The sequence below is a fragment of the Anser anser genome (genome assembly GCF_964211835.1).
Source record: "Anser anser genome assembly, chromosome: 5".
In the NCBI taxonomy this organism is placed as follows: Eukaryota; Metazoa; Chordata; class Aves; order Anseriformes; family Anatidae; genus Anser; species Anser anser.
The window spans coordinates 3,168,922-3,304,240 of record NC_139725.1 but is presented as its reverse complement, the minus strand read 5'-3'; the positions used below and the strand labels follow the sequence as shown (position 1 = coordinate 3,304,240).

At 40.9% G+C, this 135,319-nt stretch overlaps 4 protein-coding genes and 1 long non-coding RNA gene across 17 annotated transcripts in view; 3 read left to right on the top strand and 2 right to left on the bottom strand.

The window, feature by feature from the left end:
- Window positions 1–7,175: 7,175 nt before the first annotated feature.
- WEE1 (WEE1 G2 checkpoint kinase) lies at window positions 7,176–16,831 on the top strand. Of its 2 annotated transcripts, none has more exons than XM_083839989.1 (11): window positions 7,176–7,887; window positions 9,911–10,119; window positions 10,452–10,530; window positions 10,614–10,786; window positions 11,490–11,611; window positions 12,256–12,402; window positions 12,789–12,884; window positions 12,961–13,046; window positions 13,280–13,450; window positions 13,537–13,682; window positions 15,455–16,831. In XM_083839989.1, the coding sequence occupies exons 1-11, from the start codon at window positions 7,327–7,329 to the stop codon at window positions 15,603–15,605; spliced, it is 1,941 nt and encodes a 646-aa protein (XP_083696115.1). In that variant the 5' UTR covers window positions 7,176–7,326; the 3' UTR covers window positions 15,606–16,831. The 2 variants fall into 2 exon arrangements, with proteins under 2 accessions (XP_083696115.1, XP_083696116.1); XM_083839990.1 differs by having other exon boundaries at window positions 7,180–7,887; window positions 10,464–10,530.
- Window positions 16,832–24,800: 7,969 nt separating this feature from the next.
- On the top strand, window positions 24,801–66,427 carry SWAP70 (switching B cell complex subunit SWAP70). 2 transcript variants are annotated; one of them, XM_083840014.1, is made up of 13 exons: window positions 24,801–25,030; window positions 32,851–32,991; window positions 39,216–39,389; window positions 49,233–49,460; window positions 53,455–53,601; window positions 53,872–53,980; window positions 55,240–55,421; window positions 59,064–59,171; window positions 60,690–60,856; window positions 61,610–61,808; window positions 63,410–63,506; window positions 64,574–64,688; window positions 65,304–66,427. In XM_083840014.1, exons 1-12 carry the CDS (start codon window positions 24,932–24,934, stop codon window positions 64,681–64,683), a joined length of 1,761 nt encoding a protein of 586 aa, XP_083696140.1. In that variant the 5' UTR covers window positions 24,801–24,931; the 3' UTR covers window positions 64,684–64,688; window positions 65,304–66,427. The 2 variants fall into 2 exon arrangements, with proteins under 2 accessions (XP_083696140.1, XP_083696139.1); XM_083840013.1 differs by having other exon boundaries at window positions 64,574–66,427.
- On the top strand, window positions 42,824–44,206 carry LOC310901062. The gene is made up of 2 exons (XR_014585562.1): window positions 42,824–43,492; window positions 44,022–44,206. It is a non-coding gene; the product is annotated as an uncharacterized lncRNA (long non-coding RNA).
- On the bottom strand, window positions 60,178–102,881 carry LOC310901059 (uncharacterized protein). Of its 4 annotated transcripts, XR_014585555.1 has the most exons (12): window positions 89,192–98,805; window positions 87,127–87,223; window positions 86,885–87,023; window positions 83,040–83,208; window positions 78,447–78,689; window positions 77,963–78,127; window positions 74,585–74,744; window positions 70,304–70,414; window positions 68,538–68,632; window positions 67,333–67,450; window positions 64,474–64,652; window positions 60,178–60,314 (listed from the first exon to the last, which is right to left on the bottom strand). XR_014585555.1 is itself a non-coding variant. In XM_083840034.1 (8 exons), exons 1-3 carry the CDS (start codon window positions 74,984–74,986, stop codon window positions 71,357–71,359), a joined length of 324 nt encoding a protein of 107 aa, XP_083696160.1. In that variant the 5' UTR covers window positions 74,987–77,951; the 3' UTR covers window positions 60,178–60,314; window positions 64,474–64,652; window positions 67,333–67,450; window positions 68,538–68,632; window positions 70,304–70,414; window positions 71,289–71,356. The 4 variants fall into 4 exon arrangements, 2 of the variants coding, with proteins under 2 accessions (XP_083696160.1, XP_083696161.1); XR_014585554.1 differs by lacking the exons at window positions 87,127–87,223; window positions 89,192–98,805 and adding an exon at window positions 98,832–102,881; XM_083840034.1 differs by lacking the exons at window positions 77,963–78,127; window positions 78,447–78,689; window positions 83,040–83,208; ... (1 more) ...; window positions 87,127–87,223; window positions 89,192–98,805 and adding exons at window positions 71,289–71,510; window positions 74,977–77,951.
- Window positions 102,882–123,856: 20,975 nt separating this feature from the next.
- Window positions 123,857–135,319, bottom strand: part of SBF2 (SET binding factor 2) — a 260,200-nt gene continuing 248,737 nt past the window's right edge. For all 8 annotated transcript variants that reach the window (XM_083839897.1, XM_083839898.1, XM_083839894.1 and 5 more), the window contains 5 exons: window positions 132,029–132,133; window positions 129,570–129,763; window positions 129,139–129,226; window positions 126,681–126,812; window positions 123,857–126,399 (listed from right to left, as the gene is read on the bottom strand). In XM_083839897.1, the coding sequence (XP_083696023.1) occupies window positions 126,301–126,399; window positions 126,681–126,812; window positions 129,139–129,226; window positions 129,570–129,763; window positions 132,029–132,133 (618 nt within the window). In that variant the 3' untranslated portion in view covers window positions 123,857–126,300. The remainder of the gene's footprint in view (window positions 126,400–126,680; window positions 126,813–129,138; window positions 129,227–129,569; window positions 129,764–132,028; window positions 132,134–135,319) is intronic.

The window sequence follows — 135,319 nt, the reverse complement described above, 5'->3', positions numbered from 1 at the left end:
AAATCTTCTATATTTCCCCAAAGATTTTACTCCTCTTTTTGAAAATTATTTCTAAGGGAATGCTTTGGCACATTAGAAGAAGGAAGTCATTTGTAAAAGAGGGATCCTATGAAGTAAAGCATCCTGGTGTATCACTTCCTTTTAGAAATTGGTTCCCACATTTCCAGCATTGCCAGTCACAATTTTTCTTTCAGATTTGGATTCCAGGCCTACATAAACTCCTCCCTTAAAGGAATGAAAGCTAACCATCTCTAGACTTTGCAGTCAACTTTTCTTTTTAAATGTTCCTACAGTTTTTCAGCACTGTGGGCTTTGCTTCACTTTACAGTAGTTTAGTACCTCTAGTGATTGTAAAAAGAGGGAGGCAATCATTAGCGGTGCTTCAGGCTGATGACCTTTTATGCCAGACACACTATGCATAACAATAGGACGGTTTTTACCCTAAAAGAGCTAATGCCAAAGCACACGTGAATAGGCCGAAGTTGGAAGACTGTGTTTTTATAAGAGTAAATCCTGAAGACTGACAACAAAGTTGTAAAAAGCCATAATCCATGATGGAATAAGTAATCTCACCAACCAATCAACTGACTGATACCAGAGAGATTGAGGTACAGTATGGGAGAAAAAAAGACACGTATGTGATGTCTGCTTAGCATACAACAGAAGGAGAAAGCTAATAGTCTTGATAAACAAGAAGGCTGATCTTGGAGGGCAGTTCTTCCTAAACTTCACTCTAGTTCCTAACCTTCATTAAAATGTGGGGAGTAATTTGCTTTACTGGTTGTTCTGGCTTCTGTGACAATCATGCTGCACACCAAAAAATCACTGCATGCTGTGTACTTCTCACCAGGCAGTCAGGGAGCCTCCCCCAGGGACAGGAAGCTATTTCATCAGACTTTAGCCACCAGAAAAATATGGTACAGAGTAAGGATGTGAGGAAGACTGTTTCTGAATCCAGCAATTTAAGCGCTGTAGCTGTTCAGCTCAATCAGATTGCAGACCATAGCTCTTACTTAACCAAAATGCAGATGTGCGCTGTAATGAATCCATTCCAGTCACTCTTAGGTTGTCTTTAAATGGTAATAATGAAATGTTCTATACATTTTTCTGTGCAATTTTCAAATACAACACAGACGAAATTTCACTACAAGCAGGGTGGGCAGGAAGCTGATTTTCTAAAGCAGCAAGTTGTTTAAATTCTAGGGGTTGGAAGTGAAGGTTAACTTGTGTACTGTTCAGCTATTACTTTACAATTGGTTGAAACTTCAGAAATATATTAATTCAGTCTTTATCATTTCTTTTATGAAAAATATAGAAATTAACATGTGCCTTGTCTTTGCTTCAGCTGGTTGTTACTAATAATAATACGGATAATACGGTACTCCTATTTTTTCAAAGCAGTATATATTTGAGCACCAGATCTCCCCAAAATATTTTTTGCTCCATTGATAAAAGCCTTATGAAGTCTGGACCCATATGACAAGAGACCAAAAGCCAATCTTGGTTCTCATGTCATAAATAGTAAATTGTACTGTATATTAGGCGAATAAGCCAGCATTTTTTGCTGTCATGTTATGTGTATTTAAAAATGTAGCTTAGGTGTTTTCAGTAGTTTTGACGTTCCTTTGATGTTATTCTGCTAGCAAAGTTCGCTTGGCCACAGGGAAGTCTGACAATGCAATTAGACTATCACCTTTAATAGTAAATTGCTGACATCTAACCCCGTCAGGAGTGTGATACCAGACTTTTTCAACTGAGGGTTATATTCAAAACAGACTTTAATTATCCCAATAAACATACAAGCTTGTATCAACAAGCGAGCATTTTGTCATACGTAGTCTGACATGTATGTTTTTTCTCAAATGGAAATGTAGCCCCCTTAAATTCCATCCTGCTCAGGTTCTGAACCAGTAAGAGATTCTCTTTGTATTAATTTTGTTCTGTTTAGATTATTTGTAGCATTTTACTAAAAGGAATGATAAAGTATTATACTTTCAGGGCAAAAATTATTGTGTGGAATTTTTTCTACAACAAAATATGTCTTAAGTGTTACTGTCAAAATCCCATCCTTTTACCCATTCCTTTGTTTAAATCTCTTACCAGGCTTTAGGTTGACTGGCTGCTGCATATTAAGTACTTATCTGGGGACTTTCTGATTTACCACTGTGTTACTGTTTAATTCTGTAGCATTTGACTGAGAGGTTTCTGAGCATCTATGTTAGGCAAGACAAGGAAAAGACATTCCTGATGTGGCAGGTCTGCTGACATTAACAGAAACTACCATGGGGCTGTAGAAAGCTACTGGAGAAAAATCAGTGTTCCAAAGCTATGTCTCCAGTGGGGTGCTTGCTTTGGTGTAAAACTCATTCCAATTTGAATATAAGTTATAGTGACTCTGAAAAATCAGCAAATATAGGAATGATTTGTGGGGCAGACAGGGCTAACTTCTTTTTGCTTTGTAAACAGGTATGCTGAAAAAAAAGACAGATTTTTGAATGTTCATAGGTTCATGAGGATAGTTTGAATGCCAAGAAGGTGGCTGAGCTTCTTGAAACTCTGTTACAAAGTTTTTATCTGCTTATCTACATTTCTAAGAAATTCTTGCAAAAGAAATTACATTAAATGATACACATAAGAGATTAATAAAATAAATAAAAGTAGATTTGGGAAAAGGCAGAGTACTTCTTTTATGGTTTTGTATCTTCCCTGAAGGAAGGAATAAAAGAAAAAAGGTTAGCGGTACTGGTAAATTAGTACTGATTCCTTAATTTGCATTAGACATTTTGAGGCTTTTAATTGCAGTTACAAAATCTTGCTTTCTGTTCTATTCTTATCATTTTAAATTCACTTTAGCACAGGAAAGAGGCATTCTGATTGGACCTGTTGTTTTGCAGTCATGGCAATCACTTGCTCTTCAACTTTTAGGATGTTTTGAAGGAAATTTCAGATCTGAATACAACTCTTACGATCATATTCTTTTGCCATTTTCTTTGTAACTGAAGGCAGAAGTGTAGGCAGAAAGGGAGTCATTTAAAAACTGTTAAGAGTGTATGCTTTCATAGTTGCAGAAAAATATTGAAGAATTGTGCCTGACTTGCTTTGTAGAACCTATACTTTTTTAATCTAACTTGTGCATTATAACTTCTTTCTGAGTATCTTCAGATCTTCCCTTGAATTTACATATTTTAGGCCCAGAACTACGGCTTTTATAGGGGGTGTCCTAGCTGCCAAATTCCACTTTCTGTTGTCCACCTCAGTCTCTTGCTCTTGTATTCACCCAGGAAGTGTAAATAATATCCTTGAGAAATGCTCTATCTGCATGCAGACAGACTACATGCTAAAAAGAGTAGAAGGACTGGCGCATCAACTACAATCGGTTGTAGCGTTTCAGATTGTCATAGAAGCAACTTGACCTTCCTCTTCTTTGGCTTTTTCACTTTGTTTACCTTCATATAAGATGAACCAGTTTCAAGACTATGCTGGCTGCTCTACAATGGGTTTCATCCATTTTTTTTGCCAGAACTGTTCCAATTTGATCAAAGTGTTTTTGGTGGACTTCAGGTGAACTTGTAAGTGCAGGAAATACTGACAAGAAGGCATTGTACCCATTTCTGTGGCAGTTTCTTCTGACAGCTAGACAAATTGGCCATTGTTTCACTTCTTTCCCATTCATCGTTATTTGGGTTCTCCTGTTACCCACAAAAGAGAGAACAACTGTTTCCCCTTGAGCTTGAAAACTCCTAGTTAAATGCTGCTGTTTTTCAGTGAGCCTGTGCTGGCCTAGGTAAGAATTTCTGGTAGCACGATCTTGAGTGCACCGGGCCTGGTATACTTATTTTTTAATTTAAAAGCAAGTATAAAAAATAATAATAAAAGCCAATTTTGCAAACTTATTCTGAAAACCTTTAAGCCACTCAAATTCCTAGGAATATCAGTCAGGCACTGTCTGGACAGCAGGGTACATGCTTTTACAGCTGTCCATAGGATCAGGTCTTTATTTAGCAAGATCTACAGAGTCTCAAAAGGTGCAATTTAATTAGCCTCAGAGAATTTGGGCTGAATTTGGCTACAAGAGTATGGCACAGTGGAATTTTGCTCAGCTCTTCTCCCATTCACCTCTCTTCTTCCTGCAACAATCTCCACTGTTAAGGTATTCTCTGGCAAATGAAATTGTAGTGCTTTTTATTTAGGCTTTTTATAGGCCTGCTAATGCTAGTCATAGTTCTTGTCATGTTGGGCAGGATAGCTGAGTTACCACGCTCGTGCTTGGGGAAAATAATCTCTTCCATACAACTGTTTATAATCCCATCAAACTACAGCAAAAGTACAACTGATGCAGATTCAGGATTGCACATATATAGAGCCTACAAATGTGGTCTTTATATAGCAACTACACATTTTGTTATAGTTATTTATTCAATACTTCATTTTCTTATTTGCTCTCAGTTTGGAAATAAACTTTCTTGTAAAACAATTGGGTTTCAGCTGTTTATTTCTTTCACTGTTCCTTTTTTCGTCTTGTCTTTTTCTGTCTTCTCACTCTTCAGAAATAGTTCCTCCTCTGCACAAACTCTAAATTGTTCCACTTGATTTTGTCCTATTTAAACTGTTACAGTGATCAGCAATTCAGTAGTAACTCTGTACTATGGGGCTTCTGAAGTTCCGTTTGCCACTTATCCTCATTAAATAGCTGTGTCTGTAGACTCCAGAAAGCAATGCAGTGACAGTTGTATTTAGGTTGAGTTTGGGAAGGAAACTGTAGCTTTGGCATTTTTTGTGGGGGGGCAGGAGGGCATACTTCCTTATTGTAAGTTAAAATTCTTTAACCTTTTTAAAAGAAAACTTCACATACAAATGAAGCAAACCACAGCTCATGGATGGGATGTTTTGGGTCCTTAATTATGAATTGCTTTGCATTGTCTTCTGTGGGCTACTGATTGATAGAGGTTGCTGAGATAGAGGTTGTATTTTAATGGCCTTCTTGTACGTCATCTGCCCTGAAACTCAGATGTTTCAGTTCGAATTTACTATACAGTGCATTCCCATTTTAAAAAATGAGTATTTTGAATGGGCCGTTACTGTGATTCTAAATTCTTGCAAGGCAAGCATTTGTATAGCACTTGACTTGGTGTAACCATCTCCCTGTAAAAGATGTCCAGTCCCGTTTTCATAGGTAACATTGGCTAACTTCAGTTTTCAGAAATTTCACAAGATTTCCATAATCTCAGAAATTGTGTTCTTGTTGTATGTCACTGCTTGTCTTGAAAACAAAAAGCTTTCTGGTCATCAAAAGCGTAGGAGTATATAGGGATGTGATATTTAGTTGGAAATGTTCCTCTGTATGTCTTACAAGAAGAAAAGTTGATGGCCTATATGCCTTGAGGCAATGGAGCTCTAAGCAAAACCATCTCATTGTGCACAAAGTGGGAGTGTGTGAGGGTACCGAGTTCTTTCGATGGCTGGAAATGTTTAGCCAAATTAATTTAAGACATGTTCATATGGCACTAGTGGCACATGCATACTGGTGAGAGCAATTGTGACAGTTGTGTTGCCCTGCTTAGAGCTGTGCAGCAGCTCTCCACAAAGAAACAGGTATTTTGAGGCATGAGAGGTTAAAAAAGGGGGAACCACTACAAGAAGTGGAGTAACAAACTCTCTTGGCCCTCACCTGGGATACTGTCATCCCTTGTGGTATTTCCTGCATCCCAAAACCATGGGGACTAGGACAGTGGCAGTTGTGTGAACTCGGTGTTAGGAGAAGAAAGTATCCCCGTATTTTTGGTTTAGGTCTCAATAGAAAATCTGTCCAAAAAATAATTACATGAGTGAGAGACAGGTGTCCTGTTTCAGCAGGCTGCAGAGAGGAGCCCTCAAGACCTGCTGTTGTCCGTGCTGTGAAGCATCCAGAATATCCTGTGCTGCTGAGTGGGGGAAGCCCTCAAGGGAGGCAGAACGAGTGCTTCAGGTTTGCCCTGAGGCCTCAGCTCCTGGAGATCAGCCCATTGAAAAGGAAACAGCGAACAACAGAAACATGGTTAAGTACAAACTTTATTCTTTATTGGCTGTGTGTTTTAATGCATTGTCTTATCAGGTTTCAGACTCAGTCTGTGCTCTTTGTAGAAATGTCCCTTTTGTAGCAGATCAGTTTTGGTGGTGAGGCTGGCAGGGGGCACCAGCTAACATCATCAGGGCTGTTCTGTTCTGCAGGGTCAGAGCATCCCACATGGCCTCCTCACCTCTCAGGAAAGTGAACCTGTGGTACCGCCCCCATATTTAGGGGATAAGAGACTGGGGAGGCTGACAGGAACTCAGCAGGGATATGCACCTGACTTTCTGTGGGTTGCTTGGGCTCCTGTGGATGTAAACATCAAGATTTGTCAGGACCTTTGTTACTCGAGCAATTTGTTTTAAGGTGATCTGGTACAGAAGAGAGACTGGCAGTTTTATTGGGTTGCATGTAATCAAGGTAGTACAAGACAAAAGGAAGTGGGGAGATGAAGTTGTGGCATCTGTCAGGGGATTGCTTGTCTGATTAATGGCACCTGCTGCACGTCACATTTGCTGCGCTGGGACTTTTTGGTCCTTTTTAAAAAGGTCTTGTGGAAACTATTAGTGACATCTTGGGCTGCTGTGTTTGAGGCTCCTATTTCTGGGTGTGTTTAAATCAGATGAATCACTTTATCTGAAGTGGATTAGAACGCTGATTGGCTCAAAAAAAAAAGTGTCTTTAACTAGCCTAAAAGGCGTTGTTACCGCTTTAGGGCACACAAAACAGTTTTGGAGTGCAAAAATTTGGCTGCGAAGCGGGGCCTCCCGCAGGGCACAGGCTGGAAGCAGGCGGACCAGGGTCCCTCAGGCCCCCAGCCACGCGCCCGCCGTTGCCGGGCGGAGCCGCCAAGATGGCGGCGGGCCGCGGGTCACGGGCCGCGCGCCGCACAGGGCGGACGTGTCCGTGCGGGCGCCGCAGGGCCGGTGTCGGGTGGCGAGCCCCGCCCCCCTCCAACCGCCCCTGGGCGGCTCGCGCCCGGCCCCGCCCCCTCGGCTCTCCGCGTTCGCGCCAAAGCGCCCCGTGACGCCACCGTGTGTGGCTGCGCCCCCGCCCTCCGTGTTTTCAAACCGAGGGGGCGGGCGTGATTGGCTGGCGTGCGCGCCACGTGACTAACGGTCGCGGGAAAGCCGCGGAGTCCGAACGGCGCGAGGCGAGCCGAGCCGTGCCGAACCGGGGCAGCGCCGCGCCCAGCAGCCGCTACCGCGCCCGGGGCCGTAGCGCGCCGGGGGGCAGCGCAGCGGCGGCGGGGAGCGGGGCTCGCAGCGCAGCGGGCCGCCATGAGCTTCCTCAGCCTGCAGCAGGCGGCGCCGCCGCGGCGGGTGTCGGCCCGGCGGGCGGCCGCCCCGATCCGTCAGAAGCTGCTGTTCCTGAGCGGCCACAGCGACTGCGAGGAGGAGGAGGAGGACGAGGAGGAGGAGGGCGGCAGCAGCGGCAACAGCACCGGCGAGGACTCGGCCTTCCAGGAGGCGGACTCGCCGCTCTCGGTGGCTCGCACCCCGGCGCGGGGCGACCCGCCCCTGCTGGAGGAGGAGGAGGAGGAGGAGGAGATGGAGCCCGCGGCGGCGCCGCTGCCGGACGAGGGGGACTCGTGGGAGGAGGAAGGGTTCGGCTCCTCGCCGGTCAAGTCGCCCGGAGCCTACTTCATGGCCGGCTCGCCCTCGCCGCCGCCTCCCCACAAGGGCCGGCGCTACGGGGGGCGCTCCCCGCCGCACCTGGCGGCGGGCGGCTACCGGCCGCGGAGCGAGGAGCCCGGCTCGCCGCTGCCCGACTACCCCGGCACCCCGCCCCACAAGACCTTCCGCAAGCTGCGCCTCTTCGACACGCCGCACACCCCCAAGGTGAGGCACCCGCGGCCGTTACTTGGGGGGGGTGGTAACGGGGCCTTACTCCCCCCGGGCCGGGCGTTGGGGGGGCCGGGCCGGGAGGTGCCGGCCGGCAGAAGTTGGCGGCGGCCCGGGGAGCCGCGGCGGCGCGGCCGTTGGGTTGCGTGTTGGGTTGCGTGTTGGGTTATGTAAGGCGCGGCCCCGAGGCGGAGGCCGCAGCGGCGCCCCCTCGGCACGGCGGGGTGAGGAGGAGCGCGGTGTCCTGCCGGGAGCCTCTGAGAGGCTGGCGGAGAAATGCCGTGTGTCCGCCGCGTTCCTGGGAAAGGCTGGGTAACGGTGAAAGGAGAACGTCAAACGCCTTAATACCGCTACGTTACGTGAGGGCGTTTGGACCTTTACTACTAAAAAGTCAAACCTTGAACGGGAATGTGCTGCTTCGTGTTTACCAGCAAGTCGTTGCGTCTTGTTTGAGTACTGGAGTAGCACCATGTGCCAGCGCAAGTGCAGCGTCTGCGTTTTTCTGCGTCGAATTTGGGAGACTGAGCAGCCAGAGATGTCGTTAAACTGACGGGTTTGAAAGCTTAAAGGGATAGGTAGCTCTTAAGACTGTCAGCGACAGACGTTTGGAAGGCATTTCAATTTGTGATCTCGATGCTCACCTAAAACACGAAAATATATAAACATAGTGCATTTAAATCCAGTGATAGTAGTCTTGCTTTCTTTGTTACTTTCCACATAATCCTTTGGGAGTAGCCTAACGATAATCCCTGTGGATGACCTCCCAGGGGTCTATAGACTACCCACTGAAAACAAGTAAGCATAAGGAGGGCAACCTTAATTTTTTTTTCCTCTCTGGCTCTGGTGTTTGTTATTCTTCTCAGCTTCTGTCCCAAATGAGGTTTCAAAGGTAGCTTAGTAACCCTGTTTAGAAATAGGAAAATGGGAGATGATCTTAAGTCAGGAGCAAACACTTTAGAGATGCCAGAGTCGTGTGTATTGTGACACTTAAAAGTAACATCTTAACACTGTGTTTCAATGGAATTATTGAGTTAGGTGCCCAGATCAGGAAAAATAGTTGGTTAAGTTACCCAGTGGAAATACTGAAATGTGTTGAGACTCCACTGAGACTTGAAGGTCTTCATCTAGTCTAGGGTTGGAGAGTACAGTTGGATTCCCAAAGTACAAACCTTATTCTCTGTGGTGCTTTAGACTTGAGATATGTCAGTTCTTTATGTGATAAGACGTTGCTAGGATGAGGTGATGCTCATGCTTGTGATCCAAGAGGTCACTGGTTAGCATCCTTACGAGGGTGTGGGAGACTCAGGTGCAAACTTCTCTACGTAACTAGGAGAGATCTGATCACGTGCCCAGAAAATGCCTGATGGATTACTGCCCAAAATATCTACTCTGAATATTGTACTGGAAGTGCAACGGTTTCATGTGTGATATTGTTCCGGCGTTGCTGCTTCAGTCTGTCCTCCTGTGGTGATTCAGTGAGACTGATGTCACTGAATAGTGCTGTCAGTTCTTGAGCAAGTGTTGTAGATCCATTGAGGCTTCTGCAGCAGTATTAAATCTTTGATATAGTGTTCTTTTTAAGCTTGCTATCTTAAGTTTGTGATAACCAAAGGTACTTTCTATATTTAGTCTAACTTTTATATCTTTTATATGAAAATCGTGGCAATACAACACAGCATGGTCCATGAATTTCATCTCTGATTGTTTCATGAACTTAGAACGGTCCATGGGGAAGGCTGGGTGATGACTTGATTAAAGACAGAACATTTCTCTCATCATCATTCCTATCTTTTCAAAATTATTTCAACATTTAATGTTTTCTTTAACTGTTTTTGTGTGAAGTGTAAAGCCTCATAGCGTCTGTGGAATTTTTTGATGGAAATGCAGGCATTGTTTAAACAACTCATGCTTGCTTTGAATAGACAGCATTGCAATAATGACTTTCAAACATGACATGACTATTTGTGTCTAAAGCAACGTTGAGCTCATAAATGTCTCATTATTATTATTTTAAATACAGAGTTTGCTCTCTAAAGCACAAGGACTAGGTTCCAGCTCAGTCAAACTTCGAGGGGGCTCTTTATTTATGAATGTTGGGAAGTCGGAGAAGCGAGATTCTGATATCAGACAAACACCTCATGTGAACATTAATCCCTTCACTCCTGATTCCATGTTCCTGCATAACTCTGAAGGACAGTGTCGGAGGAGAAAGAGAACGCACTGGAATGAGTGAGAAATTTATATCTTTCCTTGTAACACTTACCCTTAAAACTGTTTTAGCTGCAAAAGTTCTGTTAAGAATTGCTTCTGTGAAATTATTTTTCCTTCCAAATCTGTTAGTGATGCAAGATAGAGCTCTTGGAGTATCTGCTTTTTATGAAGGGTTTTGTTAGTATGAGTTTTTTATGGTTTTATGATTATGAGCTTGTGCTTATAAATATCTAGTGTTTAATTAGACTAAACTTGGGTAGTATGGGAGGATTGGATTTAAAAAAAAAAAACAACTGCTAGACTTCAATTTTAAGTTTCTTAAGCTGTATTAATTCTGTAAAAATAACTAGTGTGAATTTCAGCTCTTGCGGAGAAGACATGGAAGCAAGTGATGGAGAGCTTGAGGATGAAACTATCAGACCTGCTAAGGTAATTAACCTTTAGAACTTGGTACAAAGTTTGGCAATTCATGTATTTGCATGTGTAAGTATTTTTCTTTCTGATCTTTACAGAGGATCACAATAACAGAAAGTAATATGAAGTCACGGTATGCAACCGAATTTCATGAGTTGGAGAAGATTGGATCCGGTGAATTTGGTTCTGTGTTTAAATGTGTGAAGAGGCTTGATGGCTGTATTTATGCTATAAAGCGATCTAAGAAACCCTTAGCTGGCTCAGTGGACGAGTGAGTATTTCCTGCTCTTAAAACATGCTTTTTGGTGCTTTTTCCTTCCATGTTGCTTTGTATCAGTATCTAGAGAAGGCATTTATGATAAAATCATAAATATACTTCAATTAAATGTAAAACAGTAGGATACAGTTCTGAAGTCGTTTTACATTTCTTCTTTGAATACTGCTCAAACTTTGGGAGGAAAGTTTACTGAACTCCAACAGAGATTTGTCCCGAAATTTCTGAGTGGAAACAGATTGTCCTCACCTGGAAAGTAAAAGAAATGCTTGCTTGCATTAATGGTAGGAGGTACTATATGAAACTGCAGCAGTGATCCTTTGAGATGTGAAAGGAAAACAATACTCCCACGTTCCTGTCAAGTTTAAGTGACATGCAGATCGAAAGCTTGCTGCGGACAGTGGTTGGAAAGTAAGTAATGCAAGCGGCAGTTGCCTCAAGAATCATCTGCAACAAAGCCTGTGTTTTAATGTTTCACGTTGCTTGGTCTTTTAATGCAATATAAATGGCTTTGGCTGTTTGGATGTAAATACAAATCCAACATAAGGTTCTGCAGAACTGAACGTGAAGATTTTAGTTAGAGACCTGTGCTGGAAGAGTGGCGTGATATTTTAATAAGTGTTTATGTAAAGCTGAAATTGAACTAATTTCACTTCATAATATTCCTGTGCGCTGTTATTTTTTTGTGTGACTGTAACAGGCAAAATGCTTTAAGAGAGGTCTATGCACACGCAGTTCTGGGGCAGCATTCACACGTAGTAAGATACTACTCTGCATGGGCAGAAGATGATCATATGCTCATACAGAATGAATATTGCAATGGTAAGTAAAAATCGATTGTTCTGAACTTGCTTTAAAAATCTGTTTGTTTTTTTGAAGATAGACAGGTATCTCTACACATCCCTAGTGCTAAGTAGGAATTTACATCCTTATGCATAGCTCATATTATTATTGTCTGAAGTGGGTCTATATGTTCCTTTCTATTGCAAAGGGCATACTGGATAAATGAAACAATAATTTACAAAATTGCAAAGTCTTCAGTGTTCAAGAATATTGGAACTGCTGCTCACAAATGCCTCAGTGTAAAGTAGTTAATTCTTCTGTATGATAGCTCAAGCTGGAATACAGAGAAAAAAGTTTCCCTTGAAAAGGGCGCAGTTGCTGTGGCTGATATCCTGCCAGAGATCTGAAAGAGGACTAGAGTCCTTTTCCTTTGTGTTTTGATATCCTGTTAATTTACATGGCAACTGCAGTAGACTTCACAGAAGAAAAATAATTTTAGTATATTACACGGCTATAAAGAGAGGGGATACAGCAATCCCTGTGTATCATCAGCAAATTTTTGGTGATAGGTTCACTGCTGATTTTGGAAGTCAGTTGTATTTACTTTTGGAAGCCAGTTATCATTATTTTCTGAACTGTTTGATTATAAATAAATAAATACTTTTTATTTAATGTTGTTTTAGGTGGCAGTTTAGCAGATGCCATAAGTGAAAATTACAGGAATATGCGTTATTTTACTGAGCCAGAGCTGAAGGACCTACTACTTCAGGTGGCTCGAGGCTTAAAGTACATTCATTCGATGTCGCTGGTACACATGGATATTAAACCTAGTAAGTGTGTAAACTGGTTTACTCTATTGACAGGTTCCTCAGTTAATGTAATCTGTAGAGAAATGAGCAGTTAACCACACCTTATTAACTGTAAATTCTTTACTGAAGTCTTAAGTAGCAGTACAAAGATGTCAGTTATAAAATTGGCTAGCAAACTTGTAACTGTTGATGAATTTATCTTGGGTCTTTTTTGTGTAATTAACTCTTTCTTGCACAACGCTTGGCTTCACTTCCTGCAGAGTGTGTGTGTGTGCACGTTGTAATTTCTTGTTCTACAAGCTGGGTATGCAACTGAAATTTCTGTGTGGCTAAAACAAACCGATAAAAACAGATGAAGTAAAAAATTGGACTCAAATGTGTTTTTTAACAGTTCTGCTCTTTTACAGGTAACATCTTCATATCCAGGACATCAGTCCCAAGTACGACTTCAGAAGAAGGAGATGATGATGAGTGGTCATCTGATAGAGTCATATTTAAAATAGGTACGAAGCAGCACACTTGTGCTTAAGAGTTGCATCATTTTATGTCTTCTGAGAAATAACGCTATGTTTTTTGCAGGTGATCTTGGTCATGTAACTCGAGTATCTAGTCCACAAGTGGAGGAAGGTGACAGCCGTTTTCTTGCAAATGAAGTCCTACAAGAGGTAGCTATCCTACTTGTAGAAAATAGTCATGTTAGGTCTGCATGCTGTTTTCATTAGGGTAATGATTTGTTGTCTGCCACTTCCTTGCTGAAATAAACTTCCTAGATGGTATCTCCCCAAACGCTAGTCGGAATGTAATAGCATGGATGTGTTTGGTGTTGCATAATCTAGCTGAGGTTTGTTTTTATACTGGGTAGTATCTATAGTAAATTTATTTTTCTTTATTTTTAAAGAACTACACTCATTTGCCAAAAGCAGATATTTTTGCTCTTGCTCTGACTGTTGTCTGCGCTGCTGGGGCTGAACCGCTTCCAACTAATGGGGACCAATGGCATGAAATTCGACAAGGAAAACTACCGAGAATACCACAAGTGCTTTCTCAAGAATTGCTAGATCTACTAAAAGTAAGAACTCTTGTTCCAGTGACTCTCTGATTAGTGTAATTTACTGTATTACTGGCCTTAACTAGAATGACTTTATTTTTTCCAAGGTTATGATTAATCCTGATCCAGAGAAAAGACCTTCAGCTGTGGCACTAGTCAAGCATTCAGTGCTGCTCTCTGCTGCAAAAAAGAGTGCAGAGCAGCTGAGGATAGAACTGAATGCTGAAAAATTCAAAAACTCACTCTTGCAGAAGTAAGTAATTCCTTGGGATCCTTAAATGTAACTTAACTTCTAATGGTTCTTTATATGCTTTTACGGTTGACTGTGGAAAGAGTAATATGACGAGTTGTGCAGTTATTTAAGGATGGGTTTCTCAAGGTAACTTGCTTGTATTAAGGGGTGGTGTTTTTTTTTTTTGGGGGGTGGGGGTGGGGTGGGGAGTTGGCTTTTCTAATGCTTTGTGAAGGCAAAACCTGCCTGCAGTTTCATCCTTACAAAAATAACTGTAAAGTAAAGCTAAGAATAATTTGAAAAGAACACTTACCCATAGTAACTTTCAGGCGGGATAGTGTTCCATAAAGTAGTTCAGGTAGGATTACTTTTAGGGAAGAATGGAAGAATATTTTAAAACTGAATTTCCCAGTAATGGTTTGGTGGTTGGTTGTGTGCACGGATGTGCGTGTATGACCGACCTCCAGTCATTAGGGAAGCTGATTTAAAAAAAAAAAAATTCTTTCAGTGGACTGGCATAGTGATAACATGGAGAGGATTAGATGGAGCACTGGTGTAAATGAACAGTACTTGAACAAGAATGGGACTAGCCAACTAAAACTTAAAAACTAAATACAAACTTAAAGCTAAATACATCTATACCAATATATAATGTGCTTGAAAAACTTGCTCTTGCTTCGGAGATGAGGTGTAAAGTGAGATTACAAGTCATAATAGTTAGGATAGAGAAAATTCTCTGAGGGGTAGCTTGGGATAAGATGACGTACGGGGGAATCCTTGCATTTTACTGTATATGAGCACTTAAAGGAGAGAAGGGTTATGGGGGAAATCCTTGATAAGGATAACTTTGCTCTTTAGTCAGACTATTTCATAGTTACGTATCTTGAGTTTTGTTTAACTTAGTCCTCAGACTGAGTATTGGTAATTCTCTGAAACAGAACACTTGGCAGAATGTTATATAGGGACAATGGTCTTTGCCACCTTCAGTGTTACAGCCTTGCAGTAATAGGCTCAAATTTTTGTTAGGCAAACAAGATTTATGTGGTGATAGGTTTTTGATGTGGTATGCAAGAGGAAAAGGATGCTTCCTGAGTTGTCTGTTGCTAGTTATGTTTCATTTAAGAGTGTGTCTGCTTGCCTGAGTCTTCCACGGGAGTTTCAGTTGTGGCTGAACATTTCATTTGAGGGAGCTTCTGTAATTAGCTTTTCACTTGTTGATCATAGGACTTGTACTAGGAAGTAAACAACATCCTATAATCTTGTAATTGATACATAAGATAGAGTGGAATAAATTCTTTTGATACCAGGTCAGTGATCAATACTGTAGGTAACCTTCTTTCAATCATAAAACATAGTAATTTTTTCCACCTCACTTATCATTGTGACAAACTGAATTGCAATGGGAAAAACGTAAGGTTAGAAAGACTAGTGTTCTGTGTTGCAGCCACACTTCCAGTGATAGCAAGTATTTTGCCTGTTGCAAATATAAGCTATAGCAAGCTAAAGATTTTCAGATCAAAGCTGCTGAGCTGCTCATAAAAATCTGGATTTCAAAATTTGACCAAGATATGTGAATTTGTCGTCCTTTCTTTTGAAAGGGGAAAGAGGTATCTAGGCAAGTAAGGAACGTTGGTGTTTTGTCCTGTGGGTTTAAGTATCATTTGCATCTGTTTGTCTTAATGTGGCCTGAATTGATGGCAAGTCTTGTTGTAATTTCTCTGAAAATGTCACTTGCTGTGACATGCCTGTAGTTCCTACTGATTATTGCGTGTGTGACTTCCAATGTCTTGCAGAGAGCTGAAGAAGGCACAGATGGCAAAGGCCGCAGCTGAGGAACGAGCACTGTTCACTGACAGAATGACAACTAGATCTACGACACAAAATAGACCATCTCGACTCATTGGAAAGAAAATGAACCGCTCAGTTAGTCTTACTATATACTGAACTATGAAGCCTGAAAGAACTACTGAGGATGGCTATAGCATCTCTGCTGGACTGAAGCCTTAAGGAGTTGAAGGAAGCATTAAATTCCTGGTTTCTTGTCCTGTCTTAGATCAGTGTCACTAGTTTTACAGGAATTGCTTCTGGGTTTTTAATATCAACAATATGGCTGATTAGCTGTATTAACTGTTGGAGATAATGGACTTGGTCACTATCTGTCCGTAGAGGATCCTGGATGTTAATCCATAAACCTTTCAGTTACACTGTTAGATGTTACATCGTCCCAGGGTTAACCACTATAGTGGTGTGCTGCTTTTTAGTGTTACAGCATTGTAATGAGAAGTACTGTCCCTAATGATCTTTAAGAGGGAGGGAAGGGGCATTGCTGTGTTACTGATTTTGGAGCGGAGGGGAATAAATTTTGAAAGACGGGCTTTAAGGCCACCTACACTCAAAGTACCTGATGTCAGGTAACCTTTTATTGTGAATTTTATTTGTATATTCAACTGGGAGCACTTTGTAGGCATTGCGTAAACCACAGCTTAGAAACCTGTGGAATTAAGTGCCGCGTGGAACTGCTGCTATTTTAGTGTTTTGTCCTTGCTGTAAACTGTAGCATTAAAACAATCATTATTGTGTTAATAGGCTTCTTGTTAAAACAATTACGTGAAACAAATCTAAGCTGCATTTTAGTGAAGGCAGCATTTCTCTCTTGAAGCTAGTGCATTGTGAAATAATGCACCAATTTAATATTTGGACTCTGTATTAGTGTAGTGCAATTGTTTATGTCTTGGCTGTTGATGTTTTGTAATCCTTTCTAATAAGGTTCTCTAAATGTTGGTATTCTCTTCAGTTTTTCATTCTTGAGGCTCTTGTATATTTTTTATGTTGGAGTACTTGTAAATAATTGTTTAGTGTAAGTGTTCAGGTTGTTCTTCATTGTTTATGTACATAAGTTTGATTGTGCTTATATAGTATACTATACTAAAACTGCAGTCTGAGATGCCAACAGACAAAGTTTAACTGTTCAGTTTTAAGTTCCAGTATGAACCAAATGTGTCTGTCAAAACTTACACTGATGCTGGCTGACAGATGTTGCTGAAAATAGAACTGTTCTAATTTCTGGCTTATCTCTTCATTAATTTTAGTTTAAACTGTGTTTCCCATTTGTGCTCTATTTGTTCTTACTAGTGTTGAATTTGAATATTAAAGTTAAAAGTTGTGTTTAATAGTGTCTATTGCTTATTTAAACTTGATATTTGTGGAAATAAAACGTTGACTCAGGAATATACCACAGCAAGTCCCGATTAGATTTGCTTCCTGTTCCTGCCTAGTGCTTGTGGTTCCCTGTCAGGAGAGTGGGACTCACTGATAGTTGTTGGGACAAAAGCACCAGTCTGTGTGCGCTAGTGTATATCGACTGCCGTCTGTCTCTACAACTTCAGGAACGGTACTTAGCCAGTTGGAAAGCTGAAACCTGTGGACGATTTGAACTGAGACGTGACTGTGAAGATGGAATACTAGATGAAACTGCAAAGAAAGACCTACTGGGCCTGAGGTAAGGAGGCATGAATACCCATGCATTGTTGAGAATGGGGAGAGAAGGGTGGTGGAGGGACTGAATAGCTTACGGAGGACAATAATGACAAGTTTTCTGTAGCACGGACATAAAATATTCATGTATATGTATTACTGTATTAAAATCCCATGTAAAGAGAGATGCAGTAAAAGTACTAAAGGCGTAATAGATTAGCCTCTGGGAAGCTTTTATGCTGCTCTATCCAAGAATTTCAGGTGGTTTTGCAGAGATAATGTATATGAATTGAGTGGACGCTAAATTTTAAACTGCAATTTGCTCATTAAAATTATGAAATATTTTTCTTTGTAAGAGGTCTCAGTGCTATGTATATGATAGTGAAATTCAGAGGATTGGTTTAGGTAACGTGCTTCTAGTAGGCAGTTCACATCAGTAAAAACTGATAGACTGTAATTCCTTTAAGATTTGACTTGGTACAATAGTCTTGTCTTATTTGTAAGAGAAGTTAAAAATCTGTTGCATGGTTTTGTTGCAGCAATTCAGGGTTCATCTATGTTGAGCAGTCTTAGAGCATGCTCCTAAGCAGTAATGAAAATCAGTTAGTAGGGGATCAACACACTTAAGCGCCCCCCCCCCCCACCGTAGTGTAAATAAGTTGGATCTACCTATGGTAGTTATCTGCTTTTACTTCACTTGTTTCTGCAGGCTTGTAACATTAGTTGAGGTTTTGCTGTACGAACAAGCTGTACCCAGTAGCTATGTAGGCTGTTGCTGGTTGCTAGTGTTGTAACTGCAGTGTAAGGGATGCCTAGTCTAAAACATGCAACTGAAGTGGTTTTAGATGTTTTAACTTTCTTCTATGTGCCAAGGAGGAAGTTTAAAAAGGAAGCTTCAGGGTTTTTTAGTAGTTTGCAGGAGCAATAAGAATGGTGAAGTTTATCTCATTTTAATAGGAACAACTTTCCTGAGTCAGGCCACTGGGGAGACTGAGAATTGTGGTCCCAAGAGTGGCCTGTGGGAAGAGCTTGAGATTTGTAGTGTGTGTTAATGGTTCCTTTGAATACTCCTAGCATCCAGTCATATGTGGTTCCAATGCGTGCTGAATGAGAAGTGTCTCTATTTTACTGCCCCTGAAAGATTTTTTTTTCTTAAATAAAAATAATCTTAAAGTAATTTTGGTAGCTTATGAATTTACTGCAAAAACGCTTGAGCAAAATTTGTACATAGGTATGCAAGCCATCTTTTCAGGTGGAAGAAGAAACTACTAGCCTCTTGCAAAACGTAAGAAGTTGGATGTCAGTTGGAGAAATTCTAACAAGCATGGTGTAACAAGAGGAGCTTCAGCACTTTAAGAGCTTTATCTCTATTTAAGAAGAAAATATCATCGGTGAGTGATAGAAGTTATTCAAAATAGCTACGTTTAATGTTTCACTGTGTTTCTGGTTCCGTTTTCCAAAACAGATAGCATAGTACCTTGACTACTTTGATTCAGGGTACTTGACTTCTCGAAGAACTACATAGGAAGAACCTAAAAGTAACCGTAAAACAGGTATTTTATATCCCTGCTTTCTCGAGACATCTGTCTGCTTCTTTGTCTTCTGCCTGAATCTGAATTCAGAGCCTGTAATTCATCTTTTAATGATATATTACTGGGTAACGCTACCTGTCTAGTCTTGCTTGGACTTCTCACTTCTCATGGCCAAAGAGTGGGTGGTTTGGGGAACTAAAGCTCTTAGAGAATTAGTTTCCTGTAAAGATGTGATACGTCACACTTAAATACCGCTTTTTCTAAAACATTCTCCTTTGAATCATAGAACAGCTTGGGTTGCAAGGCACCTTAAAGATCATATAGTTCCAACCCCTTGTTGTGCTAGTTGTTAAATATTTGAAGTCAAATGTGGTATTCTGATATTACATAGAGTTCTATTTATGCCATTACCAACCTATCATATTGAAACAAAATTAGATTTACTTAGAGAATATTTTTCCAGGAAACTGTTGTGCTAGTCAGGCATGCTACTAGTCCGTTAATGCCAACATATAGAAGAAGAGTATGTTTTTAAAGAGAAGTTAGCTTCTCCCGCTCCTAGTTGTTCCCTGCACGAACTTTACCTTCTTTCACTGAACTAATGGAAATGTGGAAAACTAATATAACTAGAAATTGTTGATGTAATTTAATGGTTTCAAGATCAAACTGACTTTTTTTTTGTCCTGAATTCACAGTGGGTAAACTGGCTAGAATTACTGTGGGGTCAGCTTAGTCTCTTTTAAGTTATCGATATGTGTAACTTTTCTGCTTTTGTTGTTGTTTTTGCAGTTTCTTGGTTTCCTGTAAACTCACCGATATTTTTCTTTCTTGTATTTTTTTTCCCGCACCTCAGCCCCAAAAGCTCTTGGGTACAAACTGTTGATTACCACAGACCTAATAAGTTTTATTTGGGCTGGATATCAGGAAGATAAAGAACCTAAAAAACTTGATGACTATTTGGTTTTTATATGAAGTCATAAACAAGCTTCACCTTCACTTAGAAATGGAGATGGGCACTACTTGTATATTTGAAAACATGATTCCAGTTCTACAGATTGAATTACTTTAGACCGTAACACCTAAAAATCTTCTGAACGAAAGTGTACTTAGTTACCCTATTTTCCTGTTGAACTGGATATACAAAAAAAACCACATGTACCCTACCAAAAGCGTGACCTTGTCTTTAATAGTCCCAGCAACAACTGCTAGACAAAATAGTCAACTGAATTACATTTTTTTGTCTATCATGTGTGTGTTCGTGTACCAGTATAGCACTTCACTCAGATTTTTAGAAATCATTATCTTGTTCTGCAGTAGAAATTGAGCATTCTTACCAACAGTAGCTTAGGTGAGCTTCCTAAGGTAAGCTTCCTTTTTTCATCTCTGCTCCCAGCAGCTCTGTAGCCTTGGAAAAGGCAATATCATGATTTCGCTGTACAAGTGATTTTTAACAAGTATGCACGCTTAATAATTAATTATTAATAATTAATAATGCTTGGTGTAAGCACTGCTCTGCAACAATTAAAGCATCAGTGTGTTATCAACACTCTTCTCATCCTAATCCAAAACATAGCACCCTACCAGCTACTAGGAGGAAAACACGCTATCCTAGCTGAAACCAGGACACCTGCATGAACCTTACCTTCTCTCAGTGAACTGTGGAAACAATTCGAGAGCTTCTAGCTCCCCCAGTTGGAGGCTGCTGAGCTGGCATAGATTCTCATCTGAAGAAACACTGCAGAGAAAAAGCAGGAAGAAGCGGTGACTGGGCAGGGCAGCACGCAGGAAATTAAGGTCCTGCTTCTGTTTAAACAGTTGGATTTGGATGAAGATCCTATCTTGAGTATAATAGAATTGGGGTGGGGAAAAGGGAGGTGCCTCAAGGAGACAATATTACTGTGCCTAATTAAACAGGAAGCAATTTATTACTGTTTAACATGTTGCTTGGAAACCTAAGTTTGTACAAGTTCAAAAATTATTTAAGATAGTTCTGTTGAAAGATCTGAGGAATCTGTTTCAAGGATCTTCCTTTCCCCAATCACTTGACTCTAATGTGCAGCATCAATATTTAGCATTACTTCTGAGTAATCCTGCTGATCTAAATTGATTTCTGTTTGATACGAGGTAAAGCAGAGTCACTGGCCTAATTCTGATCTTCTGTGTATACCTAAGATTACTGCCAGATAGGTGAGCAAATGGTCATAAATTCTGCAGTTAATGAATTACCGTTTATGCACAGGAGAAGATTCTGCATGTTAAGCCTTATTCTGATGGAGAAAATTTGTTCATTTATTGATTTACAGACAGTAAAATGTGCCACCAATTCAGGTGTTTTAGGGAAGGTGGTGTCCAGGATAGTGATGGAGTGAGACCTATTATGAGCCTTTAGCGGTCTCAATTGGGTGATCTTTCTATCTCTGTAGTTTCTCATTGTCTCTTCACTCTTAGCTACTTAGGTGTTAGGACGTTTAGGGTAGAATCAGCTCGTATATTTGTTCCCTGCCTTAGCAAATGGGATTTTAATCTCCCTTTGGTCTTGTAGACCTTGAGTTAATGTTGATTGACAGGTTTTTACCTGTCAACCTTGCTTACAAGGCTTTTCAGTTGACCACTTCTCTTTCCAGTTCCCCTTCCAAAACATATCAGATGCTTACTTTGGAGTACACACCTGGGATTTAATTTCCTCTTCCTTTCTTCAAGTAAGGTAGCTGTGGTATTCTGTTCCATGGTGTGTTCTATGACTTGGTGAGAAATACTTTATCAACTACAAACGTAGAGTAAGTGTGTTACCAAGGAGGAACTGAAAGGTAACTTAATGCTCCGTTTAACCCCTCTTTGTTTCTTCCATCAATTTTGAATGAAAAAGCATGTTTTGTGTATGTGCATAAATAGCTTATAATAATAGCTTATTAAAGTATGTGTACTTTTCTGGAATCTTAATTGTTCTAGAAATCTTAAAAGTGAATGTCAGATCAACTTTTTTGTTGGAGAGACTGAGTTAGCATTCTAATTCAATTCTAATTCAATATCTAATGCTGCTGCCTAGTTCACCTAAAATAACATTCATGTTTTGTATCTATACGGTTTAAGTTTGAATGTTTGAGGTGTGTGTATAAGGCCAGATATGAAACAGATTTTAAAATAATAGAAGAAACAAATTCATCAAATGACTTGAGAACCAGGTTACAGTATAATGTCAAATAAACTTAATGCTTTTCACCCTGTTCCCCAATGTTTCTGTAATGTTTTAGGGTGGGACTATCTGTTCAGAAACAGTAATATATTGATCATTTAACACTGGAATTCACTTTATTTTCTGTTGAAACATTGCTGAGAAATGACAGGTACTAGAAATGGTTTTCTTCAAAGGTGGCTACAAAGTTGTAGTAATTACCTTCAATTTCTGTTTGCTTCAATTTAGCTGTGCTGAGAATGAAAATGACTCCTAGTCACGGTTCAGGAAGATTTTCTCTGAGCTAATAGTGAGCAAAAACTGTGAGTTGCTTAATGTGTCTGCATTCTTTCCTTGATAGCAATCTAAATGACTCAGTGGCATAACAGAAAATTAGAGACGATTTAAATATGTAATCTTTCTTCTGGTTAGGAGCTCCCTAACAAATACTTGCTACTTAGCTAACAAGGAGTAATTCTGAAGGGAGGAGGAAGAGAGAAGTGACCTACCTCTTAAGGCTGGCCCTTAGCAAGGTCTAACTAAAGCTGCTTCCTGAAAGTATGAGTCACTTTGACACTGTGAGCCAGTTTTCCCTCCCTGGTCTCCCCAACACCCTTCGGTCATGCTTTTAACCATGGTGAGCAATCAAGATTAGAAGCAGCATAGATTTTAAAATAAAGTTGCTGAGATCTCAGACAACTTCCACGAAAAGCAGAAGTGTGTTAAGTTTCAGAACTTACTTTTGTGCCATATGTAAAATTAGAGTTTATGTAGAGCTAGTAAGGACTTCATAATTAAGTGTGATCACTGTTAGTGTTCTACAGATTATATGTCAATCTTATCTTTAAAGGTTTTAAATGCAGAATGTTTTGACATGTGCAGACCCAACTAGTCAGTTTTAATGGGATTGTTGCTTAAAATAGCCTAGGGTTACACTTCGGATGTGGATGCAGCTAGCCCTTGTAATGTGTTTCTTCAGGCTTAAAAAAACAAAGGTTTTGTTCAGCAGGTTTGTTTGCCTATGAACTTCAGTTTAAATGTTTTTGATCAATTGGTTCAATCCTATTTAAAAAAAAAAAAAGCTATATATGTGTCTATATAAAATAAGGTATTAGTTTTACACACAACTTGTATCTTTTTGATTAACCTACCAGAAACTGAAGCAGGTGAGTCTTATGGAAACTACTAATTTTATTAAAATATTTAAGCATGGGCTTACTACTCTATTAATCTGATTGGGACTATTTGTATTTCCAGTGAAAACAAATCCTCTTCTGGCATTGGATTTAATCACGTCACTTAAATTAAGAATAACAGAAGCCAGGAAGAAGACTGGAAGAAAAGCATGTTTTTATTCTTTAAAATTACTTTTTGTAAGGTGTTTTATTTTTTGATCGTTTTATAAAAATAAGGTGCTAAAAAATCACTGAACTTTGTGCAAAAAGTCCCTGCATGAGGAAGTTCATGTGTAACTTGGACTAAAGTCCAAATCTAAAGCATGAGGTCAACACTCAAGCTAATAATTATTAATATGAGGAAAAACAATTAAGATAGTTGTGACATTTCACAGAACCTACCTGTGTTTTAATGCACTTCAATAGGGATGTTCTGTATTTATTGACAACCTTGTGGTTGTTCAGTTATCAAATAAAATAGCTTGACCTGTATATACAAAAGCTGCCTCCTTCTTCCTCAAGTGGGGTTGTGGTCACTTCAACTGGAGAAATGTTCGTGTATTTCAAGATGACAGATGTTTCTGGTAATACTAGCAGCTATAATCCTAGCAAATCAGATTTGCTAAGAAACTTGGTGTAATCAGTCTTTGATATTAATTGTGCAGTTCACGTCATCCATCTCAAGGAAAGAACATAAATAATTGTGGATTTCAAAGTCCTGAATTAACTATGCAGGGGAAAAGTTAAGAAAAATGGGGGGGGGGGGGGAAGGCACTAGGATACTGTGAATAAGGCACACTGGCTTGACTGTTCACTGTGTTACTGAAAGCCTATGTCATCTCTACATTGCTAAAATATTTTTGCTTGCTGTAAGCTAGAGCCTATACTAAAGAATAAAATGTAGCTGAAATCTACTGATGATTCTAGTCTCCAGTGCCCCCCTAAAACAAACAAACAAACCAAAAACCACCCTAGTTCTTATGCATTAACTGTAAGTGAAAATTAAAAGTGCTTCCTCTAGCGAACTTCACTATCTGGTCATCTCTCATGATCCCAACCCAGGGAGCACTGTAAATCACGGATTAGTGATCCGTGTAACTTAGGCCTGTGCCTACCCAGTCTGTGCTGTAACTGCACTCGTGCCTGGCTTCAGGCCCTGGTGGGTCTGTACGTGTCCCTCGAGGTGTCCCTTGAGCTCACCTGGTGGCTTGTAGCAGAGGAGCCTGCAGGCAGCTCCCCTGTGGTGTACCTGTGATATACCACTTGTGTGCCTCACCTTTATCTAGAAGTGCAGCAAGAGGTTCTCATGGGGACATCATTTCTATTTGACTGTAAAAAATGTTTTTTTTCGTGAGAAGATCCTGTAATATCTAAAATCACAAAAATGGGTAACCTTTCCACAGACCGAATCTGAGTGCCGTGCTGCACCTCAACTGGAGAGCTGGTTGGTGCTGCACAGCTCGGCCTTCCCAGCAGCTACAGGAATGTCTGCGATATCCTCTTCATCCCAGAGTTAGCTCCAGTAAATGGCATTTTAAGTGACGCTGTACAGACCGCGTGCCTTTCTCACTGGGGTCGTAACGAGCCAGCACTGCCCGGTGGAAAACAGTCGTCTTGCTGTAGCTCTTGTACACCTTGCTGCCGGCGGCAGCGCGCAGAGCGCGATGCTCCCTGCCCTGCCGGCCCAGCCGCGCTGCACCCCGCAGCGCCGCGCGCCCCTGCGCTCTGTGGCAGCACGCGCCGGGCCCCGCCCCGGCGCCGTCCCATCGCGGCGGCCGCCGCCGTCCGGGCGGGCCGCGCACCGCGCCGGGGAGGTGCCTGCGGCGGCCGGGGCGGGCCCGGCGGCGGCGGCCGAGGCGAAGGCAGAGCGGGAGCGGCGGCGGCAGGAGCGGGGTGGCGGCAGGCGGCGGGCCGGCCATGGTGGGCCTCAAGGAGGAGCTGCTCAAGTCCATCTGGCACGCCTTCACCGCCCTCGACCTCGACCGCAGCGGGAAGGTCTCCAAGTCGCAGCTGAAGGCAAGGCGGGCGGCGCGGGTCGCCGGTGGGGCCGGAGCCCGCTGTGGGGCCGGGGCCCGGGGGCGTGTGGGGCCGCGGCTGGCGGCACGGGCTGGCCGCACGGGGAGGGCTGGGGCCTGTCCGAGGCGGCCGGACAGGGGGACACGACAGCCCGCTTTCGAAGCTCGTTTGGGAGCCGAAAATTGTTTTTATTCTCCCTTGAGGCCGTCGTTGGGCACGTGCCGTCACCGGTCCCGGTGCCTCCTGGGCACCTGCGCGGCCCTTCCTGCCGCCCGGGGAGGCTCCTTGTCATGCCGCCTGGGCAAACGCTTCATCCTCCCCGGGGTGTGAACGCACAAACCCGTGCTGTGCTTCTGGTCCACTTTCAATTGCATGTCCTTGGTACCCTTTCTGGCCAAATTCCTTTGTGGGGTAGCCACAAGGTCCCATCTATAGGGGTTGGCTGCGTCCAAGTGAAATTCATAGCTTGCCAAGGGGAGAGCGAGGTTCGACAGTGCTCTCTTATTTGAGTATAAACAGGAGAATTAGTCAAGAGGCTCCAACTGTGCCATTCTTCCCTAGCTTATACTCTGAAGTAATGTTTGTACTCTTAAAAGAGCTTTCAGGCAGCTTGCTGAACCCGATCCCATCTTGGCCCTGCTTTATGGGACTGCCTTGGACTGGGAATAATAGTAGGAATCCGACTAAATAAATATTTTGAATAAGAATGCAACACCTGTTGACATCTGAGACTGTGGGTCCTTGTTCTGAGTGCTGGGGTTGTCCTGGCTGTGACAGTCGGCTCGAGCCTGAACAGTATGTGGGATTAACGCAGCGAGCAAGAGCGGCCCTGCTACAGGCAGCATCTCTAAGCGCAGCCAGTAGCTCCCGGGCTGTTTTCAGCGTTATGGAGTAAGCACTTGCAGCCCGCAACTCCTTCCTCTTCTCCTTTTCTGTGCTCTGGGTGGAGGGGCTGTGGGACCAGCCTTGCTCGGCCAGGCGTGTCCGTGTGCAGGAGCCGGGCAAGAGGCCAGCCCTCACAGCGAGCATTCACGTTGTGGTGCTGTAGGGCTAGCCGAACGAAGCAGGTTGCAGAGAGGCGGTTTTTTTCTCATCACGTTTTTTAAAGGAATCCTGTTTTCCTGTCACACTACCATGCCCGGTGCACACGGCTGTGATTTGTGTGCTTGGTGCTGTCGCCCAGGAGGTGTGTCTGCAGCACATGTCACGGTGTCAGTCAGTGAACAAGTGGTGTGGCTCTGTAGCCCTAGGTGCTGGGGGGAGTAAATGGCTAAGGCAGAAGCCAGCACGCAGGTGGGCTGGTATGGCTTGCTCCGATGGAGGCATCGTCATTTCTTCTTTAACATTGTTCACTGAGCTGGCTGGGTTTTAAACTACCAGTTGTCTTTCCAAACAAGCATGGTTATCTGTCTTACTAGAGTCCCATGCCTACAAATGCTTGTGTTTTCACAGAATCACAGAATCGTCTAGGTTGGAAGAGACCTCCAAGATCATCTAGTCCAACCTCTGACCTAACACTAACAAGTCCTCCACTAAACCATATCACTAAGGGCTACATCTAAACGTCTTTTAAAGACCTCCAGGCATGGTGACTCAACCACCTCCCTGGGCAGCCCATTCCAATGCCTAACAACCCTTTCGGTAAAGAAGTTCTTCCTAACATCCAACCTAAACCTCCCCTGGTGCAACTTTAGCCCATTCCCCCTCGTCCTGTCACCAGGCATGTGGGAGAATAGACCAACCCCCACCTCTCTACAGCCTCCTTTAAGGTACCTATAGAGAACTTTTGAACTTTTAAAAAGTTCAAAAACAAAAATGAGAGAGGAAATTAAATTTGTCCCCTCATTACCTATCAGACGTCTTCCTAAAGTGTTTTGCAGTTCCACACTATTTGTCTCTGTGAGAGACGAGGCTTGGAAAAAAAGTGTCTTTGTGGATCTGTGCAGTTTATGATATAAAGGCTCCTGATGGAAGTGTCAGCTGGGGAATCTGCAAATGCAGAAGCAGGTCTGAAAAGAGGCTGCTGCCTTCTGCTGCCAAGAAACCTGGGAAGAGGTAGAGAGTATTCTTGTGAAGCCTTTTGTGGCAAATGATGAGTGTGGGTGTTGAACTGACAGTCCCATTGCAGACAAAAAGTATGTGTTACGGCCGCAGCTGTTGGGATAGGCAGGGCAGAAGTTCCTGCATGATTGATTTAGGGCTGTATTGTACTGTAAAGGTATTTCACAGTAACGTATTTCTCATCCACGTTGCAAGGACTAAAAAGTAGCACCCCTATAAACTGGAGAGAAGAGTCTTGAAGGTAAACGGGTTGGCAGAGATCAGCAGCATTAGAAAAAAAAGTTTAATAATTTAGTGAAACTCCTATTATCAAAAAGTTTGGTAAAAAGCAAATTGTTTTCTGAGAACAGCGTGCAGTTTTGTAATTTGCTGAAATTTGCTGAAGTCTTCAACCCTTAGTAAGGAAGCTTGTTGACAGCGGATCTTTGAGTTGTGTAATTCAGTATAAGGAATTGCCATCATCATGCGGAAGGTCCTCAGTATAACACACTGCTTGCTAAAGGCAGCAGCTTCTAGTTTCTCCACCCAAAAGTGATCTTTATACCATCCATAAAACATAAATATTTTTTGTGAAATACAGTTATACAAGCAAATGTGTTATGAAGGTTTGCATCATACATTGGTTTTAATCTGTCTAGAGGAAAAGGATGGAGATGAGTGAATTGGTTCTGTTTTGTAGCCTGGAGGTACAGGAAACACTTGGAGGAAAAACCGGGACTAGCTTGGAATATTAAGGACTTCGAGATGCCTTTTATGCATTTATATCTTTTGTATGTAGTCTGAGCTGCTAAGAAAAGACAGTAAAATCAGCGCTCTGTGTAATTTTGAATTTTGTCTTCTTCCAGAGTGCACTGATTTTTTTTTTAAATTATTTTTTGGTCTGATCAGTAATCTCCAGAGGTTCTATTATTTTGCTGGCTTCAGATCGTACCCTTCTTTTCTGCATAAACATTTATGTATTCTTAAATTTTGTGTTTAAATATGGACACAATTGTTACTTTATCAGCATGTTTCAGTACTTTCAAACACTGATATAGCAAGGTAAAGTATAATTTTTGTGGTTGTAATTATAGCTGCTGTTGTGGTTTGAGCTTGAGCTATGTGGAAATGCTTGCTTTCCTATATTTAAATCCAATTTCACCTTTCTTGCAATCTGCTATTTTAAAATCGACTGATTTTAAAAGTTCCTCCTCTAATGTGTCAACATGCAGTCTGCTTTTCATCTGTATCTTGAAGTGGTATGGGTTTAAATGGGTTTAAACACATAACAACCAATAATACTCCTCCCTCATAGTACGTCTATAAGATTGGAACTGATACGTAGCAGTTTTTTTACATTGCCTTTGGAAGCTCTCCCTGACATTGCTTGGAGAATCGTCTCTGCTTTGACAGTGGGGTTACTTGGCAGTTGTTTTGTTTGGTGTGCTACCATTGGGATAAATTTGCAAAGTCTTGGGTTCCTGGTGTGTTATCCGCAGGATGCGGATGGTGAGCACCTCATACAAATGTGGTCTTGTTCGCGCCCGTAAGATGTGGGTGACCAAAGTTACTAGTCAGGCTTAGAAAACTTAAAGCAGTCTTTAATCGTATCTGAGCTGTGACAGGATTTTCCTACCTCTTATCTTTGCTTTGCCTTTTTACTAAATGGGAAGTCACTGGCTGGTGGGAAGAGGAACAATGGTGCAATCAGTGGCAAGGGGGATGGTCGAAGGGAGAGGAAGACCTTGAACAATGTAGCAAGGCGCTGGAAAGGTTGAGAGGCTGTGACGAGTGGGCAGGACCACAGTCGGACAATTGGCTTTGTCCAGCATTGAGGGACGGTAGGAAATTAGTCACTGTGACTCACCGAAGGTCCTGCCGCTGGGTTATTCAGTGGGTTGCGAAGCGTGTGTGTGAACCTGGCCGTCAGGGTGACGTGGGCAAGTGGCACTGGGCTCAGGGGCCAGGCTTGAGCACGCTCGTCCTGGGTGGGGAAGAGGGAAGAGGACACTGAGCTGACGCAGATGCTGAACAGTGGGAGCCCAAATCAAATGTGTGCTACCTGAGCAGACAAGAAAACCATGCCCTAGAGAAGCTGTGAAGCAAGCATGCTTCGGCACAGCCTGGTTGAAAAGGCCTCGTGCCTGTGATAGGGGGCCTGTCTGATGCTGGTTTCTACAGTGATCAAAAAAGGAAAAGGGAAAGTACTTGTGAGGAGCCGTCTTTTGGCTGGCTGGCTGCTGACATGGATGTCAGGGAGAGATGAGCCAAGAACGCCTTGGAGTGAATTCACACAAAGCCACTGAATGGAGCTGTCAGGATCCGCAGTGCCAAAGTCTTCAAATCCTAAAAAGAGATGGGGGAGGGAGGAGACACCCCCCCCTCCCAAAGATGGAAAAGGAGGGGAAGAAAAAGTACTGAAGAAAGTGATAATAGCCACTGCAGGACTAATCTGTCCTCTTAATGGTCCTACTATGATCTGGGCCAAATTTTTGTCCCTGAGCAAGAAGTAGTTGAGCAGGTCTTCATTTCTTTTAGAAAGACAGATTGCTTTTAGGGATGAGGTTAAATGGGTCTACTCAGATGGTAACAATTCTCCACCTGCTTAATGTTCTGTGAAGATCAATGTTTTGGAAAACCAGGGTCCGGAGGGGAGCAGCTGCGGTGGAGCAGAGCTGGGCTGGAGCTCAGTCCTCCAGGTAAAACAGCACAAGACAGGCAATAAGTGAAGTAAATCCCTGTAAAGCCTGCAGTGGTAGTGCTGTCGAGACTTTTGCTGTTAGCTTGCTTGTTTCATCCAGTTATTTGCATTTATAGCAGAACACCATTATTTCCCGGGTACCACTAGGCACTTCTCTTAGAAAGCTCTTAACTGAAAAAGGAAAAACTGCACCAACAGTGAGTACTCCGTGTTTGGGACCCTTTGCAGACCGCTTGCAGCATCTCGCGGACTGGTTTGGGGACCACCGCCGGATCCATTTGGTGCAGCACAGAGAGAAGTCGCTGGCTCGGGATAGGAGCTGGCTCTGGCACGAGGGTAGGTTGTTGAACGTGGCATCCAGAGCATAATAAGTGCTGAAAGAAAAAGCTGCCTAGCAACCCCGCGGCACTGTGGAACAGCCCTTACTGGGGCAAAACTTCCTCATGGTTGATGGAGCTTCAGCAAGGCAAGGCAATTTTCTGTACCCTAATTAATCTAGTAGTCAACTATTAATGGTGTGGGTTTTTTTTGTTTTGTTTTGTTTAGGCTTTGTTTGTTTAAAACAAGATTAATCATTAGAGTATATGATGGTCCAGATAATGTGATTTGAGAGAACAAAACAAAAGGAGACCTCGGTGGCAGAATTTTTCAGGCTTGCCCTGTGAGTGAAGAATTCATCTGGCACTCAGCCGTGTTGGAGAATGGCAGGCTTTGGCAGGCGCTGAGGAATTTCCTGAACTATGAAAAGAGAGCACTGGGCACAGGAGAGACCGCAGATAAGGCAGGTCTTAGAAAATGACTGAAAGTGGAATTCTTCCCTGGTAATTGGTTGTTTGATGTGGAAACCACCTAACTTTCTGACAGCCCAAGCACAGCAAGAAGGCCAAGAAGGGCAGAAAAGAAATATGTAGAGAGGACACGATGAGAAAGTGTTTTATTGAGAATTTAAGGGATCTTGGTAATGTGCTCAAATCAGTCATGTTTCATGAACGATTGTAGCTCCAGTATTAGCAGCTGCAGCCTCGTTGCAAAAGTGAGATCATGTTTCTCTCAGAAAGTTGGTTATCCCTTGGTCTTCTCTAAATAACAACAGAAGCCTTAAATATAAGGGGAAACACGCATGATAGCATGTTTTTCCCCCAGAAGTAAATCACATGGACTCAACTACTTGGTATAATTTGTTTGTTAAAAATAAGGATAGATTGGAGGGAAATTGAGTGCCTGTGGAAGGTAGTCTGAAATGTGATAACTTATCAATACTATTTTCCTACTTTGGGAAATGCAGCTTTTGTTGTGATACGGCTGATGCTGGTTTCCTGTTCTTTAACTTCTGGTTAGATCTAGTGGCTTAATGTTAGCATGCAAGCATGAAAATATGTGTTTCTTATGGAGCTATGTGCTTTCCTAGTAGAAAGTGTAACTTTGGAAGCGTGTAGACAGGAATTCTCTGAATGAAATTTATGTTTTGGGCTATCTCTGTAGGATTTCATGCTAATTAGTGCTTAGATTCTGCATGTCTCATAAACATATATAAAAGTAAATGTATATGATTTTATTTGGCGAAAAAAACAACAACTGTGTTTTAAACATGTGGCATATGTTTGATTTCCTAGGAAGTCGGAAGACCTCAGTCTTCCACTTCTTACTTTGCAGCTACGCCATCTCTACTGCTGTGTGTCTACTCACCTACACTGATCTGCTTGTAAGTTTTCTGCACGTAGAATCACAGACTGGTTTGGGTTGGAAGGGACCTTAAAGCCCACCCGGTTCCAACCCCCTGCCACGGGCAGGGACACCTCCCACCAGACCAGGTTGCTCAAAGCCCCATCCAGCCTGGCCTTGAACACCTCCAGGGATGGGGCATCCACAGCTTCTCTGGGCAGCCGGTTCTATGGTCTCACCATTCTCTGAGTGAAGAATTTCTTTCTTATATCTAATCTCAATCTCCCTTTTTTTAGTTTAAACCCATTCCCTCTTGTCCTGTCACTGCACTCCCTGACTAAGAGTCCCTCCCTGGCTTTCCTGTAGGTCCCCTTCAGGTACTGGAAGGATGCTGTAAGGTCTCCTTAGAGCCTGCTTTCTTTATTTTACTGCTTTCTCTTTGTGTCATTTGGGTCTGTTCTTTTTGTTTTGCTTTGTTTTGTTTAATCTTACTTTCTTAGGAAAGTGTTCGTGGGAGAGGAGCAGCTGTTACTCTGGTTCTGCCTTCCTGTTGCTACTGAGGTGTTAGTTTGGGCGTGCAAAAGTCGGCCTGCGTTGAAGAAGTTAAGATGTATTGGCTACCAGTTAGTTTTCAATAATTCTGTACTTCCTTAAAACTAACCAAGCGTGTAGCTTCTTCTTGAAGGCAATTTCTGAAGAACAGTCATGAGAGATTGGTGGGTGTTAAGGTCTTGACATAATTCATGCAAATACCCTTTTAAAATAAAACTTGGAGAAGCGCATCTCAGCCCTTCCTCTTTCCATAGCATTACTTTTCCTTTATGGTCTAAAACATGATGAGAATATTGAAAAGTAATCCAAAAGCAAGCAGATGAGAGAGATCCATAGCTAATACTAAAATTTGAATGATCATTTCTTTGTAAACTGAAGGTTACATATTGAGTTGTTTTCCTCACTACTCATTTTCCCTGGATAATAATTATTTATATTTTCCAAGGCTAGATGTTAGCGGTCATTTTTCCTACCTGTCTAATTTCACTGTGTACATATTACTTGGGTGTTTCTCCATGCTTTTCCTGATTATCAAGCATATAAATGTGTGCACACAAAGGGCAGCTTTTGTAGGTGTGTTCGCACTTCTGTGGCAATGGACCTATATGTGATCACATTGCTTTTGTAAAACTGTAACTCTGGGAAGCAGTCACATCCTTGGAGTTGACTTTCTTTATATATATATATGGATAGATGTATTTATAAATCTTTATATATATATATAAATGCATAAAAATTTGACAGAAACCATCAGGGCAGAACTCATGCTGATATGAAGGTGTCGCTTTCTGCTCACAGCTTTGTTCTGGGGGAGACAGCCTGGTAAGGTCGACAGTGGTGTCACTGATTTCTGTTCTGTCCCTAGGTCCTTTCTCACAACTTGTGCACGGTGTTAAACGTTCCCCATGACCCGGTGGCCTTGGAAGAGCACTTTAGGGATGATGATGAAGGACCGGTTTCCAATCAGGGTTACATGCCATATTTAAACAAATTCATCTTGGAAAAGGTAAGTTTGGGGTTCTTATGTTCCGTTTTTCCCTTTACCAGGTTTTGTGTCATGGTGTCTTTACTTAGGGTGTTGTCTTTACAGTTGGCCTTTGCTTGCAGGAAGCCTTCTGCTCTGAAGACCTTTGGTTGTGAGCGTGTCTCTGCTGGGTGGTGGCAGGTCTGGTGATCTGGAGAGTCTGTGCCTTAAAATGCCAGGGCGCACTGTTCTTTGCTTCTTTTCTCTCTCCCTGGTTTCTGTTTCCTGTAACATCTGGTGCTTTTCTAAACTGTGCTCATGCAGAACCGTGTTCATAAAGCACCACACTTTAAAATGATTTGAACGTGTCTTGGAGCTATAGGTTGTCCCACCTTAGACTATGGTTATAACAGAATGTTTCCGTGGGCTCCTTTGCCAACAGGATGGGAAAAATATCTTCAATGTCTGTTCATGAGGGATTTTAATACACAGATCCCCCCAGACATTGACAGTGGGTAACGCCAGTGTTGCTAAGTTTCATCTCGCGAGTTCGTTCTCTTGGTGCCTGAGCACTCCTTAGTCTTCTGTGGTTGCATGTTGTGTGTTGTTTTGGAGGAAGCTCTGGAAGGCCAGCAGGGTTTCCCTCCCACCGCTCTTCATCTTATTCTGAGTAGAGGCAATCACTGGGCCAGAGCTGACCTCTGGGAGCTGCATGTTTGAGATTTAGGTTAAAATTCCTGAAAGTAAAAAACTGTCTTGCTTTCTTTCTGACAAATTCAGCTGGGCAACTGGTCTAGACAATACAAAGCAGCCTGTGTTACAGTATGTACATGCTAGCTTCAATACCACTGATTTCTCTTACACTCGGAGGCTGACCCCAGAAACCCTCAAGCTTTGCTTTTGTGGCTTCAGGGATACACGGATGGTTGCTTTCTTTTATGTTAAGTCCTGCTGCTGAAAAGTCCAATGTGACAACTGAGGATTACGCGAGCTCCATAGCCAAGTTTGCTAGTTTTTGCTCTGCTTTAATCTACGTTTAATACAGGTGAAAAATATGATATATACCTGAGATGCAGCCACCCTGGAAACAGGAAAAGCTTCATATATCTTAAGCTCCTCTACCTCTCTAGTCTGTGCTTCCCTCCAGCCCAGTAGCTGTGCCCTGGTTTGTGTGTGGCCGTTGTTGGCTGTTAATACACTTACAGGGTACCCACTTGCTGCCTTGGCTATTTCCTATTGGAAAATCTTGCTTTGTCCCTCAGAAGTTTATGATCTCATTTCCACTTAGTATGGGTGGTTTGAGCTCCTATAAGGTTTGATAGAGACCAAACAGCTTGTATACATATTCCGGGGGGGAAGCCTTATTCTGTTCTAAGTGAAGGATTCCAGAGGCTGAACCACATTTTTTTTGTTAGTACCATTTGTAGGCAGTAGCGAGCCATTAAGTCAAATTATAAAAAGAGACAGAAGGCTTTTTCAATTATAAGCATGCTTTATTGTTAAAAGGTATTTATAGGAAGAAAGTTATGGAAATGAGGAACAATTGGATTTATTAAGTAATTTAATTTAATTTAAAAATGAAAGACCTGGTTACATAAACCAGTTGGTGTGAACTTACAGCATTTGGCTACTCTGGCCATCTTCCTACCCCATGGTAGAAGCACAGGACAAGCTACCTTGCTTTGTTATGAAAGGAAAGAGTGCGACTGTGTAGTTTTTTGTGTTGTTTTTTTTATTCATGTCCTACTCTGGCTTCTCATGATTGCATGATATACCAATAGCACTGGTTTATCTTAACTGTTAACTGAAAATGGTAGGGAACAGTATTAAATTCCCTGTAACTTCACATTATTTAATCCTGACTAAATGTCTCAAAACAGTTTATATATGTAGTATTAAAAATCAGAGAAATTCTTTACACAGAAGGTTACCTTTGTGGACTAGTTGTGACATCACATCTTTCAGAGATGACTTTATGTCAGGCCAGAAGACAACATGCAGTGGGATGAGTCACTGATTTCATGGCACGTCTCCTTTGTTCAAAACAAACAAACAAAAAAAGCAAACAAGAACCCTCCTCGTTCTTCATTCTTCCAAGGCATAGTCTGTTCTTCTAGATGAGGTGACTGTAGGACAAATGTTATTAATTCATATTGCTAAGTAAAGCTGCTAAAGAAGGACTAGTACTTCATAACCCCAGATACAGAGGAAGTTCTCTCAATTTCCAGTTACGTATTTTCTGGTTTCTTGAGCAACTGGCTTATGAGAGAACTTGATCTCAAGGCATTTTGCCTTAAAACACCAGCAAAATATTTGAAGAATGAATCCTTACATTTCTTTTAAAAGAGATATGTAACTGTGACTCTAAGAATTTTGTTATAATTGTATTGGGTGGACTTTGTAATCTTTTAAAATAACCCCTGTGATACTCTTAAATGCAATTGTCACTTTTTATATTCTTTAGTGCTGGCTTACCTTAATTTACTGTGCAATAGAGCCTCTTTATATAAAACCAAATAATCATCAAGAAAAGCAAAATTGGCAGTCTGATGAGACAAATAGGTTGCAACAAATTTACTTTATCCAAATAGGAAAGTTGAATAAGTAATTTGAATAACTCGTATTGTCTGAATGATGCACTCCAGTACCATGCTTCTTGTGACTTAGCAGACAGATAACGTCTTCACTGTTTGTTTTACTTGGGTTCATAACTGCATTAGATGTGTTCCATTATTTACAATGCATGTCTTTTAATACCAATGGAAAATGTTGTTTCCTTTTCTATAGTGCTGATGGCGGTACTTTACAGTATGCCTTATTTGGCAGGGAAGAGTCATATTGGGGGCAGACAATGAAGGGCATCATTTGAAACCCCTTATATTGTTATCTCATCTTCCAGACAACTTAGCGAATGCTGTTTACATTACCAGTGCTTATAATATTTTGGGGCCTGGTCTCATCGTTTGTACTTAAGCCAAATATATTTTGTATTTCCTCATGTTTTAGAGTTACTTGGTAGGTTACTGATGATGGTCATTTAAACTTTGCATATAGCTATAAATTTAAGATCTAGAAAATTGTATGGCGTTTGCTGCATTTTTCTTTTGATTATTTCGTTGAATTTCTCAGAAAGGGAAAGTAGGTATCTTGCCAGTATATTTTGATCTCTAAGACTGCAAGCAGTTGGCAGCATTGGTTCATGTTGCATGTTCCATCATTCAGACAGACTCATAAATAAAAGCGATAGCTGCTGTGCAGTTGTAGTGTGGAGTACTGTAGAAGTTTCCAAATAACAAGGTGACTTCAAATAGTTTGGACAAACTCTGTAAAGTACAGTTAAAATCAGGTACTGGTGCACAGGAAAAATCTCTTTACAAGCATTCATTAATTCATTAAGCAATGGAATTGTGTGATATTTGTGCAGATTGCAAGCAGGATGAGTATTCTGGCCTAATGGAATAGAAATTCTGGTTTCTCAGTTGAGTTTCGTAAATCTCCCATTTTAGTTTCACATCAAGGTTGCATCAGCATAAGATTCATGGTAGAGTCTCACAATAACTGAAGCCATTTGGGAAATTATTCTTAAATTGAAATTCCAGGGTAGTCTTTGACCCAATCTTTTTTTTAATAAATACGTTTTGTCTGTGTCATTAAAAAGCAACATGTGTATGTGTTTATGACTTGGGTTTTTTTGGTCATCAGTTCCTTCTGTTTGAAAATTTTCTATTTTTACAGTTTCTTAGTTAAGCTAGAGGTACTTTTGCAAATGAGTTGAAGTATAACTTTAGAAACTGTTCAAATATTTTAAATTTTTGAAGCAGTTTAGAAATTACTTCTTATACATCCAGATAGATTGTTCACCAGAGTAATTATTACTTCGGAGTAATTATTATTATAGTCACCTGGAGTGGAGCATTGCCAGCCAAGGAGCCAACGTAGCCCAGCCAATAGTTGTGTAGCATGGACCTAGCTGTAAAGTTGATTTGGTTTTCTTTGTGGACTTTTCTCCTTCCTTCCCCTTCCACCCTACACAAATGTACTTCAAGAATTTATGTACCAGAAATAGATAGCATTGCTACGTGAAATTGTTGAGGGAAAATTTTATCCTTCATTAAAGAGAAGTATTCAGTTCCACCCACAACTCCCAGGAACCCCAGAACAATGATTTGGTAATTATATCCTTTATTTAACAGCCAGCCAGGGATCATTTAGGGAAAAAACAAAAACAAAAACATAACAGAGGTGAGTTGGAGAGTTATTTTGGAGAGCTGGGGTTTGCGTGCTCATCTGATTGTTTTTTCTGAATAATCTCTAAACAGTGTCTGTGCTCTGGATGCCACATGGACACTCTTTATGAAGTCCCTTTCAGAATCAAGTCTGGATTCTGACAAAAAGGCACACATCTGACATGGGACTGTGGCGTGGTGCGACCCAGTCAGAGCTGTCCTGAAACCTCCTGCTCAGCTGCTGCCTAATCCTGGTGGCAGTAAGTGCTGTGGGTGACTTGGGTTTTGATGCCTCTTTCTGGCATGATGAACAGAAACCGCTGGCTTTTACCCCAGCTGGGGCCCATGTATGAGGCATCTCCCTGCCATCTGCCTCCACGTGGTTGCTGATGGCTGTGCGTGCCGAGGTGAGCTGCCTTGTAGAGCCACCCGCCCTGCCTGTGGTGCCTGGAGCACTGGCTGGGTGGTTCCTGGAGGAGGGGAGGTTTCCCACTCCATCAGCATTTTCCTCAGAGCAGTGCAACCACTAGGACATTTCCAAGGTGGAAGTGCTCATCATCCGGGCGAGTAAAGCTGTTTTAGAAAGGAAGTCAGGTCTTGCTGGGCAGGGTTCGGGGGACAGGCAGGAAAAAGCACAGGCAAAAGTAGCCAAGGGATGAGGTGCTGGCAGACAGGAGGAGGAAACCTGGCTTCTAGCTGCTCTTCCAAAGGGCGTTTGTTTGCTTAGCCAATGTTCCATTTAAATACTGTGTTTCTCGTGCAAACAGCCATAGTGCTGAGCTTGTGGCTCCTACAGCTTCTGCCTCCTTCAAAGGACAGTAATAGCGTGCCTCTTCCATTGACACACTGGTGGCATGCTCTGCAAGCATGCAAAGTCTATGGTTTTCTTTCGTAGTCTCACTTTTAGTCCTGGAAACTGTACTGTAAAGTGCTGGTTGGCAAAGGCTTGGTTTCCTGTTTACCTCGGCCTTCTTTTTTTCCTCCACCCACATCAGTTTATCCACTTCTTAGTCTAACTTTGACTTAAGCCACTGTGGCTCACCCTCCATTATATCTGACCAGTTACAAGACTGGATAGGAAGTCATGCAGCTTATTATGGTGTCCTTGCGGCATCCAAGCTTGGCGTATCATAAGAAAATGGCGAAGAGTATGACCAGTGTTGTTCCCAGATGAGGTGCAAGACCCTATTTCTTACACATGCTTTCCAAAATCTCAAGAGACTTCCATTACAGTGCAGAACATGTCTTCATTAGTTTCATGTCGGCAGAGAAATAGCATGGCAAAGCTACAGGGAGATAACTATATTTAATCTCTAACATAAATGAGGGTTTAAAAACAAAATAGAGGAAATGAAAGCTTTCGGATATGTAAATAATTCACAGATGGGTATGTACAGATGCTAGGTATGGTAAAGGATAATACAAATGAGGAACTTTTTTATCAGTAAAGTGAAGATTTGGGAGTCGGAGAAAGAGAAAAAGTTTTAGGTGGATTAGTGTTCAAGAAAAAATGACTACATGGTTATGAATATTTTCCTACAAGAGTTACGTTTGAGTAATATAAAGTAGAAGAACTTTAAAGGTCTTTTCCAATTACTGTTCCCGTATTACTTCTAGCGTGTCCACATGTAGCTTTTGTTATAATGGCTTTACTATATTGTGTCTTAGTGCTCAACAGAAGTGCAACAGAAGGGCAGCTGGAGCTAAAAATGTTCATGAAGGTGGTTTGGGAGCTAAGGCTAATGAGCTAGAGGAAACGCAAAATGCACTGTAGCCTCCTTCACATGAAGTCAGGGTGTTATTAACTCGACCAGAAATTGGAGGTTGGATGCAGATTTTACTGGAAGAAATTCTGTAGTTTACCCGGTGCAGGAAATCAGATCGGGCTGCGGCAGTGCTCTTTTTGGGCCTTGATGTTTCTTGCAAACCAGAATTTCCTTGGTGCTTTTAGTACGACTTAGTCTGTTAAACTTTGTCTGTCTGTTATCCTGTGCCATTCATGCATATTAATTTTTTTTTGGTTCAATTTCTTCATTTTAGGTTCAAGGAAACTTCGACAAGGTTGAATTCAACAGAATGTGCTGGACTCTCTGTGCTAAAAAGAACCTCTCTAAGAGTCCTTTGCAGATCAGTGATGAAGATGCATTTAAAGTGTGGGTTATTTTTAACTTCTTATCAGAGGACAAATATCCATTAATCATTGTACCTGAGGAGGTAAGAAACAAAAACTTGTGCCATTTAACATCACTTTGCTTAGTGCCCCAGCTGGGCTATGTTAATGGTTGTTACTCCCTAGAGATTTCAGATATTTTTTTTTTCTTTTGATGTAAAACTTTAACTCTCCTCCTTTAATAATGTAATGCCTCAGGTGCTTTTCTTTGTCTTCTGGGATGCATATGTGGGGATCCTGCAGGATACTTTAGATACTGATGGTTATTTTTTGTCGTTTAAACAGCCCAGAGCAAGTGGGACGTGCTGGCTGGCCCCCAGTACACAGCTTATTTTGCAGTCTGTGACGACCGTCAGGTGCTACGGTGGCCAGTTCCAGTACAAGCACTTGGAGCTATTCAGGTTCTCATCTCACTCATGAGTAGTACCTGTTGTGATAATTAATCACTGCACTTGCCTATATGTGATTAAAATTTTGCACAGTTAGTACATCAGTGTGATTCTAAAAAAAATTCTCCTCTCTGCTCTGTGTTACCACGACTTGCAAGATGAATCTTTAGTCTCATGGCACCCTCCTGATAAAAAGGAGAAGTACAAAGTTTTCAGATGATGTCTGTTTGTGAACAAAAGCAGCCACCATCTGAATACTCTTGCTTTAAATGGTTGAAGGAATAGACTGTAGTGAGCAAGATGCCAGGGGAGATCTCTCTATGCCTTAAGCGCATGAGCAAGTAGGGGCAATACTCAAATAGGTATTTTAAACCTAAAGCAAGATTTTGGAATCTTCACAATTTAAAGCTTTTCCCCCTGGGGAGGGGCGAGGCAAGAAGGAGAAAGATCAGAATTCCAGGCATAAATAGTCTTCTGCAAAACCATTTGCAGGAATCCCAGGGGTTAGCAGGACAGCACTGGAGTTACCAATTAATACATCTTTAGAAATTTTTGAAAAGTTAGAGTAGGCCAAAATGGCATACCTGAGTGACTCTGAGCTGATGTGCCAAACCATGAAGTAGAGAGAATGCCTTTTGCCTATCGAAATGAACCTCTTGGTTTTGCCATATCACTTACTTTTTCACAGGAGACTTTCACTCTGCATATTTCTGGTTTTGCCAGACTGGTGATGATAGGGTCCTACCAGGCCTTTTTATATTCCCGGGAGAAATAGGACAGTCTTCTCGCTTTCTTGTTGTTGTTGTTCTCAGTTCAAGGAGGTGGAGATCATGTTTATAAAAGCCAACACAGCTCCTTTCTTAATGGTGGCAGATTTGGCCTTGGTAGGAGGTGAGAGTCACTAATGGCTGTTGAACCTGGGACTCAAATCCGCCCATGTCTCTGGTTTGTCATTGTGCTTTCGGTTGGGCTTCCTGGCTTGCCTGAGGGTAGATATTTCACATCTCCTTATTTGTTGGCATGGTTGGAAGCTTCCGAGCTGCCAGCTCTCAGGTGCTCGCTCATGACCCCTCCACCAAGCCAGCCCCCAGGCTGTGCTGCTGTAGCAAGCTGGTGTTGGGTAATGGCAACATGCTGTTTGTTGGCAGTCAGCGCTGAGCCCAAAGGAGGCTCTCCAGATTTTGTAGCTACTGTTGTCTGCTTTTCTTCTCGTCCTTAATGCCCAGGGTTAACCTGTATTGCTCTTTAACTCGGATTATTTTTAAAACTCTAGGGTGGATCTGTGTCTGCATATCCTTGATTACGGCAAGATTTAAATTGTGCAATGCTCTTTAAAGAACACTTAGAGAGCCTGGCAAAGAAAGGCTGCTCTGTTCTTATCATATACAATGCCTGTATTCACTCTTTAACCTTTTGCCTTAGACCACACAGGTAATGTAATCAGCTAGTGGAGGAATGCTGTCTTTTGAATGCACTCCTTTCTGGCTTGTCGGTCCTCCTGGAGCTGTCTGTGCTTCTGGAAAATTCCACATTTACTCACTCTTTTACTCAAAATTCCAAAAGTAAAGATGCAAAGTTTTACTTTATGAGTGTTTATCAATATGGTGATAGGTGCTTTATAAATATAAATAAATACATATATAAATATATATATACTGCTTTCTGAATATATATATATATATATATTGTTTTCTCTGTATGACCTACCATATCTGCCTTTTAAGTTCTTATGTCTTTGGTTTGTTTTTGTTTTGTTTTAAATGTTACATCTAAGCTCCAGATTTCCAAGGCATTTTTTGTGCAGACTTGCAATTGTTGTATTAATACTGAGAATTTTCATCTGAATATATCTTTTTTCAATAGTATTCAGAGTGGTAGTGATACCTAATCAAGGTATTTTTCTTTCCATTTACTTTTTATGCCTCTCAAGTTCAAAATAAAACTTGGTTATATATTTAGTCTTTGCCACTTTATAGCATTGCCTATCATTTAATTTAAAAATGACTTCCACATCATGTATAAATGAGCTATGACGAGGGATTTTTGCAAAGTGTAGATAGAACAGATCGGAGGGTGATGGAACCGTTGCTGTTCTGCAATGTTTGTGTTTGGGTAAGACAAATGTAAACCTCTCATGAATCACTATAACTTCTCAGTCAGGGAGCAAGCCTTCCTCCAGCCCTGTTTGTTTCTCTTATCGTTGGCTGTGAATATTGCAACATGCAGTTTACTGCAGTTTCTAGTCAGAGTCCTTTGTGTGGAATCCAGCTGTTTCACCTCCTCCCTCCCACCTCTTAGGCTTCCCCCCACCCTTTAGGGAAACAGTAATTAGGAAACTTCCATCATACTTTCAGGTTGGAGAGGTGATTGCTTTTTGCATCCCTCTTGTGGATGGCAGGATTATGATAGAGGGAACTTCTTACATCCCCAGTGAAGGTGTTGATACAACTTCATGTGGCTGTAAGGATGCCTTCTCTTCCTCCTCCTCAGAGGACCTGCTCCTTGAGATCTGTCTGCACATCTGATATTTTACTTTTTTATTTTAATGAAATGAACTCTTTCTGCACTTGTCTGAGCAGTCTTATCTGGAAAACTCTCTGCCTTGAGTGCGATCTCACCTTCTTTGCGCTACTTTGACTGAAAGTTGACGCTACTGTCTTTCCTTGTACCAGCGTTTGTGTACATTTGCACTCGTGCTGCTGTGTTAGGCCTTTCATATCAGAAAGCTAACTGTGGAGGGGCTACCCCCACCTGCAAAGCTTTAAGGCTTGATTCCCTGCCCAGGTGTTGATCAGGCAGAAAATTGGAAACTGCTGTAGCAGCTGCTCAAATAGAGAGTGGAACACAGTCTACTTTGGAAAGTTTTCAGAGATGCAAGCTGAGGAGAGCTTTAGAAACCGAGAGCAAGGAAAGCAGTTACAAAGAGGAAATTCAGAAGCAGTAGCAAGGTGGTACAAGGGCCAGAAGCTGCCCCAGCTGCTCGCTTAGCAGAGACTGGACAGAAATCCAGAGGTAGCGCCTGGCCTGGGCTCTTCACCTGCTGTGGAAGGAAGGATGGCAGCCTGCCCTTTGAGGGGAGTAAGGTTAGTGAAATCCAGCATGGAGAAGGGCCTGGGTCAGGGTGTGTAGTTTTTGGATGTGACTTTGTGCTTACGGAGAGATGCCGTGTCACAGGCACAAGAGCTTGTGTGTCTGTGTTGGCTGTGGAAGGCACCAGGCTCAGCTGGTCACAGCCTTGGACTGCACTGTGGCTTCTGCTAGCTGCTGGTTGGCAGCTGGGAGCAGGCAGGAGAGCTGGAAAGAACAGAGGTCCACAAGTGTCTGTTTTGCAAAGGCGTTCCTGTCCCTAGGAAATGCAAAATGGTATCAAAGCTGAAAGCTCCCTCTCCTTTCAAGTGAGAAGCTGGGGTATGCGCGAAGTAAAACATTTCTGTAAACTCAGTGAAGGTGGTATTTCATAGAGGCACAGCTGGACTGGAGAAGATCAATGCTGTATTTTGTTTGCTTGAGTTAAAATTAGTCCTGATGGACAGATTTCAGAATTAATATCATTCTTGGCTAACAACAGAACTGTGTCCTGTTGCAGTGGGCAGCACTTTACCAAGCAGCTGGGTCGCTCGTGTGCCCAGAAGGCAAGAGCCCAGGTGGTAACTGCTCCCCTCCCCACAGCTGGTCTCTTCCACCAGATCGTCTGAAATGCAGGCATCCAAATACATGTTTCCTTCAGCTCTCACAGGGCTTACCTCTTCCACCAGAAGGTAAAAATTAAAAGGAAGAGATGTGGAGAGAACTGCTGGCATAAGAGGAGAAATATTTCTAGTCTGCCATGAGCTTTCCTTATGTCTCCTCTTTTAGTTGTTGCAGTCTTGTTTGTGTGCTTTCGTGTTGTTTAACCAGACGTTTTCTGTTTTATAAAAAGGTTTCCAAACACTTCCCCTTTTTTATTTCTGGACATGTGACTGCAGTCTTGGGAATGCTTTATTGCCTGAAGCTGTGGTATGTTGTTAGCTGTGTTACGGGGCCATCCTTGATGGTGAAACTTGCCCATATGTGTGCTGCAAGCTGTACACCCGCTGTGTTGCAATACAGCATTTGCATAATTTGTTTTAAGTAAGCCTAATATATTTGTTATCTTTGCTTTTTAGGCCTGACTTCTTGAGGAAGCAAGATTTGTACAGTCATTTTCTGTTTATCCTCCAGCCTTCAGCTGTATTAACATGGCATTTCTAATCCTTCCACTTAGTACAAAGAGGATCTGAATCTTGTGTTTTTGTTTTTTTTTCTTAGACTGGGAGGTGGAAGTCTAAAGCTGTCCAGTGGTGATTCCTCTGGAGGAATTTTTTGCAGAAATGTTTTTTGTGGCCACTTTTGCTTTCTTGTTTGCATTCTATCTTCAGAAACTGATACAATGAACAAAATATTGGGAATTGAATCTTAGCCATTCAGAAATAAAAACAAAACTGGTGCAACTAGAATGAAAGTTTTGTGTGTGGTGCTTCTGATTGGTCCTCCCACTGGACCAAGGTTACCCAAAGCCCCATCCAGCCTGGCCTTGAACACCTCCAGGGATGGGGCATCCACAGCTTCTCTGGGCAAAGAGAAACCTTTGACTTGTATCACTTCTACCCATTTTTCCTTGACTGCTGTGAAAGCTGAGAGAATTTTCACCTTACGCAGCAAGTTGTCCTTAGGACTTTCTTGGGCACTGTTTTTTGAGTTGAACTTTGTTAAACTATTTAATATTAATTTCAGTTTAAAAAAAAAAAAAGTTCTACACTGGATGATGAACACAGTTTTCACAAACTGTTGTTCCAGAGTAGTAGTTATCTGTGAGGTCAATGAATTCTATTACGGGGATTTTTTTTTGGTTGTTGGAAAGGCAGAATCAAACATTTGACTTCAGAGTATTAGAGTACGTGATGTTCTGATGGGGTGGGGAAAGGAATCGATGAGGACTCTGAAATGGGATATAATTGTTTTCACATCTCTTGCCCAATAACATGTGCTTCCACATAATTTTGTACAATGTGGATTTTTAATTTTTTAAAAAAATATTTTACATCTGCACTATTAATATCACAAACCCTATTTGAATAGCATGAACCAGAATAGTCTTGTCTGACATGCTCTGTTGGGCATGAAGGCCTCCTTGATACTATTTTTCCTTTTTCATTCTCTAAGAGATCCACTTATATATCAGAAGAATATGTGAAACATCTGTGGAACTTCATTCCCTGTGGCGAATAGTGCCAGGAATATCTGGAAGGGAAAAACAAATAGGTATTGAAACATGGGAAAAGAAAAAATGTCCTCTGAAAGAAGGTACCAAGCAGGTCGTACAGCTTGCTTTAAAGAGCCTCTGTTCTTTCTGTTCTTTTTTGTTTTCTCCTGACAAAGTTCTGTCTGAAAAATGTTGATTTGGGATGGAATCAGTTTTTCGTACTGCAAAGCCAGTTGGTTCATAACAGCGGGTGCAACGTCAGTCCTTCTGAAATAAAACCTCAGCCATGTTATGTCTGTATCAGTGAGTAAGGTCCTGTCAGAATAGCAGCAAACGTTGCTTCACATTTGCTTTTTAACGCTCTGCTTCTTAACCACAAGAGCAGATTATGCGTGAGCCAGTATGCTTAATTTGTCAGTTATTTGCTGAGTGGACGTGTCTCTGTGGAGGAGGGGAAATGTCGCTTGCTCTCTGAGGTTCCTCATTTGAGCATGTAATGAATGGTCTCTTGTTTGCTTCCATATTTGCCAGATACAACTTACTTGCTTATACTTATCTCGCAGTGATCCATAGCCCACCCCAACACTCGTTGCTATTGAGCAGATACATCAGACATAATTTGTATGGAGACTTTGGTTAGCCCTGTGCTTAGCTGAAGAAAAGATAAAGCTCGAGGTGTTTTATTTTAAAAACTAAACTGTAACATGCACGAGTCCCTTTCATATAAGATGAGTTAAGACATCTCATTATTTTAAAATACATACTTTACTGGGATTTTATGATATTTTTGGTGATGTTAGTCACCTGTAGATGGGAGGTTAGCAGACTAAAATGCTAAAATCTGTTCCAATAATTGAAAAAAAATGTACACAAATTACATAAAAGTAAAGAATATTTTTAGTGCATTATATTTAGTGCTTACTTTCAGTGCATTACGTGATATCATGTAATAGCCAACAGTTTTGCACAGTTTTGCATTATTTCTTTTCCAGACCTTTAGTTTGGTATGTGTATTGTTCATATGGTTTGAGCAAAGAATTGAAAAAAAATATCTGTTTAGGTATGACTTTTTTGTTGTTGTTCCGTTCTCTGATAGTGAGTCCTAGTACTTTGAAGTAATTAACCAAAGCAATTTGAGAATCATGTGCCTCAAGGCAGTGTAATAGGTTGTGAAATCAGAACAATAAATTTTACAGTTATTTTTTTAATCACTATCTAGCATTTTTGCAAGTACAACACCTTCTTAATTAAGCCTTAGTTATTTTAGCTTCCCTTTCAACTGAAGTACAGAATTGTAGTTCAGAATTCATGCTGCTCAGAGGGACAGAACATATTTCAAACATGAGAAAAAAGCTATTCCTTTATTGATTATAATTTCAGTTCATCAGTATTTAGGTTTGTTTGGAAACAAGTTTGCAGTGCTACTGTTCTTGCATGCTGTGAAGGTTTTGTTGTTGCTATTTTCTGTTTTTGTAATTTCCCTTTCTATAAAATTTGGAAGTAGAAAGTATGCTGCTTCCTGCCTTTAACTGAATGCTGAGGATTTATGGTAGCTACTGCTCAGAAGCCTTAGATTAATTTTTTAACATAAGGATGTTGGAAAGCGAAAAACAGTAAAGTGTATTTAAAGATATTTAACGGAGTCGAGTACTGAATTTTACAGAGACCTAACAAAGTTTTATGTTGGCCTCTTGGGAGGGCATGCCAAAACATCCTGGTTGCCATCTGGCTGCTCTAATGAGCCCGTGCGTGGAAGCGCCGCGAGGCTGGGCTGGAGGCCGTGCTCTGCGGGCAGCAGGCACCCGCTCTGCCGCGAGCAGCCCCTGCCAGCCCCAGGGCCACTTGCCAGGGCACGGACGTGGCCGTGCAGGGCTGGAAGTCACCGCTGGGGATTCCCACAGACTTTGTGCCCTGCGGGAGTTGCACTTGCCTACAGCTGGAATGCTGCTTTTGTGAAGGCCCCCAATCAAATTGTGTCTTGGCTGGTAAGAATTGCATTGGGAGCTAAAATACTTACCTTCCTTACTTGGTGAAGCTGACGCGGAAAGCTACAACTTCTGCACCCACCCAAAGGGCCTAAGTTGTGCCTGGCTAGTGTCTGCTCTGAAGAGGCTCCTCAGGAGGAGGATGTGAAGGCGTGCCTCCAAGGGAAGGGTGCATCCTGCCAATGGGAACTTTCTCTCTTGGCAGTGCCGTGGCTTTCGGTAGCTCCTCTGTTTTGCTGTGGCAGCGTTAATCCCCATGTGCTGTTAGAATAGGGGCTATAAGACTAAGAATAGTTACTGAGCTGAAATAGTAGTGAAACCTCACCCATCTGTAGAAGGTGAATTTCACGTTTGGTAATTTACTGCTTTGTGAGATGAGTGTGTCCTGGTTACATGTTTCTTGATCACGGATGTGAGGGAAGAGAAGGGATTTGCCTGTACTAGTTGTGAGAGGGAGAAGCAGCAGCCACAAAATCAGCGTGTACACTGCAGCAAAAGCTCAAGGCTTGGCAAGTCCTTGTCGTGAAATGTGTCAGGGGAAAAACATTCGTGTTTCTTTGTACTCCCAAACCTCTTATGTAGAAGAGACTGCTGAGTGCTCAAAAGCCTGCTAGGCCAGCTGAAAGGTGACTCTGAGCTGTAGCTGAAAAGGTCATTTGTTCTGTGGTGAAACATCCCCGGCTCTCCTGGCTGGGGTTTTCCTTAGCCCTAGGAGGAATTACGATCTGTTCCCAAGCAGTGCTGAGGAACAGAGGTGAAGCAACATCAGGGGTGAGAAAAACAAAGTCCTGGAAAGCATTCAGTTTCCACCCTTTTCCAGTGAGGCACATTCACACTGTCCACGTGAGTCATTTTTGATAATGGCTTTCAGACTCCTGAGTCATTTAGTGTTTCCAAAACCATACCTAGCATAGGTAAGCTGAAAGTGGACCGGACCATCCATCAGGGCTAACCTTCAGAAACACAGCACCTAAAGAAATCCACTCCTTCCCATGCGCACAGAGAGCACCTGAAGGGATCGTGCTGCCTTCCCTCCCCACCTCTGCCTTGCAGCGTGTGGTTTCTGTCCGGGAGGGATGCAAGGAGCTGGGATGAAGGCCCGCAGGAGTGCGCTGAGGGACGCAGTTCTGCTCCAGCCCTTTGGGGAGCTGGGCGGGAAGTGGGTCTGCAGCGCGGGGTCACTGAGCGCTCAGCTCAGGCCTCCAAAGGGCACAGAGGCTGCTGGCTGGTTGCAGAGAACTGTCAGGTGGTGGTGTGCGACTGCACTCAGCGTGTTTCCCTGCAAAAGCTGGTGAGGAAACAGTCAGCTGTCACCCAAACCCGCAGAAGGTGACATTAGCTTGGTCTGTCTTCAGCACTGGGTTGAACTCCGCAATTGGTATCATGTGACCTCACTTACAGAAACTCAGAAGTGTGGTTTTTACTTTGATGTATAGAGGTCTTTGTAGAAAGGTTCTCGCTAATTATTTTGTTTAAAGAGTAATTTTCCCCATGCATAAAGCTGCAGATGGACTTAGTTTAAAAATATTGTGGTGCTCAAAAAGCAAAGAGTGATGAGTTTGAAAATGAATTTAAAAAAAAAGAAGAAACCCAACTGTCTTTACATCTTTTACATTCTTGCGTTTGTTTGACTAGTGTTATTAGAAGTATTGCCCTGTGGTAATGTGTACAGAATGATGAAAGACTAAAGGAGGAAAGAGTTCATTTTGAAAACAGTAAAAGCAGAGGTGAAAAATATGTTCTTTTGCTTCTCTTGGTATCTATGTCAACGTTATGTCCAGTGGTGGAGTGGCTGAGAGCTGGAGAAGAGGAGCCAGGTAAAGACTAAGATATGTGGTCATAGACTGGTGGTTTTTCATTTTGCTTCTTGTCCAGACTGCCACCTTACTGTTATTGTTTGTAATTTGTTTGCTTTTTATTTCCCACAAACGCTTCTTGAAACTTCCTGCTTTCTCACACTTTTGTCGTCATGGCTTGGAAGGTGCTGCAGGGAAGGTCCTATGTGTTCTGTAGGAATCTGAACACTGCCAGAGGCTCGCAGGTTCGATTCTTTGTTTGCCATGAAGAGAGTAGCTGCAGATGGGCTTGGCAGTCAAAAGTTCAGCCGAGACAGAAGGCTACAGGAGCCTAAAATCTTTGCTAATTAAGCTGTGCATATTCAAGGGCCTGAATGTGAACACAGGAACCTAGCTGTAAGTGATAGTTTCTACAGGAAGCTTAGTTTATAGCTCTGAAACACTTGATTTTCATGTCTGCTGAAAATGATTAATTTCTGTGTATATTTCTGTACAGATTGAATATTTACTTAAAAAAATCACTGAAGCAATGGGAGCAGGCTGGCAGCAAGGGCAGTTTGACCACTATAAGATTGCTCTCAACACCAGCCGAGAAGGTCTTTCTGCATGGGAGCTGATTGATCTCATTGGAAGCGGGCAGTTCAGCAAAGGGATGGACCGACAGACAGTGTCAATGGCAATTAATGAAGTCTTCAATGAGCTCATATTAGATGTACTCAAACAGGTAAGAACCACTGAGGACTAATGTTTTAAAATAGAACAAGTTACTGCATCATTACAAAATGTTAAACTTGTACTGACATTTCTTTACCTGATGGATAAAGAGCAGGGAGAAATCAGATAAATTATTTTTAAGGATTCTTTAATATGGCTTTACTTCTATTGGAGAAACTGCAGCTTTTCAGGTTGCTGTAATTGTTGCAATATGGTAAATGAGTTGCCCGTTGGGAGAATTTGCTTTTAGAAAAGAGGTGTGCTGTCTTAAAATACAACCTTACACCATAGCATAAATTCCTTGTTAGCTGACAGAACAGCTACCACACACTGTCAATTCTTAATTTTGTGACAACTCTTCAATCTTTGAAATTTTTTATTTTTTTTTTCAGTTGGAGTTAAAATGTAGCAAAGTTGTGCTGATACACCTTGTGTATTCAGCCTGGTCTGTACAAAGAAAGGTACTGCTCCAGCTGAAATGTTTGCTTCTAAGTTGCACCACTTCAGCTGGGCAAAAACTTCCAGAGCTTTCTTCTTCCTTGTTCTGCTTAGCAGGTGACTTGACTAACAACTTGTACTCAAACACAAAAAGTCATGCTGGCCTTCATATTCATAGCAAGCTCCTGTCAGTCTCTGGTTTCTCCAGGTTTCCAGTGGCAAGATTATCAGCTTAGTAATGGCTTTAAAACTGCATTTCTTTCATGGGAAATATAAATATCTCAGGGATCTGTGTGGTCACAGCAGAGCCTACTTAGATAGCTATTTAAAAATTACTTTTACCTGATATGAATTTTTTTTCATCTATGATTTCTTGGCTTCTTGGAGAGGAGAGGAGGAAAAAAAGGCTTTATTGGCAGGCTTCCGAAGAAATCATCAGAAGGTCTTGGAACAGGAAATTCCTTTGGAATATCCACAGAACAATGCAGAGGTCTATTTTTGTTAAGTCCTAGTTGCTTATTGGAGGTGAGGGCTGGGGTGGACTCACACACAGTCAGTTGAGTGCAAAATGAAGTCATCCTGCTGCGCAATACCATGTAAATAAAATAACCTGTGTCATATCAGTCCTTCCACTTGAAAATTGTAAGGAAATTGGATTGCTTTCTGGTTTTAAAAGAGCGTTGTCTCTCCCTCTCCCTATGCCCCTTTTTTTTTTGACTGTCTCCTTACTTTCCTCTTTGGGTGGCTGGGCCTCTTTCTCAAGGATGTCTGAGTGCCTTTGAATAGTTCCTTGACATTTAAAAATAGTCTGTGTCAAGGTTTGGCCCAGCGCCCCTTGGGCAATCACTGGCCCGATGGAGAAAGGAGCTCCGTTCACCCAACTAGTTCAGTCACAGCTTGTTTCCCGGTAGCTTGTTGATTCACAGAATCGTCCTGGTTGTTGCAGTACCCAATGGCTTCAAGGTGTCAATTAATGGCAGACAACATGGTAGCCAAGTTTCACGCTACCCCTTTTGTTGTGTGCTGTTATCCTGGGTCTCTATGACTATGGAGGGTAGTAGTCATAACTAAATTTGTCGTATTTTAGTTTCCTGAAATAAGTGTTCCTCATGATAGCTGGTTTGAAAATACCTCCTGAAACTGTCAGAAATGAAGCTGATGCACAGAAATAATAGATGCAGATTCTGCAGAAATTGTGTAGGGGAAATATCAGTGTGGCTTGGCTTTGAAAGAAGATTGTCTCAGTATATAAGCAAGGGGAAAAAAACTGATTATGACTTTGAGTGTGCAGGGCATGAAAGAGTGAAGCTGTGGGAATCCTTCATGCACCCTTGCGACCACCCAGACCTCGGACCCAAGTACGGAGGAGGCAAAGCAAGCTGTTTTGTGCGTTCCTGTCCTAGAGCAAGGAGGTGGAATAGCAAGGGAATAGGCATGGCCTTGGCTCTGGCCGCATTTAGCAAGCTAGAAGAGCAGAGCACAGCCGAGCCGTGTGTGTTGGGGGAGGGTTTCCATTTTCTGTGTCTCTGGTTTTGTTTTTTAAACACAAACAAGCTCCTCCAACTGTTCTGAATCTTTCCCCCAGGCCTATAAAGAAAGACACCTTTGGTTTTTGTCAGAGCACATTTGTTTGCTTATCTCCAAAATTGCTATAGCTAAGAGACATTAGAGAAAAATGTTTGTGGTCTCCTTTCCAACTTTTCCATCCCCTTAACCTGAAATATTTTGGGTACAGTGCTTTCTGTATAGTTTTTTCATAGTTTTATCAATATAGGTGGTCCAATCCCAGATGAAACTGAAACTTCTTCTGAAGTTAGGAGTCTGACAAAAATACGTAAGCAATTGGGGAATATTGTTCCAGAAGTGTCAGTTATAGCTGAAATACCTGCAAACTTTGAAGCTCTAGAATAAAAACTGCCTAGATCACTGCCTCCTCACCTCGAGTACTGTGTGCAGTTCTGGGCACCACAGTATAAAAAGAACATTAAACTGTAGGAGAGTGTCCAGAGGAGGGCAACAAAGATGGTGAAGGGCCTAGAGGAGAAGACATATGAGGAGCGGCTGAGGGCACTGGGCCTGTTCAGCCTGGAGAAGAGGAGGCTGAGGGGGGACCTCATCGCGGTCTACAACTTCCTCATGAGGGGGAGTGGAGAGGCAGGTGACCTATTCACTGTAAACACCAGTGATAAGACCCACGGGAACAGTGTTAAGCTGACGCGGGGGAAGTTTAGGCTGGACATCAGGAAGAGGTTCTTCACCGAGAGGGTTGTTGCACACTGGAACAGGCTCCCCAGGGACGTAGTCACTGCACCAAGCCTGTTGGAATTTAAGAAGCGTTTGGACTGTGCACTTAGTCACATGGTCTAAAATTTTGGGTAGACCTGTGCGGTGCCAGGAGTTGGACTTGATGATCCTTATGGGTCCCTTCCAACTCAGGATATTCTGTGATTCTAGATCACAGCAGCGCCCCTGCGTAGGACCGCTAACAATCAAGTGCCTGAAAGAGTGACCAACTATTGCATCATTCCCTGTGCACCCTCTTTTCCAGGAGATGGCTTTTGAATTGCCATCACTGTACTGGATAAAGTATAAAAGGGTTACTAGTACACCTGCACTTAGTGCTTATATTTTAGGTAAGTTAATATTCAATAAACGTGGATGATTTGATCATGACACCTGTTATCATTACAGATTATTGCAATTTTTAGTCTTTTTATAAAGCTCAGTGACAAAGTGTGGCCTTCTCTTCCTTCTTTTGAAAAACTCTTTCTAATAGCAAGATTCAGGACTTGCTTACAAGTGTTTCTCTTTTCCTAAAAGATGACTGAGTCAACTTTCTGTACAAGTAAAATACTGTGAGTGAAACCTTGACAACATTTAAATCAAGATACAACTTGGTTCTCTTAAGACACAATCCAAACTTGACCAGTGTTGCTGTCTCCCGTCCAATGAAGTCACCAAGAGAATGGTTCTGTTATCAGTTTCTCTAACGTGCTCATAGAAGCAGCTTATGCAGGGTCACTTCTGTCGCAGGGTAAAGTAAATGAGTGTACCGGCAGGGTGGGGCCACTTCCAGGACAGAGGTACTTTTGCTTTGTACCTGGGAACGTGTCCCAGATGGTGTCGAGGTGGTGATACAGGGTGTCTAGGTCCGTATCTATCACTGGGGTGTGCATCCAAAGAGGGTTGATATGTATGTATCTATTTATAACATCTGTCATTAAAGCAATAGCCATGAATTTCAGTGATGGCAAATGTCTACTTGAATGAAGAAAATTAAATAGTAAAGGTCATCAAGGAGTCATAATAATGACTTAATACTGGCATAATTATTCAGTTAACCCTGTTACTTAAAAACAGGACAGAAGAACAGTAGGTGGTTTCTCATGGGCTAAACAATACCAGTGTGCTGGTATTAGGAATGGAAACATGTAGGGGAAGTCTGTAGGGCCTTGATCTAACTTTTCTGGGTAGTCTGCTGGACCTTTAGGCCACCTAACCAAAAGACCAAGAGATTCAACACAGGCCAAGCATTTCAGCTATCTTTATCTTTTTTTCCTTTCCAGGGTTATATGTTGAAAAAAGGTCACAAAAGGAAAAATTGGACAGAACGGTGGTTTGTACTAAAACCTAATATTATTTCCTACTATGTAAGTGAAGATTTAAAGGACAAGAAGGGAGACATCATACTGGATGGCAACTGTTGCGTAGAGGTAAAAATAAAACAAAAAAACAAGAACCAACCAACCATGACTGTCTCTAAAGATAGGAATTTATTCTTTTTTGTGAGCATGGTGGACCTCCTGAGAGCTTTAATTAACAGAATGTTTTTTACTTTATATGAACCAGTCCATACCCACTCTTTTGATAAACATTATTAATAGTGGAATTTGTAGATATGTAAGAGGGAACTGCAGAAATAGGGCTTGAGAATATAATTTTAAAATAAATGTTTGTGACAATAATCCTGTTATCCATTCCAGGCATTGCCTGACAAAGATGGAAAGAAATGCCTTTTTCTCATAAAGTGTCTTGATAAAAGCTTTGAGATCAGTGCCTCTGATAAAAAGAAGAAGCAGGAGTGGATTCAAGGTAAGGCTCCAAAACTTTTAAAGTCCTGTCAGAGTAAGCTGGAGTCTTACAGAAGTGCTTTACTCAAATCTAAAATTCTCAGTCTTATAATTTTTGGTATTTCCATTTTGTGCACGTGGGAAGTGATCTTCAAGGAACTGGCGATTCAGGAAGGACTAATGATCCATGTAGTGGGAATCAGCTTTCAATCAGGTGCCTCAATTTAAGCAGCCAATAACCAAAATGAAACTGCTGTTATTGTTTGCTTTTTCTGTATGGCTGCGCATGTGGGAAAGGGCAGGGAATACACAGAAAATTGTTAGTTTGGGGAGAAAGGGAAAGCTTGTTCAGTTCAGCATCATAAATTGGCTTTAATTTTATGGTTTTGCTTGAGGTAGTGTGGTTTGATGAACTGAGGATAAGGCTGTAACTGGGGCTTCCTTCTCTGTTACCACGAAGGAGTTACTCCTTCTGTGAGACCTTCCCAGGTAATATGCTGAATGATGGTTACATGCATCTTTTGCAGGGTGAGGTAGAAGCCTTTGCAAAGCCACTGTTGCCAAGACCATTGAAATATGTACAGCATTTTAATATCTGGAGCTGTGTGCTTCCATTCACACTGCCCTTTTTACCTGAAGCACGTATTTAATTGCACCGAAGTCTGATGTATGAAGAATTACTTGATTCCAAAATGCCCAAATGAGATATTTTTTTACAGCAGTGGCAGATAAAGCATCAACTACTCCTCAGTTTTGCTGTGTGTGTATTTCCTTACTTGAATATAAGTAAATGAGAACTTTTTAAACTGGAAGAATGTTCTTCTTGTGAATAACAGTGAGAATAAAAAGGGGTTTAAGATTGGTTATAAGAAAATAGGTGCAACTATATCTTTGATAACATAATCTACTTCTTGATTAGAGTCACCGAATCTCGGGAGTGGGAAATTGTGAAGTTGTTTTTGCGTAGCTAGGCATACAAATGATTTGTATGTCCACTGCATGCTAGAAATCAGTATTGGAATTGGCAGAATGCATTGGAGTTGCCTGACCTTGTGGCACACAGACTATTGAAAACTGTCTTTTACTAGTGGTTTGTGTTGACAGCTAGCCTGATGAGAATTAGGAGAATCAACAAGTTATTTCTGGTTTAAAAATACATTAAAAACAAACCAAAAAGAACAACGCAGGTATTCATTTACCTAGGCTGTCCAGAAAGTTTAGTATTTTTCTTCACTGGGGTTGTACAGTTCCTCTCCCTTTGCCTTGCATGATCCCTTCCAGCCATACAGACCACTGTGAGCCTGCTGAGAGCAGGGAGTCCTCCACCTCACAAAGAAGCACGCCAAAAACGGAAAGAGTTGCGCCAGAAGCTGTTAGCTGAGCAAGAAGAGTTGGAGCGGCAGATGAAAGAACTGCAAACAGCCAACGAGAACAAGCAGAAGGAACTAGAGACTGTGAGAAAGGTGGGAGTACAAGCTGCTGACCTTCACGCTTTAAGCTCGGTCTCTGTGGTTGAGATGGGCTTCTTGAAGTATATTTGGCATCTATTTCCTGTTCAGGTGTTCAGACACATGAAGGGAACTCCTGCAGAGGAGTTGAGCTTATGTCAGCTCAAGCCACTAAGTAAATAGGTCTGCTGGGTCAGCTTGCCATAAAGCCTTAAGCATTGACTGTAGCAGCTTCTAAGGTCTGATCAAGTGGCCTTGGGGTTAACTCACGTGGCCCAGGCCTGTACATAAGAAGGTCTTGTGAAGCTAGTGTGAAGGAGAACTGCGACTGTGGTGTGGATGGGGTTCAGGGACTGGAGAATCTAGTCTTGTCAGTTACTCATTATTGTTTGGTTGATTCTTCTTTTTTTTTTTTTCCTCTTCCTGTTGGGAATGTCTGCCAAAATTGGGGCTTTCCATTAAGATTTCCTTAGGTAGTTTTTCCAGAGTTGTTGTTTGAACTGTGTGGAGGAGTCTCTTCACACAGACGTAGTTTTCACAGATATAAATTGAATTTACAGTGAATCCAAAGATGCACATTGATTTTTGTGAGTATGTATTGGCATAATTTTATTATAGTAGTTTGGGAGAGATTTGTAGAGCTGAGAAACATACCAGCCATTTATAAACCATTTAAATGTATGTTCCTTGTTAACATTGAATTGACTTCTAGAAACTTGAAAACTGCACTAGGAATTTCTGAGTTTTAGCAGAAGTCTCTCTCAATAAATTAATTTCCTCGTAGATAGGTTTTATCCTACATCTAATGACCAAAGGTGAGTTTGCTGCAGCTGCATGCTCTAACAGTAGACTGAACATGCTGATGGATCTTTGTATGTTAGAACAAGCAGTGCCTCTGTAATAGTTCTTCACAGAGACTTTATTACTCAGATATACTTTCTACCTCCTATTGCTGTGATATCTTGTAATGGGGAGTGTGTACTGAAATAGCCTTGAGTGCCATTAAATTCCTCATTGCTGCCTAACATCTTGGCTGCTGAATGGAGGCCCTGCTGCTAGAGCAGTCCCGATCTATGCTTACTCTAGAGTCTTTTGTTCACTATCTTCCTAAATTCATTCTTTTTTTTTTTTTGCATTCCCATTTAGGACAGATCTGCCTCAGTGCTTGAGTTTTTCCTAAATGAAAAACGCTAGCTAAAACACTAGCTTATTTGAAGAAAAAAGCAAAAAGCAAACAAAAAAACCACTACAAATATTGCGAGTGTGTGTTAAAGGTGGTGAGTCTAGAAAGCAAATTCAAATCACCCAAAATGTATCTTTGGTTTGACAGTGGGGAAAACACTTTTTATTTCATTTTAGCACCTATACTCTACCATGTGTGTAAGATTCATAATGCAAAATATGCTTTAAAAGGTAGCCTGTGTTTACCTACAAGTTACTGGTAATAATGCCTGTTAACAGAAATCATAAGGATGACTTTCTGTGTTGAGTTTACTTCATGGAGATAAAGTGGGGGAAGATGACATGAGAGCAACCCCAAAGGAGCAGTAAGATGTTGACAGGTGGCAGGGAGTGTTGCTGAAATCACAACAGGTAAACTACAGGGTGGAAGATAATTTAGTCTCTGACATGAATTATTGGGGAGCTGCTATGCTGGAAGAATTTAAACTGTTTGATTAGTTTTTGTTGTTGTTTTGTTTTGTTTTTGTTTCTTAAAAAGTAATCTTCAAGGAAAAGGCTTTGTGAATGGTTCAGGAAACTGTATTGTTCTCTAAAGTTCAATTTGCTCCTGATGGGTGAGAGCCAGCACTTGCATAGCAGCTGCCAAAGTGCATCCCAAGACTGGCTTTTATCTTGATAGCTCCTGCACTTAAAAATTTCAGAAGAATAAGCTCCTTTGTCTAAAATAGTTGTTTTTTTCATATCTTGAAATGGAATTTTGAGAAATGCATGCTGAATAGACTGAAAGGTAAGTTTTTTTTGTACCAAGAGAGCATGCACAAGCCTTGTGTACTCTTTCAATTTGGAGTCTTGAATAGAACTCAGAGACTGTGCTAACTCCTTAACTCCTCCTGCAATGATGTGTTCTTGTTGACACTCCCCCCCCCCCCCCCCCCGCCCCGTTCTCACATTTTGCAACTTTTCCCTAGTTGTCATGAATAGCCAGTAACCTTACCAGCCAGCAGCTGATGTGATCTGACATGAACTAAACAGGAAACTGCTGATAAGAGATAAGAGTGGACAAATGTGTATTTTCTTGTTGAACTGGCTGGCAAAAGCCTAGCACCTACTCTTGCTGGTTACCTCAAGGGGTCATTTGCCATTGCAGTTCAGTATTGGCAATGTTTATTTAATTTGAAGGTGGGGAAGGAAATCAAAAGGAAATTTCACTTAAACAGCATCTTAAGTTTGACCCCAATTATATGCTTACCAATTACAGAAGAGGAATAATACTTCTAAAAGACTTGTAGCGTAATTTTTAGCCTTTCAAAGGAGAACATTTCTGTACTATGTTCTATGGCTTAAAAAGAGAAACTAGGAGCTTTCTGCCCTTCTCCCCATCTATTTTAGGCTAGAATGGGATTAGCACTTAAAGGAATTACTTTGAGTTTTGGCTTGGCAGTTTTAGTTGTTTAGGTCTCTGATTAGTTCACATAGGTTGTGTGAGAGGAAAATGATTTAAGTGTTGGACCATCCCAAATACTGAAAAATGAACGGTATCCCTCTCTTACTGAGGGTCTGTGGAAGCAAATTCACCAGCCTGGCATATTACAAAAGGGTGCTTGTTTTCTGTACAGAATCTGATCTCTGGAAAAATCTGTGAAAGAATTATTTTGTTTTCAGTACTGTTAATGCTTTGACTAGTACTTGTACATTTCTAACCTTCTAAGCATTCTAAACATACACACTATTGAAGCCTAGATGAAAGGAAAAAATGCAATGGCTATCTCTTTATTTGTATCTTATTTATTTGCATCTATTTATTTGCATCTTGATGCAAAAAAATGTTAAATAAGTTGCAAGAAGTCAGGACGGCACCAGCAGCTGTTTACATGTCTGTAGTTCTGAGGATATTTTTCCCCCCTAATGTTCAAATGGTAGTTACTGACTATAATTTCATTTACCTTACATGGCAATTTAGGGGATGTTAAAGGGATTGTGATTCATGATAGCACAATTGCTTTATTATAATCAACCTTTGTGGCACTTCTGCATTCCCATGGCAATTTAGTATGTCTCACTTCTGTTTCTGTATGAACACTATATATGCTGTCATGTTTTCACTGTTGTAACTCTTGTGCAGTCCTGCCTGGAATGTGGTTTTCTGTAATAGTTTTATATCCTGTGTGAGATAGAGAAGGAAATACAGTCATTTCTATTGGTTTTGCAAAGTAGAACTCAAAGGAAACTTGGAGGAAATCTGATAATTGATTTTTCATTTGTAAATTGAAAATTGTCTTGCAATAAGACTAAAAATTATATTTGGAGGTTGACAGTAACCTCAGAGAGTTTAAGAAAAAACAAACAGTTGGCACTGTAATACTTTTGAAAGCTTCTTCCTTTTAAATAAAAATAATTAAATTCAATTTCCCCCAAATGGCTTAGTTTTTACAAATTGTTTTTTCCTTCTTTTCTTGATCCTTCTTTCTATTCCAGCAACTGGAAGCAGCAGCTGCACGTGCTGCAGAGGAGGAAAAGAAAAGACTTCAGACTCAAGTTGAGTTACAAGATCGCTTCAGTCTGGAGCTGGAGAGAGAAAAAATGGTGAGTAGTGCACATGGCTTTTTGCTATAATTCCACATAGTGAGCAGCGCTTTCAGCAATGACTTCCCTCATAGGCAATCACTGAAAGGTTTCAGCAGAATTTGCAGGAAGTTGAGTGCAGTCTGCATTACATTTACTAGAGACATAAAATATATTTAGTAGTGAAAAAAGAATTGAAACACCCTGCCTACAATTTGTATAGCAATCAGAGCTTAAATATTATTGGAAAATCATGAATAGAATGAACTGTTTACAAGATAAAACACAGACTGAAGACTGCAGTTTTCAGGGATGAAGAACTTGAGACTGGTTCGTTTTGTATATTCATATAACACATACAAAGGTATAATTAAAGTGTATTTTAGGAATTTTCTGAGTTGATTATATTCCCCAAACTGTTCTTTTTTTATACTGTTCATTCTTTTGTATTTATACACATGCAACATTAAAGAAAAACTGCAGCTTTAAAATGCTGCACGGCATATCATGCCAAGGATTTATAGAACAACTTATTTTTGATCTTCAAGGGTTTTGTCTGGTATAATAAGTTCTTCTGTCAGCTGCAGAAAAGAAGTAGAAATAGGCTGATGTAATGGAACATCTCAGGACAAATGCACGTGCAGTGCTACTTTATGGGATGAGTGTGAATTGTTGAATACGCTCGCTTTCTGGGTCAGCGGGATTTAGGTTAGCTGAGGGAAAGCAGTCCACTGAGCAGTGGAGCAGGACAGGCCATCCTATCACACTTGAAACAAGCTTTTTTTTTTTGCTGACTTAAGGAGCACTGCTTATCTTCTGTGAAGTAAATGTTACGTATTACTAAATGCTGAGGTTTTGGTGCTTTATCCCCCCTCAGCTCAACGACAGTGTGAGCCAAACAGGATGGTCGGCTCTGGTGCCACATCACCCCTAGTTTCCTGCTCTGGTCAGTGAAACAGGGGAAATCAGATCAGAGGCTGAATGACCATGGACATTCAGCTTCTCTTTCACCTTCCTCTACCACTTACCTTCACTCTTTTGTTATAGTTGCTCTTCTCTTAGCAAAGCCAAGATCCCTAGCTGGTGTCCAACCTTTGACGTCTCAAGTTGCAGTGCCAGCATCCAGATATGTGTGAAATCTGCTACTGCCAAGGGAGGACTTGCCTGAGGAAACAAGTTGAGTGTAATTAAATGAGCTTGATCTTTGTGTCTAGACACTCTACAAGCTTTTTCTTCCTTCAGTTTAGTGTGTACTTGCAAATCAAGTGATGCGATCAAACTGATTGAAGATAGGTTTAAACCACTGTACAAATCCTGTGCAGCATGCAGTAGGCCAATGTAAGTGACCACGGTTTTTTTCTTCCTTACTTTCTTAGTTACACAGCTACAAATCTTGACTCAATTTTATCAGTTCCGCTCTGCTGGTAGCAGGAAAAGGTCTCTCTGAAAATGCTATCAGAGAGAAACCTGGTAATTCCTTCAATATTGGAAACCTGAATGGAATGGTAGCTCATGTGTGTCCTCAATTTACTTTGCTAGGTGAGACAAAAAATGGAAGAGCAAGTCGCTCAGAAGTCATCTGAACTGGAACAGTATTTACAGAGAGTACGTGAGCTGGAAGAAATGTATAAGCAGCTACAGGAAGCTTTGGAGGTTGAAAAACAGGCACGTCAAGATGAAGAAACTGTAAGGAAACTTCAAGCCAGGTATGCATTTTACCTAGTAGTGACTTATTTCTGTTTCACTGCAATATTAAACAACTGTATTCTACTTTTAAAGATTGCTGAGCATTACCCCTGCTAATCGAAACATATATGAAAACCATAAATATCACCTTTAGCCTTCAGATCTTAAGAAAAAAATATCTACCATCTTTGCACTTTAAGCTAGTCTTGCCTCCCAGCAAAGTGCTCAAAATGCAAGCAATTCCAGAAAAGCAGGCTCACTTATTTTTCATCGGGCATTGTGCCTGTCCACACATCCAAAATTGAGATCATTCTGTACAAACTTTGTTATGTTTTATAAAGCACTAACTGTAAATATGACTTGCTGTTACATTTTATCACAGGTTTAAATTTTAACTGATAAAAGGTTAAGTCTTCTCTTACTCATATGGGCTTCGTTTAGTGTGATTTCTTTCTTCATATAGTCAGTCCTCCTAAGACAGTTAAGATAACTCATGCACGTTTGTTTCTTCTGTGGTTTTCAGTGTTGTGCGTTTGCATTATCGACTACATTTTCTGAATAGCCCTTTGTAGCAGTGAGTCTGCTTGCACTTCTGGCATGATTTTCAGTGTTACACTGAATACAAGCCAAGAAGCAGTAATTTTTTCCCTCCTTCCTGAGTGGTTTTGTTTTGTTTTTTTTCCTCAATAATTAGCTTGGCTTTCCTCTGTGTATGCTACATGATGGATACAGCTTACTTTAAAGTGCAGTTAACATCTCAATCCCCATTGCAGATTACTGGAAGAAGAGTCAGCAAAGAGAGCTGAACTGGAAAAATGGCACTTGCAGCAGCAGCAGACCATTCAGATGACAGAAGCAGAGAAGCAAGAGCTAGAAAACCAGAGAATGATAAAGGAACGGGCTCTTCAAGTTGCTATGCAGCAACTGGAACAGCTTGAACTGGAAAGGAAGGAGGCCCTTGAGCAATATGAGGTGAGCTGTTCTGTTTATCTTAACTCTCATGCTTAGCTGGATGTGCAGTAGTTTAACTGAATTTGAAGTTTGTCCATTTCATGCTTGTTTAAAGATTAGTAAACAAAAGATTTTTAAGTAGAGCTAGGATAGTTATGTCTTTTTCTTTTTTTCCCCCCCAGATCAGTAGATATATTTGAGGAAGAGGATAGGTTTCAGACATACCCCCCCCTTTATTATTTTATCCCAATTCACATGCAAGCCAGCTTGATCATATCCTGAAATATTCTGTATACATTTGTCTTATGCTATAGACTAACTATCCATGTGCAGTCCTGTTGCTGTCATAACCCAATGCCTTATACTCTTGAATTAGTTATCCTTGCAATGTTTTGATAATTTAATGGGGCAATATTGTCTTCTACAGACAAAAATTGATGTGCTACTGTAAGCCCTTGCTCCTTAAAAAGGTATTTAAGCACTGAATTATGTCAAGGATAGCTAGGAATTAGTCCAGATTCTCAAATGGAGTTTTGTCAAATGAATTCTCAAATTCAGCAGTGCCTGGTGTCCCAAGTGCCAGGGCTGTTCTCTGTTCCACTGAGTGTTTTTGGTGTAGGCCAGTAGCTGTGTTCATGGAATAAATATAAAGAATTTATCAGAATCCAGTGACTACAGACACTGAATTTCTACATACTTTCTATGGCTAGGGAGGTATTAATCCTGCATCTGTTTAGGTCAGGAAACAAAACACAGCTAGATATCTGTTTAACTTGGGAGTGTGTTTATGCTGTCTTCTGTGCCCTTGGAATGAGTTCTGTGAAGGACAAACTATTGAGCTGTCTTGACCAGCACAGAATACTGCAGCGACTACAAGAACAGGCCCAGATGGAGTATTTTTTGCCCATTTTACAACTTACTGTGTTGGTGTTACATCTGGCACAATCAGTAGAGTTGCTTTCAGGTAATACTCAACTTTTTTTTTAAATGACATCCCAGGCTTTTTGTACATAAAATAAAATACCACTGTTATCTAGACATCCAGAATACATCTACTGTTATCTAAACATCTGGAATATACTACACTTACAAAACAAACAAGAAAATCAGAAGAGAAATGGTGGAGTAGGTCACTGCAATAATTGACATAATATTTTAGAAATCGTTAAACATTCTAGTCTTACGTTTGCAATTGACCAAAAGACCAATTTAGACAGAAGAATACTTCTTCCGTGCTTGGGCTATCAGCAGTGGTCCATTTCCTAGCTTATGTTTTATGATTTATTGTAATGTCCACTAGAACATTGTAGATCAGAACATAGTAGTTCTAGATAGTCTCTAATTTGAAACTATAGTTTGTGTGTGTTTTCAGTCTTCATGAAGACTAACCCTAACTGTGCAGCTAGACAATCTTATAAAACCTGGTTTGAGGGCTTGCTTTTATACCGTTAGTGACTGACTGTAATAGTTAAAATGTTAATCTGAAATGAAATGGTCCTGTCTATACTAAACAGAGGGCAGGCTGACATAGTATTGTACAGTCTTTAGGTTTAAAAGGAGGCATTGTCTTTTTATATAAATTAAGTTGTTCTTGTTTGCAAATGGGCTCTATTTTATTTCAGGAGGTTAAAAAGAAGTTGGAAACAGCAGCTAATAACACCAAGACTTGGAAAGATAAAGTAGCTCATCATGAGGGATTAATTCGACTAATAGAGCCAGGTATGTTATCAACAGAAAAATAACAAAAACACTGTATTAATTCCATCTCATATACTTGCATCACTTAGCTATTTATTGAAGTCTGCCTTTTCTTGTAGCTTACTGGTTTCACTACAGCCTATAACTACTACATTTGTCAGAATTGCTGATCATAATAGGTCTTCCCTCAGAATGGAAGAATTGTTCTGCATTCAGAACCCAAATAGAGAAAAAAAAAGTTTGCAACTCTGCAATATAACGCATTATGAAAACACTGTTGGCACCAGACCTTCAAAATACGTTTTGTGCGGTATAGTGTAAGCACTGCAGTATCTTTACTGATAAGATTAGTGCCCCCTGAGGATTTGGTTTTGTTTGAAATAAATTTAATGATGATGGTGGGAACAAATACAGGCTCATAGTTGCTTGAGAGAAGGATTAATTAGTATTAAAGCCTCATACCTAGGATGTGTTGAAATCTGAGCAAAATTAAACATAAGAAACTTTCAAGTCTTTACTGTCCCTGCTAAAACTATTTATTTTTTAAATTTTTACTTATTTATTTTTAAACAACACAAGGATCTACCTGAACATTGCATTTTTGGGTGTTTAATGCAATTAGCCTAAATGCTGATTGCCAAAACCACAAAGTAAAGGTATCTAAAATATTTACTGGATTTTTAGAAAAAGTTTAACTTTTTAGCTTAATTAATACCATGCCAGCCTTACAGGAAAGTGTCTTTGTGATGCTGTGCTGGAGAGATTGCTTTCCCTTAGGGACATCTTTAACAACAAGAATAACAGAAAACAGTTACTTCTATACAACTATTTTGCAGGGGCAATTGGAGATAAAGATGCCAAAGGTGGCAGCAGTTGAGAACTTTTCACACTAAGCACCTTCACTGACTGTGTCCCAGGCATTCCTCCCTCCTCAGTTAGGCAGGCCACCTTTGAGAGGGATTCCAGTCACAGAAGAGACAGCACTTACAGAATCATCCTGTGGCAACTCCAACTCTGCCCCACTGATGGTGTGTGAGTGATGTTACTGTCGGAAATGCCTGTTTCAAGTATTGCACTTTGTCTTCCAGGTTCCAAGAATCCTCACTTAATCACAAACTGGGGCCCGGCAGCCTTCACTGAAGCAGAACTGGAGCAAAGACAAAAGAGCTGGAAAGGGAAGAAAGCCACTTCTGAGTAACAACGGTAGCTGACATACCATTTGTGAACAGAAGCCCACCTTTGTTCATTCTGCTTTGCACAGAACAGCTCATTATTGCTCTTTTGAAGATCTTAGTTTACCCAGCAGGTTGGGTCTTTCTAAAAAGGAAATACCGTTTACCACATAGGAGTATCTACTAAGGGCTCAGTAACTATAATGTGTGGTGTCTGACAGTACTTGCTGTTTTCCTTCACGTTTTCAGATACTTTGTTCTTTCATACAAAACTTTTCAACTCAAGATTTTTATTCAAATGTAGCCTTTGACAGTATTGTTTCTATACTAGCCTGTAACAATCTGACAGCATCTAACCATTCAGGCAGCATCATTTTCATTCCGAAAAGCAAGGGAAACAATTGTTACATTGGTTCAGTTAGTAATAATTTAAGCCCAGGCTAAGTCAATCCTGAAGGTTCTGTCCAACTCTGAGACAGAGCACTACCTTTCCTTTCTTTTAGTCTCCTTTCATTTTTCTGTATGTGCCTGTTGCTCTTCACATGTGGGGTTAGTGCTTAATATCTTCTTCTCTACTGAGAGTAGGCTGACATCACTGTTGCTGCTGTTTCCTGGCTGGTCTGATTTTTGTGTCCTTTGTTTGCAGGAATCCAAACAAAAGAATTGGAAATAGGTATGTTCAAAATGCCGCTGTAAAACGTTTGGAAAAAGCGGTCATGCAAGATTGAGCTTGTTACTGCCTCGTACTTGAGAAGTGCTTAAAAAAAATCAGAGCTTAGAAAACCATAATGCTTTCGGTTCATGGTTTAAAAGATGTACAGTTTTGACTTACAGATTTCTGAAGTGGATGAATGGAACTTGATGGTATGTACAAGCCTTGATGCAGATGATATTTGGCCATGTTTATGCAAGAAATTTGATTATACAATTACCATTGCTATAGATGCAGCGCTCTGTTTTGTCTTATTCTTTATTGGAGGCCAGATTCCAAAATGTAATGCAAGAGGAAGTCCTGCCTTGCAAAGAGCAGGTGCCCATTGAAGTGGTTTGTTAATTAGCTTTGACCTCTGTACATACACAAAACATGGAAAACCATCTTTTAGCACGTGCTTTTTAGTTCAGCTAAATGCTAAATTATTTGTGGTAAATAAAAAGTGACTGTTTCTAATGGATAACCAGTGCATTTGTATACACCATTGTGATACTCAGCTCTCAGAAGAGCAGAAGCTGTACAGAAACAAACTTCAGATTTGGAATTCCATAGCATTTTATTTGCCTGTTAACTAAGACTCACTGAAATACTGAATCTTTGCAGTCATTTGGTCTTTAATTATATTTTTATACTAATTGAAATCTTTAATGTTTTGGTAAATGGAGTACTGATTAAAATGGAAGGTAAATTGAGGCTCTTCCTATTTGTATTTACTGTACAGGACAGCAATAGTTCCTTAAGCTTGCTAACAAGGCATTTTTTAAAATTGATTTTGTTTACAATGAAATGTGAAAAAAAACTGTAATGGAAATACTAATGTATACATTGTTAAACTTTGCTAAAGGAGGTGGAACAGTATTTATAACTACCCAACACCTTTTATGTGGAAAGAAGAAGGTGCCTTGGGCCTAAAACTTTTTAATTTTTCTAACAGTCTTTGTTTTGGACACGTATTTTTTAAAAAAACACCAAATGATGCATGTTTTCATATTTGTTACTGTTCTTTAGAATTGGCTATTTAATAAAGTAATACGAAGTCATTTACATTTCTGAATGAACTGCTGGCTTTTTGTATCGGTTTCTTTTGGGTTTCTTTTTGCATCGGTTTCTTTCCACGTTGGTGGAACAAATATACCCTTAATAGTATGACCAATGGGATTTGGTTTAAAGCCATAACAGCAGTAGTCATAGAGACAGTATATCTTAAGAATAGCAACACTTATGTCAGAATCATTATACTCTAAGCCACATTAAATATGAACATATGTTAAACAGCAGCAGTCAGTAACAGTATTTTGAGGGTGCAGTTTAGGTAATTTCTGAAATGCAAAGCATGGCAGATGGGAAATTAATTTATACTTCCTCTTATTAGTGAGTTAATGAAAATGGCTGCAGTTAGGGTATGATGGCACATATAGACATGTGCCTCTGCAGGCAAAACAGGCCCTTAACTAAAATGTCATCCACATATTTCATTTTTTCTTAGTTGCTATTAGATGAGGAAATGAGCCAAATCTGTTAATTTTGTTATCCCCACTTGCTCTGACAAATTAAGGAAACGCTTTGTGTGAAGTGTTGCACAGTAAGGGGGGGGGGGGGGGGGGGGGGGGGGGGAGGGAAGGGACTTAAAAGCTGACCAATTGCATTTAGAGCTAAAAATTCCACTTTAGAATAAGTCCATTAAAGCTACACCCCAAACATACTGCTCAAAGAGAGAGCAGTGCTGTGAGTCAGAGTCACCACATCTCATGAACCAGCGCAGTATGGAAAAACAACCCACAGCCTACTGGTGCATGATCATTTCTGGTGAGCCCTGAGGTTACAGCATTCTTACTCCAAGAGAGAAATAAGTCTGATCACGGAGAGGCTCTCCTCAATGAAATGTGATGCTAAGTAAGTGTCTGTGCCATCCCTGAAACATGCCTTGCAAAAATCTAGTGTCGCTCATACACAGCAGATTTACCTGTGCAGAAACCAGTAGGATGCTGTTTCTTCTGTTCTTGATGCCTCAGTACAATGTGCTGGAAGGCTTAATCCTGTCTGCCCAGTTCTGGTTTACCTTCTGCTGATGGAAGAACATCCTGCAAAACAATAGCACAGTATCAGTCTTCTTTTCTCCCAAGCCACGACAGGATTTTTGCTCTGTGACCATTTATGGTGCTGGTGTATGAGACTTCTACTTTTCCTCATTCCCAAACTGTAACAGGCAGGTTTCCAGCAACTCTTATTACTTCAGTTTACCTTTCCTGTATGCACAGCCTATATGGTGAAGCAACATTGTGTTACGACACTATCTGTATCCTGGGGAGTTCCAAGGGGTGGGATGTGAGGGGGGAGATTTAAAACAAAACAAAACAAAAAAATGTTCAGGCTTGCAGTTCCTTGTGGAAGAGTAGCCACACCATCTATCTCGGTACAAGTGAGCTGAAAATAATTGCACCGAATTTTATCTTGATTAAATAAAGCATTTTTAGGTAAATAATTTTTGAGAGAGGAAAAAAAAAAGGGTGTGTGGCTAATACACCAGTGGGTACCCTAGGAAATGAATTCTATTTGTCATGTAGCACGTATGAAATTACTGCTCTGTGCTAGGTAAAGGGAACAAAAGAGAGGGATTAAAAAGTGCCATAAATTTGTCACTAATGGAATGAAAAAACTCCTGCAACACTAGAAAGATTTTAGTCCCGCCCGCCCCCCCCGCCCCCCCCCCTTCAGCTAGGGACTTTCCAACACTGGCTGCACCATGCCTATTAGTTACTAACTGTGGCTGCCTTTTTTTTTTTTTTTTTTTTTTTAATTAATGTTCTCAACTCAAGGTGGGAGGCCCCAGAGCTCCTTATCTGGCTGTACCCTGCTGGGACTTTGTATCAGGCTGCCCGCTGGGCATGGCAGTGGTGGCAGGCGGCCCTTAGCAAACCGCGGCGGCTCTGGGGCCGGTCTCATATTTGGACTTCAGCTGCCATCTGGTGGTAGTTCAGCCCTTAAGCATCTCAGCTTCCCCAGCTAGCATTATTAACAGCAGTTTTACACTGTGACCATCCTGAGACAGTGAAAAACCATGCTTCTGCTTCATTCCCCTTCAGCAACTCCAACAGACATTTACAAGAGCAATGATGTACAATGGCCGAAGAACTGGTAAGTGACCCAGTGCTGCTGTATTATGATTACCTTGCTGCCATCACCGTTGTGTTCTGCCATCCTCGACTTCATGAGCTACTTTAGTTCTGCCATCTCAGCTCAGTGTACATGATCCCAGAGTTGTCCTAGGAAAAAAAAGATTTTACAACATGAGTGTTACCATTAGCTGAGGATAAATATGTTCAGAGCCTTAAAGCTAAATCACAAATATTAAAACAAAACAACAACAAACAAACAAACCCACCACTGTACTGAGGAAGGATGAGGCATGCAGATACATCATTCAGTGAGCTCTCAGCTACAGTGCAAAGCTGAAGCTGCCATATGGCTCTGCTAGAGAGTAAGGCCAGGGTCAAGGAGAAACATGTAAGGAAGGTTACTTGCCGGTAAATAAGGTTTTCCCAGATGCCTTGTGTACATACCTAATTTATCCTTTACCCTCACCCTGTTGGCTCTCATCCTACTGAACACTGCTCATTGACATGCAGGATAAAAATGCACTTTTAAAACACACTTTGGGGGCTCCCCACCTGGCAGGACAAGCAGCCATGCAGACACCTTGTCTTAGGGACTCCTGTTACTGCTAATGTGATCACAAAGTACTTCAGGAGTCCCAGAATAAAACACAAAGAGAAAGTTTGTAACACTACATGAATTTAGAGGTAGTAACTTTTACACTCTGAGTCTCAATGTGCATGTTAACCAGTTCGAAATGCCAAGGAAGCAAAAGTACAGAATAGCATTATCTATGTCAAAACTGGGCAACCTTTGAAATAATGGCAAGGCCAGTGGTTGTTTTAGCACTTAAAATGAAAAGATTTGGAAAGTGGTGGCTGCTTCTCCCCTCCAAAAGATATTAAAGTTGGAACAATACGATACAAAAGATCACGAAAAAAAACACATCCTGAAAAGCCTTAGAAGGGAAATTTAATGACACCTACAAGCACAATCCTAGAAAGGCCCCTTGATGAGAGCCCCTCTTGCCCCTGATTTCTCATATTTAGCCTAATGGGCAGAGGTAATGTAACAGGACATGAGCAGCTAGTCAGACAGAAAGCCAGTGACTGGCTGGGCAGAATCATAGAATCATTAAGGTTGGATAAGACCTCCAAGATCATCTAGTTCAACCATCCCCCCTACCACCAATATCACCCACTAAACCATGTCCCTAAGCACAATGTCCAACCTTTTTGGTTGATATGTTGATAAAAAGAAAACAAAGCAAACAAACAAAAAAACAGAACAACTGCACTCCCATTCTCCCTCTGGCCATTATTTTCAATTCATTAAAAAAATCAAACAAGCATGCAAAATAACCCATCCTTTCTACTTTCATCAGTGTGCTCACTGCTCACATAGTTCTTCTGCCTATCAAAGGAACTTGCTCTATCACCAGCTTTATACACTGTTATAAAATTAATAGAGCTGCTTGCCACAGTTACACCACATGTAACTGGGCCTCGTATCTTCACGCAAGTGCCTTTCTGCTGTTATTCCTATTGCCTGTTTTCTAAGCACACAAGTGATTTGCTCATGCTGTACAGATGCTGACGTGGGGAACCTAGGAGGGTGTTTTTGAGTATGTATGAGTGCAATTTGCACAAGCTTGTGTTGGTTGCTCTTATCTGTATCCTTGAACAAGGAACCTGTGTCCTCTCACTTAACCTGACCAACAAATCTAATTAGAACACATGAATATCTCAGATGGGAATTTAAAACTTGAACGTTGCTGTGAGACAGTTTCAAAAGCCCAGGCTTCCCCAGTGTTGTCATTTATAAGCTGTTTCAATGCCTACCAGAGTACAGGGGTTTCTCTTTCTGCTTCAAAGAGGCTCATGATGCTCATCTCTGACACATTGCACAAGTGCTGGGGAGTCCAGGTCATCTGGGGCACTGGTTCCTCAGCCCTGTGTAAAAAAGCATTTAAAAACATGTTTAAGGACAGACTCTGCTTAGAAACCTTTAGAGATTTCATCTTATGGCATAGCTTGGACTGAAATCTTCAATTTGGAGGAACCTGAGGTTGCATTTTCCCAACTGCCTCCTTTGCCAGGGACACATTGGGGTGTTCTGCTTTTTCCCAGCCATGAAATCAACTGCCAAGTATGTCTGTGAGGGAGGAGCATGCCCCATTTCACAGCCGAGTTTCCCCTGACTGCTGCCCCTGCCAGAAAGAATATGTTGGCCCTGAGCTGCTTTTTTCCCAGAAAGAAGCCACAGAAAGGTGGGAAATGATGCTAGGGAGGCACAGCCTGCTGTAACACAGGTTCCCCCCGAAAAGCTGAGTGGGGCTGCAGGGCCTGCACACTTGGTGTGGGACTGATCTTTGCAGGCACGCAGGTGGCATCTTCTGCATTTTCTGCTTTGTATTAGCATGGACTTTGCCTGCTCACAGGGGCTGCAAATGCCCGGTGGGTTGCTGCTGGCCCATGGAGCAGCCTCGGCAGATGAGATGTATGGCCAGAGATGACGATCACTCCAAGCTGCCATGGCCCTGGAGCCCCACTCCCCATGTGTCTGCTGGTGGCACAGTCCTACCCACAGAGTCCCCAGGCACCCCACTGGGACCCTGCTGGGAGCCACTATCCCCTCATGCTAGTCCACACAGGCTTCCCATTGGCTTAACCCCAGCATGACTAAGCAAAGGGCTCTCCACACTTCCTCTGTCCCTGTTCTTGTACCGTGTGGAAAGTGGAGGCAGTGAGGCATAAATCACATAAATGACTGGTTGCTGGTCTTGCAATGTAGCCGTACACAGTCATGCTTGCAAAAGAAACTTGCCTGCTCGTGCTCCCACATGCTCTCTTCACTGTCACCTTTACATATGGTAAGAGCCAAACCAGCAACTGCTATGAGGCTTCCTCCGGGTGGGAAATCTTCCCTGCCAGCAGGAAAAGATCCAGAACACATATTCCTTGAAACTGTATTTCCAGGGGATAAACAGCCCAGGGCTGGGCACTGGCATGGGGCACAGCACAGGAACCAGCCTGGCAGAACAGCTCACTAAAGAAAAAGGGAAAAAGAAAACCATGCTGGGTGCCACATGCCCTCACCAGGCCAGACTGCTCCCTTGGCATTTCTGCTCTATGCAGAGACCACACCAGTCCTGCACGGCTTTGACAACAGTTCTGGCTCTGTTTCCCCTCTTCACCTAGCTCTAACCAGTCACTCCTACCGATGTCCCTGCTTGTCCCTACTGCAGTCTACCAACAGCGTACCAGTTCGCAGGCATTCACCACCCAGCAAACCAGATGTGCTCTTGCTGTGTATTGGTGCAATTTTAACAGAGAGCTCCTGGGCCCAGGGCAGCACACACTGAGCGTGCACCATCTCTGGGCTAACGGTGTGGCACAGCCACTCACTGCTCTTCCAGCTCTCCATTCTTTTCTCCTTTTAACCTCAGCCCTCCTGACTAGCCCTGGCTCCCTACGTGCTGAAGCAGGGCGAGAAGACTGACACAGTTTTTCCAAAGCCCCCGGCTAGTTCTGGGACCCGCAGCACAGGACTCCGCCAGCTCCTGCCCTGGCAGGCCGGCCAGGCAGCTGCAGCTGCTCCCCCAGAGACGGGGAGAACAATAAGAAAATACCAGATCTGCCGCAGGAATGCAGGAGATAGCGTGGCAGGGGGCCCTGGTGAGTCTGGTCAGGATTTGCTCACGGCTTGGACGTCAACCAGAGGTTGCCACTTGAGCAGCCCTGTCGTCAGGCTGGGGTGGCCTGGGGGATGCTCTGTGGGGCGCTCCCTGCCATGGCCCCCACTGGGCGCTGGACGCCAGATGGCAGCCGGACACCGCCGCACGGCCCTCTGCACAGGCATGCTGAAAACAGCTCACAAGAGCAAAGCGTCTCTTCTGCAGACTTGTAATTAATCACATCTGCGGATCCTGTTTTGAAAGGCAGATTCACACAGATGCGGTACTACGCGAGTGTTTTACAGCTGAGCTGGTAGCATGCTTTGAGCTGCGTCACTTGTGTACGTGCAGCAAAACACTGCTAGTGCACAAAGAAAAACTCAGCCTTTTTTTGCAAGGAAAGCACACATAACACCAAACCAAAACCCTTTCTTATGGTTCATATGACTTACTTCACCGAAAAAAAAGCAAGGAGAGCAAAAACCAGGGAGATTATGAATGACAAGGCTGTCAGCTCACACAGTCATCACAGCTTGGTGGGCTTCCACCTAACTGCAAGGGCTGAGGAGCAGCAGTGCATCTCACCCCCTCGCGCACACTGGGCACATTAGTTATCTTGATTTATTCAGGTGACTGAAACCAAGGTCTTGCACCCACAGCTGCAAAGGCCCAACTGTACTTTGAGAGTCATATAGTTACTCTGTTGGGTAACATTTTCCCTCAACAACTTATGAACTTTAATCCAATTTTGAAATGTAGGGGAGGCTAAGTTGGATTACATTAGCTTAACTGCTCATGTCATAAACTTGAGAAGTGGGACTGGGGGGTTGTTTTTTTTTTTCCAGAAACCTTTTGTTGGCCCCCAAATTCTTTTTTTTTTTCTTAGTTCAGACACCAAAAGGGGAGGAGGTTCAACTTCCAAAAATAAATCAAAGACACCATGATGCCTGCAGGGTATTTGTTTCTCTGTAGGAACGTGAACCTGGTGGTTTAGTTTAAGAGAGACTAAGCTAACTCTCACATTTTCTACATTCCTTGTTTTCCTGATATATCAAGATCGACAGGTTTGAACTGTTGTTTTAATGAAAACCTACTACTCCTGGGAGGGTTTCCTGTTTTAGAAAGATGATATTTCAGAGCTACAAAATTCCAAGCAATCTGACTTGCTATCACCTTCGTCAGGTCCCTTAACCTCCTTATGCCTCAGTTTCCCACTGATGAAACGTGACTGATATTTGTCCACAAAAAAAAGCACAGAGACCAGTAAGTGTTTGCAAAATACTCAGCTATTCCTAAAAAGAGAACTCTTTAAGCAATACCACGGTAAGCTGAAACTGTGTCCGCAATGTGCGGATCAGAGTTTGCTGTTTGAGGCCTCAGGAAGGGTCCTTTCGACCAGGGCAACCCCTGCACGACCAGAGCCTTCTGGCACGACCATCTGCCAGCCACTCGCAAAGAACCCTTCAGCTCCTCCGCCTTTAATGCCTAATCCCTGGTGGCCTGAAAACCTCTTGTGATCTTGGGTAACAACTACAAATTGAAGCAGCCCTTAGATTTCTAATTAGCAAGAGTTAAATTGCCACGTAGCTAGCCCCAAAGTGTCATGAAAACTCATGGCAATAGTCATAAAATTATGCCGCACTCCAGCCAAGCCCTCTTTCATCATCTCTAATTCAGGCTGCTGACTCAACCCCAGGTAAGTTTTCACCTCCCTTTTGCACTTGGAGACCAGGAACATCCTGGTAAACCTAAACAGGACTGACCTTGACACTGTCTCTCCAGACAGTTTTCAGAGCTTAAGCTCTGCAAAACAGAGCAATAAGTTTTGCAGGTGGGTGCAATTCACTTGTTGAATGCTAGAGTATTTGTGTTAAACATGAAGTGCAACAGGAGTCCCTGAACATGTTTTCAGTCTTGGAAACTGATCTTCAGCTCTCACTTTTGTAAATTCTCCAATACACAATGTTATTTTCATTGTTTTTTCTTGTCTGCTACAGGCAATTTAGGATTTTCCGACTGTTCTAACGATTTATAAGCTCTTCTATGTAAAAACACTTTCTTGTATTACAAAAGTTCCTCTGAATTGTAAAACGCGTTACAAAGGGGAGGGAGTTAGTCCCTCATACATTGCTTGGGCTGTTCTCTTGGCAGAAAATAACCACTGGCAGCTTTGTAAAACATGGAAAAAAAGACTTATCTCCCAGATACTGGAAACACAGTCAAAGCTGCCTTAGCTGGGCAAACCGGCACTGATTTCTCAGCCCTTTTCCCTGCAGGTGCAGGTCTGCTGACGTCAAGGCTGTCATTATTGCAGGGCTCACAGCCCTTGAAATGTTTTATCTGCAAGCTGTTGTCCAGCCCACAACACAGAAAAGCTCCTCAAATGCTTCTGATAGGGACGGCTGGGACAGAGAACATCGCGTGCCCTCGATGCCTCCACACTCACCTGCTCCAACTCTGTAGCCAAATGTTTTGGGGAATCTCTGAAATATGCACTTTGAGAATCCAGTTGCTTTCCTGTTTGACTCGGAAATCTTCCTGGAACGTTGCTGCTTCCTGAATTCCTTCTCTAAAGTCAGGTTTTCTTCCTCCTATGCCAAAGCAGTCTACAACAAAGAGGAAAAGACAGCAAAGTTCAGGAAAGCACTCATCTGATAATGCAAAGACTCACAGGTGCAACCTGCATGAATACTCATGATTACATAGTCATTAGGAAAATGGGAAAGCCGCTAATGAATTTCAAAGCTAGACTCTCACACAGTACTTCTGTCTGGCTATTGTTTTTTGGGAGACTTGAAGATTCCTGTTATGAGGCAATGTTTCTTGTTAATTTCTTACCCTTTTCCATGCATCAGTGTAATTTTTTTCTCATCTATGTATGTTTTTAGAAAACAAAGCATTGCTCTTATCCCTTTTCAGGTATATGAAGCACTTCATAACCTGTTCACTAAGCACTGCTCAAAGGCAGTTTAGGGTTTTTTTGGGGGGGGGGGAGGGGCGGGGAGGGGGGAGGGCAGGGAGGGAAAAGAAACCGAGACATAACAAGTTGTTGGAAGTGCTGGAGCAGAGCCAGCAGCTCTGCTGACCAGCCCTGCAGCGGTGTGTGCTAGTGGCAGGATGGCACATCACTGCCCCAGAGAGCTGCCGACGAGCTGCTTCACCTTCTGGTACAGCAGCGCAAAGCTGCATGACAACTCGTTTTCTGTTTCTCCGTGCTCTGCAATGCAGACATCCCCTGGGGTCCTGAAGTCGCAAGATGAAAAACTCATCCTTCCTTTTGGCCCAGATCCTGAACAGACATATGCACATGCTTAGTGCTGACCATGTGAGTAGCAACGCTGATCTCTGTGGAGCAATCCACATGCTTGATTTGAGAGCTGGGGAGAGAAGGACACTTGGTTCTTCAGTTGCCTGTTTTACATACCACTGGTAGAGATCTTACCCAAGAGAGAGCTGTGCAGCAGGATGGCGCTGAACTATATAGCTATTTTTATTTCCATCACTTGTGGCCTTGCTGAGACCTGCTACGAATTATCTGGGATATTACACCCCAGACAAGTCGAAACAACAGGTCTTGCTGCAGACTGTCTGTGTTTAGTGAGATGATTTAGTTACTGCTTTCCCCCCACCCCGTCTTCTTCCTTATTCCCATTAGTGACACGTTGGCTGCAGAGAAAAGTTATTCATGCTCTAGAAATGTAATATTTACTCAAAACAATTTTTATTTGGCTTGGCTTCTTCCCAGTGCCATAAAGTGATAGCCAGCCCCAAGTGCTTACATAGACAACATGTGCATCTGAGTCATATTTATGATCCCAGTTATAAAAAGCACACAATCTTGTTGTTTGGTGCAATGGGATGGGACTGAAGGCATCAGCACGTCTTGAGCATAGCCTGTCTCTGGAATCTGCAGAAATTTGCCATGCTCCAAATATAGAACTTGTGGGTGGAAGCTCAGACAGGAGCCAACTTTTTATACCATTACATCACAGGAATTGAGGGCTTCATGCCAATGGATCCAAGGAAATTAATAAAGAGCAGAGGCTGTCCAGCTGTTTGAATTTAAAGTCACGGCGGAGAGGTAATTATTAATAAAAGTGGCTTCATTCAGAACATGGTAATCTCATTGCTTAAATTGAACATATCCCCTCTTCACTGCAGCTTACTATTCTGTTGGAACTTGTAAAGATAATAGTTAGGAATTAACATCTGTAAGAGATAGGCCCAGAGAAGCTGAGATCATTCTAGATAGAGGACACACTTCAGTTATAACTTTCCAGCTAAGTAATGCTCAGCAAGTGTATGCATTTGCCAGTGGCATCACTGCTCCCCTGGCTGGAGGAGGTGGCTGGAACATGGCATGTATTTTTCCAGTTAAAATACACAACGTCTCAAATGGACAGTGATCAAAGCTGTATTCAGCTAATTTGAAGAGTAATTCAATTTGTTTGACCTCCGTGTGCTGGGGCAGCCAGCATAAGCTCAAATGTTGCAGCCTCCTAGGAGCTGACGGTAAAGCATCAGGGCCTGTTACCAAGAGGCAGGGGGTGACCTGACCGACCTTCCAGCCTGTCTGGGAGGTGCTGTGCATGCCTACAGCCCCAGACCCGACACAGCGCAGCTGGGGGTTGGGTCAGGGCAGTGCTGATGCTGGTAGAGGGCCACCACCTGTGCATGTAGAGGTTGCACCTACACAATGCAGAGTACAGGTCTGCTAAACGCTGCTTCCTGCACCTCAAAACGTAGTGCACACGATAGACGCTTTCCCTGCTCCTATAGTCCCCCAAAGCAAAACCTGGGCCTTCACATGGAAAAGGATCATGGAGTCTAGGTGCTGCAACTGTGTGTGCCAAAGGCTGAACTCAGCAGGCTTGTCACAAAACACATAGCCAGGAGAATACAGCAGTGTTTTCAGAAGAGGAGCTCCCCTGGTGTTTAAATCACAGAAATGTTGGTATGCAGCTTCAAAGATTTCCAGCTCATGCTCTGTTCAATGGTACACAAGAGCTATGAGTAATTAAAAATTTAGCTCTGAATTCTCTGGGAAGTTCCTTATTTCTGTTTTGAAGATAAACAAACCGAGGTGGGAAACAACTAAAAGTTTCTTCACAGGACTGCTAGCATCAGCAAATCAAACAACAGAATCCCTGAAGAGATGCTCCTGCACCCACAGATACTATATTGTGCTTACATATGCATTTTCTGCAGCAGCACATACCAAACAGCCTCGCACGCCCATGCCTCAGTGGGGGCAATCGTGGCAAAGACCAGGACATGCAGCTACCAATACCCCTGTTTCAAAGCACCTACACACATACGGCATCCTTCTCTCCAGGGAAAGCAGATTTTTAAAAAATATTAAAAAATCACTTTAACCAGGTGGCCGCAGGGTCACAATTTCCATAATGGGAAGAAGACATTTGCTGTTGGGGAAAGGTAAGCGATAAATAGAAGAAATCAAGTCATTCTCCATTTTTTAAATGTGGTATTTCCATCTACAACACAAGCATGTGCATGTAGGAATTATTATGAGACTTGAGGTTGGTCTGGATTCAACAGGCTCTGTTACTAGATAAACTTCCTGCATTTTACCTAGAAAAATGTGACACTAACCATTCACTCACGCCAGAGAACCTACTAAGATACCCTGGCTCTGTTCAAGGTTTTCAAGCACTATATTTTCTTCCTAGTAAGTATTTAATAATGGTAGTCAGTGCATTTTATTTCTTGTCAATAATTGTGAACATCCAAATATTAAAAACCTCAGGCTTATTGAACATCCCATTTATAATTAGGAGATGCCTGCCCACTATGCATGACTCACAGAGGTAAGCTGAAGCACTGCAGTGGGTGAGGAGAGCTTTTGTCCGCTGCTTTGCTATGCGATTGGAGGAATCTTACTGGGAACCTGGAGCTGGACCAGCTTTTGGGGCTGGCTCATCCATGTAGGTGCAGACGAGAGCCTCTGACATGACTCTGATACATTTCTCTGGAGAAAAAAAAAAAAAGGCATGAGGAGACACTGAGGAGGGACAATACAGTATTTCCCTTGACTGCTAAAAATACCTACAACATGGGACTTAAAAAGAGGAACAGATTTTGGTAATTGGGTACCTTGAAGAGGAATTTATTTTAAAATCCAATTATTAGGGACACTCCCTAAATTTACAACCAGATATTTTCCATTGTGTGATCTGCAGAACCTGAAACACTCTAATGCTTTAAAATGTTAAGTAAAAGAGGAAAGACTCCTTATTTCTGACTTTGAATCTCCAATGTATGTTTAAGGAGTGAAGTTGTCATTTTACCTGCAGTCTCATACTGTCACTTCACAGCTTTTCGGTGAATCTTGCACTAAAGAGAGTCTGTAACCATATGCCACTGCCCCTCTGACAAATGAATAGAATGTAGAAGAAAAAAAGTCAGTAAAATGCACAGACTTAGCATACCATCAGAAGCTGGAAAATACCTTCCTGTCAGATAGTGGATACTGATCATCGTCAGCTCTTCCTTTCAGATACTGCAGGATACTGACCTCGCTTCCAGGAGCGCTGCATTAGACAAATAATTATAATAAGCAAGCGGGTCTATGGAAATAGATGAAACAGTTCAGCAGAACTGACTGCAGTTATAACCACTCTCTAACCCATGGCTAATCTCCAACTCTCTTCCCACTGAAGTCAGCAGCAATCCCTCCCCACCGCATTTAGAGTCATTAGAAATGCAGCAAGCATTTCAAAATTTGGAGACCTTGCCCGTTCTTAGAACTGGGCAAGAGTCAGATTTCCAAAATACTATTTATGCTGCATAGGAACTTCCTTCCCAGAAGTCCCTTTGTTTCCAGCAGACAATCCCATATTTCACTACTAGTTCTGGACACAGCCAACCATCATCCTATTTAAAAGTTGTTCCTTTGGTCGTCATCTTCCAGCAATGATAATAAATACATTTGATCAGATAATTTACCTTCTCTAATCGTGACAATTACCTTCTCTTCTGAGATCACAAAGAGAACAGCTAGACTAAGAATCTGCTTTTTCTTCTGACATTTTTTGTAGCTTGTAAAACCAAATCAAACTAGTAGCATAGAAATTGATGCAAACATATAAAACATGGAGAATAGTTTTACGAGAAGATGGATTTGTGGCTTCTTGTTTTGACTTTTTTCCATGAAATTCTTAAAAGTCTCAAACCCTGAAATTAAGGAACCTTGGTGGTGCCTTATTTCCCAGCAGTTTCTGTAAAAGATGAGTCATTTGGAAAGCATGGAAAGTATTAAAGTCATTGCTTTGATGTCTTTAATAGAAATTTGGGATGGATTTGAAAGAAATGAGGAAAGTGCTGTTATTTCCTTTTGGAATGGCAGACTGACATGACTGGTGCTGTTACACAACTGAACAACCAAACGGCAGTGCGCACGCTAACCCAGCAGCAGGCCGAGGATCTCGTCCTCCTAATCAAGTTTATAGTTGGATGCTAATGGGCTCAGCAAACAAACACTCGTGTTTATTATAGCAGAATGAACAGAATGTACTACAGAGAATATGACTCACTTTTCCATAGGACGCCTGTCTATTCTCTGAGTTTGAATAATGAAATATTGCACCTCTCACTTGTGGTTTGTTGTACAAAGTTTTAATGAGTTCATCCCAATGAACTGTAGCCCTGCCACATAAAAACTGATTCATTTGCCTTGTGAAAATAAGTGTGCTTTTTGATAGGACACTCTGCACTAGGCCCTCCTAAATCAGCCTGAGAAGCTAGACTCTCTAACAGGTGTTTTTAGTCTTGAGTGCTTTTTTAAAATGAAAATATGCAGTCAGCTTCAGCAGTATGTTGGCTATTTTCCCTTGGGTGACATACCGTCCTGCTGCATCCAAAGTACCCGTTCTCCTTAGTATGGTGTTTGTCTTATAAACTGGGGCTTTAAAACCATTATTTTCTGAAGAAAAAAGGTTTGTTTTAAAGCAGAGTTTGTGAAAGGGGCATTTAAGAAATGCTCACGTTTTTATTTCAAAACATGCAAAAAAAAAAAGAAAATAACTGCCTATTAGCTCACAGGAAATTCTGAATAAAACTTGCTTGCGAAAAGTAGGTGTCCTTATAAGACCCTCGTGAAAGAAATTCAAATGAAGGGCAGGGGAGGGAAAGAGATTTTAAGTAAACAAGTGAGAAGAGCCAGGGAAAACAAGAGCAATAAGCAGAGTCTCAGGTGGCTGACTTGGCAGAGCGGGGCGTGAAGGAAGGAAGAGGCTGTGAGACAATGAACCGCTGGTGTTTACAGTAGTCAAGGAGTCTCAAGAGTTTGTGACTTTAACCACAAATTGCTTAACAATACTGTATGCTCCTCTATTTTCTTCAACATCCAGCCCCAGTCATGTGGACAAGTTCCCTTTTGAACAAAGAGGGTGGCCACAGGTGCACGGGTGATATTAAGGATGGTGCTGGTGGAGAGAGGAGGACCTGTGGAGGGTGTTTCATTGCCTCTTGAAGTTACAGGAGTCGTGATGAGAAAAGATGGCTCCTGATCCAGGCCTTGGCCGGGGAGTAACAAGTTAAGGATGGAGGGACTGCCTGGGGTGTAGATAGGGCTAGTCACATCTAAAAAGAAAAATATTTTTCTGAAGACAGTGAAGGCCTTCAAGTGCCAGAAGAGTATGATGAGAAATGGTGTATCTGTCACTTCCCAGCAATGGATGCAGGAGAGCAGAGGATCCATGAGCAAAGAGGCAGATGTAAACTGGCACTTTAGAGATCAACTTGCCTCTGTGGCTGTTTACCAAGCATAGGTAGTTACTGCTAAAATGAATTTGACTCATGTTTGCAGAGGAGATTAACCTTGGCTAAGACTATGCAAACTAGAAAAAACACTTCAAGAAACTAAATATTCCACAATTTAAAAGATTTCTCAGGTTATGTCTCATCTCTGTAGGAATTCTTAATGTCAATCTGAAAATACGTAATTTCTAAGTTATTTAAGTGCCCTCTTGCAACCTGAAATGTTAGCTGTAATAATGGAGAAACTAAATGAATGACAGAAAAGCAAGCCCTAAAATATTAACACCATTAACACCAGGAAGGTTGGGGGGTAGTTATTCTGTGGTTTTCTGTTCTCAGTAGCAATATGTCATCATAGAGAGCGTACATTTAACGGATGAACAATGCTGTGTATGGTATCATTTCCCAAGGGCTAACTGTGCAACCGTTTCTCCAAACTGCTGAATTTCACTGGTAGTGCAGTTCACAAAAACATATCTTTATACAGCTGGGAATTTAAAAGCTCTGCAAAAGCCTGTGATGCCAAGGACCTTCATTTGGAGGCACACCTAAATTTCTAGTGCTTTGGAAGCTGGCCTTTTCCAAAAACCTTTCTATAGACGCTAAAGCAAGGAAAAATCTGGCTGCAGTCCGTTGTCCATGAGCAAATATATCTTAAAGGGCCATTCCCCTCTCTTACTTTAAAACCTCTAATTCTTCACATGTTTCTGTTTAAAGAAAAAAAAGAAACAACAACAAAACACACACACACAAGAGAACCAACCCTTGTGCCTATGTCAGTATCTTAGCTGTATAAATTTAAACATTCCATTGTAAGCTAAGATTATCTTGCCTCTTGCCCAGTGAGACATGTGGGTTTGGCTTTATAAGACTCCATAACTGGCCTGCTTGAACCCTGTCCAGTAGGTTTTCATCTAAATTGATTAGGACTTGGAACATATTTTCTTGGACAAATTGTGTTCTAATGAATAGAACACTCCCTCACAGCTGTCCTGCCAGAAAGCCAAGATTTTTTCTGTCTAGAAATCATCCCAAAGTGACCCTTAGATAAAGTTCAGAATCCATTTTCATTTTTTAATTAAGAAAAGGTTTGCTTAATTCCATTCCATACATTTCAGTGCTAGGCAGCTGACACATGATTCCCCCTAAACATTTTATTTTAAAGAATTTGGTTATGATGTCAGATCTGCCCAGACAATGCATTTCTAAACACGCTGTTTATATTAAATGCAGAGCGAAAAGATGGCTTCAACAGAGGAAGAAGTCTCTGTAGATGGCACATAGAGCAAACTCAAGGTTGACTCTATTCTCTACGCTGTAAATTTATATATTACCAAAAATAACAAGGGGCACACTAAAGCCTCACACAGACACAAGGGATTTCCACAGTGCCCTTCCCAGGGACACAGCTCTCCAGTAGGCCTCTCCTCCCACCCAGTAACTAACTGCATAAACTTGCCTTTAAGTCCAAGTGTGGACTGGTTGGGAAATACTTTCATTAATTAACACTGGCCAAATGAAGAGGGCATTTCTCCTCAGAAAGGGGCCCTGGCCACTTATACAGTTTCAAAGGTAAGAGCTTTCACTAGGATGAATACATCCTTTCTTTTTAGCATTTTGGTCCATAGCTCTTCTCTCAGATGCCCCAGCTTGAAACCTCGTTAAGTGTCTGCTTTATGATCAGCCCATCTGGAGTTTTTCTTCTATGACCATTCCCATGGTTCACTAGCAGGATTTCATTCAATCCAGAATACCCAGTGGACATCCATGATTACATCATTTTGCTTATCTTTTAGCAAGAGTATTTCTAGGAACCAGAAGTACACTTTGAGGCAAGCTCAGATCCTTTCTAGTCTTGCAAAAGATGAATCTGACCCGTGCACATTATGTGGCAATAACACGCCTTCAGGATGGGTTCAGGATTTTGCTGACATGTGGTACTCAGAAATTAAAGGTGTTCATTTACAGGAGGAATTCAAAGGAACAGGTCTTTCAAGGAACATCAATTCTCAACTCTTTAAACATCACCTGTATCTTTAGTAAGACAGGAAACTAAGGCAAAGTCACTTATATACTAATCTTGAATCGAATGTGACTCTCCTTCAACTAATAATTATACTTACAGAAGAAATAGGTAAATAATGACCAGTTGCTTGGCTACAAAATTATTGTGGTATTGCTTATGGAAAACAGGTCATAAGAAGACAAGAAGAATGGGAAGTTTCCGCTGCTCTCAGAAGACCAACTCTTCTTGTTCACACTTGCACGACACATGGCGCTGCAGAAATTTACCTGAAATCACACAGAGAAAAAAGATAGGTGCTGCAATTATTCCCCGATGCCTTTATGTAAGGCTGGTCCAGCCAAATCTGCGTAATTACTCAATTTGGATGATTAGGTTAAAAAAAAAAAGTCTTACCTAATCACTAAAAAGTTCTCACAAGCAGGTTCAGATGGAAAAATACCACATACTTTGCATATAGGCCTTGACACCTTTGCTTGTGGACTAACAAAACTGGCTACATTTGAAACCATTGTTTTGAACCCACGTTTCTTTTCTGTGTTCTCTTACACTGGCTCAATGTAACCTAAATATAATGACAGGGAACGAACAGGAACAAGATTTGCTAACACTTCCTTGCACTGTATTCTGCAGCCTGCTATTGTCTGCAAATGTGGTTACAATGAACAGATTATACAACATTAAACCCTTCTGAAAGCATACACAGAAACTGTGATATAATCATGCTCGGAGCAGTTATCTTTAAACACAAGCATGGATTCAGCACCCAGTGGAGAGCGGCAAGCAAAGTTATGGGCCCAAGGCAAAACAATGACCAACTGCCAAGAAACATCCTCATTAGTCTTTGTTTGAATTTGTATTTTTAAAGTCATTGTGCAGTTCAATTAAGTTTGTAACATGCAGATGAGAAAGTGGAAAAAAATGTGAAGACATAGGGAGATGAAATGCTAAAGCACTGAAAGATGTCACCTCCTCTGTGAAATGCTTACATTGTGAAATAAAGAGAGAAGAAAGAACAAGTCATTTCAGGATACGTCTGGAATGAGAGATAAGACCAGAAGATTACAATCTTTTGGTAGTCTTCCACAAAATCTCTTTATTTGCATTCTGCATCATGTGGTCTGATTCTGAACACATATCATCAGGGCACTAAAGGGAGAACAGACAAGAAAGATGAGCCACAGTCTAAGAAATAGTGGAATTTCAGGACATGGTGGCACTTTCAAGACTAAAGCCTGGCCCACACGTTCCCTGAAGATGTTAGCAAAATTTACTGATGAGCTCAAGTTTTGATTAGGCCTATGTCATCATAGAATGATTAACTCAGAGATCAAGGATGTAAATGGGACAAGAAAGCAGAAAAGAGAACGAGAGAGCAGAACTCAAATCAACCCACGTGACCATCCCTGGTGGTCCCTGTGTGCTACCAAGTTGATCACAGGCTTTAAGCATTTCTGGTTGTACTCCAGCCTGTTATACACACTCAGCTCCTCTCTCTGTTTATCTGTTTTGCAGTGCTGGATGTGTGAGTAGTTTTGTGAAATTATATAAAGCTTTTAAGCAGAGACAGCCAAAAATGTTTAGAGAGAGACAGGCAAACTATTTCTTGAGCTGAAGAGGAGATTTCAGGCCAGATCCCAGATATCACGTCCAGGTTAAGTTCCCCTTGCACCATTCCACAAGAAGAGAGGACTTCAAGCTGTCCTTGGAAGCAGCTGGGAATTTCCTTCTCCCGGGGGGACCCACAAGTGGTGTCAGGCCAGATGAAGCCAGATTCATGCTGTCCACTCTGCCAACAGTGGGTGCTCCCCAGCCGTCCAGACACAGGGACAACTGGCATTCAGTACTGCAGTCCTGTGGGGAGAAGCCCAGCCAGCTGAAGCTGCAGAAATCACATGAGCATTTCCTGCCCTTGCTTCACATAAAGGCCACGGTGGAGAGGCAGCTTTTGCTTCTTGTTTCCATCTGCTTTGGCAGGTATCAAAACCAGAGAAATAAATGAGTTACTATGAGGGGGCCTGCCCCTCATCTTTGCAGGAACCAGAGGGTTTTGCCCTAGCTTGTGCTCTTTCACACACAAGGCTGCCCTCATCTTGCTGCAAGACTCAGAGGCTGGCATGCAGCAGTCCCCCTTTGTGCACGGGCAGACAGGTAAAAGGCGAGTCTCTGACAGCAAGAGCAGACATTTCATCACCTTTAGCTCTTAAAATACCTAGTAACTAATCGGCACCCATTTCACAGAAGTCACGTGGGTAGCCATCATCCTGGAGCAGCCCTGGCTCAGCAGTCTATTTGCATGTTGAATTTCCACTGTGCTTAAAAGACGGTTTTGCCTAGTCTCCACAGGGAAAAAAGGAAAGAAAAAAAGAGGTGCTGAGCACCAAATTCAAACTCTTGGTTGTTAGTGTTTTTCAAGATCTATCCTTGTTGTAGGACTGCAGATTTGTGCCCTCTGTGGTTAAATCAAGGGACAGAAAGGTTACAGGAAAGGCACATTTGATCTCTCTGTAGCCAGTGCATAGCACCGAAGGGAATGAGCCAAAATGTCAATGCTACGGAAGCAAAACGGAGAACTGAAGAGAGATGGCAATGGAATAGAAACCTCAGAATTATGGACACAAACTAATGAACCAGCAGTACTGGAAACAGGAATAACCTGTCAAAGCTTCATCTCTTGCAAGGGACAAAGTAAAAAAAAATCACAATTTCTGATGCTCTTGATGGAAACAGAATTATGCAAGACTGATACTGTTCACACTGATTTAATTAAGGCTCTGTCAGCACTGTCAAGCCTAATTGGCCTGGTATTTCACATTTATAGAAGTCAGCTATAAAAAAGTACTCTGCACTAAAAATCAGCATTCTATAAATGGTTCCAGTCCTAGAAGGGTCATCTTTTTGGCACAGCAGGCTCTTGAGAGCATCCCACTTATGTGTTAAGATATCTCTAACTGAAAAGATTACAAGCTCATATCGCATTCCTTGCCCACACAGTCCTCTCCTCACAGTTTGTGGGAATCTGGGGTGTCCAAAGAATGCAGAGTCAAGCTTCCTGGCAGCATCCCATCAAGGAAATAATTTCACAGAGAATTAACCCCCAATTCTGACACTTCTTGTCATGTTAGATTCAAATCTCTGAATTTGCAGAGCTGCGATGAGTGTGGAAAGGCAAGGACTAGACAACGGACTTGCACCACTTGTGAACATTTTGGTTTCTGGGCTGGTTAGTGACAGAAGCAGTTCTCTATGTAGGGAAACCAGCTCATCTGGATGTCAGCAGCAGCCTATGGGTAAGTACAGCACAAACCTCAGCTACTGTCATGTACAGTCTTGTCCTGCAGGACCACAGCACCTCCAACACTGATGCCAGCAGCTGTGGGATATGCCCTCCTTCTTGCCTTAATGGGCAGCAAGTATACACCAGCCTGGAGTCACCAGGGAAATTGGTTAGGTCTCTAGTGGGCTGCCTCAGGGAATGCTATAGATATGATTTAAATAGAGGCAGCAAAATGAAGATCAATGAGAACAAACAACCAACACTCCCAGAAAATCCCATGTTCTGTAATTGTTATTGCTTCTTCAGTGACAGGAAAGAGCTGTGTTTTAAAATAGAAGTTCACTTAATTGAATTTCCCTTAAGGCACCGAAAATAAGCTTCCATGAAGCAGTATCAATTGTTCAACAATAACATGCTCTCCTGACTGAAAACTGAGTTAGGAATTTGTATTGTGTTTTCAGAAAACATAATTTCTAGCCCAGTTTCCTCCTCCTTCTTCAGATAATGGGGCAGATTCCACCTCAGTGATCACTGAGTTAGACTACATGGGTTGGTCAATGTGTAACCGATGCCCCGGCTTCTCCACATACCTATTTAATGGAGGCCAGTGGATCTATTACAGAGCTTTAGATGCACAAAGTGATTAAAGGAACTGGTTGCTTAAATACCTTTGTAGATATGATTGTTCTCTGTCCTGGGATCTGAGGTTCAAAATTCTGTCAGCCTAGGTGAGGTGAGCTGCACACAGGACTCACATCCTTGTCACTCCTGGGTCACAGGGCACGCCGAAATATGAATCTCAGAACACTAAAAGAAGGGAAAGAAAGGAACAAAAAACACAGGACAATGACAGGCCATACCTCTTTCTGATAATAAGAAAAGTGTTAAGAACCAACAGCCGTATATTTACATGTGAAATATTATCTTTCTGAAAGCTTGTCATAAATGTGGCTCACACCGCAGGGTTGGTCACGCTTTCCAAGTTTGCACAGCAGGAAGAATATTTCCTAGGGAATAAGGTCAAAATATTAGTATTAAACTGAGCCAGTATGGGACAAATTAATGAAGTTACTACTCCATCATGGACTTCCATATGTGAAATATGAGAAAGGGGTTGTATCAACAGCACATCAATCCATGGCACTGGTCAGAGAAGGAAAAACTAAACTTCAGTTTCGAAGTTTCATTCAGCTTTGGCACAGAAAAGTTAACTTTTGTTTAAGCTATGCTTCTGAACAGATAATGTTAATTAAATGTTTGCATTCAAATCTTATTACACAGTGCAACAAGTTTGCTTTCTATACAAACACTGTACGTCCGGTATGGAACAGAAGGCTGGGGAGGCAGACACTAATGCGTAATAGTTAAATCCCATGGACCTTTTTAATACTAAAAGCAAGGAAAAGGGAATAGTTGCCATCTCCAGACTCTGTGTGTGTCTGTGTCTAAGCTTCTTCTCATTCTCCAAGTATTTGCAAAATCATATGTTTAAATATTTATTTTCTTTCTACTCTATTACTGCTTAAAACTCCTTCTTCAAGCCCAAGAATGACATGGTCAATCAATGTAAATTACACTTGGTAAAAACAGAAATCTTGTAGCAGCACTGGGTAAGTCAAATGCCAAATTAGCCCTGATGTGAGGCAAGGCAGCTAAATCATCCATCCAGATGCGAAGTGTTGACAGTCCCTTAACTGTAGCAGCTCTAGTTACAATACAGAGAGGTGTGCAATTTGGCCTTGTTAAGCAGACATCATGGAACTATTTATTCTGTCCACAAGTCTAACAGGAAGTTTATTAAACTTGTATATTGCTGGACATATCACCTGGCTGCTGTGTTTTGTACTGGAATGCAAAATTGGACAGTCCAGTTCTGTACTGACGTAATGGACTGCCATGCGGAGGATTTCTCTTCAAGACTGAGACCTATTTCTCTGACCCTGGGAGCACATTGGATGTTGTGCATCCAACTCCTGACAGGAATGCTTCATTTTTGCTCTTGAGCAACCACTTCTGAGCAAGCCAGGAGCAGAATCCAGCTCTTCTTGGCTGGAAGAATTGGGATGTCCCAAAATGGGGCTTTTTAACAGATGAGTGAAAAAGCAGAGAGCCCAAAGGACTGTCCCTCTCCAAAGAAAATCATACGAATCAACAAGCAAAAATTCCTCTTTGTAAGTGAGTTAGACTTTCTAAGATGGTGAAACAGCTGTGTGCTGTTGGGCTTAGCTGTGCTCCAGCATACCCCTGAATATACATCTGACTGTCTCAGCAAGGCCCCCCAGGACAGAGTGAGACTCCTGAGTCTGCCTTTGGCAGATGCTGCACCAAGTCAATTTTAAAACTTGACCTAGATATCTTGTGGGAGACCCGTTCAGCTGGACAACTCCTCAAAGCAGACCTTCCTGCCACCCCAGCATACTTTCTTTTTTCCTCCCTGTATGCAGGACACTTCCCCTTCATTGGCCTTGGTTGGGCTGTAGCTTCCTCCCCTGCCATGTGGTGGGTTGCAGCCAGCACAGCTGCTGAGGACACACTTGCTGCTGCCACCAACGTGCTCTCTCTGGAAGTTTGGAAAGCTACAAATACAGTGTGGCTTCCTGCTCAGGAGAGCTCTTTGCTTCCCCTGCGATGAGGAACCCTGGCTCAGGCTGTTATTAGTGGGGTGCAGGACAATGGTTGGGGACACAGCATTATATCCATCTGAAGGTCCCATAGGGAAGAAAATGGGGGCCATGACCAAGCTTTTCAGACTTCACTTGCTGAACCATGAAGTCCCCCTGCAAACATATCAGAGAGATGCAAAGGAGTCCTGTGTAATTTTTGTAGTTTCTCATCTCCATGCAAGGAGCTGTTGGGAGTGACCATCCCTTACTTTACAATATAAGCTATGGGGCAGAATTGATTTTTACCCACTTTAGTTGCTTTCTAGAACTAATTAACAATTTAAAAATCAATCCCAGATAATTTCTCCTCACCCTGATCGAAGTTTTCTCATGACAGCACACGGTGGTGTTTCCAGACTTCTCATAACCATGCCAATCAATGTGTACTTAAAATTTTGTTGAATTTAGCCACTGTATATCCTTTCAAAGTGGATAGTTTAAAAGATTGCTTGTTTTTAGCTGAAACAGTAGAAAATACAAAAGGTGATTTGTCCAAAGAATCCCTCCCAGATTTAGGCCAACTGGACTCAAACTGTTCACAGACTAATCAGATTTAAAACAGGAAGCTTTCTCCTCTGCTTGTACTTATTTTTTGAAAGTTATATGACAAATACAACATCAGAGCACTATAATGGTTAACAACTATAAAAAGCCTCTCCCCTGACGCTTCACTCTTCATAGCAGCTTGCAGAAGATAATTTAAGGTTTAAGATGAAGACACTGTTTGAAATACGAATTGAGGCACACTCATCCAAAGCACACCAATCTTTTTGGCCTATTCTGAACAGAGAAACTAACTGCTGTGAACATTTCAAGCAGGCTGGATAGCTCTGGAAATGGAGAATTACACCTTTACACTTCTAGCTTAATACAGGAATAGGCAAACCCCAGAATACGTACAGGCATGTGAACCTGCCATCCCTCAACACCCCTTCTTGGCATGGGCCTAACACTTCTGTAATTATACACTCTGCTTCTGCACCCTCACCTGTATGCTTGGCTTTAGGTGTTACTGAACCTCCACATCACCTCCACAAGCTACCACAAAGCAGCACAAAACACGGGGTGGCAAGGACTCCTGGACATTAGAGCCCAACCTCCTCCTCGAAGAAGCTCTACCACCAACACCAAAGCAGACCAGCATTTTCAGCCCAAGACGTTTAGGCATTAAAACCACAGCAATATTCACACTGCAGTACTGCCTGAATTGGTGACTACTCCAGGGACCACTTAAATCTTCAGAGATGTCAAGAATTGTCTCCTGTGAAGAATACAGTGGAGAGCAGGGGTCCCCAGCTACACAGAAGTTAGTAGTGTTTCATCAAGCCTAGAAACACTGTGATTTATTTATTTATTTTTACAAACTGTTGAAATGAATAGATTCCAAGCTTTGAGGGGAAAGTAAAGCTAACTACATACTATAACTAAATGTTTTTTGGACTTATCTCTCTGTACCCAAAAGCTAGGATTGAAAACATTTAGTACATAGCAGAGAGGAACCTAAAGTATGCTCACTTATTTAAACCAGCTTCCAGCACTCTTGTTCAAAGTAAATGACAACAGATATAAAGTTTCAGTGTAACAGAGATTATTTTTTTCTACAAAGCTTGCTCGTCTGTTCCCTTCCCAGAAAATTAATATTCATCTGTATGTAACCTAAGCTTAGGACAGGAGCTAGTAGGGTAAGACCACATAGGACACTGCTCTTGATGTGTTCACGCAGCTGATGAGTTCCCCTGATGAAGAGGAAGCAGAACTGGTGTCCAGTACATTGATTATCAACACGTTCCTGATGCAGCTGCAAGAGGCGAGGCAAAGAGGATGCCTCCTAAGCAGCCTCCCGAGGAGGCCAGGCACTAAGGAGCAGACTGCCTTTAAGACACCCTCATTTTGCTCTAAAGTTTTTGCTGTTGGACACAAAGTCCCATGTGTTCAGTTCACAAGCACAGTGCAAAGATTTTTACAGTAAAAGTTCAGATATTTTCTATAAGTTCATTGAAGTTTAGTAAAGTGTTTTTTTCCTCATTGCTAGGAATGTGTCACTAGAGCTGGAAAACTTCCTGGCAAAGAGCAAGTGTTCAGCAGAGAAGTCAGACCATGCAGAGAGATCAAGAACTCCTTTCTCAGAAAGCCTTACACCTTCATCATGACTCCTAGGGCTTTGCACGTGCCTGCAACTACATGCCCCAGAACCAGACTTTAGTTTAAAAAGGCAAAAGATTTTTTCCTGAGTTTGAACTTTATTTTGAAACCTTCCTCTTTTTTTCCTGACTAATGGAGCTCATGAAGGAACACCTCCCTCAGGCCAAAAGCATGGAAGATGCTTGTGATGATCTGCCAAGATTTTAACAAGGGCGTCCTCAGCACCTCGAAGTTGCACGTCAGTGGAATGTGGCCCATATTAATAATACTTTAACTTCTCTCAACACGCTCAGAGACAGCCTTGATGCCAACCCACAGGTCCTGACAGCAGAATGACAGCATCCACACAAGCTATTAACCCGAAACACAAACGTTTGCATTTTTTGCTAACCCTCTCAAGTACTTGGTATTTCAGAATCTCTTTCCTCATAGCTGCACTCACAAGACTATGAAATTGAAATTACTTAATTTAGCCTGAAAGAGACTAGCTACACGCTGGCATTAATTTTGAGAACTGTCACTTGTTTATTACCATAGCACTATTGGTATATAGCAAACATATCGGATTTAAAAATGAAATACTTCAGGAAATGGCTCAGACACTTGCAAAACCTCTCTAAGAAAGAACATTTCTGGGGTGTAGGTGGGATTCATTCACAATATGCCCAGTGAGCATTTCTCTGCATCTCCAGGAGTTAGCCCAGTAGGTACGAACCCTGCTCCTTCTCCCTACCCCTGTCCTGGCGCAAGCCCAGGAGTGTGGCATCACTTCATCGGGCCCTACATAAGTATCAGCCTCTTTTAAAATATTGTACTAACATTCAAGCTGCAGGAGTGCACACTGACTCTTTGCAGAAAGTGGTCCAAGTCCTACAGTCTTTTCTAAGACAGAAGCCACTCTGGAACAAGTGAGATTAAGAACATCTTCATTTGAATATATTCTTTTAAATTACTTAATCAGAAAGAATATTATGGAGAATGGGGATTTAAAACAATTATGTAACCAAGCCGATTTTATACTGGTCTTATCGGAAGATGTCGCAACAAGACACTTTGTGCATTGTGTACGTTTCCAAAATGATGAAACCAGAGGACAGAACAAATGAAACTGAAAACCCAGACTGTCTGTTTCATGTAGTTTCTACAGCTTGGCAAATCAAGCCCAAAACAAAATCCTAAAACTTCTCCCTGCTCCCAAGGAAGGGAAAGAAGTGCCCTTAAGTGCCATTATAAGACTACCATTTAGCATTACTTCTTCATCTCAGGTTTGTTAAGAAACCACAGTGGTGACCCTCCTTATGCCTAGAGAAGAAAGCTGACATAAGAAAGTGAAGAAAATACCAACAATACTGAGAGAAAGAACAGCAAGAAAGTAAGTTTAGTTTTACAGACTTGTTGCCAAAGTGGAGGCAGATCTTTCCTTCCTGACATGACACAGACCTTACTCTTGGGCTAGGTGTGCTGTACAGGAAAGAGCCGGGATACCCCCCAGCTGCTCCACTGGTCTCTGTCTGGTTAATCTCTACCAGAAACACACTTGCCAGCCCTCTCCCTCTTCCGACCATTGTAAGCGTCAAGGTTAACGATCAAAATCTGAAAACAAAACATGCTGAAAGACTTGTCTTCTCTGAAAGTGAGAATAAAGCATGTCTAACTATTCAGACTGCATGCTTCTCAGTATGAGCGTGCTGGATTATCAGAGTTCATATGATAGCTTTCATCAGGGGATCACACAACACAGTGCAAACAAGCAACATATTAACCATGTAAGGCAGGGATAAATCAAGATTTTCTGTATTTCACTGAGCAGGAGAGTGAAATGCTGAGAAATTTAGGGATTCACACAGTGTTACATAAAAGCAAGCAGTACTGTGAAGGGAACCTCCAACCAAAATAACATGCATGCATAGAAAAAAGTCCAAACTCCACAGTTTGTCTAATTCTCATGGGATTTTTGACTTAAGATTTCATCAGGTCAAATAAAGCATGGCTTACTCAAGGATATATCTATATATAACCATTATGTGACCTTGACAAAACATTCAGTTTTTTTTTTTTTACTGCCTTTTAAGGGTGGGGAAAAAGGGCCCGAAGACTCAGGTGAGCATAAAATACTACAATCCCTCCAGCTTCAATCTGCTCCACTTGCAAACAATATCAGTATTTACCTGTTTCAGCACTTTATATACATATTTTATAGGCATATAACTTATATATACTTTTCTGTTCTGGAATGAGAATAACCTTGGGCACAGCATGAAGAAGAATTTCACATCAGAGGATAATTATCCTGCCATAGTCACACATTAAGGAGTAGCTACTCTAGTGTACACTGGGAGCATTCTGCCTAGGAAAAGGCACGCACAACTCCAAGTTGAAGATACTGTGGGGGCAGACACCCAGTCACAGAAGGACCCATAGTCACCATGCACCCTGTTACCACAGGGCTGTGCAGCCTGCTCAGATTGCTCCTGAACAGTAGCATTACCCTTTCTTTTCTAGGCCGTAAAGGAGTGGGGGAGATGCAAGAGCAGGTTTTGATGTTGGTTCTAGGAATATAGCAAGATAAAAGCCATGTCTATGCAATAGTGCTGAACAAAAATAAGCTAGGCATCTCACAAAGTCATCCAACGTGTCTATTAACACTCCTAGTAAGTGACAGCTTTTACCTTTTGCAGCTACCGACACCAGTAATCGTTATGAATTTCGTGATTCAACATTTGAGTGAAGAGTAAAGAAGATTATAGTCTCTGCAAGGGACAAAAAACATGAAATCTGATCCCAAAAACAATACTTCCCATAACTCAAAACTTGACAGAATATGCTTAAAAATCTAGCAGGGACCCGCATTCAAGCTTTGGAGAAGTTATGGGAACTGCAGCCCTCTCATTTGGAGCAGACATGCATCTTGGGAGATTCATTCTTCTAAAAGAGAAATTGTTTAAAACACTTTAAATTATGCAAGCTTCAAACTAGCAGACATTGTGATGCTCTGTGCAGAAGACTAGATTTTCACTCATTTCCCAATAGGCTTGATGATTACAGCCAAGAGCACACAGAGGCCAAAGAGATGCCTCCCACAAACTTGTAAGAACCCTTCTTGCTTTTTTAAACCTGAGAAGACTTTTGGTCCAAAGCTTTGCAGCGTGGAGTTCCCAGAAATGTGAACATGCAATGAAAAATAATCCCTAAAGAGCTAACCTTACTAGTAACCTGCTTCTCTCTACTTAAAGTTGGTTTGGCTAGAAAGCCTGAATCTCAAACCCAGGAAACTATGAGTATGAAATCATAATGCCCAAATAGGCATGGGCAGAGCTCCCAGTGATTTCACACAGTCAGTTCTCAAGTTACAGAAGTGAGATCTGGATTTGTGAGTGGCATCAATCAAACCTAAGTATCCAAATCCTGAGGTATCTTCAATGGCTAGACCCAAATCTTACGACCATCAACTTCTTCCATTAGCATGAACACATGAGCATTTGAAGGATGAAACGTCGCTCTCAGTATACTTGTGTGACAAAACGCACACACACACACTCGAAAGGTCAGAGACTGGGAGTTCATTCTGCGCTTTTATCATACTTTAGGAGACATGGGTGGATGGAGGACTAACTGCTGCCAATAGAAACATTGTTTTCTATTCACAAGGACATGCAGCAGCAAAACCAAAATTACTCAAAACAAATAGTACTGAAATCACACAGGTCAAGGACAGTGGAGCCAAGAACACCCAAGAAGGGTGGGACGCAGGTACCTTACATCATCTTGACATTTTAAAGTAACTTTTCAGAGTCTATCTTTCCTGCTTTCACTTAAAAAGTCAGTTGTGTGACAAAAATCTCTCCCTCTTCTGCTCTTGTATTCTTTGAACAGGTCAGTCAATATCTCTGATTATACAAAGACATGATCTTCTTACTGAGGTGGGCTCCATAAAACCTGGCTGCTGGAGAAGTGCACAAGAAGAGCTGCTTACAGCAGGTGCAAGCGCACCCACTGCACCGAAATAGTGGGTTTCACCCACCCATCAGGCCAACAAAAGAACTGGACTTTTAGTTTTAAAGTAGCTATAAGGGGCTGAGCCATGAATGTTGAACCAAGAGTTAGCCCAAGCATAGCTGTGCCTCTTATGTTGCAATGCAGCTCAAACAACACAAATGCAGCGTGTGTACAGATGGACAAGCCAGTTTCAAACTACCATCCCAAGCAACCATACAGAAACCACCCCAGTTCAGGTCATAAAATTTACTGATTTCTGGTCAGGTTTTTCAAGCTGCAGTGAACCTCTGGCTGCTGCTAGCACAGGTACATGAAACAGAGCTACAAACCCCCTGCGGATTCCAGGTTAGTTCTCCTGCTCTGGCAGCAAAGAATTTGTTGGATTACATAAACATGCGAGAATCCAGCCCTGCTAAAGCCCATTTATGGAGCAGACAAGTGGTATTACGCGCCCGGTCGCACACTCCTCTATCACAGCAGCCCTGTGGCATGGTGCTCTTCACCCTGTTGCCAGACAGGCATCACCTGGGTCCCCAACAAGGAAACACTGACCACCCTCCTATGCAATCCACCGATGCCATATCACCCTTGCCCCTCACTTGGGCACGTGCAAAATGTTTATGGGGCGGTAGGAGCACAAATGATTTTATGTGTCGACTCATCTGGGGCTGCTAGCCCTTCTCCAGCGCCGGTGTCTTGTACCCTGGGTGGCCTCCAGCCTGGTGAGTGCAGCTACCCCTCTCCTCCCAACAGTTTGCTGCAAAGCATACACAAGCCAGCCAGTTCACAATCCCAGATTAGAAAGTGTCACCAGTTAATATCACCTGATGGTATTGTTTAGCTAAGAATTTTTTTTAAAGCCGTGTTTATAGCAGTCATTTTGATAGAATAATCACAGCACTTAGTGTTGGCTTTCATCTCCCTCATGTGACTCACTCCTTCCATTTTCTAGCGCTCAGCTGCAATTGCTGTAGTGGTTCAGCTATCTGCACTAGTGCTAGAAACAAGCTTGTGCCACCAAGCCTAGATCTGGATCAGAAATGCTGGAGTCTGTGGGAGTTCGGATCAGGAGGTTTTAATCACTCTGCCACAGGGAGGCTGACTTATCTCTGCAGCTGGCTCTGCTGTGTGTCTGCTGGCTCAGAGGGGACAGGGGCAATCTGGGGCTTAAAAGGGGCAAGACTGATTTGGCTTCAGTCTCATCTCTAACTATGTGTTTAGAGATATCTTTATTTTACAGATACATATAGCTCTTAACACATATATTTAGAGATGTCTTTATTTATAAATACACACAGGATTTTGAAAGTTTCCCTTCTCAACATGGAAGAAGACACCTTATTTTGGAAATACTAAAAAGTTCTAGAGGAGTCAGGGAGAAACGTCCCCGCCTCCCTGCCCTGAAAGCAGTGACAGCCTGGTTGTGGAGGGATTTCCCAGGTACCAGGTGTGGCAGTGGTGCAGACCGGAGGCAATCACAGCCCTGTGACAACAGTGCCCCTGGCCCAGCCCTGGCAGGGGAGACAACAAAGTGGCTGTGCCTCCTGGCCCCAGTACGAGGCAGCTGGCAAAGGGCTCCCAAAGGCTGCGAAGGGAGCTGCACTGAGCAACGTGTGGCGTGTGTGTGTGTTAATTTCAGTTCCCTGTGGTGTTTCATCATTTTACATATTTTTGCATAAACCAGTGTAAAACCTTCTGGCTTTTCCAAGCAGCATTAGAAGCATAGCTAAACATACAGATTTCCAGCAACTGTCCTTCAGTTCACATTCTTGACAGTTTTCAAGAAAAACTGTCCACACATGACTTGCCAATTTTTATGGAATTTTGGCTCAAGTATTTTTAACTACTTAATGTATATCACATTTATTATCATCATCAGTGGAAAATATTATCTTCTCAGATTCCCGTATACTGTAAGCACTGGGAATATAATTAATTCATCCCACAGTTTTACAAATATGTAAAGCCATTACAAATACATCGAGTGCATTTTCTGAAATTCCTATGCAGTTTGCAGCTTGGGTTCTGGCAGCACCAACATCCTTCTGCTGATGATCATATTGCCCTTCAGCCCTAGAATACTTCCTGGAATAAACCTATTGATTAATTCTCGTGACTTACTAACTCATATGGCAATAGGGAACTATTTGTATTGGTGAAGGCTGTTTGCGCCTCGTATATGCACACGTTTTCACTTCACATTTGATGCATCTCTCAAGCAGCCCTACAGTTTGATGCTATCCATCATCCCATTGCAGCTCCAACACTTCTGTTACCAAAAATTCCATTAAGCACTAGGGGTCAGTCAACTGTATAAGAAACATAAAGCAATTTACTAAAATACACACTTAATGAGGCTTCAGGGAAAGAAAGGATCACATGTGCACGTAACAATTTTAGGAATCAGACCTAAACCTGTAGTGGATAAAGTCTAAACTATGGTCAGTCTATGACAAACCCTCAATATAACCCCATGCCTGGAGTCTATCAGCAGACCATATAGTCTACGCCGTATCATCTTTTAGGGCATATCTATAGCAGTGATTTACCATGCATTGATCAGAGACACTTTCCACTTCAAACAAACAAACATAACATACTTCCTATTTCCCCAAACGCTGTTTGTGAATTCAAATTTTGTTGCTGCTACCTGTGAGTCTTCCAGCAGGTATGCACAAGAGAGAGGGAAAGCAGTTTTCCTTCCAGTAAAGCTAGACTTTGGTGCCAGCTTGCTGGCAACCCCCGGTTTTCCAAAAATCTGTGTCATTTATTAGCAGGCCTGTCACCATGCTGTCACCATGCCACTACCATCCCAACAGGAGCTCACCTCACAGACAGTGCTGTTGGGACCTTCTTTAGAATATCTGGTTTTGAGGATCTCTGATCGCTATGTTGCATTCCCCATCTTGCCTGGTCAAACACTCACGGCGTGTGCCCCTGCCCCATGTGGCACCCAGGACTTTGTTTTCACTGTCCTAAGAAGAGGTGGGCAGCAGGACACATTGAAGCTCCAGTCACTGTGAGGAACACATCCACAAAAGTGCTTGTCCAGATAATAGTGCCAACAACGGCCAAAAGGGTAGAGCAGAGTCTCAGGTGACCCTAGTGCTCACAGAGACCCAGGCCTTACTGCGTCCTGAATGAGGATATACTTCCAGTGAAGCCCACTGCAGCACTTCACAGGTGTCACGGAAAAAATCTGTCCCCGCTGCAGGTAATTAGGGAGCCAAACAACATCAATTTAACATTGAAACCCCCAATCTCAGAAAGTTCAGCCAGAGAAGAGAGAGTCTGAAGACTATGGTGCTGGTCAGTGAAACAAGGCGCACCACAGAGCTAAAGGTGGGAGTGCTTCTACTGTGTCACAGCTCCTCTTGCCCTTACAGTGCTATCACTAAGGAAACCTGGTTCCAGGTACACTATAAGTGCTGCTGTATTCATACAGATTATCATCACCCTTTTTTCCCCAGAGGAAAAAAATGGCAGCATCTCTCACTCTAGGTAGTCACTGTGCTGGAAAAAGCACTCACTTAACAATGAGTGAGAATGACTGCTTCACTTGCTCAGTCCTACCACACATGATCTGGATGCTTACACCATCTTCCTTTGGACACTCTCTCTTTACCTCTACCCTAAAAGGTCACCTAACAGGATTGCAGCACTGCACATACTAACAAATCAGGAATACATGCTCTAACCATAGTGACAAAAAAACTACTAAGGATTTAAAAAAAAAAAACACCCCCCAACCAAAAAAACAGCCAGAGATTGCAAAAATACAAGTGATTCAAGGCGCAACTAGGGTTTCACATACCTCTTTCTGGACTGTTGGGTCACTTAACTTTGTTCTGCAATTCATGCTGACTGCAGTTGTTGGGAAAGGTAAAAGAACCAAAAAAGAGATTTAAGGAAATCTAAATTAGGGAAGAGAATTGCACAGCAGCGCAGTTCTCTCAAAGTGACTCATACAGATTGTACCATTTGGAGTGAGTGTTGTCCTTCCGCTCCAATGCAACAGCTACATTTGTCCAACTTCTGGGAAACAGATACCTGCTCAAGTAAGGACAGCCAGTATCAGCGTGCATACAGATATCACCTTGCCTCTGCAGGCACCATTGTTTTCCCTTTGCCACAACATGCTCTGTAAGAACAGACACAGACATTAGCCTGCTTTGCACTGAGTTTTTCTAAACTCCTCTTTCCAAGGTAGACTGATATCCCCCATTCTTCAGGGGCAGAGAGTTTTGAAAGTGTCCTGCTGTCTCCAAGACTGGGAAGAACCAGAAAGCTGAAACAAAGGGGGAAGGGGGAGCAACCCAAGCTCTTTGTTCCAGTTGGCATGAAAGCATCATTCTTACAATGGCTCATTTTTTCCTTCCCCCCAACAGCTGACATCTCATGGCAACTAAGGACAGGGCTGCTATTGTCGTTAAGCAAATACTCATCCAATCTACGTAGGAAAAAGAAGAGCTCCAGAGATGACGACACGTTCAAAATGCTCACAAGGACATCCCAGGAGGCGAATAAAGAGACGCAGCAGTGGAGGAAAGGGTTCCAGAAGTGAAACAGGGGAGAGAGAAGTAGCCTTGCAGACGCAGCTGCTACAGAGGTTGAAGAGTCAGCAGCAAGTTCCAGCCCAGGGACTCAGATGCTAGGAGTCTGCCACAGCCTGCACACTGCAGCCCGGGCATCCTCTGCATGCCCCTGCTTCTATAATCACCTTCTTCCAAGTATGCTGCACGCTGCTGTCTGGCCTGCTGTCATGCATTTCTGCACAAGGTGAGGGCAAAGAGCATTCCAGGCACTTTGAGAGCCCTTAATGCTGTCTCCCTAGCAGCAGGATAGCTTATCCCTAGCATTCAGTAATCAATGTGCATTGAGGACAAACGCTTATGAACTTTCACAAATAATTTCTTTAGAAAAAACACCAAAGCCAAGCAAACAAACAACTCACCACACCCCCACACAAAATGTGTTTATTATTAGAAATCTCTTTTTGTACAAAGCATGAACCCTCCCCCATATAAAGCATTTCTGCATGTTCACCACTCCAGCCACACACTTAAGGGGAGGACGGAGGCTATACATCACAACATGAACATGTGGGATGAGTTCCAAAAAAAGCACAACACACATTTTTCCATGAGCAGTCCTAATCCTCAAAGCAGGAGCATGAGTGACTGTGGTCCAGTCATAGCAACATTTGCTCAGTGTTTTGAACTACTATAGGATAAGTCTGCCTTCAGGGTCTGCTAGCCTTGGCACCCCATACGGTGCATATGGCTGCAGCTCCTTCTTTCACAAAAGATTGTGTAGAAGAGCTTGTGCAGTTGCTGTAAATGTTGGTGGTGACTTCCCTGACACGGAGGCAAAAAGCAAACAAGCTTGTCTCTCCTCTGCAGTAGCAGTGGGGGACACAGCCAGAGGTATTGCAAGGGCAAGAGCTGCACACATGGATGTAGGAACCTGAGCATGGCACAAGGGACTTTTTAGGATCTTTATGCTTTAATACAGGCATACATAAAAACTCTCACAGCAATTGCAGGCTTGGTCCTTCTTTGTGGAGTTATTCCCAGGGCTTCAAGCATAAGCAACCATATCATCCAAATCAAACAACCTGGGGACTTACATATGCACAGACTTGCAAGTACCTTTTATGTATTGCTCAGCCTAAAATGTCTTCACGGCAGCTGCACGTAGCTCCTATGCAACAGCCAGGCAGCCGTTCTACCCAGCACAGTCAGCGAACAACTTGTAGGTTGTTTAAGGATGGAGGAGCATGATGCTCTTGCTGTCAAAGGGAGAACTGCCTTCATGTAATGAATCCCCTGCTGTCCCTTCAAATGACTTCTGTACATGCTCTGAAGAGGACTTTGATCATGGGGGATTTTACCTTAATTTGTAATACCAGATCTGTGAAACTAACCTGCTACCAGTCATCACTGGTTGCCCAAGACAGACCACACTCCACTGAGCAAGGCTGTCCTGGCAGGGGGCAGTCTGTGTGCTTGGTGTCAGGCTCCTCCTTGGCTGCCCTTATTGCCCTGGTCCTGAAAACTTTGCATGACTTCAGACATGTTTGCAACTGCCTGTTTATATTCATCGCCATGAACATCTCAGTGCTTGCCAATGTTTTGAAACTGGCGCTGGCTAGGTTGCAAAAAAAAAGAGATGGATGTCAGATAAGAAGAACCATGGGAATTTAAATTTCACTCCAAGCCTCAAAATTCCATCATCTTTCAGCTGGATGCCACAATGCACAGCATGTGAAGTCTCAGAATCTTACATACCAGGGGTACAGTACCGCATCTTGGGAAGCCTGCTAAAGACCTCAGCACTTGTTTGGAAACACTGCAATGCCAGACAGTTGTAGTGATACATACCTAAAACTACTTTGCCTGTAGAATGACACAGTATCGACTGCACAATGTTTATGGATATACAGTTCGACTATATAAAACCACTGCATGTATCATTTTACTAGTATTGTGGACTCACCCTTAAGCAAACCATTTGCTGCACACATTTGTGCTCTGCCAACAATGAAGTGGGACACGCAGTGCCGAAAGACAACACAGCCACAGAAAATTGCTATTATGATGCTGGCCCTCAGCAATGCCTTTACAAAAGCAGCAAATAAACGACCTTTTTCAATGTGATAGATTCCTTCCCAGAACATTGTGGTTTGGTTCTCTTATCAATCTGAAAACCCTACTAAAGAGTTTTGAGCTTCTCTGATTGTGAAATACCTAAGAAGCCACAGCAGACAGGCACTGTGCAGATAAACAAACTCAGTACAACAGCAGCTGCAGAAGGGCAGTAAACATGCATTTTGGCCTTCTGCAGCTAAACACTGTAAGTGAAAAACAAGAAAGCATCCATGATTAGGGCAATTTATAGCCTAAAATAAACCCGAAGATTGATGAAGAGCACGAGACCAAGAGAAACTATTCCTTCCATTTCACCAGTTTTGTAATTGCTTTGGAACAAGAGAGGAGAAGAATTTAAGAGATTAGGAGAAAGTCATTCTTCATTCCCCATGGGTCTGATCCAGAGCTTATTGAAGTCAATGAAATGACTCCCACTACAGCTCCACTGGTTTTTTTGATCAGGCCTCAAGAGATGATTACTAAAGTAGCTGTGCAAGGAGAACCAAGTTTGTTTCAGAAAAAAAAAACAAACAGACAGCATTTTCCTTTAAGGTAATTACAGACCCCACGAGACAGCAAAAACTCAGTGAATATAACCTCTTCACTCAAGAATGAATTGTTATGAATAGCATTAATTTAAGAAAATAGCAATTGCATTTAACAATTTTTCTACCCACTTACTGTTATCACACGCAGGATGACTAGAGGTGACAATAGAAAATTGCGTTCCATTCCTTCCCTCCACCCTGAAGAACTGTAAACAAAGTGTTATCAAATGTGCAATTTGAGGTCATTGTTTCCTCTGATTTTTGTGTAGCTCTTTTACAACAGTGAGGAGAACCTTCTAATGTGAAAAGTTAATAGTATATGACAATGACTGGAGAATTTGTATGTAGATTTGTCTTAAACTGCTTTTAATTCATCATTTACAGTTGTTTGGGTTGTGAGTCAATGATGACTCTAATTTGGAGTTTCCCCTGAAATTCTGCCTTTAGAAGCAAATTTTTTCAGGACTCTGTCCAGAAGTGGAAAATTTATGTTTCTTGGAATCGTTATTATCTTTTGGGTCACACTTTTTTTTTTTTTTTTTATTCAGATATGAACATTCTGAAACAAAGGCCCAGTCAAGAACAGTACTGGTTTCTCAGCTTCCATTGTGGTAAAAATGGAATGCTCTGCTTTAAGAAAAACAAAACCATGAAAACATAAGCAAAAGAAACCCCGAAAGCAATACCTTATGCAGTGAAGCAATTCCAGGTGACTTCACTGGGTCAAGCATTTGCCTGTGCTGTGAAGGTCCTCTACAAACATTCCCGTTTTTAACCTTTCTGAGGCTGAACTTCGTTTTTCATGTTTGTCTCAGTATACTTTGCTAACCCATCTAAAAATTTAAGGAAAGAGTCAGCAAGCAGAGAGGAATTCAAAAGCTGCACTTAACTTTTTACAATGCAGAGGAACAACAGAATGATAAAAGGTAGCTAGTTATGTTCACATGGGCAGTGAAGGCAACCTGTGGGGCTGATGCTTCCAGGGCAGCATCCAGAGAACAGCACCACAACAGTGCTGTGCTCAGCCAGGGATAACAGTGAAGTTGTAAGCAGAATCCCAGCCTCTGCAACAGAAAGATATGGCCTCTACAGAGCTACTGCTCTCTCATATCTATGAGCAACTTTTGATTCTCCTTCCTCAGATCTTGAATATATAGATATAGAACAAGTCCTGTGGCCCCTGTCACAGATATTTTCGTTTAGTGGTCAGGAAGGTTGACTATCCCTTTACTAAGGAGTTGGCATGTTTGGATTCTCACACCTTTACAAAGCCACTGCCAATTTAAAATGGTCTAAAGGACCTTGTATTGTGTCCTTGTCTCAGCAGGTCACCAGTAACCCAGAACCAGGCTATTAGCTTTTGTCACTATACACCTGCTGTAAAAATCAGATTACTGCAATGAGGTTTTGTCTCTCTTCCTCTAACATTAAACTGGCTATCCTCCAATTGCTTCATTTTCACTCTGCTGTACTTAAGCCAAACTTTAGTCTCTTTGGTGTTTCCACCATATTTCCCATCTCTGATGGTACCTACAGATGAATACAAATCAGCTTTTCCATTTCCGTACCAAAATGAGAAGGATATGATATTCTCAAGGTATGAGACAGAAGCAATTTATTAATTTAGAACATTTTTATTTTTATTTTTTTTTTTTTTTATTTTGGAGACCAAACATTTGTCTTTGGACAGCTGAAACATTCAGATCCTCTTCCAGATAGGTCCAACATTACCACAGAGGTATCATTACAACTTCAATTTTGATGTACTAACAGATACATTAATTTCTTTATAACAAACTGTTCATAATTATGAAACACAAATCATGCCCCATGTCTCTCCTCAAAACAGGCCTCAAAAATAGCGGTTTATGGAAGGAGATCATTTAATAAAGCCTATCTCACTAAGGCATCCTTCGGCAATTACAAAAAGAAAACAAACAAAAGTATTCTCCTAAGAAATCTTCTGTTAAGATAGAAGTAACTTCTCTCAAATAGTGTAGCTAGGGACAGTAAGATGGGCTTTTAAGAATCTCTAAGGAAGACAAGGAAACCAGAAATATTTTGAGTCAGAATCCTACTTGTTATTAATTCCTGGCTGTGCCTATGCCTTCCCATTCTATAGAGTATTGTATATATATGGTGCTGAAACAGAAAGAACACCCTATTTTTACTCATTGCTATCAAGTCTGGTAATCATTCTGCTGAATCAGGGGGTTACTGTTCAACTCTGCATTTCATAGTAGACTGGCTTACATAGTCATTTTCAAACTGGGGCAGGAACCACGAATGATTAGTGCCAAGGCAGCCATTATCCAGGAATGATAGTTCTTTTGAGCTTGCAAGCCCGTTTCAGTTATTTCTCAGGATTTGTGGAAGATTTTTCAACAGTTAAACTAAAAAGTCAAAATAATGGTACATTTCTGTATTCCGTGTGTCTGTTTTTTGTCAGTATATTTGCACACATTTAATTTCCCAGGACATACTGATTTGGAGAGACAGCAGACACTTGAGAAGGCTGAACTGAAACACAAACTGATCAACATATTAAAGCAGCAGAAACTGCAGATAAGCCAAATTCGTACTGAAGCAATGAGCTGAGAGAGAAATAAAAAGACAAAGATGCTAAAATTGCAGTGATATAACCAATTTATTTGATATATTTTGTGTTATTTTCATTTAATCTCTTTAATTATTTTTTTGCAAAAGCACCTATACTTCTTGGGTAATGGGGCAGAAGAGGGGAAAACCGAGCCTCCTGGGTAGAAATGGCAGGCTTGTTGAAGGATCCCTCTATAAACATGTACTTGTACAGGAAACACACGAAGCTGCTAAACTGTCCTCTTAGGAAGACACAGCACTCCCAAAGCAGGTGATCAAGGGTACTTCTGCTACAGCTTTTCAGTATTAGCTGCAATATTACTGCCAGTGTAGCTCTTTACTGGGCTTCCACAGTCGTGATCTGATCTGCCCTGCTATGATGTTTTTGATTTTAAAAAAGCAATTTCTAAATCAGAAACGTGATGAAGAAAGAAGGACGTGCCATCAGTCTCCACGGCCTATTTGAACTTCGTACTAGTCTGAACAACACTCACTTGCCAGTAGGATTCAAAGAGAGTATGGAGGCTGCTTTATTTTTAAATTTGCTTGGGAATATACTTCTCAGCTGCTACACAGGAAATGGCCCATCCATTAAAATTACTTTCTTGAGACCAGATCTGAGGTATTTCATGAAGTCTAACGTTAATTATGTGAGATCAGGAAAGTATCTGTGTTTCTTTGAGATCCCACAGATGGGCAAATGAAGGACAAACAAAGTAAGTGCTGCAAAAGACAAACATAAACATGCCTGCAAACACAATTGTTCACTCTGCCTTGAATTACAAAACAGCATTTTTCACATGGCTAGAGTCTTAGGTCATAATAAGTGTCAGTGGAGAAGAATTCAGAGAGGCAAAGATGCAATATGCTAGCAATACGTCTGGTAGGACCTGGCTTTGGAAGTAACTTTTCTCAGAGAAAAGGCTTTAATAATAAGCAAGTGTATCAGATTTCTGCAAACACACTGTTAAGGTCGGCAGAGCAGCTGGCAGCAAGGGGAGTTCTGTGACCTGCTCCTGAACCCTTCAAACTCATTTCCTGTCAAACATCAGACCCAAGAGGACAAGCAAAAAGCTGTTAAGCTCTTTTCTAGAAGAGTCTGAGATTAGAATTCCAGTAATGGCTCAAATTCCTTTCCAGTTGTCCTGAACTGGCCACTTCCAGCACTGAGGATTGCTATGCTGTATGGCAGCGCTGTCCTCCTCTGGGGGAAGGAGGAGAGAGCGGGGGTGGAAGGGAGGAGTGAGGCCATGGAAAATGGGATCCAGCTTTTCAGACAGCAAACAGGAGAGTCAGATGTGCTATTCATGTAAATAAATTAGAGCTACTTCCGGTGGATCACAACAGTTGGGGAGAATTGCTTAGCTTGTCCATGAGAGCAAAGGTAAGCCCGGACGCAACTTGCCTCTGCAGTCCCCTCTGCACATCAGAAGGGCCAAACAGAGGCTGGTCCCCTCGGAAAGACAGCGGGCAGGAGCTGGTGCATGCAGCCATAGCCAGCTACCCTTTCCCAGCAAGACAGAAGAAAAAAGGAAGCGTCACCCTGCTCATTTCAGATCCTCAGGAAAAGAGCTGCTTGTTTTCACATCAGCAACTGTGAAAGCTCTTAGAGAGGGCAGATCAGAACGGATGTTAGGAGCTGGGCATTTTTCTAAAGAGAAGCACCCAACAGCTGATATTTCTTCCAGTATATGAAACATATAACTGCATGAATTTTGTGGAAACAACTCATAAGATTTCAGGTAATAACACTTAAGATTTTCCCTAGCTTCTGCCCCAAACTGGATGCACCAGTTCAGAACACTTAAAAATAAATAAATAAAAAGCCTAGCAAGAGATCTGTTTGCTTCTTCACAGAGGCCTTCCAGTTTTCCTGCACCAGCCAGAGAGTCTAAGTTCACAAGGAATTACAGCATCGGACCAAAGTTCTCAAATCCCTCTTTGGTTTATTTGGCAAGATCATTCTTGAGCCAGAAGATTAAATTGTGTAACATATCTATAGACAGAAAGGTATAGTACAATGCCAGAAGATGTCTTTCATTTCATTTTAAGAAATCACAACTATTTCCCGCCCCCCCCCTTCTTCCCAATTTCAGTTCTGCCATCATGAACCTTCCTGTTAGCACCACAGAAACTACCATCTACGACAAGAAAAAGAAAATTCTGATGAAATTTTGTTTTTCTGCCTTTCAAAGTTAAGAGGCACTAGGGATCTGAAAACAAATTTGATAACCATTAATTTATTGTATCTTAGTAGCTATCTCAAATTTCATCTTTGTTTCTGATTATATTGTTATAAGCATAACAATATATCTAAATATATAGTAGACTTTGTATTAAGATGTAAATCTAATAATAAAGAAAAATGTTAAGGAAAACATGAGAAGTAAACTTGCAGCAATTAATCAAAACATTTGCTTTCAATGTGGATGAAAACGCGAATAAATCATCATGGACAGATGCTTGCAATTTTGTTTTTGTTTCTCTTTATTATTCTCTTATTGCCCAGAGGCTTATACTCATCTCTGGAAATAAGCCAACTTCCAACAAAAAAGCACTTCTGCAGCAGGTGTATAAACTGAACAAATTCTACCATCAACAAAAAGTTAATATTTGGAAGGATTTTTGGATTTTGGGTCTGTTTCCTCTAGCCAGTTCATTAATATGAAGTTTAACTGCCTTCCTTCTCTAACCCAGAAACTGCAAACAAACTCTCCCCTTTCCCCCCAAATCACACAGCTCCTAATCACTGGTTTGTGTCCCAGAGACTCCACCGCCGCACACAAATCACAATGGCCACCACGTGATCCTTCATGTCAAAAAAGCTGAAGAATGCTTCAGTGGGATTAGATGCATTTTCCAGATTTACTGCTGGAAATCCTTGGAAGCTTAAAAACGAACAAACTAACATTTTAGTTCAATTTAGTGACTCTTCAAACTGGCCAGTACAGCTGCTGGCTGAGCAATGACTGACTTGCAGCCAGCACATAAAAATGCAGGGTTAAACAAAGAACAAATAAATAAGGAAAATGCCACCCTCGGAGTACAAGGCTTGGGCTTCTCTAGACAAAACATGGTATAAAAAAAAGATCAGCTTCCTCATCAAGGGCACAGTCTGATTGTGCTTTCTGCTCACTGTGACTTGGGCCTGTTACTGCAGAAAGGCTGCAAGGCATGTGCCAGAACATTCTTGGGTGTGAAAAGATATATGGAAAAACAAGATTGCTTTGCCCCATAAACTTCCTTTCCTGGAAGTAAATGGTCAGTTTCATGATTCAAGATGATTCGTGACATACATATTAATGCAGTCTGATAAACTATTGTGATCATTAACAGTGAACTTCAAGAAGCTCTAATTGGACATCTCTCCCTCATCACAGCATTTATCACAGGGCTTACAACTTGTGCCTTTTCTTTACAAACATTTGGGTCTGAACTTGAACTTCACAGTTCCTTCCCCTCGAATCCCTGGATGCGTTCAGGAGAATTCCTGAAATTTGAAAAAGTTTGGATCCAACTGATGCACATTTCTAACTTTCTCTACAGTGAACTTGAACGGAATCAGGGTATACACAATAGCAATCTCTCTTAAACAGAGAAAATATTTATAAGTAGAAGTTTTCATCTATCAAGCTAGTTTGCAGAAATGTAAAGGACAGAGATTTATAATTAAATACTTTGAATATACCAAGAACTATGCTCTCAAGATACTAATCAAATTGTATCAAGAGGCCCAGGACTCAAAACAAAAACAAGTTTTTCTTTCACCTATATAAATCATTTTGTAGTAACCAAATCAAAAACTACTCTGACAATGCCAGGTCTTGCTGACCTCAGTTCAGAACAGCAGTAAATATATGTCCAGCATAATTAAGTTCCATCTGAGTTAACAAGCGAAAAACATACTCGCTGCTGCTTTCAACAAGAACATTTGCATTTCTATCTATTCTCACAACTGTGGCTCCGTGGAAAGCTAAATACAATTCCGAATTCATTATCAAGCTATAAATAAAAACAGAGCAGAAGAATGTGCACTTCCCTCTGCTGATATGGTCACGGTATTTTTGTTCGATAACCTACCTAATGATATCTGAGGTTTACCCTTGAGAAAAGATACTAGAATAACACTAAAAGTAAGCTCTGTACTAGAGCTGCATTTCAGGTTGCAGTACTGGATGTTTTTGAAAATCACCACATGGTTAGAAATCACTCATGACTTTCTGAAAGGAAATTTGCAGACAGTTAATCCAAGTTCCTGTCCTAAAAAATAAAGGGCATTTCTGCATTTTATATAAGAAAATGTACATTTCATAAATTATACAGCAGAGTCCAGCATTCCCCTAGTTAGGAAACAGGACAGTAGCAACATACAGTTATGCTGTTGAAACCTGTAGACTATCAGTCCCCCTGCACCCCCAACACATACACCACCTTTTGTAGAATAAAATGCTTCAGTCTTATCGATAGACTTTCATTAGAGCTCTCCCAGAAGATTTATCACTTTCTAGTATTAAGGAAACCTTCAGCCATACAACATATCCTGTCATACAACATCATACAACATATTCCTGTCTGAATTTAAGAAGAGATTGGACTGTGCACTTAGTCACATGGTCTGAACTTTTGGGTAGACCTGTGCGGTATCAAGAGTTGGACTTGATGATCCTTAAGGGTCCCTTCCAACTCAGGATATTCTATGATTCTATGATTCTATATCTATGCTACAGAATGAGTATCACTATCTCCTCTCCACGAATAAGTGGAAAAATAGAGCTCTTAAGCTACCTATTGTTTCCCTCAGGATGCCTCCATGCTTCTCAATGTTGCTCGAGATTCTCATGTTCTAATTCACAAGAGGATTGAGCACACATGATTTTAAAAGGTTCATCTTGAAAATGCCCTGCCACATGAGGTAAGCTTCTTTAGAAACTATCACATACGCTGTGTAAAGCTGGTACCTAATTAGAAGAGCAGTCTTTCTCAGGCTTACAGCACCTATACAAGTAAGCCCCATACAAATATTGCCGGTGAGAACAGGAGCACAAATGGCTCAGGAGATCAGGATAGAACTGTACACTAATCAAAAGCAAAACTGCCTGAAGACTTCATACAGCTTCCCCTCTGATGCCTACTTAGTCCTGTACCAATGTGTTTAATTTGACAACTTTTTCTCCACTTCTTCGTAGCCTTCAAAGTCAGTGACACTTGATGAGGAATATCCAGGCATGTTAGGTTTGAGGGCAAGCACTGGAGTATTATGCAGGAAAAAACTCCTTCACTTCCCAGATGACTCTGGAATAATTTTCTAGAATAAGGATAGTTTTAAAGAAAGATGGTACATCTTAAGGTTTTGCTTGTTCTCCCCTCCTACCATAGGAAAGATCCATACAAAACCAAATAAAAATAAAACCAATGTCTGGGTAACTGAACCGTGAAGGGTGCCTCACTGTCAAAAGTAGAAAGGAAGTGAAGTATGGCTATTCTACTGTCCTTTCTGCTTCTGGGCAGGGTAGGTGTCAGTTGCTCAGAGAACACAGAGGAAGCTGGGCTGCTGGTAGAAGCTGTGAACTACGACCATCTCAGCCACAAACACTACGGGAATCAGTCTGGGTAATCACTGAAGAAAGAGAAAGTTTCATCTACTCACATATCCCAGCAAGCAACATTGTTCACTAAATAAGGTTACTGATAAAGGCAAAAAGAGGACGAAGTCATTGGCTTTTACAACATTTTAACCATTTTCACATTGAAGAATTCATAATAATAGTTCCTGAACAAATTGAAAACAAGAAACAGAATTAGGTGCAGATGGTTTGCTCCCAAGTAAACCACATTGTGAAAGATTTCACAAGGCACTGCTGAAGAATAAATATCCATATCCAATATAACAATATATTTAATCTTTGGATATGGGGGATGGAGTAAGTTCTTAAGGGAGAAAAATCATCTAGACAAGATTAGATCAGCATAATTTGTAAGAGTAGAACTAAACTCAATTTATTACCAAAAGCTAATGAAACATGATCTCAGGTATGTCCCAAACCACGTGAATGTGGCAAAGTTCTCTGAAATCAAACTATGTTCTTGTTCTTGCTCCCTCCATCCCTATCCCCTGCCCCAAATCTGACGTATATTCTAAAATGGCATTGACATTTTGGAATCCAATCTTACAGCTACTTTAAAATCTGGCATAAAAACAAATAGCTGTCATCTGGGAAGATATGTGGGAGACTTAAGCAAGTTAAATAGGAATTATTTTGAGTCCTCATAAGAACTATTTTTATTTATTTATTTTTTTTAAGAATTATGAAGTGAGAAATTATGATTACTTGTTTTTATCAAAGAGCATGCAGTGCAGATCATTTGCTAGTATGAAAGTTATATTGAGATTGAATATTTTGCTGAAGTTTCTGGAGGACATTCTAAAAATGTCAGAAGTCTAACACTAACACTGTATTACTTAATTATGCTTTTAAGGCTTTTTTTTTTTTTTTAAATCATAAGGCTTACTTGATGCCTTTGAATTTGTGTCTTTGGAAAAACGAAGGAAACACCAAAAACACCAGTATTTCTTCTAATGCAAATGTAACAATTTCCCAACTTTTTTTTTTTTTTTTTTTTTTTTTTTTTTTAAGTTTTCAGCACATGAGAAAGTATGTGATCTTTTTCTGGGGACAGGGAGGAAGAGAAAGATGATCTCACAGATGTTAATGACAGAATCACAGAATCGTCTAGGTTGGAAGAGACCTCTAAGATCACCTAGTCCAACCTCTGACCTAACACTAACAAGTCCTCCACTAAACCATATCACTAAGCTCTACATCTAAACGTCTTTTAAAGACCTCCAGGGATGGTGACTCAACCACTTCCCTGGGCAGCCCATTCCAATGCCTAACAACCCTTTCAGTAAAGAAGTTCTTCCTAACATCCAACCTAAACCTCCCCTGGCACAACTTTAGCCCATTCCCCCTCGTCCTGTCACCAGGCATGTGGGAGAACAGACCAACCCCCACCTTGCTACAGCCTCCTTTAAGGTACCTGTAGAGAGCGATAAGGTCACCCCTGAGCCTCCTCTTCTCCAGGCTGAACAACCCCAGCTCCCTCAGCCGCCCCTCGTAAGACTTGTTCTCCAGACCCCTCACCAGCTTCGTTGCCCTTCTCTGGACTCTCTCGAGCACCTCCATGTCCTTCTTGTAGGGAGGGGCCCAAAACTGAACACAGTACTCGAGGTGCGGCCTCACCAGAGCCGAGTACAGGGGGACAATCACGTCCCTAGCCCTGCTGGCCACACTGTTTGTTATGCAAGCCAAGATGCTGTTGGCCTTCTTGGCCACCTGGGCACACTGCTGGCTCATACTCAGCCGACTATCAACCAATACTCCCAGGTCCTTCTCTGCCAGGCAGCTTTCCAACCACTCTTCTCCCAGCCTGTAGCGCTGCTTGGGATTATTGTGAAGCTCAGTGTTTTAACACACTTATAGAACCAATTCAGGCATTAGCTAGTAGAGCTCATATACACCAGGAAGATCCTTTTTGCTCTGTATGTCAGCAAAGGGGGGCACAGGTAGGGAAAAACAAACAAACAAAACAAACCTAAAAAAACAAGTTGTTTATACCTGGTGCATTCTTGCTGCTGTATCATCCTTCATAGCAATTACAGCAACCGACATAACTCTAGGTCTTAGAGAATTTATAATGAACAAGGCTTTTTACCCTGTGTAAGAACGAGCTGCTTTGTGCACAAAAATTGCCAAATTCTTTCCAATGAACAGAGCCTCATATCCTTCAGAAGCAATGGTTTTAACTTTATTAAAGCCAGAGTTAAAGTGACGAACTGCTACTGTTACTACAGTCTAAATAATGGCTACTCAAAAGGAAAAAATGTAAAATAAATAAATGCTTCCGACACGCAAAGCACAGCTGCCAAAGACAGAAGCATTTTTGTGGTGTCCTTACATAGCAATTTTATGTCTGTGACACATTGTAAGGATAGACTAGAAGACTTAAGCAGGACTCTAGGACTGATCAATACAAATCCAAGCCCAATACAAAGCAGTGTGTGAATCTAAACCATATGAAAAGTCTCCATCTAAAGGGTCTGAGACAGAGAGATATTGGCAAAACTGAGTTTTAAAGTATTACGTATCTTACTCCCACAGTAAAAATGTTGCTGGCAAGCCACGCTGACAACCAAGCTAGAACAGGACGTATGTCGCATTACATAGACTGTCAAACTTACATAAACACTAACTAGCTTTTAGAAATATTTGGAATACTAAATTTCTTCACCATAAAATGGTCTAAGTTACATCACATGGCTTCACTAGAGTTTGACTTGAACCAGAATACTGGATCTTAAATTCTCTATGCTTTTAAAGAATTTATTGGATTCAAACCGTTTAGCTAGTCTGTAACTACCAGATGGATCCATCAAGTTCAGCCCTGCACTGGATCCTGGACATGAGGATGTTTCTGAGTTGCATTACGTATCCAGGTGGATACCTCACAGCATGGGACTTCAGGAGAGCAAACATACACCTGCTTAAGTTTATCTCCTTTTTCTATGAAAAGAGCTGTCCATCTTAAAATGTTTAGTATTACTGACAGCAATATTAACAGGCTACGGCCAGATTTGTAGAAGGATGGTAGTTCAGAAGAAAAAGCTATTAGAATTACTGCTTTATAGCAGAAGCGCTCTCAGAAACATGTGCTTTCACTACTATATCAGCATACTACACTGGGAACAAAACAGAAGGTAGAAAAGGGCTTTCTAACCTGGTGGAAGAAAGCATAGTAACCACTAGAAGTTAGAAGCAAGGCAAGTCTGAATTTAGGAAAACAGCATGCACCCTCTTATTCCTCTACACCCAAGGAAAGTTGTCATGGTCACAAAAAGACTGAGGTGGGAAGGCAGATCGTGAAGGTTGGAGATTGTGAAGTCCAACTCCCGCTCCTCAAAGGGGCAGTTGGTGATCATACTGGGTGGTGAATTTGATATACCTCATTACATTAAACATCGATCTGACATCTTTTAGGAATATGTTTTACTTATAAATAGTTCTAGAGAAAACTGTGAAAAAAAAAACCTGTAGGCTGCATTGTAAGTTATGCATCTATTCGACTTTACAAGTCTATTTTGAGCTATGTCTTTTTAAATAACGGCTTAATATAGTAAACATAACCCACCTAAGCAAGATCTCAGGGTCACTCCTTTGGCTGTGTACTGAAGACTGCAGAAGGTTTCAACATAAAAGCTTTGTACATATTTTACAGATAACCAGAACACAATGCATATGATATACAAACCAGTTTCTATAGTTGCTGCGTTACTGCAGAGCTACATCAAACTGGCTGAATCTGCAGGAAAATAATTCCTGCGTGATATATTCATCTTGATTATTACTTGCAACAAACACTATCTCATCATTTCTGTTGTGAAATCATAAATCCATACAATTACAAGCAATTTATGTTGTCACTTGCAAACCCAACCGAAGTTTTTCCTTCATCCCGTTGTTATTAAAATGTATTATTTTTGTTCCTTTTCCAAAACACAGTATTTTTTAAATTATGATGGTAGATCCAGAGAGGACATGATTCCAAAGTATGCTACTAAAAGGAAAGCAACTTTAATAATAATAGCAAGTATTGCTTTCTTTTTTACCAAAGCTCAAATTCAATTTAACAGATACAATAACCTTCCTGAAGCATGAGATCTCTGCTTAGTTGAACTTGGGGTGAGCTTTGCCAAAGTGTTAAGCAGACCACGATTTCACCCCAAAAATAAGAGGTCAGGAACAAGAGAAAAAAAAAGCAAACTAAAAATAGACCTTTTCCTGGTCCCATAGATAGGACATCTGTTCAGTTGCACATTTTCCTGGATTTTGCTACCTATGACAACAAAGTAACAGACCTGTCAAACAGCGTGCCAGGAAAATGGAGAACTCCAAATACTTTCACTGTTGACAATACTATTCAGAAAGTTAAGTATAAGCCAAACTAAGTACTGTAATATCTAGTATATGCTGTTTATGTTCATGTAATCACTGAGAAATGCTCTGGTTGACTACAATATTGCCCATGAGAAAAGCAAAGAATCCCTCCTGAGAGACAGCTACATCCAGAAGTATTGCTGTAATGCAAAGAAAGATCCTTCTTGTTTAAGATGGTAGGCTTACCTGAAGCTATTGCTACAATCCTTAAAATACAGTAGCTGATGGATCTTTAAAAAGGGGTTTAAGATGATGCACTTATCCCACTGCACAGAGGAAGAGGGCTAACTGCAGGTTTCATCTTACTGCTCGTCTCCCAGAACAGCCAGCTGTTAAGGGGTATGTATGTATACGGAAGTCACCTACACAATTCACCTGCAACCTATAGGGAATTTCTTTAGTTGGTCATATACTAAGTCATGTCATACTTTCTACTATTTACTTTCTTAGCTATTGTCTCAGTCGGTACATCATACATGTCAGTGACACATGTAATGCATGAAATGCAAAGCATGCAAGTATACTACTCCCAGGACCAACACAGAGAGGAACATCCTATCCCTTCCTCTGAGCACAAGAGATTCCTTGTTCACAGTAGTAACAATTAAAAGAAAAAATGTTTTCCAAGAAGGCAGAAGCATGAACATTTTCAGAGAAGACATGGCTAACAACAGGAAAAAGGTGAATACCTATCAATGCTTGCTAATACGCTGTACTGCAAAATGAATCAGTAATCTTTGGTTGGGAGGTGGAAACATTTGCATCTGCGAACAGTCACTCTGACTTCACTGCACCTTCCTGCAGCAATTATTTACACATGCTTTTTAAGCAAATTACAACATCAAAATATTCTGTCACATTAACACAATGTGCAAACTTTCTTTTATCCTGCATAATTTCAACACATTCAGCATATGTGCAGATTTGGTATTTCATTTTTGACATAGTTGACATAATTAGATTCAGAGGTATTTCTGATCTATACAGAATGCTTTGGGGAGCTGGGACGGGTTACAGAAAAATTCTATTTTAATGTGAAAATCAGATGCTGAAAGTGACCTAGCGGTACTTATTTTCTCCCATTTGTGTGATTTTTGTTTATTCTGCAGTGCTTCTTTTGCACAGAGGTACAAATGTAAGCAAAACCTGTAATGATGTAGTTAACAACAGCTGCAGCCACTTTTTGGCTTGCTTCTATTTCTATAGCATAGATCAGTTTTTGCTAGGACTTTGCAAAGCTCTAGTTATTATCACTTAAAGGAAAGTAAAACTATTTTGAATTTACCTCGAAGTTGACACAGACGCAGCCTAAGCAGGATGCAGAATCCACACGTATCTTTAATAACTCTGCATAAAATGTACTGGTAGTGGTGCAACATGTCTTTTAAACGCCACCTACCAAGCTACACAGCTAGTCTTAGAACAGCTATTTGAATAGTAGGTAGAAACTTCCTTTCTCAGGGCTGAGTTCATTACCTGGATCATGGCATTTGAGTCTCACATCATGTACTGTTTCGTTAAAACTCTCTACAAAGCAAGCTGGAGGTGACATGCCGAACAGCACATATGCACGCACACACACAAAAAAATCACTGGAGAGTTCCTTCCGTTCAGGTAGTAGGTCCTTTGACACAAAAAACATCTCAGAATATCTTCCCAACATGGCTTGCAGACAAATTATCCGGAATAGAACATAACCTCAAGCAAACTAACACCATGTTCCTGAAATACTACATTAACAGATCGCTACATGCCAAACTATTACTGTTCAAAAGCCCTTCCTGTTTTAGCAGTTTCTAGAGAACAGTACTTCTAGGAATTACATCATCATCATATCAAAACTTCCAACACTGCCCTCCAAAGTATGGCCCCAGCTCAACTTCGGAAACCCCCATGGTTAAAACGACATTTAGAGAATGGGGTTACATGCTACACACACCAGCTCCTACCTGCTTTTCAGTCAAGGTTCAGAGGAGTTCTGCTGCATGTGAGGCAGACTCACCCAGCAACATACCAAGGCCTGCTCCTTTCAGGGTCTATCACCTTTCTGATGCCAAGGCAGGAACAAATCCAGAGTCACAGACATGGCCACCACTGCTGTCCCTTCTTTGTCTAGAGCAACCCTGCCCCAGCTACTGGCACAGGTGCCACTCATCAGGGTGCTGCCCCAGCTGGACTGTACATGAGGCACACCTGAGCTGGGCACGGGCCCACTTGTTTCTGAGAAAGCTTCAGAACAAGTAGGGGTAAACCCCACTGGGCATGAGAAGCGTGTTTCAGAATGCATTAGGTGGGTTTCTCTTTCACCGTGTTTGTTCAGTTCAAGGCTTCTAACAATCTTTGTGGAGGCTAGCAGTCCTCCTGCACTGCTGCCAAGCACAACCAGCAACCAGTCCCTGCCCTCAGCTGGCCAGAGCCATTTACAGCTGCAGACACTTTCATGTTGGTTAACCATTTCTAACACTTACGCAGTTGTATTGCATTGCATATTAACAGTTGTTCTGGGCCACCATCTGAGGGCAACTCCTCTGGTGCACAAGCTGTCATTTCATCCATTCAGAATGTATTTCTGGCAAGGGTTTTAATAATCTGTTGTCCTCATGACAATCCTCTTTTCCCTTGCAGAGAAACAAAGTATTAATTCAAGTAACATCTACTAAAATGTTAAAATTAACATAAATCACATGTTTTTCCATCACTGTTTGTCCTCCAGTCTTTTCCTTCAAAAGAAAGGTTTTCCATGCTCCTGCAGCACAATTCAAACCAGCAAATCAAACCTAGATAAAAATACTGCAATTTCTGTCTATACTGGGCTTGAGATTTTTAATCTTTCACTCTTCTAATTTCTCTGCTAGCCTGTGCAAAAGCAAGCAACATGAGAGCCTTTTCTAAATTTTCTATGTAAAAAACAATTTTCCATTTTCTCCTTTTTCCGAGCTGCTGTCCTGCCAGCTCTAAATCACCTTGCTCCTCTGTCCCTCTCCTCATTTAACACTGCTTGGTGTAACAAGGCAAGAGCTAACAGTTTTAGGATCTACTTTATGCATTTTTTATTATGCTGTGTTATATTTATATATTCCCTCTCACAAAGGCCTACAATTTTTATTTAGAAATTCAGAATTCCAAATTTAAGAAAAAAATTATACTACGTTGACCTTTTTTTTCTTCAATCCATCAGCGATTAATTCAGATGTTGGCAAATACGAGTGTTTGTTTCCTGAAGACATCACATCTTTCTTTGCAGCTGCTATCCAAGTTTATTCTCCAAAAAGGACTACAGGTTTTTCTCTCTTCTCCCATTCTCTTTGAGCCTTGCAAACCAGAGTTTGATAATGGTCATTTCTGATTTTGCAAGAAATGCTGCATGGTGTTTTGTCATCTTTTTCAAGGGCTGTAGACTATTTTTCTTCTTACAAAGTCTAGTGCATTAACACTGTGCTTGTGTCTTTAAAAGAAACAGCTTTTAATGCAACAAAAGCTCTGGTTGCTTTGACTACATATTAGCAGACTACTGAAAATCAAGTGGTTATATTACCTACCAAGTTTGTTTAAGAGGAGTAAATATAATAGTTCTAAGTAGCATTACTTTCCTCCAGTATTTATGAACACTGATAAGTAACATTTGGGCCCACTTTTACTGGCGTATCACTTCCCGGTTTTGCTTCTTTGCTATGCACATAAAATGGAAGAGGCATGTTGGCTGCACGGTTTCTGGTTTGGAAAACATTCAGTATATGCACCAAAGATTTAATTTTAGGTGTGCTATGCATATTTCAAATAAACCACTATGAATTCTCTCATTGTTACAGGAAACAGTATTAATTATATAATAGCTCAAAATAATATTTACAACAATTACCTTACAGCAACGGGCTAACAATTTTTGGTAAGCCCACTAGCCGATTTCACATTCTGTGCTGTCCCCAACAGTTCATGCTCAGCTACACTGATGAAACGGCAAGAAAACTTGTAACCAGATTGTTTTGGGTTACACAACAGACAAAGCAATTAATTAAGCATTAAACCAATGGCATCCATATTCTACTTATTTTATCCTGTAATAATACAAAAAAATGTATAATTAATTATTCCACATTTGAGAACATCCACCTAACACAGAACTATGTTTGTTACATCATGGAAAGAATGGCCCAAATTTGGGACTTGAAGTAGAGACTTGACAGTGCATCCTTTGCATCCATCTCCAGCAGCTGATAATAATTTGGCTGAGACTGCTTCTGATAAACAAAGCTGTGATGTTCTACTGGAAATACACTTACAGCAGTATTAGCAATGGTATTTTCAATGACTGGGGTTCAGCTCACTTGCTGCTGGCTTCATGTTAACCTCTTTCCTCAGTGCTGTTCATCTAGTTCCAAAGAGTGATAATCATATGTCAAATGCTGAGAGTGTCTGAAATCCAGGCTCAGATCCCAGTTTTAAGAAGTGGCTCCTTATCCCTTATGTCAGACCAAACTCAATCACCAACACTGTTCCCCCACGCTCCAAAATTCCAAAATATAGGTATAACAACTTGAATTAGCCCCTAGTTTCAGAGCACTTTGAAAAATAAAGACTTTTTCCCTTTTGTCTTTAATAACATTATAGTACCTGGAAACACTCTAGACGCCTCTAGGGAACAAGTTAACACCAATCTCTGCTTCTCAAAAATTTATCATCTAAATTTAGATATGATCAGACAAGTAAAGGTCAGAGATATCAACCAGGGAGTGAGACAAGCATAAAGGGAGATTTTGGTGAACAGATAATGCAACTGCTCAGATTAAGGTAAAGGAGGCTGGAAGATTTCATTTACTACAATTTGGAGATGCAGGTTTATGGGACTCAGTTCCACAGCCTGCTTACCTGCATTTCTTCCCATCTCCAGGTATGAGCTTTCTTACACTCTCCTCTGTCACCTCCCTTTTTCTTTCTCTCATCATCTGTCCAACAGACAAACCAGCAGTAAGCTGCTTATTACATGTGCTATTTCAATCTCTGTTTTACATTGGCATCCGCTCCTTGCTGTGTTTGGCACTAAATACCAGCCAGGGCTTGCTTTGCCCCTGTGCGTCTACATTTTGATTTCTATAGCCTTCATAATCTCTTTTCATCCAGACTTGGTGAGAAGAGAATATACACAAAGGTTAACCTAAAATCTAACTTCTACTACAGACCAGTCATAGCAGTCACACATTTACTTGTAATTTCAAGCGTCACTGAAGGCCTTACCACACCTTCATGTGACTCAGAGTGATAATGAAAATTAATAGAAAACAATGGACTGGAATCCTAAAATAAACTGAACGATACTTGTCTGCTTTGGTTGCACATACTTATTTTTCCAAACAGTTACCAAGTTCTCTTGAGATACCATCAAACAAGGAATGCTATCCTTATTGAAAGTACTACATTAATTTAATGTGAAACAAAGAAAAAATGCATGTTTCACTGTGAAATTGTGATGTCTGAGAGGTCTTCACCTCTCTGGTCTAAGACAAGAAAAAGTGGAGAATTTGCACAGAACTGTGTTTTCAGGAAATATTTGAAAAATCATAATGTAACATGCAGTTTACCTAGGACAGGAAAGAAATATTTTTAAACTGATGCCTTTCTGACTACAGCTAAAACATCTGTGGTACTCCACAGTAAGTTGCTAAGTTATACGTGACCTTATGGACAGCAGCACTTGGTTTTGATGGCAAAAATGGAAAATCTGCTAACATGACATAAGTCTGTGAGATGTATTCTTTGAATGAGAAAAACATTCAGTATCATAGGGAATAGCTATGTTTGTTTTTTTATTCCGAGGCTGAGAAATTTGTCATGAATATCAGTATTTGATCAGATGTGTGATTTTAACAACTGAAATAATAAATGATAAAAAAGTGTTTTCTATATAGAGATTTGTGTCAGTACAGCGACAAAGACTTAGGAGAGTAATTCTGCAAGAAAAAGAGGATACAAATCTTAGATATTTTATGTTTAAAAACAATTGTCTGTTTTTGCTGCAGTGTCTGCTGTAGCAACACAGTGATACTTCTAGAGATTGTAGTATGACCTTTAACCTGTCTTGACACTGTTAAAATATATAAAATACATAATAGTGGTCAATGACATGATTTTACATACCATAACTAACTCCTCAATTTGTTCCTGGCTCTGGTTCATTATCACTTGATGGGATATTTTCCAGGTTTTCAGGCATTGCTGCACAGTCATACCAGAGAAGGAGACTGACTGCAAACTTTCCTTTGAGTCAGGAGCCTGAAGTGGAAGAAGCCAAGATAATTTTGACTTTTTTTTTGCTAGAATACAGTTCTAAAGAAGAATGAAATAATTTATTTTGAACAAAGTAAGGAAAGCAGAAAAGACTTTTGAACTTAATTTCATTTAATTTAAAAGCAGTTACAAAGACTACGAAGCTACAAAGACTAATCCAGGGTACACTAGCAGCGAGATGGATATTCTAAATAAAAACCTTAAAAAACCTGAAAACACAAAAGGGGTATCATAAAGAATAACATCTTACAGGCATATCAGTAAAACAGGCTGTCCAACTTCATCCGTATTCAATGATAATTGTGTTGCGAACCCTCCAACATTTTACTTCAAAATTCCAGTCCTAAATCATTTGCATACATAAAATACTACAAAGATTTGAATGCTTTATACTAAATAAGTATTTTTGATACAAAAAAGAAGTTAGTATAAGCATTTCCTTCAGTTAAAATGTTTGCAAGTGATAATCTGAGCACAGCAGAAATAAAAACCCAAGTTTTAACCATTGCAGTGGCACAAAAACATGCCAACATAAAAAGAAGACAAACCTATAAATATTTAAACATGAGAGTGATTTTATTTGTACTATCACCTACTATATTGAACTTAATTCATATACTTATCCACAAATTTATGAGTTATCATTTTGAACTTACTAGAGATATTGAATGTGAATATCATTTTGAACTCACTAGCACTACTAGCATTTCCTGCTCATGTATGTGCAAAATTTGAAGAGAATCTTGGATTAGATGGTGCGAACTGAAACTGGACACAGTGTAATTTCACTCTGGATGTTGATAACAAGCAGTATTTTATAGAAGCAGAGAACAATCAGATCAGACCAGCATGAAAAAAATCAATAAACGGGACAGTATTTTAGCTAGGTGTGACTAGTGATCTGGAATTTTAATTCAGCTGCCAACAGCACATCTCCTGGTTTGTAGGGTCTGCATAGAGATCAAGGTATAAACAACAACAACATCAAAATGTTAGCCTACTTTTCAGCTTTTACCTTCTGTTCCGACTTTAGATTTTGAGAACTTTCTAGAAGTAGCAAATGGAGTCCACATATGAAACCAAGTATCTTGGTTTAAGAAAGACTTCATCTTCTCAGGGATGACTCAGGTGAGCATTATGCCACTCTCGACACATTAAATGCTGTGTTTATTTTATAGTTTTCTGCTAAACCAGAAATGACATCAGTGTTCAGTCCCTTCAACTTTGCACAGGCAGTCTTGGTTTCTGCCACATGTGATGAAGGAGAAACTTCCCTAACTATCAGTGCTAAGAAAGGAATCTTTCTAACCCTTCTAACAGTATCTGAGTTTTAATTACTGGAGTGTGATTGTGGATAAAGATGGTAGGCATAGTCCATTACACTTAACTGATTTGCTCTTACAGACAATCTCAAAGGATAGAGGACTAAAAATAAAGAACTGAAGAGTCCCTCTGGGTGAAAAGTCCTATCAGCTTAAACCAAAAAGGTTTACTGCAGAATAACAATAGGTAAAATCAGTCTTCAGAGGCTTTGTACTATGCAAAAAAACTCACAAAAACAATTCTTATCAGCATTCTTCATATTACTAATCCATCCCTTTAAGAGTCTAGCTGGAAGAGTAAGCAAAGACAGGAAACGACAGCGAATTTGGAGCATCCCTATTTGACAGTCAATTAAGAAAAAGTCGCTGCATGTGAAAAAAGAAAGAAAAATTTTCTAAATGAGAATGTGAATGCTAATACTGCCCTTGGCTTGCACAGTAGCCTAAATCTGGCAAGGAACTGATATAACGCAGACAAAAAATCAGAAAATAGGTGCAACAGTGATACTTAGCATGAACTTCAGCATAAATGGGGAACTGGTGGATTCATTTTAGTTTTCTGACTCCCCAAAGCAACCACAGGATAATCATGAACAGACAAAGTATTTGGATGATCACAAATATGAAAAATGAGAAATGTGGTGCAGCCACTTAGGCATACTCCAAGAATATTACAGGATGAAAAAGCAAAATTACAGTATTTGGACAAGATCACAACATTTCTGTTATGTCTGCAGTTCACAAAGTATCAGATACAAATAATGTGTGTGGGATGTGATACAAAATTTTGAACATTTGTTCCTGGGTCTGCTAGCTGTTTGTATGTTTTTACATAACCTGTAACCCACATATGTGGCACGCTACGTATTATTTAGTATACTAATTCTAAAGTTCCATAAAAAGTAAAGACTAAAATAGAAAATACTTATGTGTAAGGAGAAATTGTTAATATAGTATGTCTGTAACAACTCTTCAAAACTTAAACTCAGTTCATCCCATCACCTACAAAATGCACTCACAACACAGAAAGGCAAGAAATCTTCTTCCCTTATGTAAAGCCCCTGATAATATACTGTCTTTTCTATGGTAGGAATCTTATGATATACAGTATGGAAATAGTGATACGACACAACAGAGGAAGCACATGTTTACCTCATCCCCAACTCCTGGATGGATTTTTCCTAGAATTTTTTCACAGAATATGAAGATGGATCCCCTTCCACATACAATTTTTACCAAGCAAATTCTCTACTCCGATTTATCTACTTCTGTTGCCACATCTCAAACAGGCTGACAAACCGTCTGTATTTTCTCTAAGTCTCTGTTTGAATCTTTAGTTTGCATAGAAGAGACAATCAGGGACACTACCAACTCCGTTTTCACACCAAGAGCCTATGTCTACCATTCCTTTGTATATTCCTTACATAAACAACACAAATGTCATATATCTTGTTTCAGCTTTTATTTTGATATTTTTAAGTTAAGTTGCTCAAGTCCATTTTCCATCAATACAGACACTAAAAATTGAGATCAACATTTAAGGCAACATTAGCTTTCATTCCAAGCTCAATATGAAAACCTTATCATCTAAGCACCACAGCATCTAAGAATTGTCACAGGTCCCCTACCTCCATCACACATTCCCTTTCCATTGTAACTCTGCTATCTCACACTACACTCAGGAATTCAATTTAGACGCACATTCTCACGAAAGATCTTGTCATTTCTTATATTTCTTATGAACTAGATCACATGCATAAGATGAGATAAATGAGCAAGATACGTTTAAGGGAGAAAGAATGTGGCTGTTCTATGTTGTGATACCATATAGGATTTTTTTGTTTTTTGTTATATTTAACATAATTATTCAACAACTTAGTATGAACATTACGTATTTAGCCTTTTTAGTAAAGGCCATACATTGAGACTTGTTAGAATGGTAACTTTGCTTTAAACTCTGATTTCTTCAGTGTTACTGTTAAGAAGTATTTGAGTTAAGGATGCTCACATGCAACTTTTATGTAAGGGTGTATACACGGACACAAAAGACCACACTATTCTTAATACAGAGTAAGTAAGGATTTGTCTTGTGTCTGTGGAAATATTTCAACATGTGGGTCTTGCTTATTTCATTTTTACAGTAAAAGGAAGGGTTTTACTAAAGAAGTGTATTTATTACAAGATGGTTAGCATACATATATCACATAACATACAAGAGTTAAAATGAACTAGTTACAAAATAAGAGGTGGTATGTAAATTTTTATATAACCTAAGAGGGGGATCAGTATTTTACAAAGTACATATAAAAGTACTTCATATACAAAGTAACATACAAATGTGCAAACACCATTGTCACAGGTGGAAATTTGTCAATTGAAAAACGCTAGAAAAATCCTTCATTTTCTTGTTTTGAAATTGCAAATGCATTAAAAACAGCTGCATTTCCTATTGTGTATGTGAAGTGAGAAATTTATATTAATTTCTGACAAAATACATTAGTTATAAAAAAACCAACAATTTAATAACTGAAAAATCTTATTACGTATAGTCAGTTTGGTTAGGCTGACATTAAATTATAAGCAGAATGTCTGGAAAAATGAGAAAATACTGAATCATATATACAAACCTTTTGTAATATTAGTGTGCTATTCAACATATTAACATTTCAAAATAAAAACAATGGCTTAATTACCTAAAGATTCTACTCTATATCATCACTATTTGTAGACTGTAAAATTTCTAATAATTTGGGGTTATTAAAAACATTTCTCCAAGATTTTAAGCTGAACAAACACAATTTTATCAAATGTAAAAATCTATAAAGTCTTACAATTTATGTGCAAAAAATGTTTTAAAAGTATCAAATCACAACACGTCAAACCCGATTATGTACATATTTAATATCTGTAAATGTTGTTAACTAGCTAGTATTGTTCTGCTATAAATAACTTACCTCTGTCATTCAAATGTGAGTATTTTAAAGATTTCAGTGCAAGTGCTCGCTTCACTGTTTAGTGCATCATCATGTTTGTTATTTTTTTATTTTACAGTGAGCAGAACAGCGTACAAATTAACATATACAACTCACACTTAAGAGATCTTCTACTGAATTCCTAGTTTGTTGTTTTCTGTTTCTCCTGGACAGTCAGCCAGTTTCCTCTCATTTATTCCATCATAATAGCAAACAGAATCTAAAAAAGAAAGTGCTATGATCTTCAAATAATCCCTAGAACCTGAAATACCATAACAACATTGCTGAAGCACTCTGTAGAGCACAAGATTAGAGACTGGCCTGCATGCTGAGAAGACACTTGAAAATCTGTTATCAGGCAATTTCACTTTTTGGTCTTAAAAAAATATCAACTGTCTAAACATTGGCAATCTGATATATATGTCACTGGACTTATAAGCTTTGTTTGATTATTTATTTTTAGGAATTGTAGACGTTCCCTCATTAATGACTAGCTTGGAAGTAAGAACTTTCTGTTTAAATATATAAATAAGGTGAAAACAGACTTTCTGCTGGAGGGAAACTTTCTGCAATCTACTTTGGACAGGTTTCCTATCAGAGTAACTCTGAAATGAGAAAACTGGGATTAGAAAATGCAAATATGGCTCACTTTTATAGCTAGGAATTGTACTGAAGAAAGTGGAAATTAAGGATACATGGATTATTATTTTTCAAAGTCCTCCCTGCAGAGAGAGAAAAAAAAAAAAAGAGCAATAACAGCGGTTATCATTACTGAACAGAATAGGAACTTCAGCATATTAAGAATGTTTGTGGCTGAAATGTAAGAAAGGCTCGTTGTCCGTCAACAACATTTCAGAACATATCTTCTTACAAAAAGAGGTGCTTTAACCATGTCTTGATTATGGAATGTTATACGTTTCTAAGCATCTGAAATGCAGCTCTGGATCCTATCCATCCATTGTTGAGCACTCTGTGCATCCTGGGCACAAAAATTATACACACGTTTGTTTGTCTTCAACTGCAAAGGAAAAATGAGAACACGAAAAGTCAAAATGCAAAACAGAAAAAGAAACTTGCAAATTTTACTTTAAACTGTAATAACCTCAAAAATGGGTCTGAATGTACCACTTTTTAATTTTCTGCTATTGAGAATGAGGGCCAGTTAGCTGTGTAAAAACTTTTTGTTGTGAGTTGGCATGACAGCTCCCTCCTAGCTCACACCTTCCAGCAGAAATGAAAGTAGTAAGTTAAACACACCAAGAAGAGTTTCAGATAAAGATCAAGACTAGTTATACTTACATCAAAAAATGCTTTTTCACTTGCATGTTTCGGGGCTCCAATAGTTGGAGAAGCAGGAATCACTGTTTCTACTTCTGCAAGGTCTATGTGTCCTTTACAACTTGTATCTTCACCAGAGTCATAGTATCGTAACTAGACGACATGAGAAATAAAAATAAATCCAAATATGCTATTAAATGGACCTTTTACTTTTTCTTCACTTTTCCTGGATACAGCTTGAGGGCTTGGGGGTGAGAATGGGAGGGAAAACATTATTAAGACCTGAAGACATCAGACATTGGGAATTTCTAAGATAAAACCATAGGTCTGGTATATACAAACCGGTAGGACTGGCAATACCCCTTAACTGGTCAGTCCTGTATTTGACTTCTCTGGGTAATGGCAACATCGCCATCATCCACTCCTGTGCAGAACTGAACTGAGGGAGGAGCATTTTGTCATGAGAATTTTGGAGCAGAAAAGCTTCAAATAGTCAAGCATTGCTTCTGGGCAGAGGATGCATGAAGGATGACAGCAGGACTTAGTCTTTAGGAGTCTGCATTCCTTATCAGTTTTTCTAACAGGAACCATCTCTTCCCTGTTCATTACAATGAAGCTAACGCAAGACCGTTACTCCACCAAAGAGTTAACAAAACACATATTCTCTGTATTTCAAGAATTTAAAGTGATCAGCAAAAATTTAAGTATGATTTTAGATAATTATAAACTACATAGAAAACTCACATTTTCCTATACTGCACTTAGTGGTTGAATGAAGCTTGCTTTTTTTTTTTTTTTTCTTTCCCTTTCAAAGATACTTTGATATGAATGTTAACCACTCCATAAACTGAGCTTTGATATGCAAATAGTTTCAGATGATAAAATCTGGTATCTGCTTAAAAAAAAAATGCCATAAACCAGCGCATAATAGTAAAGCAAACCCTCACAGCAAGCTCCAACAACAATCGCCAGTATCTGCTGCATACTGCAGATTACTCTTACTTCTGCACATCTGTGATATTAGGAGGATATTTGGTTATACAAAAAATTTAGAAGTAATTTTTTTTTCTGCAAAATGAGTCTTTTCACCTGTGTATCAGGAAGAATAACTACAGAATAACTATAACAAGCACATTTGTTAGCATATTACCACACTAATCCAGAGATCTTTAATTAGAATCTTAAAAAATGACTTCTTTATATTGCATATTTTTTGACATGTGTCAATTACGATACATTTTTTTATATATATATTTTAAACAAAAAGCATGCACAAGTCTCAGAGGTTATTTAAACAACCCACACTGTGTGGAACATTTGACTCAATTTAGGTTACTTCTCAATCAACCAACGTTAATACTGAGATCACAAATTTCCACTGCTGAATTCTGGCATATTTGGTAAATTGGGTAAAATGTTCAGTTTAACAGGTGTCCTGTTTTTAGTGCTCCTTGCTGTACAATGATTTGTCAGAATATTTTTGAATAATTTTGCTATTAAATTTACCTCACTAAGACTAATCTAAGATACTCCTATATACCCCGAATTATTGTTCAATCAGGAACTTGGCATTTGAGGACTTCTAAAGAGAAAATTCTGGGGTGTAATTCTAACTCACTTTAAGTAGTTTACAAAATTCAAACTGATCTCAGAGAGATAGGTGATCCTATTCTCTAGCTTTGAAAGTACTGTCATACCAATTCTGGAAAATCACTGAACGTACCAAGTGAGGTAAATGGATTTTTCTACTAAAGCAATTAAGTTTATAGTTTTCCACAGTATATAATGTCCTTTCATTTGCAAAGAAAAATGCTCATGAAAAAGTACTTGAGGCAGAAAGAGGATGTAAAATGCACGCTTCGTGAGCATGCGGTACCTACTGTGGTTTTAACAAGAATGCCTGAATGAAACTTTCTATCATATTAGCTCTCAGCATCCCAACTGTACTCAAGAAATTATCTTCTAACATTTTTAACTCTCCATTTCAGAGAATTTTTGGTTCTTTTGGTAACTAAAGGCCAGATTATGCTCAGCACTTAATTGAGTAATGGCTTGCTAGAGTTAAAAGTGCTCTAAAAATTGCTTTTATTGCTTCTGTAACACTATGTCCAGAAAATGTCCTGAGACACTACCAGGCTTTTCTTCTTCAGCTATAAAGCAGGCAAAAAGTGTTCGGACACTAATAATGATGCATGCCTTCCTATCCAGGAAGTCTTTTATGCTTATATGTTAAATAGTTATCACTGTTTAAAAAACAAACAAACAAAAAAACTCCACCTCCCCAAGCTCTGTCCATTCAGAATATTTATCAGCCTATTTATCAGCCACACAGGACACACATAGACTTACGGTATATTCAATGTAATACACACATTGCTTCTGAAAATAATTATTACTTGTAAAATTAACCTATACAAACTCACTAAATAAAGTTGCAGCAAACTAGTCATAAAAAATCCATTAACTGAAAAGGCTTTACCTGGTGTTTTGTCACATCGAGCACAAACCAGCGAGGCTTCCAACCTTTCAGCAAAGCTCCTCTTTTATATAGCGTACCTTCAAAAGATCTGGAAGGTACAGAAAAGACAAATGACACAATTCCATAATGTGTATAGTGGTGATATATAAAGCCTAACATGACTAAAAGATATTCAAACACTTCTTTTACTGTAGTAAAACAACAGTTTTAAACTATAGACTAGTTTAGGTATTGGTAACTGTGATATGCTGGTAAACACTAACTGTTTCAGTATTTTGGATGTGTTAAATATGCAGCTACACTTTGCTTGGCATATAAAGAGGAAGACTGAGAAATCTGTATATGAAAATTTATTTTTTTTCTTCCCAAAGGCAGATACCTTTACCATTCTAATACAAGGTTCATAAATACTCTCTGATTATTCAGTTTACCTATTTTCATCATTCTTTGATGTGAAATGATTGTATAGTGTAGTTGCTCTTCTATCTACTCCATTGGAGGGAGAGATGCTTGTACTCTGTTCCTCACCCAGCCCATTGTCAGGTATTTCCAACAAAGACCTCTTCTGATAGGAATGTAGATTAGCTGACATCATCCCTGAGGAGCCAGAGGGATGTCTCCGAAGCTAAGAAAGAATAAAATGAAAGAAAAAAGGTTAAATGATCTAGACAAGTTTACAACTGGGAAATGTGACTGCTTGCTGAACTAAAACATTAGAAACGTATTGCAGGAGAAAAACAAACCATAAAGTTCTTTCTAATAAATATAGCAACCCACAACTCTTTCTGGTAATCTATGTGGTTAATAATTTGCACTTAAAAAACTTGAATAGCAAAGAACTGTAGCTAGTCTATTACTATACTAAACTTGAACTAAAGGTTTATTAATATTTTATTTTTACACACCTTTCTAGTCGTTAGCCCTGATTAATCAGAACCTAGTGTATATTCACTGCAGTCATTCATACTACACTGTGCAAGAGGAGTCTTAAGAGGACAGACAGATATATAACATTAACTGAAGTGCACTCTTTAAGAGAGCATTTCATCAAATTTAATTCTGGCATAATTGCGCTATTTCAGACTTCAGCTTTGCACGCATCCGTGGACATTCTGACTGATTTTTCAGCGTTAATTTTACTAGTACTTTGACGATAAGTGCAAGCACCTTAGTAAGTTACTTAGATACTTGTCAAGGATTTGCTAAAAGAAACATGCAGGTATTTGAACAGCAACAGAACTTGGATTTTTTGTGAGGAAGTAAAATGCTTAACCATCTTTATTATATTAAATATTCAGCAGATCCACAACAGAATTTTATGGCTTGATCTACAGTTTACTATTTGCTAAATGTGAAATGTGTGTAGCAACACACAGAACACAAAATCATTCTTCACTGTGACAGGCCAAACCTTTAAAGTGACAAATGGATGGGGGAGATACATACCACCTTGCTCAGTAATATTTTTTTGTCACTCTGACCTTTGTAGAAGTTGAGCTGCCTTGTATTTTGAGATTTTCTCAATATTATACAAGTAAAACTTGGTACAATGTCTAAGTTGTGAGTTATCATGAGGTAAAAAAAAAAACACCTTCATAACACAAGTCAGTGCTGCCTCCAAAAAGAAGAGTCAGAGAGATGGCAATTCACTGCATTTCTTAAGCAGAAGCATTCACAATGTGTGATAAATCAGTATTTCAGAAAAGTCTTGTATATTCCAGTGACATAAGCTTGAACAATGTTTCTCTTGCTTTATCAAAAGCATCTAGAACTAGTCAGACATTTGGATACAATAATTTCCCCTAAATTCACTAGTAAGAAAGAAAAAAAATGCTGTTTCCAAGAGCTACTTATAGATCCAAATCACTTTAGTAGAACCTCGATAACCTGGAGGAAGATGTAGCCTGAACTTGGCCTTAACCTTCAGAACAACATCCTAGAGATGGAGTTCTTTGGGGCTGACCCATAGCTATTGCATTTATCTGAGAATCCTTAAATAACAACCAGGACAGGAGACTGATGTCAGGTATATTTATACTTGCATTTTCTTTTCTGCTTCCAATTATTCAATAAAAGTCTTAATCCCCTGCTTTGCTAGGATAAAAATTTTTCATCTTGGATTTATCTAGGGTATAAAGTCAAATTGAATGACTATGACAGACATAAAGCATATTGCTTTCTTGAGAGCAAAGGACAAATAACAAAGTAGTTCTGATGACTAACCACTTCATGGAGGCTGGCAAACATGAACAAGTTTGTGAAGCTGAAGAGCTAGGCACAGTTTTGAGCTGGTAACACATTATGTCAAGTTTATATAGAAAGCTCCTCAAAATCATTATCTAACAAACTTCCTAGTGCATGTAGACAGCAAAGAGCCAGCCTTCAACTTAGAAAGTATCTGTGCAGTCAGCTACTCATTTTACAATAATCATGAACTGTAAACACAGCATGAACAGTTCCTGCCTTTACTAGATTCAACAATTCCAAAATTCCATTTAGACATGGAAATATCTTCACTCATCCCTGAACCTATGTGATTTCCTTTTGGCTAATTTAAAGAACTGAGTTTTTTGTACTTGAAGAATCAGACACAGTGAATATTTAATAATATAAGATCATATAATTGCATATTAGTAAAATGCTCATGCTCTTTTTGTCTGTATTCCTCAATCTACCGTTGAGAAGCAATTAGATAAACGGCACAAGCATAAATAGTTCTTCTACATGCAGAAGGAAACACTGAACCAGTATCCTGGGTTAGAATAACATGTTCGTTTTTCAAAAGCAGTATTTTACTCCAAGAAATACAGTGATTTTGTCAGTGTCCCAGGTAACCTATATAGCAGGAATGAAATTATTATTCTATTGGACGAGCTCTTTTGCTACTTACATTGTCTTGTCTGGTGTCATCCTTTAGATTCATTTTGACCCTTTCCCACAAAAGCTGCCATCTTTCTGGGTTCTGATTTAATTTACCTTCCAACCTTTCTATTTCCTGAAACAAAAACCAAGGGTTTTCTTAAGGATAAACACTTCTACCTGTTTACTTCCTGACAATTACATTAACACAGTAATTTTCTAGTCAATATTTTTACACAGAGAACTTCAAGGCCATGTTGCCCAGTAAAGTACAAGAACCCCTGTCAAACCAGCTATAAACTGGTAACAGCCAGACTCAGGAGTCTGAGGCAACCAAGTACGGCATCAGCCATATCATTCTTCTTGAATGTCACAGGCTGAAGGAGATATTATTCTTTCAATTCTCTTCCAGTTCTCTTGAACACACAATAGTCAGCACCAACTGCCATAATAGAAACATGATAGAGATAACGATAGGATATATTTTATAAAAACATTTACAAAGAGCAAATTCTGTGCTGTGACACCAACATTGCACATTGCCAATATTAACATTTACACTGGTTTATAAAATGTGATACAAAGCTATAATAAAAGAAGGAAATGAAACAGAAAGATTTATTCAATTTGGATGCCAAACCGTAACAACATGTTCTTGTTGTGGAACTTGGGAGTATGACCTATGTTGATAACCTCCATTAGGGTTATTTCCTGCTAATAAGACAGTATGTGCACAGTTAAGTAAAAAGACACAATTTCATTAGTTTATGTTTACTTGCGAACCAGCTTAAATATAACATTCATCAATACATTTGTCATTACTTTGATATTTGGTCCATATTCTTGCCATCCTTCCTTTTCACATTTTTACTTTCAACAACTATATTGTCATGAAAATATGATTCTTAATGAAATCAAATTAAAAACTCAGTTTTGCAAATCCAATTAAGAATTCATGATGGCACAAGAATTGCCACAGGGCAGAGAATTCCATGCTATATAAAAGCCAACTGAAGCCCTAGACATTTATTTTCAGAGAAGAGACACTAGGACTCTGAAATTATTTATTTCTACTATGCCACATGATTAATGTAGCTTTCATCATATTCTCCAACTGCTATAGGTATATTACAATGACAGGAAATCATTGCTGATTGAGACTTACAGAAAATGACTACAATTTTAAGGTAAGAAAACATTTTGCCCAGAAAATTAACTGCTGAACTAAATTTGGAACACAACACTGAAAAAAAAAAACAACTGTAAGAGAGAGTCTGACAGCAACAAAATATTTTTAGATTCTTCCTTGCTGAAGGTAAATTAGAGAACTCGAAAGTAAAGCCAAATATAAGAGACCTGGCTGAACAGCAAGAATCAAGCCATAAGTTTAAAATACTGAAGCTAGTTGAAAAGACACATATACATTGAATATGGGACTTTCTTCCTGCCAAGAAATAAAACTAGAATAGCTTTGTTTGGAATATCTTCATTGACAGATACAAAAACAAGGAATGGCGAACACAAGCCAGACTAAAGGCTTCTCTAGATTACTTGTTCCTATTTTAAAATGCTGAGTGTAAAATGTTTCCTGAGGGGATACATAGGACTGAATATATTTACCACATACTTTTTATATAAACGGCTTCCCCAATTGCATTAAAAGGAGACAAACTCCTTAGTGCTAAAAGATCATCAGGTTTTAATTTGATAATTCTCTTTCTGCCCCAGTCTTGAATTCTAAATACAAGTCTCTCTCTGCAGAGTCTGGAAATAACTGAAACTTGTTACTTAGCAACTGGGTCACATTCCTTCTTTTTTGGCTCCACAATGAGTAATGCTTCCAGAATTTAAAATGAAAAACTTTCAACAATCTCCAATATGTATCTTGAAAAGTTAGGAATAAACTCTCCCTTAATAAACTCTCTGTAAAAAACCTACATGACAATAAATCACTAAGATTTACTGTCGCTCCTTCAGTTTTAAATTCTACAGAAAACATCAGATTTTTTTTCTTACATGAGTGCAGTGCAGTATGAATAGCTGCATTTACTTGAAAGAAAATTTCACAGAATCACAGAATAGTTGAGGTAGGAAGGGACCTCTGGAGGTCACCTGGTCCTTGAGCTCGAGCCAGCTGTCCAGCACCCTGTCCAGATGGCTTTTGAATATGTCCAAGGGGGGAGACTCCATCACCTCTCCGGGAAACCTGTGCTGGTGCTCCGTCATCCCCACAGTAAAGGAGGGCTCCCTGATGTTCAGATGGAACAGCTCTGTCCTGGCACCATGCACCACTGGCTTCGTCCTCTTTGCACCCTCCCCACTGGCATTTATACACACTGATGAGAGCCATCATTCCCCACCCCCTGGGCTTTCTCTTCTTCAGGCTGAACAGTCCAGCTCTCTCAGCCTTCCCTCCCGGCTGAGATGCTCCAGTCCCTTCAGTGCCTTTCCGGCCCTTCATTGGACTCTCTCCAGTATGTCCCTGTCTCTCTTATACTGAGGAGCCCAGAAGTGGACACAATACTTCAGGTGTGGCCTTACTAGGACTGAGTAGAAAAGAAGGATTACCTGGTGACTGACTGGCAACACTTTGCCTAACACAGCCCAGGATACCATTAGTCTTCTTTGCAGCAAGGGCACATTGCCCTTGATTAAGGCATACGATTGATGCAATTAGACATCCACCATGGACCCCCAGAGCCTTTTCTGCAAAGCTGTTTTTCCAGCTGCATCAAAAGAAGCATGACCAGCAGATCTAGGGAGGTGATCCTCCCCCTATACTCTGCTCTTCTGAGACACCATGTGGAGTATTGCGTTCAGTTCTGGGGCTCCCAACACAAGAAGGACTTGGACTTACTAGATGAAGTGCAGAAGAAGGGCCACTAGGGTGATCAGAGCGCTGGAGCAACTCTCCTACGAAGAAAGGCTGAGAGAGTTGGGGATGATCAGCTTTTAAACTAAAAGAAGGTACATTTAGATTAGATATAAGGAAGAAATTCTGTACAGAGGGTGGTGAGGCCCTGGAACAGGTTGTCCAGAGAAGTTGTGGATACCCCATCCCTGGACATGTTCAAGGCAAGGCTGGATGGGGCTTTGTGCAACCTGATCTAGTGGAAGGTATCTCTGCCCATGGCAGGGGGGTTGAAAATGGATGGTCTTTAAGGTCCCCTCTGACCCAAACTATTCTATGACTATGACTCTTTGGGTGGTGGCCCCCCAGGATATACTGGTGCATGGGATTGTTCCTCCCAAGGTGCAGGACTTTGCACTTCCCTTTGTTGAACATTACTCAGACTGGTTAGATCATTTATAATGTATCACA

Bases quoted from the DNA above. Each gene is read 5' to 3' on its own strand.
- SWAP70 (XM_083840014.1), top strand. From the start codon at position 24,932: ATGGTGGGCCTCAAGGAGGAGCTGCTCAAGTCCATCTGGCACGCCTTC. The intron at 53,602-53,871 runs GTAAAAATAAAA...TATCCATTCCAG, and splicing joins ATGGCAACTGTTGCGTAGAG to GCATTGCCTGACAAAGATGG. The intron at 63,507-64,573 runs GTATGTTATCAA...TTTGTCTTCCAG, and splicing joins AATTCGACTAATAGAGCCAG to GTTCCAAGAATCCTCACTTA.
- WEE1 (XM_083839989.1), top strand. From the start codon at position 7,327: ATGAGCTTCCTCAGCCTGCAGCAGGCGGCGCCGCCGCGGCGGGTGTCG. The intron at 10,531-10,613 runs GTAATTAACCTT...TGATCTTTACAG, and splicing joins AAACTATCAGACCTGCTAAG to AGGATCACAATAACAGAAAG. The intron at 13,047-13,279 runs GTAGCTATCCTA...TTATTTTTAAAG, and splicing joins CAAATGAAGTCCTACAAGAG to AACTACACTCATTTGCCAAA.
- LOC310901059 (XM_083840034.1), bottom strand. The intron at 71,511-74,584 runs GTGAGTGTGGAG...CTTTTTCTTTAG, and splicing joins TGGCTACAGAGTTGGAGCAG to TGAGCTGTTCTGCCAGGCTG.